General features: G+C 37.4%; 4 protein-coding genes and 1 pseudogene across 6 annotated transcripts in view; 4 read left to right on the forward strand and 1 right to left on the reverse strand.

Annotated features, from left to right (window-relative positions):
• Positions 1 to 5,316, forward strand: part of mbip (MAP3K12 binding inhibitory protein 1) — a 7,061-nt gene extending 1,745 nt beyond the window's left edge. The window contains exons 3-9 of the mRNA XM_059519263.1: positions 294 to 497; positions 1,464 to 1,560; positions 1,863 to 1,928; positions 2,618 to 2,770; positions 2,873 to 2,970; positions 4,863 to 4,901; positions 5,007 to 5,316. Of these exons, the coding sequence (XP_059375246.1) occupies positions 294 to 497; positions 1,464 to 1,560; positions 1,863 to 1,928; positions 2,618 to 2,770; positions 2,873 to 2,970; positions 4,863 to 4,901; positions 5,007 to 5,114 (765 nt within the window). The 3' untranslated portion in view covers positions 5,115 to 5,316. The remainder of the gene's footprint in view (positions 1 to 293; positions 498 to 1,463; positions 1,561 to 1,862; positions 1,929 to 2,617; positions 2,771 to 2,872; positions 2,971 to 4,862; positions 4,902 to 5,006) is intronic.
• Positions 5,317 to 44,052: 38,736 nt separating this feature from the next.
• LOC132111707 (ribosomal protein S6 kinase alpha-5-like) lies at positions 44,053 to 75,255 on the reverse strand. 3 transcript variants are annotated; one of them, XM_059519264.1, is made up of 17 exons: positions 74,956 to 75,255; positions 72,020 to 72,091; positions 71,712 to 71,930; positions 69,417 to 69,532; positions 68,737 to 68,838; positions 66,217 to 66,300; positions 65,938 to 66,041; positions 61,198 to 61,348; positions 60,897 to 61,058; positions 59,388 to 59,513; positions 56,722 to 56,855; positions 56,520 to 56,613; positions 48,525 to 48,695; positions 48,014 to 48,205; positions 45,511 to 45,670; positions 45,252 to 45,415; positions 44,053 to 44,950 (listed from the first exon to the last, which is right to left on the reverse strand). In XM_059519264.1, the coding sequence occupies exons 1-17, from the start codon at positions 75,011 to 75,013 to the stop codon at positions 44,663 to 44,665; spliced, it is 2,397 nt and encodes a 798-aa protein (XP_059375247.1). In that variant the 5' UTR covers positions 75,014 to 75,255; the 3' UTR covers positions 44,053 to 44,662. The 3 variants fall into 3 exon arrangements, with proteins under 3 accessions (XP_059375247.1, XP_059375248.1, XP_059375249.1); XM_059519265.1 differs by lacking the exons at positions 44,053 to 44,950; positions 45,252 to 45,415; positions 45,511 to 45,670 and adding an exon at positions 45,700 to 45,956 and having other exon boundaries at positions 74,956 to 75,254; XM_059519266.1 differs by lacking the exons at positions 44,053 to 44,950; positions 45,252 to 45,415; positions 45,511 to 45,670 and adding an exon at positions 47,430 to 47,761 and having other exon boundaries at positions 74,956 to 75,254.
• Positions 75,256 to 82,223: 6,968 nt separating this feature from the next.
• On the forward strand, positions 82,224 to 82,886 carry LOC132111932 (codanin-1-like; annotated as a pseudogene).
• Positions 82,887 to 85,482: 2,596 nt separating this feature from the next.
• LOC132111933 (uncharacterized) lies at positions 85,483 to 117,081 on the forward strand. Its single transcript, XM_059519543.1, has 23 exons — positions 85,483 to 85,809; positions 89,771 to 89,840; positions 92,497 to 92,625; positions 101,453 to 101,569; positions 101,655 to 101,687; positions 101,820 to 101,878; positions 102,009 to 102,121; positions 102,973 to 103,115; positions 103,641 to 103,708; positions 103,862 to 103,959; positions 104,033 to 104,233; positions 104,319 to 104,416; positions 104,498 to 104,575; positions 106,880 to 106,957; positions 107,690 to 107,869; positions 108,487 to 108,541; positions 109,003 to 109,128; positions 109,268 to 109,350; positions 109,702 to 109,763; positions 110,086 to 110,258; positions 110,396 to 110,867; positions 111,718 to 117,002; positions 117,056 to 117,081. The coding sequence occupies exons 1-23, from the start codon at positions 85,763 to 85,765 to the stop codon at positions 117,079 to 117,081; spliced, it is 7,794 nt and encodes a 2,597-aa protein (XP_059375526.1). The 5' UTR covers positions 85,483 to 85,762.
• On the forward strand, positions 117,014 to 119,690 carry LOC132111708 (stAR-related lipid transfer protein 9-like). The gene is made up of 4 exons (XM_059519267.1): positions 117,014 to 118,590; positions 118,826 to 118,999; positions 119,084 to 119,267; positions 119,384 to 119,690. The coding sequence occupies exons 1-4, from the start codon at positions 117,161 to 117,163 to the stop codon at positions 119,576 to 119,578; spliced, it is 1,983 nt and encodes a 660-aa protein (XP_059375250.1). The 5' UTR covers positions 117,014 to 117,160; the 3' UTR covers positions 119,579 to 119,690.
• Positions 119,691 to 126,391: the final 6,701 nt, after the last annotated feature.

The following is a 126,391-nucleotide window of genomic DNA, read 5'->3' on the forward strand; positions in this document are numbered from 1 at the left end:
TATATATATATATATATATATATATATATATATATATATATATATTAGTTCCAAATATGGCCTATAATAAGGAATATGTGAATTAATTATTATAAATCCTGACAGAGCGAAACAAATTCTTTCTCTCTCAATACAATGTTTTGATCACACTGACAAGGTTTATTTTGACTGTACATTATAGCCATATTCATTTGGCTAAGCCATAATTTGTCATTATAGATACACATTGAAACTGAGAGATGGTGCTAGGGGCTTTAATATAACTTTAATATAATTTTTTTTTATTCTTCCAGTCAGTCTCTGAAAATCTGAAGCAAATGGTGGAGTCTGAAGGCCACTCCAACCCGGGCAGCACGGACATTAAAGAAACCGCAGACACATCTGAGCAGATGGTGGCTGGCGCAGAGCATCCTACATCTGACCACTGCATTGTCCATGAGGATCAGAACAAGACTCAAATCGATGATAATGTACAGATAAAGGCTGATAAATCTGAGGTAAAACATCTAAAACACACCACTGTAGAAAATGTAGGCATTTTGTATGTATGTCTATATTATATAATGTAATATAATTTAAAATAACATAATAATAAGATAAAAGTGCGATTTTAAGTAGTAATATATATATATATATATATATATATATATATATATATATATATATATATATATATATATATTCTAGCCTTCTAGATCTAGTATTCTAACAAAGAGGAGTGAGCATATTGATGATAAATAAAAATGTAAAATATTTCATACTACTATGTCAATTTTTTATCCTGTCACTGATGAATGCTTTAAATTGTATATTTTTTCCCATTTAGTTGAACAGTTAGGCTATTATTAGTTTTATTTTGTATTTACCATGGATTATTGTTGGACCAAATATTTCCTTGTTGCAAGCATTCAAGCAGTCTCTTTTCCCAAATGCAATTAAAGTTGAATGTTTGACAATAGCTATTTTTTATTCCCATGTAATCTGCCCCGGATGATCAGTCATAGAGAGTGAGAATTGCTATCTATAGACAGATAGTTGAGAATGAATGGAAGGCTCCTTCCCCGCCTGCTTTCCTTCAGAGAGAAACAAATAGCCACCCACTTTGAGAGTCCTGAGAGAGTTCCTGGTCCTTGCAATGTTATGAAGTGGATGTTCATTACACGCTGAAATTGCATGTGGCCAAAGGACAAGGAGGCTCTCATTTTTATTGCTTATTTATTTACAGTCACTGTAATAAAAGGCTCAAGCAAATCACAACTATCTCAAATGGTTGCGTGTGAGAAATATTTTGATTTTTGGAATATTTGTCCACTACGTGCGGTCACTTGTTAGTCATGCAGCCCATATGGCCTAGTGTTCCTCATTATAACTGAACAGCAAAAAAGAAGACAGCGGATTGATTTTTTTTTCTTCAATAGCTCATCAGTCCGACTCTCATTGCTCTCTCTCTCTCATTTTCTCAGATTGAACGTAGGATATCTGCATTTATAGAGCGCAAACAGCTGGAGATCAATGAAAACAATGTGAGGGAGTTTTGCAACGTGATCGACTGCAATCAGGGTGAGAATGGGAGGGCACTGGCGGCATGGGGGGTGGTCAGAGGGGTTACAGCACAATTGCCAGTGTTTGTAAGAGTGCTGATTTCCACAGGTTTAAGGTCAGAATGCACCCATCATTCACAGACTTAATCCTCCAAAATACAACCAGGTGTTAAAAGCTCTTTATTTCTGAAAAATCAGGTCATTTGCTTTGGACATTTACATGGTGTTTATTACTGCGTATGTGAAAGGCAGTGATGAATTAATCATTAATCAATTAATTTGCAAATTAACAATAACTTTGTTTTCTTGTGTGGTGTATAGAAGACAGCTGTGCAAGAACTGATGCAGTATTCACACCATATCCTGGTTTCAAGAGTCATGTCAAAGGTTAGACTCCTGGTCATGTTTGTGATATGGAAATTAAAATATGCTGTTCAAAAGTTTGGGCTCAGTTTGATTGTATTATTATTATTATTGAAAGAAATTAATACTTTTATTTAGCAAGGATGCGTTACATTTTATGAAAGAATCGCGGTAAAGACATTTATAATGTTAAAAAAGATTTTTATTTCCCATAAATACTATTCTTTTGAACATTCTATTCATCAAAGAATCCTGAAAAAGAATGTATCGGCGTATTAGAATGATTTCTGATGGATCATGTTACGGTACATTGAAGATTGGAGTAATGGTTGCTAAAAATTCAGCTTTGCCATCACACGTATAAATTTCATTTTAAAATACATTAAAATAAAAAAAAACTATAATGTAACATTCTAATATTATCTCACGATATTACTGTTTTTACAAGAGACTTCTTTCAAAAACATAAAAAACTTTTAATAGTTGCATACTTTGTTTACATGTACATATACATTGTTAACACAGACATTTTTTAATATGGAATGATGGTAATAAATGCAGTAATATAATCTTTTTTTTTATTTTTTATTAAAAAAATATTTATTTTTGATGTTGGTAGTGGTTCATGTGCTTGTCCTCACATTCTTGACTATTAATAACTGGATGCTCAGTTGATTTGTGGAGCATTAATTGGTGTTTGTTTGCTATTGCAGTGACGCGTGTTATAAACACATATGGACCTCAAACCAGAGGGACACGCACTGAGCTGGCAGACCAGCAGCAGGGATCCATGAGCAGAGACTGTGGAAACCCTGCTGTTGAGGAGAGGCTCCAGAACATGGAATCTCACCTTAAACTTCCACCAGGTACTTGAGATCAGTAGAAGAGCAATACAGAGTTAAATGTCCTACTGTTTCACATGGTTTTGCAGTCCTACGTGTGTAACTCTACTGTTACTGAATCTGTAGTAGGTCCAGTTCCTCAAAGCGTTTATCAGCGGCTAAAGAAACTTGAAGATCGAATTCTGGAGCTTGAGGGTCTTTCCCCAGAGTACTTCCACTCCACGGTAAGTGCTAGGAAAAGAGCGAGAGAGAATGTGTGTGTGTCCTTGTTTGTTGGTGGAGTGGATGATCAGAGATTGAATTAGTCTGTTTATCTTAGCAGTGTCATTCCACAAGTCCCACGTTCTTTGAACATCCACAGTATCTTAAAAACACAGGGAACTAGACCCTGACAGGGATTTGCTTTTCTTCTTTTTTAAATGAATCACAACATTAATAAATATATCTACTTTCTAACACCTTCAACCCGACCTTAACCATTAATCTGGCAAATTTTAGTGTGGATTGTGTTATGAATCTGTCACAATGCAATACAGGCTTTATAAAGAAGAAAAAAGCTCTGTTGCTCATGTAACACACTAAGGAACATTTCTGAAAGGCACAGGGTCAAAGAGAGGATTAGACAATACACTAGAGAGGGTGGTGCTTTATACAGTGCCTTTTTCAAGGCTATTTCTATATATATATATATATATATATGTATATATGTATATATGTGTGTGTGTGTGTGTGTGTGTGTGTGTGTGTGTTTTGTTTTTTGTTTGTTTTTTTAAAGAAAGAAATCAATACTTCAGCAGGGGCACATTAAGTTGATCAAAAGTGAAAGAAAAGTCTTCTCTTTCAAATAAATTCTATTCTTTGAACTTTCTATTCATCAAAGAATCTTGAAAAATATATCTTAAGCAGCACAACTGTTTTCAGAGTTGATGATGATAAATGTTTCTAAACAGCAGATCAGCATATTAGAATGATTTTTTAAGGATCATGTGACCCTGATGCTGAAAACAGCTTTGCATCACTATTAAAATAGAAAACAGGTATTTTAAATTTATTAGTAATAACATTTCACAACAGTACTGTTATTACTATATTTTGAATCATTTAAATGCAGATTTAAGGAGCATAAGAGACTTTAAGACATTAAAAATAATCTCACAGACTCCAAACGTTTGAAGGGTGGTGTTAGTCTATGCCAAGGAGAGATATTAAATGCTAAAAAAGGTATGATATAATTGTTTTTGTTGCATTAAACTAAGTTTGTACCACTGGTTTGTATTTACACTGCACACATTCTTGTTACACTGAAGATCTCTCACTTTCGTGTTTCCTCCTGCGCTCACGACAGTCGGCCGGAGAGTTCTTCAAAACCATTAAAAGCTGATATGAGTGATATTTTTTCCCTTCACTTCAGAATTTGTTATCCCTGTCAGATTGTAGCCCATCAAAGTTAGCAGAGTAAGTGCTCTTGAACCGTTTCTACGCCTCCTCACACCAGCTTCACTTAGTTCAGTGCTGGTCTGAAAGCTCGCTGATTTCCATCTCCTTTACAATATGTGTGTCTGTGTATTGCCTGTAAAGTGGGACATTGAGTGCCGTCAAATATGCTGATCTTCTTAGTTTGCAGCGCAGCTTTCATTAAGTCGAATGAATTCATTGAAATGTGTTGACCAGGGTGAGCAGATATCATGCTTCTGCCAAGTGGGTCCATATGCACAGTAAAAAAAGTGATTAAAATGAAGACAAATTATGGGTAATAGATAAAAGAGATGGACAGAATAAATAAAAGGGCCCCGAAAGAAAGAATCCCGATGGCCCCACTTAATACGATTAATCAGTGCAAGTCTGTGGCGGCTGGGCTCTGTTGGCAGTGATGCTGAAGGACATCTCGGTTTCATACTCTAATCATGTGCTGTTTCTGTCCACTTATAGTTGTCCTTGGTTCAATTTATTGTTTTGCCTGCCATTATAATTTTTTTTTTATGTTAAAAACAGCCATGTAGAGATTTTTATTTAGTCTGATATTGAGATAAATGCTTTGCCATTTCATTGAATGACGACTGATGTGCATTGTTCATGTAAATTCGCATTTATCGCATGCTTTCTTTTTTTACTTCAGAATTACTCACACAAACGACTTAAAGCTTCGGTGTCACAGGTAAGTTCCATTACTGATGCATTTACATATTCATGAAGGGGAAAAGTATGAAGATCCTGCTCTTAAATGAGATGTATTAGATGATGAAAACTGTTGTTTTCACAGAGCTACAGTCTCGCTGAGCTGGATGGGAAGATCAGTGCCGTCAAAGCTGCCTTGATGAAGAAATCCAGTGAGTTCCAACCCACAGACGCAGGGGAGTTTTCATTCTGACACGTGGACTTTTTCTTAGACCTTCTCATTATGAGTTAGATCTTCTGTTTTGGTCATGTGCAGGGCTGTGATGATCATGCATTTCAGAGTAGATTTTGGTTTTGTGTGCCACTGAATACTTTATATCTGTAAAATGTATGTTTTCCTTTATATATGCGTTCACTTTGTACATCATTTATGTAAATAAACTCATGCATCCAAATTCATATGTTGTTTTTCTGGAAAATACTGGAAATTAAAAGAATCGTTCACCCAAAAATGAATTTACTCACCTTTATGTTGCTCCAAATCTGACTGACTTTCTTCTTCATGAACATCTAAGATATTCTTAGACACAATGGAAGTCAATGGCCATCCTTTTTCTAGAAGAAAGCAGGCAGGAAAGCAGAAAGAATGCAGGTTAGGAACAACATGTACAATACATGGTGACTGAATTTTTATTCATGGGTCAACAACTATTCTTTTAGGAGTTTACACTGGAAGACTTTTAGACTGTACAGATCTTTTCTGGCAGAAATGGTTTTAAACTACACATCAATAAATATGGGAAAATCCAGTCTAACAGAGGAAATTCGCACAAAAGGCATGTTTGGATCTTGCTGTACTTTTATTGGACAAGCTGTACCTTGGGTTCCTGTTCCTCTCAGCTCAGACCCACATTCACAATCTCAACAACTCCATCATGACAGGTAATTAAAACAGCCTGAGTGAAAGCTTGTCAAAACACGGGACTTGTTGGAATTCTCCGTGTGAGGGCTGCGATCTGTTGTAACAGTGGGAAGCAAAAGCTGACTCCTCCAGGTGTTCCACCAGACCTCTTTAATATTTGCTCCAGCTTTTGAGCCCAAAAAAATGGCCCGCAATGCACTCTGGGAGGTGTGTACTTGAACGGTAACAAAGCAAACGGGGAGATGGACATTGTTACCCCCAGCTTTTGTCTCAGGCTTGGACCCTTATGTAGCTTAAGAGAACAAATTGGCCAGACAATAACAAATGGAGTATAAAAGTGAATTAAGGCTTTTGTTCTGAAGTATAGCTCAGCGGTGTCCGTTTGTGCCTCTGGTCATTAAGCTGAGAATGCAGGCAGGCAAAGTATAGTCTACATCAGTGGTTCCCAAACTTTTCCATTCCACGACCCACCTAGACAAGTGTAATCTATTTCATGACCCACCACAATATTTGAGGAAAAAAAAGGTTGATATTACTTTAAGCCTAATCTTACTTAAAAGTTTGATGACAGAAATGAAGTATTTAAGAAAAAAAAACTTTTTATTTTAGAGTAGGCCTACACCTGAAAAAAATCACTATTAATATTTAAGTTTTAATTTTTGTTTACAGACTTTAGAATATGTAGTGTCCATAAAAACGTTAAACAGGCTCACTCCAGTGAACTGTAATCTGCGCTGCTGTGTTTTGTTGCAGAAAATGCATTCACGATCCTTCCGTGTGTGTCGGTGAGAACGGAGCACAATCCAACACTTTTTTTAGAAAAAGCATAAGAAGCAAAGCAGAACTATCTAAAACTGTTTGGAGATTAAAATAATTGTGAAATAGGTAAAAAATAATAATAAACATGTGTCTCGTTTTAAATAAACAAAAAAAAAAAAACTGGATGACATTAAGTTCAGGCAGAAATTTATTTTAGCAATGGTTAAATTAATGTTCAGCAATATCTTCAAAAGATTTCTGAACTTTGGCAAATTTTTCTCTAAAAAGAGATGATACGTCAAGGAGTATTGCATTATTTTTTTGTGCATTTTGTTATGTGGAAATGTTAAATCTTGTAGTGTTACAATTAACCCTGCGTTTGTGCACTGCTCACCCTGTACATGTGAAATGCTTTTTACAAACCGTTTCCCGAACGAAAAAAGTGCACAGAGCTCAAACGGACGATAGAAATGAATGAACATGGCCTACCTGAAACCGTTTTCGTAACATTTGTTTTCTGGTGTATGCAATCTCATGCGGAATATAGTGTATTGAAGTGAGCAAGTTTTTCTCTTTTAATAATGCGGACCGATTGAACCTTTTAATGACATTGCTCTGAGACCTTCACTGTTATTACAACTCGTGCGCGCCCGCGCTTCAAAACACGCAAAGCACGCGGACTTAATTGCAATTCGAAAATCACACTAAGGATATTGCAGTCCTTATTAATGTTGGTGGGCTATATCATTGTGACGAGTGGGTTCCCGGTTCCCGCCTCCTCCTTCCCGTGATTGAGAAGTTTTTAATGTGTTAGACTGGTGCCGAAGCCTGGGAGGAAGGAGGGACGCGCTGCCGAAGATCCCTCGGCACTGAGGTGAATCCGCAGTGCCATCGAGTAGGGCGAAGGAGGATGCTCGAGGCGGTGGGCTGGAGTGAGTTGCCGGGGAGACGGACGCTCCTCTTTTGTATCCTTCCGATCTCCTCCGTGGTTCTCGAGACTGGTGAGTCGAGCAGGTGTCGCTCAATTCCAATCACTCCACCGGCCTCGCACCGTTCCCACTCGTCACTTTCGTGCAGCCCTAGACTGAACTGTGTGTGTGTGTGTCATTGAAACGCAAATTTAGCTGCAGCCAAGTGACTTTGTGCGACCCACCTTGTTCCATTCTGTGACCCACAAGTGGGTCGCGACCCACAGTTTGAAAACCCCTGGTCTACATCAGTGACTGTCAGTCTCTGTCCTTTATTGACTTATTCTACTAATTGGTTCCTTCTTTTTTTATTTCTTCTTCTTCTAAATATTGGAGATCTGAGTACATTTTAATGGTACAGCATCAATGCATTTCTTCTCAACCCCCATAGACGGCAAACAATTTTTTCCACCAAGAAGTAGAAGCATGCCTTGCAAAGTAGTCTGTAGAGCAGTCAATGGCTATATTCTCATGATTTTATAAGGGTAGAGGGGGACATTTTGAGGCCCCTGGAGGATTAACTCCGTTCCCCACCCCCATCCACTCAACTTCACCAAGCCAATCTGTCTGTAGCAAAAGGTACTTCCGTCCCGATTCGTTTACTGGTTGCACGCTTTCTCTCTCCTTCACTATACCTTTTACTGTCTCTTCTGTTCGGCCTGTATGAGATTAAGAATTTTTGCAAGTCTCAAGAAAAGCCAGTTAGGTTTTTCTCTTTTTCTTTGGTTCACATGCATTGTGCGAGAGAGAGACACGGACTCATAACCATTCATAACTCCCAAACTCTTAATGGGCTTCAACCCTCCGAAAAGAAGGGAAGAAAGCCACCACCCCATCCCCCCTCTCCTGTGACTAGTAAGCTTCAGTCTTTCTTCCCCCCATGGCTCTGTGTCAAAAAAGGCTGTTGCTCGTTTGTGCGGGGAACAATGGCGAACAAGGCTGAATCTCTAGCGCTGAACAAGAGGAAGAAAACAGGTTTTTCATTCTGTGGAACATTAGATTCTGACACATTTTAGCATGGCAGTTTTTTTTTTCTTTCTGTCCTGAGTACAGTGGCTAGGCTCTTTAAAAAGGACCACCTGTTGGCTAGCAGGCTGCTCTTCATTACGCGAGCAACTGTTATCACAGAGAGAGGAGCTCCGCAGGGGAGTTCTGAAGTTAACCCTGCCGGTCTGAGCCTGAACGCTTCCTGCCATGCAGCAGGAAGTCACTTTTTTTGGAAGTCAAAGTTTTAGATTTTCCAAGTTTTAATGGAATGTAGGTGAATCAGCAAGGCATTTCATTAAGCAATGTCTTGGTAATGAACATTTGTCTGACTTATGTATGAGGAAGTACAACAGAAACTGTTTTTTGAATAGTTAAAAGACAGGAGTAAAATTAATTTAACCCAGAGAAGCACAAAAATCGAATTCATTAGCATTTGTCATTTGAAAATTATTAAATATGAAGCATTTAGTATTATTATCAATTTTATTGCATCTTAGTGCCCACAGCAGTGCCCACAGCATTTAGAAAAATTTTGGAACAAATAAAGAAATCAGTCAACAACAACAAAAAAAAAAAAACATAAATAGTCATAAAATCAACAAGTAAGATAAATACATCTAGAGAGATAAAGAAATGAGAATAGAATGGAGGAAGATATAAGCAAATATAAAATACACATATGACAGGCACTGAGCATGTTCTAGAAAATCCCTTGAAGATCATGTGGGGCCAAAATAGTATCAGATCTTTGGTGTAATTTTTTAGTTTTTGGTGTAAAAACGCTTTATAAATTGCAAAAAAAAATTTTTCCAGTTGGTATCTGTGAAGTTGACCAGACAAATATAAAAATGACATGTTTTGTATCACAATCCAGATCCAAATCAAATTCGCAAGTCTTAATTTTTTAATGACCAAAATGCTCCAGAATTTTCATCCATGTTGATTCAGTTAATCAGAATACATTTATTTTGAAATTCAAACCCATGACCTTTGCTAGTGCCGTGATCTACCAAATACTGGAACAGAATTAAAGATAAATATTTAAACAAAAATAATGGAGGGGGATATAAAAGCTAATTTGTCCCCTTTCTCAAGCACAATTCAAATTTAAATGAAAGGCAATATATTTGGAAACCTTTGACCATACATGCACAGATGCTGCCCAAGTGGAGTCAAATATAACATCCTTCCAAACAGCCAAAGGGCTGTGTGGCAGTGTCTAGGCTCGCTGGGGTTAAAATGTGGCAGTTATATTGCCAGGATGGAGCAGCGGGAGCCGAATTCAGGCAATTACAATCAAGTCAGGGCGCAGTTAGAGCGTGGGCCTGGAACATGAGTAGGATGCTGATGAGACACTTAGCCACACAGCCTCAGCCATTGGCCCTCTCTGCTGACTGCCAACCCCGCCTGCTGGACGGCCTTAGAACCCCACATCCCATACTTGCACATATTCTCTCACATTCAGCCAGGAGTGCATCTGTGTAACTGAAAATCATAAATATGCGATGTAAGGGCTGCTCTGGTTGACTATGTATATTATCATTTGTATATTATCCTCTCAAACAGTTTTCATATCAAACATGTAACAATTGCCGACTAATGTCATGATTAATCAAGTATTAACACAACTGTCCCTGTAAAAAATGTATTAGTCATGCAGGAAACAGTATAATTGGCTTTCACATTATCGAGAGAGTCACACAAATTAAATTGTGACCTTGCAAAAACATGCTACAAGGAGTCTTTCCAACTTAAAAGAAGCAAGCTTTTCGAAGAGCATGTACACCTACACTCACGCTCCAACACAAATACACTCTTGAACATCAATGCATTAGGTTGCACACCTGAGGCCTGCGCCTGCCCTGTGTGAGCTCTAATCTAGGGTCCATTCATCAGAGTGGGCCCGTCTGACACACTTTAGGCGAGAGGTGGGGGTGTGTTCCTCATCCTGATTACTCCAACCCATCCCAGCATCACACCGGCCTCCTGCAACGCCAGCATCTACACAAATCACTTTTGCCCTCCTTCTGGTGGCAGAGTCACTGTGCAATGAGAGGAAGACACCTGAAAGCAATTAGGAGCTCAACCGTAGTTTGGAACTGGTGACTTTTCAAGAGCTTTTCAAACTTTTTCCCCCCACTGGTTGATGTCTTTGTCGTGCAAAGACACAAACCTGATTCCGAAGCACTTGAGATGTTTTGGAGCCCAGCTGCTTCGAAACAAAATGGGATATTTTTAGTAATCACTCGAGGAAAAGCGTAACTTCAACATGACATTCTCCTAGATTCCTGAAGCTTGTAATTGCAAGTTTCTCCTGTGGCATGGAAAACTCATTTTGCTGTGTCTAAGTTGTAATCCACATAAAATATGTTTCCTCATGTCTCGGCAGAGTTCTGTTTTAGTCTAGATTGCTAGTTAGACACCTCAGTTTACCTGTGGCTTTCTCTCACTTGATGTTTTGGAAGCCACTTCCCATCTGTATTGTCAGCTTGGGGGTTTTATTGTCCTGAACCACCTCTTGCCCAGTTTCTCTCGTAATGGCTGTTTTTTAACAGCGCTTTATCTTCTCCCACTGGATCCAAGGCACTGGTCTTGGTGACTCCATTCTTTTGGATTATTCCATTTTTGCACAGAGAGAGAAATTGGATTGTGTTTATCCCATTTTTGCAGGGGGGAAGGTGGCCATAGCATTATCCTCGGTTTACACTGGTGGTTTACAGATCAATCACACAGAGGCCTCACTCTGACACAAACACTCCAGCCTTTGGATGAGGAAATTACACCATAATAAGCTTCAACTCTATGTTTCAAGGTCAGAAACTGCATCACACACACACACACACAATCACACACACACACAAGAGTCATAGTGTGATGTGATCACTTGCTGAAAGGGATTATCCATATCACTTGTTGTCTCATTAATGTTCTCATTTTGTTCAGTCAAATGTATTTTCTGAGAGTCAATAAAGTGAATAACGTTTGTTGAGGGAAACTGATTACATTTGTATTAAATCAGTTTACCTCTATCAAGGTCTTCTAGTTTAAAAGCAAATGTTTACATTTTCTCTCTCAAAAGAAAAAAAGAAAAAGTGGGTTAAAACTCACTGTGCAATGGTAGGGTGTTGTGGGTAGTTGCCAGGGTGTTGATATGTGGTCAAAAAAGCATAGTCTGGTTCCTAAATAAGTCTTTTGAATTTTTTTTTCACCTGGCTTGCTGGAAAAAGAAAAGTGTCCAATTGCTTCAAGAAGTGATAGAACACCTTCCCTTAACAAGCCACATGATTTCAGCTATCATTCAAGGGCAGATTGGGGTTATGCACCAAAGTTTAAGATTATGTTTGTTAACCCTAAAAGCCTGTGCACTAAAGAATGTTAACTATAATGATAACTAACTAATAATAACTGTATTAGAGTCCACACAAATGGTGGTCAGATGACTTTATGATTGTTTGTCAGATTTAAAAAAAATAAAATCAACCTGAAGGTTATTCCAAGTTTTTTTCTTCACGATTATCCACTTGATAAGTCATGACATATAGTACATGTTTCATGGTCCAAGCCTCTAGTAAGAAGTCTCAAAAGCTGTTTATGAGAACTATTTTTTATAGCACACATTTAAGCTGAGCAATGTACTACAGTTTCCAGACTGACTGTGTCTTGGGCACCAATATTTTAACTATTCATAAATGATTAGCGAGACCAGCTGAGGTTTTGGTAGGCTATACAGTATGATTGGGATCATGGGCTTGTGGTAGTATTATAATACACTGTGAGTGTTTATTATCACACTTAGTTGTTTGCTTTTGTGATCTGAAGGAGCATTTGGACCCTCATTGAATGATGTTCGTCTTGTAGTACTTTTAGTCCAGACTCAATTCTTTAGACTCTGAGTCCAAGATTTGCAGGAGCATTTAGACTCAGTCTGGACTTGCACTCTAGAACTTGACAAAAGAAGATATGGTCTTGGACTTGAACTTGAGATGCATTTGAGTACTACAAAACTGCCCAACACTAATAATTTGCAGATATGCTGCATGACCATGTAAAGATATAAATAAATAAATACTGCTGGAGCTATTACACAAATGAAGACAAGCATATGAACGTGTACCACCGCATAAAAAACAATCCATTAACATTCATTGTGTCAACCATCTAGGTGAATCTGGGGATCAGGCAAAGCTCTTTGTGTAAGAGCCCTGACCCCCTACTATTTACACACAGAGAGACAGCCCAGCTGATACCACCACAACAGCACTACCTTACACATACAGACCTGTCATTACCACCCCGCCTTCTCTCTCCACACCTCACAACCGCCCATTTCCACAAGAGACCTTAATCTCTCCTGAAATAGGCAACTCCTGTTAAACTCCTTGACATGCCGAGCCGCGCAGGAGACACACAGGACCCATGAATAATCAATAGCACGCTATTTACGCCGAGGCCGAGACAAGCATGTGCCACAACAGGTCATTTCTGCTCGCGATTGCTTGCAGATTAGAGTTGAGATTAGAATTTCAGAGGCAGACGGGGCAGAGGGGGTCTGTGTGCAAGATGGAGGGAAAACCAAGGGCTGCAGAGGAGAAGAAATTAGAATAGAGACACAGAGACACATGTGGGCTTCTAGATAGTTAATTAGCTGGCTTTCATTTTCCTCACTAAAGAAACGCTCCTGAGCACAGAAAAAACACATCACGCTGTCTTTTGTACGCCGAGAGCGCACACCAACAGATACAAGGACCGAACACAATTTCATCTGCAAGGGGCAGGAATCAATCTCATATCTCTCTAGTTAATCCGCAATGGCTCTCCCCAGATCCTGACACTAATAAGGTATTGAGCAGGTGAGGCCAGGATGCAGGGAAACAGGCAGCCTGAAGGAGGAGGGGGCAGAGTCTGGCTCTATTCCAGTTCAATTATGTGACTTGTGTACAGGAGAGTGGAGTGCAGGAGACAGAAGAGAATGAGAGAGAGAAAGAGGGACAGGGAAGCATAGAGAAAAAGGGCCACGAGATGAGAGGCAGAGCTAGGTGAAAGACTTTAGAGAAGGGGGTAGAGAAAGGCATGTAAGGTTGGTGGAGAAGAAGAGAAAGAATGAGGACGACCCGAAGTGGGGGTGGGGGTTAAAATCGATCCCATCTGTGGTATGATGGTTAATTAAAGCAGCTCTCGAGTAGACTAAGGATGAGAGGTTTGGCTGGGATCCTGCAGGCAGAGCTCTGATTGCTCTGAGAATGGCTGCTTTCTCGGCTTTGAGAGCAGGAGAGCTGCCGCTGGCATCCACAGACTCGGCCACCTTCTCCTCTCCAACGGAAACCCATGCAAATGCATGTTTGAACAAACAAACACAGGCACACAGACAGCCGCAGATTGAAGTTCACCTTATAGGATGCCGTTTAAAAGATTACAATATGCACGAAAGGCACGTTCTCAAGCAAATCGCTGACCTCTGCCATGGCCTTGCTGATTAGTTTTGTTGGAATCGCCTTTCATGCCTCAACATTTTTATGGAGATGCACTGTAAAAAGCTTTTCTCCTTTTGGATTTATAAAATAGACCAAACGAAAGCAAGTAGATGACACACTACAGGTCTCAAGGATAGTAATAAAAAGTTGTTTGGTCACACTGAAGTCTATGGTTTTTGATACGGGTCAAAGTCAACGTGTCCTGCTGTTTGACCTGCTATACTTTAGCGTTCGGATCATTATTTCATAATTTAATTATATTAACTAAGAAAGTACATTAGATATTTGTGCTTTTAAACTTTCACATCACTGTATCTTTTAAAATGCAGAAATATGATGAATATGTTTATTCCCTATTAAAATAAAAAATGTATCTAAAATTCAGATGTTGATAAAAAGCCAGTGGGCTTTTTTTGTACATGATATACAAAATGTTTATGATATCCATGTTTAACTGAAACTAATTAATAGCAAATAGTTTAAATTGACTCTTTTTGTGATTTGAACAGGTATGTAGATTTTTTTCTCTGAGAAGGAATTTCCTTTGTGTATTTCAGAGTATATATTTGACTTGGGAAGCATTTCCTTTAAAATGTAATGAGCTTTGTAAGTGTTTTACTTTTTTTCCTGAAAGGAAACTTCCTCTATGTGTATTTCAGACTATATTTTGATTTGAGATGCATTTCATTTACAAATCAGTGAGTTTTGTAAGATGGCCTTTCAGCATTGTTAATGTTATTTGAATGCACAAAAGCCTGACTGTCCATGATGTGCCTACTTTTACAACAAAAGACATGATTTGCATTATCATGTCAAGATTAGCCAACCAATATACATCCAATCCACACCAGAACAGACAATAGCAAGAGTTAGAGGTTTAAGTTAGAGCATGTCTACTGCTTAATCTACTCATTCATTAACTTTCTACTGTTGAAGTGACAGACGAGCCGGTGACCTCCCGCCTTTTCACTGCAGTCTGCACTCTACTACCATTTCTGTCGTCTTTTACACACTTTCACCAATAGAGCTTTCATTCCCAGAAGGAGAAGTTGAGAAAATTGTAATAGTCACTCTGTTCCATGCTAATGAATATGGTCAAGAGCTGTCAAGTTTCAAAAAAGGATGCAAAACCACCATGCACTCTCAAAAACGCTTCCTAAAGGGGTGTTTGCAGTGATGTCAAAATTTTTTTTTTTTTTATTCCTCAAAGAACCTTTCAGTGATCAGTTCTTAAAAGAACCATTGTCTCTGGTCCAAAGAACATTTAAAAGTTTTCCACCAAGGTTCCTAAAGGTTCTTCATGGAGCCATCAATGGCAATAAAGAGCTGTTATTTTTAAGAGTGTAAAAGTGGACCATACAACTTAAATTACTTAAAAATACAACTCATATGACTAAGAATTTTGGTCTTTTTCACACGCAGCTATTGTATAAGTTTAGATGACTTGTAATATTACAAAAAAGTTATATGAACCATTTTAAGGATACTTCTATGGTGATTTTCAAAATGGGCATCCCATTTTAATCAAAGAAGAATTAAAATAGAGCCTCCTGCCCTAATGAGTGAAAGTGCACATGATCCAGAACTGTTAAGTGAATCCCAAGAAACTAGAAAAGAAGAGGACTATTTTTTTATGAAGTGACAGCAAACCACGCAGATTAATCTGTAATCATACTCTTCATGTCGTAGAAGTGTGGAAATAAAGCACACCCCTTCACAGGTGTATGAATTATGTATATGGAGATGATTTGATGGGTGTGAAAGAGAGCGTGTCTGATTGAAATCCCGTATGTCGCACATTACGCCGTCTCCTCGCTCCCTCCGCGTGCAACGTCAGGGTCAGAGCCCCGTGCTAATTTGCAAAGGGCCAACTGCTTGTGAGGGAAATGAGAAAATTATACATTCCAGAAGGAATCAGCTGTGGTTCTTCAGGATCCGTGCACTATGCCGTCTGCAGCCGGCTTTATGTGGCACACACCTGCCAGCCTCTCAATGGCATGAATCTACATGCCTGAAACTCATATACAAACACGCCCACACCTAGAAGTACATCAAGAGAAATTACCACATCAAAAGCCTGAGCTGAGAAATTTGATGTATCTCAACACTAATTTCTCCCAGCAGCACTAATTTCATGCAGCAGCATGTAACAGAAGCTGTGGAATCGTATGTTTTAAATGGTATGTTTCTGCTAAAGAAAATAAAAATAAATTGTGCTAAATGGTCTGGTTGAATGCTTGAAACTAGCATAGCTATCTATGAAATGAGAATCATGTTTTTTGTTACACCTCCTTGTCTCTTTTTCAAATGAATATTTAATGTACATATTACATTTATTTGGTACAGTGAAGTGCCAAACAACATTTTCAAAATTGGCCATTCAGTCTAAATAGCTTGTGGAGTAATTGTTCTTAAGGAAGCCCTGGATTATTAGGCTGGATTCAGGTTCACCTGTCTTTCATATGGGAGAATAGAACAGAAGTGTTTTGAGTGTCCTACCACAAGTATTATATATATATGACTATGTAGCAGCAATGTTTTAAGGATGATTTACAAAAAACAGAAGGTTTTCTTTCACATATTTGAAAACTTTCTCGTACAGGTGACAACATTGTCAAAATAATCCCCGTTTACACTGATACACAAAAACCTCTAAAAGCACTGTATTATGCATGCCAGGCTAGTAGTTGGCAATGTCACTTTGTCAAGAAACACCAAACGTCTCCACCTCCACACGTACCTAAAGAATGAACACGTAATACAAATACGCATGACATTTTTCTAAATGTCTATGTAACATCTGGCATAAAACATCTTAGAGACGATAAGATGTAGATGAGCAAACACTTTAAAAAAATATGTCTCTTCCAGATGTAATCACACATATCAATAGGTGTCTCTGAGATGTACGAGTGCTATCAGGGTTCAAGCCCTCTTTGAGCAGGATTGGGTAAAAGGTTCAGTAAAAGGCTGACAGTAGACATGTGTTTGACCCAAATGAAAGTTAATGTTAGAGGTCATCACAAGCTTCAACTCTAACAACGATTAACTCTTTCTTATATGCTTGAGATAAGTTCCCACTTGAGTTGCCATTCCTGAGCAAGAGCCGTGTCTGTCTACAGTATGCGAGCAGAGAAAAGAACATTCAGCACCATTTCACCAAGTGGAAGAGTGGAGAGGTCTTCAGGGAGGATTTTAAGAGGAGAAACCCACTAAGTTGAGCATGGGGTGAGCGTTGGGCATTCTCTTAAGGACATAGCACTCTATTTGCACACTCACAATAATAATTGTCACTTCTGTTGCTTTTAATTGCAGAGTTTTTCACCCTTGCATGCCATTCGACCCAGTGCACTGATCCCTCCTTTAGATATTTATGGGTTGCTAAGACAACGAAGCATCTGAGCAACACAGCATTCTGGCTTTCATTCAGCTGTCACTCAAAAACAAATAAACACTAGTGTACAATTTGACGCTCAATTTATGTGTCACACAGTTCACCGTTTAATATATTTAATGGGCTTTCTTCTTAATTAATAGCACTTTACAAATATAAAAACATGTTTTTTAAAAACATGTGCAGTCTTCGGTAAACTTCTTGCATTACCTCTTGGTGAACTAAACTACCACAAAACTGGCCAATAATTCACCCTAAAGGTGACATTCTTCCCAGCCACAGTCACACCCTACAAACATCTCTACAACAAAGCCTTGCCCCGTCTTTCTTTCGCTCTGTCACACTGGTTTACTGGAGGGAGGCTGATAATCTTGAGCAAACATCATTAATTGTTTGCTCCTATCGGCTGCAGAGAGTGTGGCAGTGACTCTTTTGTGCTGCTATCAGGAGTTTAAAGAGGTTTCATGCCATAAAGCAGTGCCAGTCCTTTCAAGTGGCGATTCACCCACTGACCTCTCCTGCACATGGACCCGAAATTAAAGTCTGAGCCTCTAAACACGGTTGAGATTAGAGAGTATATCCGCAGGCCACAGGAAGTCTCAGAGTTCAGTGTCCTTTCATTTAAGATATTTTGGATGAAAACCGGGAGGCTTGTGACTGTCCCATAGACTGCTAAGTAAGTCACACTGTCAAGGTCAAGAAAAGTATGAAAAGCATCATCAGAATAGTCCATCTGCCATCAGTGGTTCAATCGTAACGTTATGAAGCAACGAGTTTTTGAGGTGGAGTATCCCTTTAAGAGATTTAACCAATAGCACATGAATAATCATCTAACAGTAATGATAAACTAAATCCTATGAAAAGCCAGCTTAAGTCTCTTGCTCATGTTGTTCGTGTTTATTTGAAAGATAATCTGCAGAAATGTTGTAAATGGAAATTATAAAGAGGTTGAGAGAACTACACTTTTATGGTAGCATTATCATATTAGCCAAAATATGTTATAATCAAATGCATTAGGATGGGGATGTATAAAATAATAAAAAATATATATATACAAAATGTGTTTTGTTTCTTTTGGTATAAAAGTCAATAGGCTTCAGGTTCAATAGGACATTTTAAAAATAATAATGATAACAATAATAAGTTTCTACTCAGATTGAACCTTATTTATTAATACTTTTAGATACTGAATCGGATTTACTCATGATACCATTTCTCTTGATTTGTCCACCATTTCCAACTTTTGTGTTGTGAATGGTACTGCCTCGAAATGCTTTCTAGGTTTGTTGTGGAACAGAACCTGCATTCTGTGGTAAAGTGCACACGCTCATATATCATTACATTCACAACACAATTTATCTGCCTCCATCAAAAAGGTCAAGGAGAAGTATACATCTATTGTCCATCATAGACACCACAGCAAAGCGAAAAAAGACCCAGTGACAGAGGGAGAGGGAGGGTTAGAGGAAGTGTAGGTCTGATCACAACCCCTACAGTGGTGAGTAAATACAGTCTAATGGCCACTGATTAATTCTTCATTGCTCTCATCGGCCCAGTAAAGAGAGACGTAATGACCTGCCTGTGTCTGTCATTCTCTTCTTCTCCCTCTCCCTCTCTTCCGACTCCCTCTCCCGCTCAATTTTTGATTATAAATTAAAAGGGATTGTAAATGGTGTAATGCTGGTTTGAGGTTCCTGATTGCTGTATTTGATTAGAGAATGTCAGTGCACGCATTTTCCCCTCTCTCTTGCACTTCAATAGCTGCAACACTCGGCAATGCACAAAGAACACAATGGAGCAACTGCTTAACACTACCAACTAAACCATAACTTAAACTAGCTGCAATCAAACACATTCTTTTAGCCTCCCTTTTCTCTTTCGGCTCGTTTTCTCTCAGCATGGCTCTTTGGTGACTTTTAGGAGTTTGTTTCAGGTGTGCAAAACACCAACAAGTGAAAATCACCAGCAATTAAAAAGCATTCATTCATGCAGGTATGAGGAATGTATGACCATTTGTCTCTTTCCATAATGGGGATGTGTTTTTTTCTCCCAGCATACAATGTCAGGTGTTTTATTATAAAAGGTTTTCAGAAAGATTTAAAAAGGATTCTTCAGAGAGGAGGAGGAGGATGACAGATGCAGAGACAGCTTAAATTATTGTCAAAAAATAAAAAATGTTAGTACTTTTAAGAGTGAAATATAGTAACTTCTTTCAAAGGCAAGGGATATAAAACACTTTTTAACAACTTATATTTTTTAACAAGAATAAATATGTTGTACGACAGAGATTGCGCTTGATAAAGTTGGTAAATATGTAGTAAATATGGATATTTTTCTTACACAGATGCATTGCTTCACTTCAGGAGGCCTTGATTAACCCCCGGAGCCATGCTCAGTACTTTATATGATGGATGGATAATCACCATTCACATTTCACTCGATCACCATTCACTGCAATTATAAAGCTTAGAAAAGCCCGGATGTTTTTTTTTTATATAACTCAGATTGCATTAATCTGAAAGAGGAAAGTCATATACACCTTGGATGGCTTGAGGGTGAGTAAATCATGGGGTAATTTCCATTTTTCTGTGAACTCTACCTTTAATTACCAAAGATAGAAATAATTTTTTGGAAGTTGCATTCAAAATCCATTTGGCTCTCATGTGTGAAAGAGGCTGATGCTTCTGATTTTTATTTTCTGTGGTGTTAAATCCTGAAAACACTGCCTGTGAATGTCCCCTCAGCCACGTTAGTATGCTCCGCTCCTTTCTTTCTTTTTTTTCTGTCTCTCTCTCCCCTCTGCCCTCAGTCTCAGCCGTCCATTGGAGAGTGGAAAAAGAATTTCTGTCCCTTTCTTTCCATTGCATTTATTCATGGCCGGGGTCATTCCACAGTGCCATATAGTGAGTTGGGGGAGAACACACTGGTAATGGGACCATCGGCACCAACCGTGACACACACACACACACACACACACACACACACACACACACACACACACATATTCTCACTGCCTGACACAGGGTCAGATCAAGTGTGCACAAACGTAAATCAATTCTCCTGTACAATCTGAATAAAAAAAAAGTCATCCAAGGACATTTTCCCATCTGCAAGTAGGCACAAAGAACCAGAAAAGAAATCAGCAGGGCAGGCACTAGTAAGGCCTGATATTATCCCACTTCGAGGTTATCAAAAAATGTACACTTTTGAGAAGGAAAGGAAGGATCACAAGGTGCTTTCTCCCACCAGTGAGACTCAAGAAACCTCTCTACAACTTCAACATGAAGAAAAAGCTCTCGACGGAGCACAAGGTTACACGAGGATGGGTCTGAAGAGGATGGGAACAGGGAAGCTCAAGGTGAGGATGTAGGAGAAGGAGTGAGGGAGGGTGTTAATGAGAAATAGGGGGTCCTGTTGTTGGCAGATGCTTTGTGTCAGGCCTCTTGCATTATGTTGTTGACTCTCTCCCTCAGAAGGGGCAGGATAATGGGCCTCAGGGTGCAGGCCAGGAAAAATGCCCCGCTGAAGAAAGTCAGGAGGGGGGTGGAAGGTAAAAGCAAGAGTTTGAGCAGCTCATTCTCTCAAGACTCCTGATATCCATGGCTGCATTTTCCTACCGGTGTCTTCCTCAAGCCCCTTTCTCTTTCTTCTCTGCCTGTCTCCTTAACCCTGCGCCCCATCCAGCCTCTTATATGTGTCAGCCGTTCTGTGAGAGACGCCCAAGCTCTTTAGCTGGAAAGTAGGAACAGATGAGTGACCCAAAATGTACTCTGTACAACGTTAGCACTGAAAACTCATACTTATATTAACCAAGTATACATTAAATTGATCAAAAGTGACATTAAAGACATAATGTTACTGACACACACACATGCACAGTTTTTAGTCTAGGGCTGCACAATACACCAACATTAAATATGAATTGTGATATTGCTTAGTGATATTTTCGAATCAATAAATGCTGGGATTCAATTATATAAACATGAGCTACGTGTTTTGAAGTGGATGTGCGTGCAGGTGTAATAACTGTGAGCAGGAGACACTAACCAGTTTTCCATTCCCACTTTTGTTGTAACACTGTTACAGTGTGCGCCGCTGTTATTAGAACAATGCTCTGACATTAGCGATGTAATTGACATTAATTACGTTAATGAATTTGAATGAGAAACTTCTGAGAGTCAATGTTCAGTGTTCAGAAATGATTATTTCAAGAAATATAAAGCATTTCGTCGTGCTTTTCGTCTGTTCATAGCAAAATTTTAATTAATGTCCATTGTTCTCTAATTGCAAATATTTTGGTGGGTCTTAAAATAGATACACTTGTCTAGGTGGGTCCTGGAATGGAAAAATGAGGGAACCCCTTCGCTACTATCATACTTTAAAGACTGAGGATCACACACTAACAGACTTTTCAAGTCATTCAGAAAAACAACACACCAAAGCTTGCATCTCATTACTGGGAGACACATGACCAAAAACAAGATATGTTCTTAAATTGGCACAAAATATCAATCATGTCTCCAACTGAATAAAAATCATAGTCTGAAGTTAACTAACATGTAGTGATTTTCTATGAAATGTCTCAGCTCTGAACTGCCCAAAATCTGCAGAGTGGCTCTGAATTTCGCCAACTATTGCATCAACTCTTCCACAATACAAATCGGGGTAAAAATCTGTGCAAAAGTTGTGTAATGTTTCCCAGCCTTTTGTTAGATTTACCCAGTGTTGGGGAGTAACTAGTTACATGTAACGGCGTTACGTAATTTAATTACAAAATTATTGTAACTGTAATTAGTTACAGTTACTACGAAAAAATGAGTAATTAAATTACAGTTACTTATGAAATTTTTAACGATTACAAAGGGGATTACATTTGAATATTTACACGCATCCACATACAGATTTAACTGATTTCTTTCCCAAATTGCACTGACTATACACCCTAATAATTTCCGGGATGCGGAAATACAGTCTGGTTCGTAGAATCCAGTCATAAAAACGAAATGCCTAACGCGGACGGAATATGCCACATTTTGGATGACTAAATCAAAAGTAGGTCAGTACACTTGAATCAAAACATGACATGGACTAGTGTCTGTGAATATTAAGCCCCAAAAATGCAATATATGACTTGCACATTCTGCCTGTCTGTGGAAATCCGGCGCGGACTGGACACCGGGAGAATCGGGACAATTCCCGGTGACCTCGCAGCCGATTTTGCCCCACTATTTAATATCATTATTGTATAATTGCCTGCCGAATGTACTAAAGCGATCATTTGCGAATCCGCCATTTGATAATTAAATCTCTAATAAGTCATGAAGTGTTAGTCATGACTCGCGCGCTCTCCGCGCCTCCGCCAAACGGTTTGGATCAGACTCCGAGTAATCAACACGAGAGAGAGAGAGAGAGAGAGAGAGAGAGAGAGAGAGAGAGAGAGAGAGAGAGAGAGAGAGAGAGGACTGGTGGAGCAGAGAAGCAGAACTACTGTTCAGGGTTTCAGGTCAGTTTCATCTGTAAAGATGCTTTGTTATGACTCGTGTACAGTATTAGGATTTTTCTATAAAGATATTGTAGTATTGTAGAGTATTGTATTGTAGAGTTTTGTTCAATCTTGAGTATTAAAGTCATGAGAGAGATGGATAACAGGGCAAAATAAAGAGACTGAAGAGAAAAATGGAAGTGAAGGTGCAGTTCAGGAGAGAACTTTTAATTATTTTGCATGTCCCCAAATTAAAGATTTAAAATAGATAAAAAATAGTTTTGTCCATGAATTTGTTTGTATGAGTTTGAATTTTCCAGTCTGATTTTTTTTCCCACTCTGCCCCTCCTGTAAATTAATGGCAAAGACATGGTTTCATTTACCACACATAAGCCTACTGAAGCTCGCAGTGTTTTCAACCTCTGCCATCTCAATATAGGAGTACACTAGCACATAAACATAATTTCTAGAACTGCTCTGTGTCACTTCATGTGCATTTTACTTATTTTGAGAAAACTATCATCATATACAAAGAGACAGCAGTTTAAAAGAAACACCAATGTTTAGGATTTTATTACACAGAATACGTCACATGCTCATTAGATAACTGTATTTAAGTTGATGTATATGCTTTTATTTATTATTCTTTAATTTTCACAAATTTACAAAAGTAATCAAAAAGTACTCAAAAGTAATTAGTTACATTACTTTAATAAAGTAATTAAAAAGGTTACACTACTATTACATTTTAAACAGGGTAACTTGTAATCTGTAACCTATTACATTTCCAAAGTAACCTTCCCAACACTGGATTTACCTTTGCTGCATAATAGCTTTAACTAATAACACTGCAACAATGAAGTCTTTTGAGGTGATTTTCAGTCTACAATCAATAGCTGAGAAGCAAAATGGCATCAATTACATTTGTATAGACCAGGGGTGTCAAACTCAATTCCTGGAGGGCTGGAGCCCTGCAGAGTGTGGATTCAACACTAATTCAATTCGATTCAAATTTATTTGTATAGCACTTTTCACAATACACATTGTTTCAAAGCAGTTTTACAGAAAATGCATCTGTCTACATTACGTTTTAGAGTGACCTGTTATCAGAAATGAATGTGTCCAAGTAATGTTCATTTCACAAATGAACTAATGAAGCCCCGCTTCGAACATTACAATGCACATGATAACTTTCATTAACTCTACAATAAGAATCGACTTCACCTGCTTACTCTCCAACAGCGATGCTAGAGCTACCACGAAAATAGAAGTTCAAAGAAAGAATCCTAAAGATGGCTGTGCACTTGATTCATAAAGGCTACGAAACAAGAGAATGGCTCATGTGATACGGGAGACATTAAAGTCTCATTGGTGTAATCAACAACTGGGTCCACTGGTCATCTTTGGTTTGCTAGCCAAATTATCCTATTGCTAAAATTTGCTATTGATGTAACCTGGATTACGTAATCAGATTACAAAAATCAAGCAATTGTAGTTACAGTATATTACATCATATAATGCTTACATATTATTCACACTATTATTACTACAATGGCAGTAAATCATTCATAATTTATTGATTCTCTCTTCTTTTTTCCTAAAAATCCTACAGTGTCATACCATTTAGCTTTAAATATATTTACAATAAATAATGGTTATGTAAAAAAAAAAAAACTAAAAAAACAATGCATGCTTCTGAATTTGGGGTGAAAGGCACCCCTCAAGCAATTAAACCATGTATGAAACAAAGGTATTCCCAAACATGTCGGTCAGCCAAACCCTTTTTCTTTTCTTTTGTTACTTGAAATGTCTCTGAAGAAGTAAATATTTCAATAATTTAACAACACATTTGCTTGTTTACAGTTCACTGTCACTTAAATGGTCACATTGACATGCAGGCAAGCAAATGAAATTTTTTTAGTGTTCAAGTGTTTCAATTATTTTTATTGTACATTTATATGATTTAATTCATTATTAGCTTTCTAGCAACTCAAAAACCGTCTGCCGTTCTTACATTAAGCCCAGTTTGGGAACCCTAATGCATCTTATTATGTTGATATCAAAAATGGAATATATTTTCTTTTTTATATCAGTATGGTATTTGTTATTGTAAATGCCATGGTAATTTAAAAAAAGTCATCTAAAAAGTAATCGGCAAATAGACTTTCTAATCACAGAGTACCTATTAAAAGGCCTTTTAGCTAATGGCGGACTCATTTGTACATGACCCTGGTTTTAGTTAAACAGGTGTACAATGTTGCTAGATGGCAATGAATATTAGTAAATATCTGATCCCGCATATGCCATGGCTGACCTGTCAGAATGGAGTATTGAGAGAACATGTAAAACAATAAAATATGCAACTGTTGATCTCATTCCTACACCAAGTTAATGAGAGCATTCAACATACATTTTCAAGGCATCAAGAGGAAGCATAAGAATAACGCTCGCACCTTCCTGCATGCAAACGCAAACACATCCCTTCCCAACCCCTCTGCTCCCCATCCCTAAAAGTATAACCATAAACAAAATCAAAGGATACAGTAAGGTCTCTAATCAAGGCAATCAGTGCTGTTTTCAAACGTGCACGGTGCACGAACAGCGAGCTGGGCTCATCTTTGTCTGCGGTTTAATTACTTGTTTTTGCATTCTGATGGAGGGGGTGATTGTGCCTTGTCACCTATTTCCGAAGATAAAGGACTAGCCAATTACTTTGTTTGGATGCTAATGATTGGGTTTCATTAGTGGCCGCTCTTAGCCCCCCTCACCCGCTAAATGAATGAATATGCTATGATTTCAATTATTGGAATTATGAAAATTGCTTTTAAAAAGACGACACGGGTATCATCAACTCTCTGCTGTGACATAATGTCATTTTAATTTCTATAACAGTTTTAATTGTCAGTGGCCCTGTTGCGCGTTAATCATTTAATTGTATTGTCTTTTTCCGTCGGCGACACCCACATCCATCCGCCCCTCAGCCACACCAAATCACAATCAGAATTAGCCTGAGGAGTCGACAAAGGCCAGTTGAAGGTGCAATTTAAAAGTTTCAGAGATGGTTTTGACACCATCCGTGGCTCGAGTCAATGACGGTGCGAACTGAATTGCCAAAGAAAAAGGTCAAGTGTCACCTTTATACTCCAAGAATGATCCTGAAACAAATTTTGCATTATAAATCATGACATCTAGCCTCCCATGAGTGTCGTATGTTCCATCTAGTGTGATGGCAAAAAAAATGTAGATTCAGGTTGATTCCGAGGGTTAATTGGTACTTGAATCCTTAAGCTTTGACGAAACTGTACGTCCACGTTCTCTCACTGAAGACTTGTTTTTCTTTCTCCAAGCATTCATGAAAAAGCACATGCTGATGAACCTGAGGTGTGAAAAGTAGACAAATTACCAGCTTACACGGACCAGCACAATGAAAAAAAGCAACATAGACATGTAAACCATTCAATTCCTGAACCGAGTGGCTGCTGGAGCACAGTCAACTGTAAATTACCTCTGAATCCAGGTCTGTTATCATCAGTGCGATGGAGACTGGTAGAAAAATAAAAGCCTTTGCTCAAACAAAGGACGAGCATCTCGAATGGTCATGTGGGTCAAGGTCCAGCGAGGCCTTTGACAAGTAACAGAAAAGAATGCTTTAGGATTGCTCTCCAAGGCCAGTGTTTCAATAGATTTAAATAAAAGATTTTGTCTTTTTGTGCTATGAAGGTTACCGGGACACATCAGACAGAAAATGGACAGATTTATACCACAATGTACACAAAACATAGGATCCATTAGTGCAGAAGTATATTTGCATGGTGCATAGAATCAATTAAAGGAGAGGTTTCAGGCAAGGCCAGGTAGGTTTATTTTTGTGATCAGAAACCCGAGTTTTTCCTTCATCTCCATGGAGATGGAGTCTCTGGCAGAACAAACAGCCACGATCAAAGGGCACCGCAGAGGACGAGACCTCATTCACAGCCAAGCCAAGAACGAGGACGGATTTCAGGGAAAACGAATCATCCGTCCAAACCTGAACTGCTCAAAGCAATGAAAATGGCTACATATCTAAATGACATTTTAGTTTTGAATCAAACAGCATTGTCCATTTGTATTTTCTGAAATACCAAAAGAAAAAGAATGAGAAGTGCTAATTTACAACGGATAAGTGACAAATAGACCGTTTACACAGACTGAGAGGACACGTTTCCACAGTTATCATAATTCAATAAATAGTAATACATAATATTATATAACAATAATCAGGTTACATACATTTTTGATATATACATTTTCTATGAAAAACATAATGTATTACACTATATTTAGTATCATATTACGTTGGCACTGAATTACAGAAATTTAGTTTTACTAGTATTTTTTATAAAACGACAGCAAATTAGACATCTTTCTCTCTTCTGACCAATGTAACAATCAATTTTTTATATTTTATTTCCTCTTTGGAAAGGTATAGAAATTCCATATATATATTTTTTTTCTTTTTATAAATTTTTTTTTTTTAATTTTTTTTTGGGGGGGGGGCACTTCTGAAGACTATTGAAATGTAGAAAGGGTCCATTGGTTATTGTACAAAAGTAAAGAAAATTACCCTTACAAATGCAAATTTATTGTTATTCTTATTATCATCAATAATTTGTATTACTTTATATTATTATATTGTTATAATTATAATAATTAGTGGACAAACATAGATTGTGTCCGAATGTCATTCCAGTATATTATTATTATATTAATAACTGAAAAACACATTGGGACAGAAACTATCTTTATCCTCATGGCAAGTGAACATATTAAATGTTTTCTAGGTTGTTGTTGTTGTTGTTTTATCTTGTATTTTAATGTTTTAGCTTAAATTTAGCTTATTTTGAAGCATGGCCTTTCACGTTGGAATAGGGGAACCTTTATTTTAAATATTGATTTGCCTGCTTACTTTTCTATCCTAATTACGCACCAATACATCATCAATTTAAGTCGGTGGCATTTCATAATATGTATTTAGCACTGGTAAATCATGACAATATCCGAACAGGTTCATCTTCATGTTGCAACCCATCACTGTTTTATAAGGTCATGCACTGAGCGGTTCAGGATGTAGTTCGGTTGACTCCCAATAGGCCCCAATGGAGTCAGCGAGCGTGTGACTGACAGCTTTAAGCAGCTCTTTAACCTCTCTCCTACATCTCTCAGTGTGCCAAAAAGGGGCGGTCAAGTGAGCCCCTCACAACTGGAAAAAAGAGACATTCAGATGCAACCATGCAGAACACCTCACTGCCATCCCTCCTCAAGCAGAGACGTTTCTCTTGAGTGCAGGTCAGAATATGAGAGGATGTGAATATGGGTTAGAGGTGGAGGGGGGCAGAGTAAAGACAAGATCTTTTCCCTGAAGTCTTCAAACCATCTTGAAGTCTCCTCGGATAAATGAGAATCATCTCGGCAGCACAAACACACCAAAGCTAAATTTACAACTGACTCTGACGGCGCAGTGCTGTAAAATCCTGTTTCTTCAATAGTTTAGAAACAGGTGTGCTTCTCTTAAAGCTTTTGAATGCCACTTCATGCATGGGAGTAGAAGGATAGCAAGACTGCAAGAGAGAGCAAAGCCCACCAGGACGTACGGTAACTGTACGACTTCTGAAGAGTAGACAGCTTGGAGATGAGGATACTTGTGGTACCCGCAGGACTCAAAAACTGTGTTAGATTGGGCACAGAAGGTGGGGGAAGGGTGCTTTGGCCTCTGTCCTTGTGCAAGTACGCCACCTGCTGGATAGTAAGTGAACAACAGCTCAGGCAACCATCTAGAAACCCACTTCTGCATGGTATCTTGAAAAGAAACAGTAGTCATGGAATCATATGTTTCATCTCTCTCACACACACACACACACACACACACACACACACACACACACACACACACAGTCATCTTGCATTTGGTTTGCCTCATGGAGGCGGCCTTTATCAGGCTCCATTGTGTTTTGAGCACTGAGAGGCCCTTCTGGCAGGCTAAGGTAGAGAGATAGGGTTAGAGGCCGTAGTAGAGAAGAGGGATGAGAGCGATTCAATCGCTCAACAAATGGACCAGGCTAATAGAGGCAGCCTCTGATCCTATCCGACACACAGCTGGGGGCCTTCTAATAAGAAAGGATTGAAGAGGAGAGACGAGAGAAAGCGAGAGAGAAATGGAAGAGGAAAGGGTAAACAGGGACTGCTCTATTGGCCTAATTATGAAGCAGATATAATATTAAGGGTATAAGTTGATGCGCTATTTGTAGAGAAGCCCATTTTGATCCTGTAGGAGTTAATCAATGATTATGAGACTAAATTACCATGGTAATGCTTTAGCTTCATTGATATGAATGTTTTTGATGCTTTAATAAGCTGCAGTGACTTGGTATCATCTACCACTGTCATACAAAAAGTATCAAATGGCCACTGTATGCTTGGAATAAGCAATCACTGTAAAAAAAAGTTTGTAGTTTGTAGTTTGTACAGCAAAAAAGGCTGTAAAAGGCTTTAAAATGGCTTTTTATATTTTACTGAAAAATACTGTAAGATAAATGGCCGTTGGAAGTACAAGCCATGAATTATCATAGAATTTACTGGGAAAAGCAGTAGGGCATTAACATATAATTATGTTGTATGTTTTTGCCTTATTTTTGTTTCAGCAATGTACGTCACATTAACATTAAATCACTTCTCCATAGCTTCATATGCCAGCACATCCTATAATAATTGAAACATTGCCACCATATTTAACAACTTAATAAGGTGACCACAATAACTAAAATGTTTGAACAAATTAATATAGCATAGCCACAGTTTAATAAGTCAGGAGATGTTGCATGTTGATGTCGCTATAACTTTGTTTATATATATATATATAGCAGTTAATCTCCCAGAGGTGAGTTATGTTCAAATACATGAGTAGAACATTAAATAATTCCTCCGACACACACACACACACACACACACACACAGAAAGTCTGTCCCTCCCACTGTGTTTCTTTTGTGTTGGCCATTGTAACAGTTTTGTCCGGACATATGGATTGGTTTAGGCCCCTGGGACCCCCAACAGCTCTGGCTTTGAGCCGGGGTCACGAAGGTTGCTGGGATTGTGTTCCAAGCTAATTCCCCCTTTCACTGACTCCAGATCAGAGTCTATAATGATCTGGGCGGTGCTGTACTGGGGTTAGATTATAGCTGTGACACCCACAGGGTGGGAATAGAGAGAGAGAGCGCAAGATAGAGATGGACCCCCACCAGGGAAACATTCTTGTGTTTTGCGCTTGGCATCTCCAGACTCTCTTTTTAACTTGTAGTATCAATGGCCGACACACACACACTCACTCCCACTATTATAGCCACACACACACAAATCGTTTTCCACCTCATTTCCCAATTGCAGCCTGAGCAAACATTATAAAGAGGTAAGAGTGCGGGCACTGAAGAGAGCTAGTGTAATTGTAACAATAATGAAAGAGTTGTGAAGAGAGGCTCTTACTTCCTGTGGCCCCTGCACACATCCTCATCTCCACACACTCGCACACAGGGCCGAAGCCATCATTGGGACTCTGGATGGACGTTTCCTCTCGGCATTTGGAAATTTCTACAGTTTCATGCCAGAAATTCAATATGGTGCCTATATGAAACCTTAAATCAGACTCTGCTTATTTTCTTACTATGTATGTTACATCAGTATGCAACGTCAAAAGTATATTTACTGTATGTAGAATAAAAATAGCAAGAAGCAATAACTTTTCCACTTCTGAAACGACTTTTCTTTTCTGGTGACATCACCATGCCCACCAAAAGTCCACAGTGATTTTTAGTTTTTTGAATGAAGTATCTTTCATTTTTCATCACATTACAGAAGTAAAATAGCTTGTGAAAGCTTATGTTTGTCTTTAAAAGTGCAAATTTTACTTACTGAAATTATTAGTACTAATTGCCAAATATGTCGACAGTGATTGCACTGACATGAGATGAAGTCTCAGTGGCCTTAAAAGGATTTGTTTTGTTTTACTTTTTGTTTTTCTGTGCTGTCAAATGATTAATCGTGATTAATCGCATCCAAAATGTAAGTTTTGTTACATAATATATGTGTATATTTCTTATGTATATATAAATACACAAACATACATGTATATATTTGACAAATATTTACATGTTTACATATATATTTATATTCAAATATACTTGATATTATATATAAATATTAATATTTTATATATAAATAAAACCTGCATGTGTGTGTGTGTGTGTGTATATATATACACACACAGTACACACGCATATATTATGTAAACAAAAAATTTAGTTTTGAATGCGATTAATCACGATTAATCATTTGACATCACTAATTATGATTTTGAGATCACATGACTAGCCAAATAGCACTCTATTAACAACCTATACATTTTTGTGTTTTTTTTAAAGTTATTGTGACAAACATTCATGCGAAAGAATATTAGTAAATGCTTGTGTAATGCTGCATCCACCCCAATAGGTGTCAGTATAAATTCCAAGAACCAGTCGGTGAAACAACAGAAAATAATACTAAGGCTGTGTCCAAAATTGCATACTCTCTGAATAAGTACCTCTTTTGAATAGGTACTTTTTTTCTCAACCATTTTAAAAGTATAATTTTGTCTTTATCAAGTGACTTTTGGCGTCAGTTGTATAGCATCACTGCCATTCAAAACTCTCCCAAAGAACTTGTGCATGGCATACTAAAGTCCCTTATGGGATAGAAAAGTGTCCATTGGATTCTCAATTCTGAATCACACAGGAAGTAGTAGGTCATCCGGGTATTTTTAGCCTATAGTTTTATGAATATTGTGAATTCGGACATGCTACTTTTTCACATTGTTTTACTAGAAAAGTAGCCATATTCATATTAAGCCCAATTGAACGTGTTTCCATTTTACAAACACACATCTACATATATATCTGAAATTACAATGGTGTACAGTATTTAACAAAACAGCAACTTTGCATTCCTGTTGTGATGATAATAGCCCATAAATCATGTTAAACAAATATATAGCCAATACCAGTGACAATACATAGTTAACAAATCACTGTTTTTGTTGATTGCTGTACCATTCACTGTATGACTGGACACCCCTCAAAGCCAATGAAAGAGAGTTTAGCAAAAGCGGCACGAGGTGCACTGAGCCATTAACCTTCAGCTGGAGTATTGTGGACATCTCTAATTCTGATGAGCAGAAGTAAATGGAGATATTTCCACCGCTGATTTCACAAAGCCATTCTGACAGATATGCACATATGCATCATATTCGCTACAATATCTATGAGTGTTCTCCACTCGGCGAGAGCTCGCACAATCACTCACAGAGACACTTATAGTCTGTATGGGAGCGGGGCTGAGTGACTGAGAGAATGAGGGCTAAATTAAGAGCGCTCTCTATTTGCTATTGTTAAAATAGCATTCTGCTGATGAGCTCGACTCGCACGCTTTTAAAAATCATACTTTTCGGTGTTTTGTTTTTCGATATTATAGATTCATACTGACATCTTTGCTTTTTTACCGTCTCTCTAGCTGACTGGCATTCAAATTCATGTTCTCAAGGACCCAGTGCACACAAGGCCTGGGGAATAATAGGCAAACCCATTTATCGGCTGCCTTTGTTTTTTTATTCCTCTTTCCCCCCTTTGGGAAATTCTGAGAGGCCATGTTCCATGTAAGATGGCAGCTGTCTCCTGACCATTAGCATTGCAAATGAGGTCAGAAGAGAGAGACCCTCAACCCAGCATTTAGGGGCCAGAGACTGGGTCTCAACAAGCCCCACAGACAGGCCGTCCAGTTTTGTCAAAGTGAAGGGTGACTGTTCAAGGGAGTAATTGGTCATTTGCAAAAAGTGTGCAGCATTTATTACATGATGCAAAAGGGTAAACTGAACATTAGCAGTGTGTTGGTGTTTTCTGATTTTGTGGAAGTGTTTGTGAAGAAAATAAACTTTGCTGTGCATGTTGTGCACGATCTGGTCATGATGTGTTATTTTGTGTTCTTGTCTGTAAAAAGCATAATTTACTACAGTTCAGCACATTTTATGTTGCTGTGGTCATTCATTGAAAAAAAAATAAGCTTGTTGTGTAAGGCTTGTACGTTTTGAAATATATATATATATATATATATATATATATATATATATATATATATATATATATATATATATATATATATATATATATATATATAATATATAGTATAATGGCACAATTGTTCTCTCAAAGCCTGCACAGACCTCAACGGCCAGCATAGCAACTCACAGGTGATTGTTCTCCAAACCCTCAGCATGCACTATTGTCATGGTAACCAGAAAGTACTTCAGATCTCAGAGGGCACAGGAACACACACACACACACACACACACTCACAATAAAGAAACTCCAGCGAAGTTTGGTGAGCCCCAAACATTCTTACTAATCAATGTTGATTAACTTTCCCTCTTAATGATACTTAATAGTTCACCCGAAAATGAAAAAGCTATCATTATTTATTCACCCACATATCATTCCAAACCTGTATGCAAGAATATATTTTGAAGAATTTGGATAACCAGTTTCGGTTCCCATTGACTTCCACTGTATTTTTTTACCCATGCACTAAAAGCCACAACATTCTTCAACATATCTTCTTTTGTGTTCCACAGACGAAAGAAAGCCATACAGGGGGAACAACAAGAACATTTTTACATTTTTGGGTAGACTATCCATTTAAGGCTTTAAGATAGTCAAATTTGTTGCATAAAAGGTTCCAGTCAATACTTTTTGTACAAGCCATTGTCAAATGTACACTTGAATAATCTACAATAATATTTTTAGATTTGGCTGCCATGTCCTCAGAGGCCCAAAATCCTTAAAACAACACCAGAGTCAACACAAATGACTTTCATTCAAATTCATGGCAATGATCAGTGAAATTGTTGACCTCAAATTACATGGCTAATATATTCCAATTGGGTAGACACTCAAATCCACATGCAAAGAGACATAAAGAGAAGCTGAAAGCACAACAGATTTACACTGCTGTCCTCACTGATACTGTAACATGCAACTCACAAAGAGCACTGGGCTAATTCTGATTAAATGCATCACTTTCCTTCAGAATATTTATCTGTAATAAAGAAAAAGAAAGCAATGTGAAACTTTTTAGATACTTTGCTGTGTGTGTCTGCATGAGCGCAGGCTTTGAGTCACAGGAAGCACAGGGGGGTTGTGGTGACCAGGTCTGGGTCGGCTTTGTCTGTCTAGCTTTCCATCAACGGCATGATGGATCTGTAGGGTAGACAGAGGAGACAGACTCAAACAATCTACAAACTTCACTTCCTTCATGAGAGATATTCAAATCGAACAAAAAATACTGTGGAATTACATGGCTATACTGATATGAGATTCACATATTCATGTACTGCTTTCTGGAATCCTATAATGTCTATATTTTGTATATACATAGCCTATATATGATATTTGAGGACCACACACACACACATATATATATATATATATATATATATATATATATATATATACATACACACACACACACACACATATTGTATATTTATTTATACTACCATTCAGAAGTTTGGGGTCTGTACGTTTTTTTATTATTATTATTATTGTTTTTGAAAGAAGTCTCTTATGTTGCATTTATTTGATCAAAATACAGTAAAACAGTAATATTGTGAAATATTACTGCAATTTAAAATAACTATCTTTTAAATGTAATTTATTCCTGTGATGGCAAAGCTGAATTTTCAGCAGTCTTCAGTGTCACATGATCCTTCAGAAATCATCAGAATATGCCGATTTGCTTATTCTCAGTGTTGTGCTGCTTTTTTAAAGTATTATTTCATGAAGAGTAAGTTCAAATGAACGGCATTTATTTGATACAGAAATTCTATGTAAAACTTGCTGAATAAAATGTCTGTCGATTAAAATTTTTAATCTAATTAATTACAGGAGGATGCTGCGATTAATTAATTTATTTGGCTGTGAAAAGACCACCAAATAAATAAATAAATAAATAATTATATATATATATATATATATATATATATATATATATATATATATATATATATATATAATATAAACAAAATTATACTACAAAGAATAAACTAAAACTATTCAGCAAGTGGGGTAAATGGAATTCAGTAAACTGCTCTCTCTTTGAATCATTGGTTCACACCATTCGTTCAAAAGGCGGATTCATTCAGAAACTAAACATCGTTGCTTGGAGATGCAAAACAGTTCTGCTGTGGCTTTATGGGTAATATTTTTGTTGGCAAGATTTAACAAAAACATATTATGTTTAAAATATAGCACAATAATAACTTCTTATTTAATTAACTTTTGTATAAAAAGAATACCACATTTGCACTCGTGTTCTCAGTAACAAAAACAGCACTAGTTTGATATTGCTAAAAAAAAAAAACTTTTGCCCCAGTATGTTGAATTCTAGGGCATAATGGAGTTGTTGCCCCGCATCATATTTATGAATAGTCAGCTGTAATGAAATGTAAGATGACGTACAGGTCTGAGGGCGGGGTCAGTGCGTTAACTGCGCTAAAATATTTTAATCGCATTATTTTTACATTACTAATTAAGTTAATGCCTTAAACTGACAGCCCTAATTTGTTTCAAAAGAAATCTTACTGACCCCAAACTTTAGAAAGTTAGTGTATTTCTATAAACATAAAACTATTTTAACTGGTATCTGTGTCCTCAATTAATTTGTTTCAAAAGTAGCCAAGTAATAAGTGTCAAAACAATTTAGTCAGCAAGTCATTCTCACAAAATAAAGGTTTCAGGATGATGTAAGAAAATGTAAGAATATAAGAAAATGTCCAGTTTACATGCCTGTGAAACCAAGGTATTACTAGGCCTCAAATTAATAAAAGGACACATTTGATATTATATGCAAGTATATGTACAATGATCACTGATCTGTATGATTTCTTATGCAATTCCCTTCAGGCAGTTTCCTACATGGCTCTGCTAGACTGAATCATTTCAAGTTAGTTTCAAAAATAGTTCATTAGTTTCAAAATGCAAGCCAATATTTCTTGTATTTTGTTAACAGCTATGAGAAAAGTGGAACTGTGTACAGTTAACTATCATAAAAATCTCCAACAGCTTTGACAGTGGCTTCACAAATCTTTGATATTTTCCCCTTACTTTGGTAAAAGGTCAATAAATGCATAGGCCTCTATTTCGAGGAGTTCAAACTCTTGCTGAGTGCTGTTTCATCTCACTCCTCACCCTGCGACCCACAGATGAGCCATCAGTGTGTTTGTGGGATTGCCATGGGGACAGCTGGGTGTGGGAAGCTAGAGCAAATATGGCAAGGCCTGGATGGTGACTCCGACCGACTCGAAAGGAGACAATAGAGGCTCCCGTCGGAGCTAATGGGGACACATGTAACGGGATTACGCCTCTGGACACTGATGGTGAAGATTGGGGAGGGGGGGAGACCACATTGGTAGCTACTGCACTTCTACACACCTCCCCCTTGTCTGTCCCTCCTGCTGTACCCTGAGAACATCCCACTCAATCACATCCCACTGACAGACTCAACCACAGCAGGCCCATTCAGAGCTTCCAGGAGCACTCCAACCTGAACGGGCCTTTCCCACATCCCACTCCACACAAACCTCTGCTGCTTCTTCTCAAATCACAGTCATTGCAGGTTTATGAGAGTGGTTTGTCTAATTTTTTTTTACAAGTATATAGTCAAAAATGTTGAATTTTGAAAAAGGTAAGCATAACTAGGGTTAGGGATTTAAAAAAGACAGAAAATAAAAATACATTAAAAAAATGTAGAGACTTGAATACACCTCTTCCGTGATATGTTTTTTGAATTGCATTAAGTAAAAATATCAGTTATTGATCAAGTTTAGGGTTGGTGAGATTTTTTAAAAAAGTCCCAAATGTTCACCAAGGTGCATTTATTAAATGAAAGCTACACTGGAAAAAAAAAAAAAAAATCTGTAAAATTTACGGTAAAAAAATGGCAACGGTGGTTACCATAAAAACCACAAAAAAAAGGTTACCATAATTTTTTTTACCATAAAAAATACAGTAGCAACATTTAAGGTTTTAATTTAAGATTTACAGTTGAATACCGTAATTTCATTTACTGATATAATGTTAATATACCAACCTACTGAAGTACTGAAATCTGTTTTGTGCCTTTGTTATACAATGATAACCACCAAATGCAGGTGGTGATGAGAAAGTCACATGATGAACCAAAGTCCAGCACAAACAGCTTTTAAATAATAACATGTTACACACACAAACGCTAAACACCATCATGGTAACACACATGAAACTGAAATAATGCTGAAATAATAAACATTCATTCAACAACATTAGGTATAACACACAGCCCTAATATTCAAAACTGATAAGAAAACACTAAGAAGACACATAGTTATTTATATAAAAAAAAAACATCAAATTTGAAATGTGACACAGGGAATTCTGGGAATGTCAATTTGAGGTTATTCACTGTAAGTTATACTGTCTTTTTTTACTTCTAAAAACAGTATAATACCATAAAATTAATGCCCAATACATGTAATGTCCAATACAGTTTTTCACTGTATATAGTAGGGGAATTTACCCTTACCCAATTAATAGGTTTTTACTATAGCATTTGTACAGTCTTTTAACAATAAATTCATTTTATTTTTTTACAGTGTACTGTAATACTGTGAAATATTATTACAATTGAAAATAGTTTTTTTTTTCTTTTAATAGATTTTAAAATGAAATTCATTCCTGTGATGGCAATGCTACATTTTCAGCATCATTCAGTGTCACATGATCCTTCAGAAATCATTCTGATTTGCTGATTTAGTACTCAATAAACATTCCTTATTATTATCAATGTTTAAAACAGTTGTTCTTCACGTTTTTATAATGTTATATACCAAAATAATTTTAGAAGTATTTATTTAAAATAGATATCTTTTGAAACATGAATGCCTTCTCTGTCACTTTTCAATGATTTAATACATCCTTGCTGAACAAAAGTATTAATTTCTTTCAAAACTAATCTTACTGGCCCAATGAATGAATATGGGTATATTTAAATATCATAAAAATGTTTAATTGAAAGCTTCAGAGTCATTAAAAAATAAAACCCTTTGGACTACTTTGGCATAATATTTGATCATTTTATATATATATATATATAAAATATATATAAGCAATTTTGTTGAAATATTACAAACATTTGTCAGCCAAATTAGTTGGTGTGACCAACATGCAAACGCATACAGCAATCATACATTTTGGTTAAAAATTGCGCATTAGATTTTTTATTAATCTGTGGTGTTCTCTGTTTCAAATGATCACAACCACAAAAACAACATGAACTTTAAGAGTGTATTTCTACGAACTTATAGATTACATCCTCAAAAGATCATTATTTTTTATTCCCATCTGATACTATCACTGTACCATGGTACTCTCCCAGTATATTTGGGAGAACCCTACTAAGTGCATGTATAAGGTTTTCACCTCACAAAGCATTTTTTTGGGGGGTGGGGGTGGAAATCATAGAGGCTCGATACACCTTAGCAACCATCCACAACACCATAGTACTGTGGCATTGACTTTTGCACTTGCTAGCACCTCTTCCACTTTTTTTTTTTCCAAAAAAAGTAAATATCTAGTTGACATTTATGATTGAGTAGGAGGTCCAGGCTAAGCTGCGAGGCAGTCTTTCCTCTCCCTTTACTCCCGCAGCCAAATTCCTTCACTCCTTCCAAGACACCCAGTCAATTAATAAGACATCGTCTCCTCCCCTTCGCAGCCCCCTGCACAAGAGGCCACCCAGGAGCGAGCAGCCCGTCTCTAAAGCAGCTTCTCTGGTGGCCCAGTGGAATGCCAGGGAAACAGGAGGGAAGGGCCCCGGGACCGAGCTGAAGAAGAAAAGGAAAAAGTCCCATCATTGCTCGCCAGGGCAGCCTGGTCAAAATTTGGAAGAGACAATAGGAGATGTAGGTCCCGTGCAGAATTCCTGTATTTCCCGCCATTGACTCTTCAACACCTCCCACTTTAAACCCCACACCCTTTCTGCTTTCGGTCCTGTTCATTGCGTTTTGGAGCTTGTTACTCAGATACACCCATCTGTGCTCAAATCAACACTTCAAATGATGGATCTCTGCTTCACTGATTTGAAACTACTTAATTTAGTGAAACTGATTTGGTTAATGATCTTGACTTTTTGTTCATGAGTTGCTGGTTGAAAGAAACACTCCTGATGGCAGGTCCTAATACTCTGACATTTATTTTGATGTACATTATGACAACAGGGTCCAACCATTAACATAATAAATGAAGTCATGGCTTAATGAAAGTTTATCATAACATGTTCGAGTATCCCAAAAGTCAGACGATGTCTACCTCAAAACTTTTCCTCCTCAGACATGAAAGAAATATAATAAAATACATAAATAGCAAAACAAATGGAATTGTCGAGAAAAAAAAGGCCATACAATTTGCCTGATATTATTATAGAAAGCAGTTTTTTGTTCTTACCTACACAGCAGAATAAATACACACAACACACAAGCATTTTTGTGAATTTAGAGGGTTTATTCCATTTCTGACAATTTATATTACTCTTGTTCAATAAGATATGTATTCAAAACTTTAAAGCCCTTATTTTTTAATTAACACCTCAAACATATTGTGAATTACAAAACAAATGGGGAAACAGCTGCTAACAAGACCCGAGTTGATTAAACTCATCAGAGACTAAAACACTCATGCAACACACTCCAATTCGCATTTGCATCATCACAATGGACTGATATTTTTAACAGAATGTAATCTTAAGAAACAATGCAATGGACACGCAAACCGGGTTCAGCTGTGAAGTATATGGCTTAGCACTTACAAAATACATACATAGCATTAAAACTCACTATAAACAGGACTTTATTTTGCTGCTTTTAAGCACTATAGTTTAATAATAATTCATTTTAAATAAATTAATATATGAGGAAAAACTCTAGCCCAGCTAGATCATTTTTCATAAGATAAGATTTTCAGGTAATGTTCATGTTCATCAGGTTCATGTAATGGCTAAAAATTTAACATCTAGTGCACACTGAAGACTAATACAGAGTCTAGAGACAGGAAAGCGGTTATATACATCCCATAATCAAGTTTCACTAGGTGAAATGACCAGCAACACAGACATAAAACTGTGTAAACAGCGCCCCTTGGCGGAAATGTTTGGTTGCACAGGTGGAAGTTTATAAATCCCTTTAAATCCATTTACTCTAAATTCCCTTTGAAATTGAATGCAACTTGTACTGGGCCAACTGGACAACAAAATGCAAAAACAGATAATTCAAAACATTTCAATTTTAGATGATCACAGTCAATATCTGAATTTGCTGAAACACCGACATATATTATTGGCAGTTAACACTATCAAATCCCTAAGCCCATGGACAGTAGAAACGCTTTGTGCAAAGTGCCATGAAGCTCCATTTCTATGTCAGGTGTGGGAGAAAAATCATATGAAAGCTAGCACATTGATTGTGCTAGTAATCAATGTTTCTTAATATCACCCTTATAACATACAGAATTACAATATAAATGTGTTTCACGGCAGGTAATGCTGGAGAGTGGAAGCACATGAGCCTAACCAAATCAACAGATTTTAAACAACTTCACAACATAGAAAGTTAAAGCTTGGTGTATGTTGGAAAAGGCTGAGATTTTGCATCAAGTTTCACTGCTACAAATAATGACTTTGGCAAAATTAAACAGATGTGTCATTTATTCATTTCTATAGATTCAAGGCATCGCATGCACAGGTGCTTTCGGAAAGGAAACGGGATAGTGGACAGAGAGGGAGACACGTTTTCATGTTACGTAATCCACTGAAATATGTCAAAAGTGTGTTTTACAACACTGCATAAATATTCAATGCAACTTCGAGGTTTTAGAATAAAAGCTCTGTGTCAGGGACGACGAACTTCACAAAATGATTTATTTGTCCAGTCACACTACCATTCAATTTTGGGGTTAGTAAGATTTTTATGTGAAACATGTTAAATATTCTTAACATTTAATTCTATTTGAATATTTTAAATTGAATGTTTTAAAAAGCTATTTATTCCTGTGGTGGCAAAGCTGATTTTTCAGCAGCTATTACTCAAGTCTTCTGTCTCACATGATCCTTTAGAAATCATTCTAATATGCTGCTCAAGAAAGATTTTACTATTATTATCAGTGCTGAGATAGGTTGTGCTGCTAATATTTTTGTGAAAACTTTGCTATACTGTATATCTTGCTGACCTTAAATGGTAGTGTATGTTGACCAGTAAAAGTTATAGTTGGGCAGCTGAAAAGATATTTCTCGCACTGATATTGGTGCTCTGCAGAGTGATGTGCTTGACATGATCTAAAACTATTTTAAACAACATTATTTCCTAAAATAATTACATGCTGCTTTAAACTTTTATTATTTGGAAGCATTGTGTGCCATTTTAAAATATTAGTTTGTAGTACTACTGAAGTGAACAAGGAAAAAAATATCGAGGTTTTAAAGAATGTTTTTAACCAAACAGTTGACGGCGGTAGACATTGACTTTCATAGTAACTGTTTTTCCATACTGTGGAAGTCAATGGCTGCTCAACATTCATCAAAACATCTTTTATGCCCAATAAAATAGAGACTTGATGGTGAGTAAATGACAGACTTTATGGGGGAACCATCCCTTTAACTCTCCAACTTCAAATCCACAACCCCTTTAAAAACAAGGTGGATCTTAAAAAGGCTAATCAGCCCACCTCCACAAACAGATGAGCCATCCACACCCGGCGCTATCACGGATACATGCGCACGAGGGCCCTCGGTTACATTTCACAAGCAGACAACACAATTTACAAGCACTAAAATAGGGCGACAATAACGGAGTGCACAGATCAATGGAGAGCACGTCTGGCCCTTAATCTCTTAACAGCTAAAACAAGAGGAAAAACCCTAAAAAATGTATCAGACCTTATAACAAGCTCCATGATTGTGCGATTAGAATCAGGGAACCAGTGGGACAAACCATCTAATAAAGGCTCACTCCCAGAGGAGAGTTCTCTCTGCCTCCCCTCATTCCCGTTCTATTAATACACCCAAACAAAAGGAGGAGGCAGTAACAAGGGAGCTTCAGGGGGAACAGTGATGGGGAAGAGGCCGAACACAGCGGCTTTCACCCACATGAAAGTGAGCCAAGCTCCTGCTGCTCTTATTGCTCTTGTCCTCTGCCTGGGTTCGAGTGGGCAGGAGCACCAGTTTGTGTGTGTTTGAGTGTGTGCGTTCCTGCATGCGTACCCGCCGCTGGCTCCCAATCCAGCCCTCGCCATTTAAAAGCTCAATGATGGGATGTCTCGTCTCAGTTAGTGCACAGGAAACGGAATGCATGATTTACTTAAGAGACTAGAGCCTTGCGTCTGTTCCTAAAAATGGCAGTTATGTTTGCCCTGATGAGGCACTGCTTATACTCACTATTTTCTAATGCATAAAGATCTTGCAGGATACCAACAGAAACATAAGAAGAAAGGAAGAAAATAACTTTTGCATAGCAATGTAGAGTTCAAGTGTCTTTCAAGTAGTTTTGTAGTGTTTGCAAGATATGAATGATAACTGTAAAAATGCCATCACCAGCTACAAAAAAACACAAACACATCAGCTCAGCAGTGTTGTACACTCTTAAAATTAAAGGTTCTTTATTGGCATCGATGGTTCATTGAGGAACCTTTAACCATGGGACCTTTGCTTTGTGCATTTGTTTATAATGGGAAAAGGTTCTTCAGAGTTGTTATTTTAGCTAGTTATTTTAACTGTTCACTGAAAGTTTCTTTGGAGAATCCAAAATGGTTCATCTATGGCATTGCTGCCATAGAATGGAGAGAAAGAGAGGGAAAGATTTTTTTTTATTTTCCTTTTTATTTTCAAGAGCGTGGTACTCAAGTCCAGACAAATCTGGATTTGGACTCAAAAGAGTCCAAATGCTCCTGAAAATATGGTCTTGGACTCCGACTTGAGTTCTGCAACACTGCACCTCAGTGTCACTAAACCTCCACGGCTTGTGAAACAGATAATGCTAAGAAGAAAAAAATGCAAGCACGTCGTTTTTAACACCACAGTCTCTGCCGCAGCACATCTTAAAGCATCATTCATCTAACACAGGGCCAAAAACACATCATGCCACCGTCAAACAGGAAACCACAGATGTCTTTTAGCTGCCGTATCATTTCATTTCAGGCTAAAATGTGGCCCTGCAGTCATGGTTATCTTCTCTGAGATAAGCGTGTCATTAGGTTTTGCAGGTGCTTAAAGTCAGCATGAATCAAAACCCATTTCCTCCTCTCATGTGAGGCATTCTCATATGAAACAGGACATGGAGTCTATCAATCAGAAACTGATTGGTTCATGAAAAGTAAGCAGCATTATACTGAATGTAAGCCAGATTGAATATGAGTTTGCTAAAACTATGACAAAAGAGCCATTTAGCTACTGGGTAGCATTATCCAATTGCCTGAGAGGCCTAAGTAATGCCACTGAAAAAAGAAAGTCAATGAAGAGGAAGAAAGAGTCATTACATTTTGGTTTGTGCATAGTTTACAAATGAATCTGGTGCATTAAAAATTAAAATGAGTCAATTTTGATTTCATGTTGACTTGAAGCAGATTCAATCCCAGTTTAAACTTACAAAACCTTTGAATGACGAAGTCTCAGAGTTAAACAACATCCAAAGCAACACCTCTAGCATTCTCTCATTTAAGACACGGTCTCATTAGCTAAATTTCACAAATAAACCAAAAATTCCATTGACTTCCATTGTCCACTGTCATAAAGCAATTCTCACGCAGAAGTCACTTTCAAAGCAAGCATCTTCTTGTTGGTCAATATATCAGATCTGTGTAAAAAACTGAACCTGATGCAAAATCTGCATGGGGAAATCTTTTGCTCCTATGCACAATTGTGCAGATTCCCAGTGAAATAACAAGATTTCACCCACAAAAATTCTTAGAGCAAAGGTAAATGTGACCGCACATTTAGCCACTGGCTTTGTCTTCCACTCTTAACAAATGAGTTCAAATAAAAAATAAAAATAAATAAATAACCTGAGGAAACAAGAGTTTTACAATGAAATGCTCACACGGAAACAATTAAACCTAACTGTTGCTACTTTAGTAAAATCTGTTGGAAGAAGTCAAAGTTTGAAGTTAGATAATTATGTGAATTAATACCACAAAGCTTCCAGCACAAATGGAGCTGTCATATTTGACAATTTTTTAAATATACTGAATACTATTATAAACCAAATTTAAGAGAAGTCTGTATAATAACAATAAATTTCCTCTTAAATAAATTATATTTATATACTTTTAAAATACATATCCCTTTCCTTTTTTGCCAGAAGCAAAGTGCCTGGTCAGTCAAGACACTGCAGAAGCAGACTTTCCTTTCTCCATCAGTGGAAGGATTAGTTGCTCCTCAAATTGAAGTTCTCCCTCCTGTTTGAGACACTGGACTGGATGCAGTGAGTTTTAGCCATGCGGGACATGAACCAGAAGTTCACTCAAGCTCTGACTTCAATGCTCATGGTGTGCATCTATTGCTAGTGATGGATTTGAGTTGGTCCCTGCATGCAAATTCTGGAGTTGTACGGCCATGCCAGAGCATGAGGAGAGAGATGGTGGGAAAATTACGTAACTTATCCTGTTGTTTTGTTTCTCAGACAGGTTCAGTCTGTAAAGGTCAAGGCAGGCTGGGGTTCGCCCTGAGAGGGCTCTTCGTCAGGGCCCAGAGTTAGAGGTGTGCTCACAGAGGCCTGGGGAATAATGGCTGTCTCTCCGCCTGGTGGTGTCTTATCTTGAGACTGGGAGGAAGAGGATGATGAGTGTGTGCTCTCGCTGGAGCTGCTGCGGGTGTCTGTGCTGGTGCTGGTCTTCTTCATCTTCCTGCGTTTGGCCAAAGGAGCCTTGTCAACCGTCTGGAGTCGGAAGCCTTCCCGCTTACACTTATTAAAGGCCTGGGGAAAACAAAAGTATTACCCAATAAAACTAGGGATGCAAAATATTGGTTATAAAACAAAATATTGGTGACCACATCAATGTTTGCCAATATTACAGTTACAGAAACCTTAATATATTATGAATAATAATATTGATAAAAAATGTATAATAATAATGATAATAAATATCATGTAAAATAAAATGATAATTTTTTTCTCTAATACTTGTTTTTTTTTAGCAACAACAATAAATCATGCAGCCATGTTATGTTGTACTTTTTATTTTCTAGAATCCATCCTTTTTTTTTCACTTTCTTACATTGAAGGTGGCTTTGACACAGGTGTGCACTGATCTGGTAGAAGATCCCAGGATGTCAGGAGTCATAAGAGGGTTGGAGGAGAGCTGACTGTCATCCTGCAGCCAGGCATTATAGCGTAGGCCACACATTTTTATCCGTTTGTCAGGGTCCACCGTCAACAGCTCTGAACCATGTGACAGACACATTTTAGTTTTAACAGATGTATTCCTTGTTAAAACACTGCAAATTGGTCTCTAAACGTCTTCAGCTGTGTCTCACCTTGTATCAGATCCTTAGCATGACTGGACACATTCCTCCAGGCTTCACCTTCGAAAGAGAAGTCTCCTTGTTTGATCTTCCTCATAATCTCGTCTGCACTGGTGTGCATTAGACTCTTCCCTTGGCACTGAAATGGGACCTGGCCAGATAGCATGGTGTACTACAACAAAACAAAGCGCACAAGAGCACCTTAATCCAGGGTACCTCAAGGTTCTATTTTAGGACCAATTTCTTTTCTTCATATATACTTCTAGTTTTTATTAAAAAAACATGACATTTACCTTCACTGTTATGCTAATGATACAGAGCTGTATATTTTGCTTTAAAGTCAGCACGAAATAAAAATTGGACAATGCACATTAATAAACACGACTGTAAACATGCAAAAATAAGCCAAAGGATATTTTTCATCTGTAGTCCCTGGATAGAATGTTACAGTTATCACCCTAGAAAGAAAATATAAAATCTAAATTACACATCATCATCATCATCTATCAACCAACAGCTTGATAAGTGATTAAGCCAAGAATGGGCAAACTCGGTCCTGGAGGGCCACTGTCTTGCAGAGTTTAGCTCCAACCTTGATAAAGTAATCCGGAAGACAGATTAGCTTGTTCAGTTGTGTTTGATTAGGGTTGGAGGTTAACTCTGTAGGACAGTGGCCCTCTAAAACAGAGTTTGTCCATGCCTGGATTAACCCCTTAAATTTAACAAGCATATTAAAGCTGTTTTGAAGAGTTGATTCTTCTAGATTAGAGCTTTTATCAAACTGAAATATGTCCTTTATTGTCCTGAACAATCAATGAGCTTCTGACTGTTACCAGCAAGAGGGATTATATTTCTTCTATACTGGACTATACAGTTTTGTTATGCTTTGAAAGCTGTAGATGTATTGGAACCTTGTTACTCTGATCTCTGCAGTTTCCATCACACCTATAGGTCTCTTAAATATGCCAACTAGCTTACTCACACGTGGTTCTTCATGCTTAAAGATAATTGTGCCTTCTCTGTTGGTGCCCTGAGTTCATAAAATAGCCACAGTTCGTTGTGTCCTCGTCATCAATACATTCAAACTGTGCCGTAAGACTTATTGGCTCTTACAGGACATTATAGGAGTTGTCATTGTGTGCTGTACAGATGTAATGTGTGTTTTCCATATGTCTAAGCACAACACATATTTTGTTGATTTTAAATGTGCTATATCAATAAATTATAGATGAGAACAATTTTTATTATGGTTATGAAAAAGAAAAAAAGTGCACAGCTAAAATATCCACACAGTACTGTGGTCTCTCTCTGTGTTGTGCAGAGCTCCAGGGGCTTTCAGCTCACAGCCTGTCAGAAATCCTCACGTCAAACTCTACTGTTTCGTTCTCCCCCCAGCCAGGCCCTGCTCTCCAATACAGAGTGAGCCAGAAACAGCCCCACATAAATAACTCCGCTATGGACATCTCCCCAAGCTCCACCACGCTATCTCCTCTCATCTTTCTCTCAATGAAGCCCTGGCTGGAAACATTTCTGCTTAAGGGAAGTCGCGAGGACTCCAATAAAGCAATGCTAAGCTGTTTTGGATAGGCTTGATAGTTTGTTTATTTTGGTTGGTGTTCAAGTGAATAAGTGAATAAGTGTCAATAACAGCAAGACATGGATTCAAATCCAAAAGGAGTAAATAATCTACATGAAGGAGGATAAAAGCTTCTGTATGGATACAAACCAGAATCTCATACTCATACATCACATACAAAATGCAGCATTTAATGTTTTATTTCCATTAAAAAAGCCTGAAAAATGAGATACTTCAGTGTGACAAAGGTACATTTAGAATTTGCCCCATTCGCTCCTCCATAAAATCAGTTGAACACAATTTTCAAACCATAGTGAGCTTCCCTGCAGATATTCAGTGGTCGACTGATATGGATAGTACATAAATTAATAAGTAAATAAATTTATATTTATTTGACATAATATTTATAAACACAGGAACAAATAATCTGAAAATAATTTAAATAAATCTGAACTGGATAAAAATAAATATTTTAAATGACCAGATTTATACTTAAGATAGCATTTTTTCATGAATTTGTAATCCTATAAATCTGTAAAAATTAATATGATGACAAGATTACAGAATCAAGAAGTTGCTCTATTTTTAAAAGTATTAATCTGTTAATTGAAGATGAAGAATGGGCATTCCTGTGCATCTGTAGTCAGCTACTTTTAGTGTTGTCAATATAAAAATTCCACTTCCTTACTGGCCAAAAAAAAAAAAAAACTGTATAAAGTAATGCTGATAATAATAATAAAAAAAGGCAAACATCCACTATTGCTGAGAACTGACTGAAATAATAAATACATTTGAAAAGTTCTTCATAGGAAGCAACTTTAATTCACTCACACTCATTTAGTACTCGTAGTATTGCATAGATATGTGCAATCTTGAAAAAAGAAGATGACCCTTCCTACTACCCATACCTTACATACTGTAGGTATCATGTGGCCTTACCAAAATGACTCCTAAACTCCAGAGGTCGCAGGACTCATCATAACCATTGTATTTGAGGATTTCCGGTGCAGCGTACTGAAGAGTGAAACAGGGGGTCTTCAGGAGCTGATTGTCAGGGGGTTTGAGCCGTGCAAAGCCAAAGTCAATAACTTTTATTTCTGAATTCTCAGTGTCGTCCGTGAAGAGCAAATTCTATAAAGATAACAGAGAGATTGAAGAAAACTCCATTACACAGGCAGAAAAATAAAGCAATAAATCCTTTTTAGTTTACCAACACAAACATTTACTAATTCACTGTACACCAAATTGAAAAACAAGCATTATTGAGGAGCATAAACTTAAAGCTGATTTTTCTTGAGTAAGTTTCCTTTTAATTAAGCAAGACTTAAAGTTTAATACTTATGTAAACTTCAGCCCAACCTGTACTTTGGGGCCAGTTGGCCTGGAGTGCTGTGACACATGGGTTGTACAATTGAGATAATGACAGTGGATGTGTTGTGGCATGCTGTACCTCAGGTTTGAGGTCCCTGTGCACCACACCAACATCATGCATGTGGCTGACGGCAGACACTAGTCTGCGCATGATGCAGCTGGCCTCCGTCTCGCTGAAGTGCTGCTTCCTTCTGATCCTCTCCAGCAGCTCTCCACCTTGCAGAAGCTCCAGAACAAGATATGTGTGTAGCTACACAAACACACAAACATATATTCACCATTTTAGAAAGCACTGATATTTTGGGATCATTGATATACTATTATAGGTTTGTTAAAGAGATTTTTCACCTAAAAATTCATCCTTCATTTTCGGAACACAAATTAAGATATTACTGATGAAATCCGAGAGCTTTCTGACTCTGCATAGACAACAACGCAACTACCATGTTCAAGGCCCAGAAAGATAGTAAGGACATCGTTAAATTACTCCATATGACAGCAGTGGTTCAACCGTAATTTTATGATGAAGATGAACGAAGGTCTTGCGGGTTTGGAATGACATGAGGGTGAGTAATTAATGACAGAATTTTAATTTTTGGGTGAACTATACCTTTAATATTTTAAATGTGGTTTTATTTTCATATCTTGTTGTCACTTAAGTTTTAGTTAGTCTATATTGTTTTTATTCATTTGTATTTATTAATTCTAGTTTATTACGTTTTAGTTATTTTAATACTGTTACAAAAAATGAAATGTTGCCTTGCAAAAACCTGAAATAAAATAAGTTTAAGCTTTTTTATATTTTAATTCAGTTAAAGTTAATTCTATTTCAAGTAACAAAAATTTCTTTATGATTATATTTTTAGTTTAAGTGAACTATAATACCAAAGTTAGAGAGTCATTCAGAGTCAAGACACAGTGGTTAACACATTTGATCTAGAAATTTTGAGCCTTGGCGCTCATGTGAGTAATAGGGTTCGAGTCTGGCCACAAACACATCCAGATAAAATATTTCCTGACCCTTTATTATTGATCCACATAATAATAGTGGAATAAATCATGCAGATCCTCCCTATACGCAAAGTACACAAGTTGCACAGGGCCCCCAAACCACCAGGGAACCTTGCCCTCAAAGATGATTAACAGAATTTTTGCTTCATTTTTGATTTGGCTTCTAACAATTATGATATCAAAATGACGCATTCTGATCATTTCCTTTAAAGCAGTGCATTGTTACCCTTCCTACATAACATCCAAATCAGTCAAATCATGTTTTGTGATTATTGTAATATACAGTCTCCAGCCGGGCGTGCTCAACAGTAAACAAGAGCTGCAAAAGTGATGCTGTTCCCCAGGTGGCTTTCTTTGAATGCAATCTGAGACCGATGCAACGCAGACAAGGATAGCCTACTTTAGGCTTTGGGTGTGTGCTTAAATGGATAAATAAACACAAAACATGTCTAAGTGTCTGTACTGGCAAGTTTTCACTTAAATGCAGTCAGTTATGTCTTAAGTGAAAGAAATCAAATGCTTATCAGTATATTAAATCTGTGCATTCAGTCTTAATGTGACAGCAGCATAATAAACCTGCTGCTGTTAGCTATTATTTTTAGTAGGCTAAATTTTTTATTTTTTTTCTATATTATTTGTCCTATTGTTTGTAATTTGTACACACTTTAAACCATTGCCATGCAATGTGCTAAAAAAAAAAAAACTTTGTGCAATGTTGCAACTGTTGTTTGTTGACAGTAAACGTGCTCTGGGCTCCCTCACAAAGTTTTGCCTTGGGACCTCAGAACTCTATTACTGGCCCTGGCCATAACTCTAAATATAAATTTAGGGAGCACATGGAAACACACTATTTGCAAGGATAATCACATGGAACAGTATGTGATCGCATTTACACAGATAATCTATTATGAAGTGCAAAGCCTTCTATCCTGGCACAGAAAGTCAGAGGGAAAGATGCATATGAACTCAGAATTAGCTGGAAAAATAACATGGAAAAGATTCAGACTTAAGATGATTTCATAAATGGGCTTCAGTCACATCATAAGCTGAACGAGTGTTAAGAAGTAAATGGCAGAGCAAGTGTTTATGTGCTTTAGATGAGATAGAAATGAGTATTCAAGTGTACGAGTGTGCAAGTGTGAGTGTGTCTGTGTGCACGGAGGAAAAAAAAAGAGAGCAAGCTAATATCTCTCATTATCTCTGGTATAGAGTAACAAAGACCCTGGCTGGGCAGGGTGGCTCTGCTTTTCATCTGGGACATGGCAGTGGGTAAAGAGGGTGGGGGCTGATAACCTCCAATTGGCAAGAGGACACACACACACACACACAGACAGACTTCTACAGATCTGAAGAGGTGCCCAACTGACTCAAGCTTATCATAATGAACAATTATTTGGACGATGGATCAGGAATCCTGGCACAAATTGAAATATACATACACACACACAAATACACAAAATAAAAATAGCATGTACATACTACCTTTCAACAACTTTGGTTCAGAAAGTTTATATATATATTACACTCACCTAAAGGATTATTAGGAACACCATACTAATACTGTGTTTGACCCCCTTTCGCCTTCATAAATGCCTTAATTCTACGTGGCATTGATTCAACAAAGTGCTGAAAGCATTCTTTAGAAATGTTGGGCCATATTCATAGGATAGCATCTTGCAGTTGATGGAGATTTGTGGGATGCACATCCAGGGCACGAAGCTCCCGTTCCACCACATCCCAAAGATGCTCTATTGGATTGAGATCTGGTGACTGTGGGGGCCATTTTAGTACAGTGAACTCATTGTCATGTTCAAGAAACCAATTTGAAATGATTTGAGCTTTGTGACATGGTGCATTATCCTGCTGGAAGTAGCCATCAGAGAATGGGCACATGGTGGTCATAAAGGGATGGACATGGTCAGAAACAATGCTCAGGTAGGCTGTGGCATTTAAACGATGCCCAATTGGCACTAAGGGGCCTAAAGTATGCCAAGAAAACATCCCCCACACCATTACACCACCACCACCAGCCTGCACAGTGGTAACAAGGCATGATGGATCCATGTTCTCATTCTATTTAGGCCAAATTCTGACTCTACCACCTGAATGTCTCAACAGAAATCAAGACTCATCAGACCAGGCAACATTTTTCCAGTCTTCAACGGTCCAATTTTGGTGAGCTCGTGCAAATTGTAGCCTTTTTCCTATTTGTAGTGGAGATGAGTGGTACCCGGTGGGGTCTTCTGCTGTTGTAGCCCATCCGCCTCAAAGTAGTGCGTGTTGTGGCTTCACAAATGCTTTGCTGCATTCCTCGGTTGCATGTTTTTATTTCAGTCAAAGTTACTCTTCTATCAGCTTGAATCAGTCGGCCCATTCTCATCTGACCTCTAGCATCAACAAGGCATTTTCGCCCACAGGACTGCCGCATACTGGATGTTTTTCACTTTTCACACCATTCTTTGTAAACCCTAGAAATGGTTGTGCGTGAAAATCCCAGTAACTGAGCAGATTGTGAAATACTCAGACCGGCCCGTCCGGCACCAACAACCATGCCACGCTCAAAATTGCTTAAATCACCTTTCTTTCCCATTCTGACATTCAGTTTGGAGTTCAGGAGATTGTCTTGATCAGGACCACACCCCTAAATGCATTGAAGCAACTGCCATGTGATTGGTTGATTAGATAACTGCATTAATGAGAAATTGAACAGGTGTTCCTAATAATCCTTTAGGTGAGTGTGTGTGTGTGTATATATATATATATATATATATATATATATATATATATATATAGAGAGAGAGAGAGAGAGAGAGAGAGAGAGAGAGAGAGAAATGCATTTATTTATTTTTTCTGCAAAGATGAACCAGAAATAAATTTTTAAAGTAACAAAATATTTCCATTTTAAATAAATATTGTTCTTTTGAACCTTCTATTTTTCAGTGAAGCATAAAAAAATACTTTCATGTTTTCCAGAAAAATGTTAAACAGCACAACTGTTTTCAACATTAATAACAAATGTTTCTTCTGCACCAAAATCAACAATTTAGACTGAATTCTGAAGGATCATACATTTACCAAGGGAGATTCGAGATTGGTCTATTATTAACTAGTTCTTTGGGGTCAAGCTGTGGTTTTTTGATGAGAGGCTTAATAACAGCCCGTTTGAAGGTTTTGGGGACATATCCTATTGACAATGAGGAATTAATAATAGTCAGAAGAGGATCTATGACTTCTGGAAGCACCTCTTTTAGGAGCTTAGATGGTATAGGGTCTAACATACATGTTGTTGGTTTAGATGATTTAACAAGTTTATACAATTCTTCCTCTCCTATAGTAGAGAATTAGTGGAACTGTTCCTCAGGGGGTCTATAGTGCACTGTCTGATGCGATATTGTAGCTGACGGCTGAATGGTGGCAATTTTATCTCTAATAGTATCATGATTACTGCTGTGATGTTGGGAAATGTCAAACGTGTTGAGGCTTTTTTTTTTTTTTTAATTTAGCCACTGTATTGAATTAATACCTGAGGTTATGTTTGTTTTCTTCTAAAAGAGAAGAAAAGTAATCGGATCTAGCAGTTTTTAATGCTTTTCTGTAGGATAGGTTACTTTCCCACCAAGCAATACGAAATACCTCTAGTTTTGTTTTCCTCCAGCTGCGCTCCATTTTTCGGGCTGCTCTCTTTAGGGTGCGAGTATGCTCATTACTGGTTTCCTTAACCTTACTTAAGCATAAAGGAGCTACTGTATTTAAAATGCTAGAAAAGAGAGAGTCCATAGTTTCTGTTACATCATCAAGTTGTTCTGAGGTTTTGAATATGCTAAGGAATTTGGATACATCAGGAAGATTACTTAAAAAGCAGTCTTTTGTGGTAGAAGTGATGGTTCTTCCATACTTGTAACAAGAAGTAGAATTTACAATTTTGGCTATATGAAGTTTGCACAAAACTAAATAATGATCCGAGATATCATCACTTGACTGCATAATTTCAACACTATCAACATCAATTCCATGTGACAGTATTAAATCTAGAGTATGATTTCGACAATGAGTAGGTCCTGAAACGTGTTGTCTAACCCCAATAGAGTTCAGAATGTCTATAAATGCTGTCCAAGATACTAGAAAAGGTGGTATCCTCACAATTATATTCCTTAGAGAAAAATGGTATATGTGAGGATTTCCAGTCAGGATTTAGACCGTATCATAGTACTGAGACTGCTCTCCTTACGAGTTACAAATGACCTGCTCTTATCATCTGATCGTGGTTGTATCTCTCTATTAGTTTTATTGGATCTTAGTGCTGCGTTTGACACAATTGACCACAACATTCTTTTGCATAGACTTGAACACTTTGTTGGCATTAATGGAAGTGCATTAGCATGGTTTAAATCGTACTTATATGACCGCCATCAGTTCGTAGCAGTGAATGAAGATGTATCATATCGATCACAAGTGCAGTATGGAGTACCTCAAGGCTCAGTACTAGGGCCGCTACTCTTCACGCTTTATCTGTTACCCTTGGAAGATATCATCAGGAAACATGGTGTTCACTGTTATGCTGATGATACTCAGCTCTATATTTCTTAGCAGCCCGGTGAAACACACCAATTTGAAAAACTAATGGAATGCATAGTCGATATAAAAAACTGGATGACGAGTAATTTCTTACAGCTAAATTCTGAAAAAACAGAGGTGTTAATTATAGGACCTAAAAACTCCGCTTGTAATAACCTAGAACACTGTCTAAGACTTGATGGTTGCTCTGTCAATTCTTCGTCATCTGTTAGGAACCTAGGTGTGCTATTTTATCGCAATCTTTTCTTGCAAAGCCGTGTTTCTATCATTTGTAAAACTGCATTTACCATCTCAAAAATATATCTAAATTACGGCCTATGCTATAAATGTCAAATGCAGAAATGTTAATCCATGCATTTATGACCTCAAGGTTAGATTATTGTAATGCTTTATTGGGTGGTTGTTCTGCACGCTTAGTAAACAAACTACAGCTAGTCCAAAATGCAGCAGCAAGAGTTCTTACTAGAACCAGGAAGTATGACCATATTAGCCCGGTCCTGTCAACACTGCACTGGCTCCCTATCAAACATCGTGTAGATTTTAAAATATTGCTTATTACTTATAAAGCCCTGAATGGTTTAGCACCTCAGTATTTGAATGAGCTCCTTTTACATTATAATCCTCTACGTCCGCTACTTTCTCAAAACTCGCACTTTGATAATACCTAGAATATCAAAATCAACTGCGGGCGGCAGATCCTTTTCCTATTTGGCGCCCAAACTCTGGAATAACCTACCTAACATTGTTCGGGAGACAGACACACTCTTGCAGTTTAAATCTAGATTAAAGACCCATCTCTTTAACCTGGCTTACACATAACATACTAATATACTTTTAATATCCAAATCCGTTTAAATGATTTTTAGGCTGCATTAATTAGGTAAACCGGAACCGGGAACACTTCCCATAACACCCGATGTACTTGCTACATCATTAGAAGAATGGCATCTACGCTAATATTAGTCTGTTTCTCTCTTATTCCGAGGTCACTGTAGCCACCAGATCCAGTCTGTATCCAGATCAGAGGGTCACTGCAGTCACCCGGATCCAGTACGCATCCAGACCAGATGGTGGATCAGCACCTAGAAAGGACCTCTACTGCCCTGAAAGACAGCGGAGACCAGGACAACTAGAGCCCCAGATACAGATCCCCTGTAAAGACCTTGTCTCAGAGGAGCACCAGGACAAGACCACAGGAAACAGATGATTCTTCTGCACAATCTGACTTTGCTGCAGCCTGGAATTGAACTACTGGTTTCGTCTGGTCAGAGGAGAACTGGCCCCCCAACTGAGCCTGGTTTCTCCCAAGGTTTTTTTCTCCATTCTGTCACCGATGGAGTTTTGGTTCCTTGCCACTGTCGCCTCTGGCTTGCTTAGTTGGGGTCACTTCATCTACAGCGATATCATTGACTTGATTGCAAATAAATGCACAGACACTATTTAAACTGAACAGAGATGACATCACTGAATTCAATGATGAACTGCCTTTACTATCATTTTGCATTATTGACACACTGTTTTCCTAATGAATGTTGTTCAGTTGCTTTGACGCAATGTATTTTGTTTAAAGCACTATATAAATAAAGGTGACTTGGCTTGACTTACATTTACATACATTTTAAAATATTAATATAGAAAACATTTTATACTGTAATGATTTCACAATATTACACTTTTACTGCATTTTTGATCACATAAATGCAGCCTTAGTGAAAATAAGAACATATTTTACATATCAAGGAAAAAAATTCTTACCAACCCCAAAGTTCTGAACGGTGGTGTGTATTTATTAAAAAAAAAAGAAAAAAAAAAAAAACTTTTTAAAACTACATGCACAATGCATTTGTATATGTAATGTAATTTACCAGTGAACAGAATATTAGGGTGGTATTTGAATTACCCATTGGGATTTTACAGAATCAGCAGGAAGCTGAAATTTTCATTATTATTATATTTTTTGTTTCTACCCAGAAACATTGTTTTACAGGTGAAAAAAAAACTATTTTGATTGAATATCATACTTTTTGTAACTCTAAAAACATTTTTTACATTTCTTGATGTACAAGCTGTCTTAGGTCCATAATATAGCTTTTTAGCTTGTTTTTAGTCTCCCATCGACTTACATCGGCAAAGGAATCTGATGTACTTCTATTTTTTTTACTGCCCTGCAGAAAATTTAAATCTCTGATTTTCTCTAGGATTTTTTTTAATCAGTAAAAAGGACCAATTCGATTTTGTTGTAATGAAATCCAACCAACCATTTCTCTAGTAACCTTCTTTGGTGCTGCATCTGATAAAGACTGGATTGTAATAGAGACAAATTACAATGAAAAGAAAGAGGACAGTTTATGAACAGGAGGGAATTAAATGTGGGGCAGGTGCGAGGACAAAGAGAGTTCAAACTTATTCAGGCTAGCGCAGTTCATTGAGAGAATGAGGCATTGAAGTGCACATGATCTCTAGGTTTCAGTCTCAAAAACTGACTTACCTGGTCATGGTAGATCTCATGTAGCTTGACTATGTTGGGATGTCCATCACACAGTTTGAGAGCAGCAATCTCTTTCTGTGTTTGTGCCTCCATTCTGCAGAACAAAAAACGACAAATTACTTCTATGACTATTAGCCTATATAATTCAACTGAACTTTAGATACATCAAAAACCCTTTTTTAGCAGACTGCATAACTGGTACCTTTTACTGACAATCTTTACAGCGTATTTCTGTCCAGTCTTTTTGTGAGTGCACTGTCTGCAGATGGAGAAGCTTCCCTCTCCCAGAGCGCTCTCCCTCAGGTCCATCTCATAGCTCATGTAGAACGGAGAGTCCTAAGGTCAGTTTGTCAGAAGTAAAGGTCAGGAAAAATTCACTTACAATGTTAATCAAGGTTTCTTGCACCAAAACAATTGCAATATACTTTCACATGAGCTTCTATCTGACACTTAGAATTGAACGGGTTGTTTTGTTGCCATACCTTTAACATTTTTATATGTAAATAAGCAATGTTTTGATTGGCTAGCCTGTATATATGGATGAATTTCTAAGTACTATTAATCAAGTTCATGATTAATGTGTTACCGTTACAAATGTAGAAGGTCATATCTTAATGTGCTTTTGGTTCAGTGATTACTTAATGGCCAGTTTTTGCTGATTTATTGTGATAAATGGTCTGGGTGGACTGTGAAGGGAGCTTTGCTTATAAATGTTGGAGTATGTCTGCATAGTATACATCAAAAAAATTTTTTTTTTTTTTTTCTTGATCATTCCTGACAGCTCTGGAGAAGGATATAAAATAAGAGTACAAAATGTTAGGTTTCTAAATTTTGTGCTACTGTGCTATTTTTAATTACTGGTCTACATACACACAATAGATGAATGCTGTTGGCTTATTAGGTGCATCACACCCATGAATACAATCTTTTAAAGACATTTTCAAATTAATAATATTCCAATTTTGACAAGCAGTGCAGCAGTTGAATTTTAAAAAAACAGACCAATCAGATGTGATTTTCAGTGTATTGAGCGTTTCATTAGTAACATTTTATAAGAGGCAATGCACATTTATGCACCACTTCTGCTAAATACCACTGCACTCATTTGGCGGTTTTTAAAGTAAAAACTGTGTGAAAGCCCCTCAAAATGTTTGCCACTCAACAGTGAAGCTGTCATTGAAATATTTGCATAGTGAATTATAGTAGAATTTTGTTCTGATGTCAATTTATTCTCCTCTACTGTGCATTATCATTTTCTCTCACTTACTCTCCAACTTCGCCATTTAATTTACCAAAAACTAGAAATAAACCAAAACTATTTTTAACAACCAATGTTGATTATTATTAACCATTCCTATTCAATAACCATTCCTATGGCTCCACCAGTAGAGCATGGCACCAGCTTGGGAAAAAAAGCTTCTTCAGAAAGCCTAAATATGTATAACTGATAATAATTTATTCCTGTATTATATAATAATAGAAAGTGTAATTATTCATGCAAGAATAATAAATATTAAGTATTAATTACTGCACATGTGAACTGTTGTGTTGATCACAGTGATGTAATGACACTATTACAGTAAGTGCTATTTTTTTAAGACTTAAACTTAAGATGGTGTAAAATCGATATTCAAGAACCGTTAATCGTTTTAGTGGAAAAAGTGTAAATATTGTTAAAAATAAATATATTAGTAGCAGTTTATTGGTCTATCGCAATTTGCTGCCTAACAAGAACTGATATTTCTTTCAAAGTTTTTGAAAAAATAATGACTTTTCAAAACGGTTTCCTGAAGATTTTCCATAAGTCGCATTGGTCTTATGGAAAAATGCTTACACTTTTCAGTCAACTGGGATGGGAGAAAGTATTTTAAAGAGGTCATATGATGTTGCTAAAAAGAATTTGGCGTAATGCAATGTGTTTATGTGGTTTAAGGTTAAAAAACCCATTGTTGCCCCTTTATGCCCCGCCTTTTTGAAATGCATTGATTTTTAAAAAGCTCATCGTTCTGAAAAGCAAGGTGTGCGCTGATTGGCCATCCATTGGCTATCCAGTGTGTTGTGATTGGCTGAATACCTCAAGCGTGTGACGGAAGTGTTACGTCCCTTAACATACTGTGATGACGTGTCCCGGTGTGACCAGACAAAACCAATAAGACCAATTACAAAAGAGGCATTTGTTGCATCTAGTTGGGACAAAATTATAGATTATAATGACTTATACTGTCTTTTTTCGTGTTGCGTATCTCGGCACGTAAACATAAAAAGCATGTCTACATTTGTGATCGGAGAAACGATGAACAAAAAGCGTCATTCTATACTGCTTAAAACTAGCATTTGAATCATCAGTGGTAAATTCTTTAAATATGCAAACGTACTAACAGGCTGTGAGTCAGAAGCACCAGACTGCCCTTGCAAAGTTGGAATTGCCCCACTTTATAGAAACAGCCTTTGAGCACAGACATCCTTGTACTCTCCTAGGTTGAGGAAACAGTCCTCTGTAAAATGTGCTGCACACATCTGAATATTTGGGTTGAAATGTTCTGGAACAGTGTTGTAAATACAACTTAAAAACTGATTTCTAGTTGTGTGCTCTTTTGGAAGTTCAAACAATGTAGTTTTGCTTTCACAATGAAACACAGCATCTCCACGGCATGGCGGCGGCGGCAATAATATATAATATCTCTTCGGGTTTGAGACTTTATTATTTTCAACTTTAGGGATCTTATTTATGCACAAACAGCTTGTAACACTCCAAAGAGAAAGGAAAACTTGAAATTGCATCATATGACCCCTTTAACACTGAACAAAAATGACACCTCAGCTTTAAATTTTGTAACGTTTTTACAAAGCAGAGATATGCAGACTGACCTTCATCATAGCGCTACGGGCAACAGCTGCAGAGCCCGGCCTCTCTGACCCACCACACAGCTGAGCCAGGTCGTCCATTACAGCATTCCTCTTAAACAGGATGGAGGGAGCCATGAAGGAATAGCCCTGCAGATACAAACCTCTTTAAACACACTTACTAACAGAAGAGGGAACTCAAACACCAAGGCCTTTTGCATTTCTGCAAATCCTTCATGCTAAGGAACTCCAGTCACATTGTTTGCGACAACTGCATCATGTGCGCCTTTCTAAATAAAGCCTCCGACAGTCCATGTCCCACTTACACTGCCACACTGCAGCTGTGTGCTACATGGGCAGAGAAGTGGCTGGCTGGATGAGAGGACGGCTGGACGGAAGGATGAGTAGATGAATGGTTGAAATGCTTTTAATTGCTAAGCCAAGGTATTTGATTGCCCTGCTTTTCAAATGATCACAGTCCTCTAATGCAGCTTAATTTCAGTTTGACGGGTGGCTGGGTATATATGCGGCTATGCATGTGTGTATGTGCGTGGTGGAGCACTTCGAAAGTTATCATTGCAGACGTCGCTGCAATTGTACCACCCGAGAATTACGAAGGATCAAAATTCCAGCACACATGAAAGACGAACACTCAGAAAAGCCAAGATGAAGTTGGTAATCAAAGGTTGAAGGAGTAATTGAGCCAGACATGGTTGTTCTCGCAGACGCCAACCTTTTATTCCATGACAGAGCCGTTTAATGACGGCATTGATCCGGCAGACTGAAGGATTCAGCAGGCAATCATAGACACCATCTCTTTCGCAGCCTCCCATTTCAGCTGGCATCATGTTATAGGCAACGTTATAGATCAAGATGCATCAAAAATAGTCATTCACATCTGATGCTTGAATCCATCTCCACATCACCATAATTACATCTCCAAACAGCTCTCAAATTCATCTGAATACCAACATAGACAGCCGGGCTCACACTGCACAAGTGATCATTATAAAGGCTGACTTGCCCACATCCACTTCAGTACTTCCTGCTTACTAATAATGGAGGGTTAGCTGAACAATTATATCCTAACGCAACATCAAATGTCCGCTCAAGCGCAAAAATGATTCTAAGTCATAAATAAATGCTCCGTGTGAATCAACATTGGTTTAGGTACATCACACATTGGTCGATATTAGTGATACATTAGAGATACTCCGATACATTGGCCTGGAAGAGAAATCAGCTGATACAAGGTAGTTTTGGGACAATTCTGCTTCAAAAGCTAAACTATTTTTGAGCATTTTTTGTGTGTTAATTTAACAATACTACTGTTAACTGCATTTTTGATCAAATAAATGCAGCCTTGGTTACCATAAAAGTTCTGAATATTGTAATAACTTTGCAATAGTGATAAAGTGTCTTAAATTCCACACTTTCACATATCGTATTAGGCAGTCTGACGTGCAAATGACCCTAAATATCTCCTATTACACAAATATTATAATATAATAAAATGAGTTTCAATTCCACTACCTGGAAGATGCGGTCACAGTTGTTTGGAAGTGCTGCTGGGGAGTATGTCGGGTCCATCTCTGTAAACTCCTCTGCAAAGTTGCTAACATCCAGCTCATCACGAATTACAGGCTTAAACGGAGCCAGAACCTTCTTAGCAGCTAGGTCCTCCCAATTCATTTTCTAAATCAACGACAGTCAAACATTTTAGATGCTGGTCCTTCACAGCTTGAATGGATCTGAATTAACTTTAACATGCCATATTCTTCCCTACTAATATTCCCTTTTTGGGGAAAATGTCGGTTATTCATTTTAGCCTTGCCTGGTAAAATGGATGGCTTTTCACATTCTGGGCCCCTGAGGGCCCCGAGCCCAGCCTGTTCTTTGGGTCTTTAATTAGCAATCGCTGGATAATGTCTTTGGCCAAAGGTCCTAAGTCTTTGGGGAATGGAGGATCCTTTTTCATAATTCTCCTATTGGGCAAAGAGAGAGAATTAATAAAAAAAGAAAACGAAAGAAGGGTTTAAAAAGTGCAGGTTTAAGAAGTTAATTTTATCACCATGCTGATGCAATCAAACAGTCAACTCATGATATCAAAACAAGACAGACTTCTGAATAATAAAAAGAGAACTGGAGTTTAACCACATAAAGTCGTACAGAGAATTAGGGATGGGAACCAAGAACCAGTTATTCTTCAGTTCCACCTGAAAAAAAATAAATAAAATGAAACAGGGTTTCTGCAGGATTTTTAAGCTCAAATTTAAGACCTTTTTAAGACTTGCACAAATAAAATTAATACCGTATGAGCAGGGTTGGGCAATGTCTATAGTACCATATTAAACTGTAAAATGCATAATTTACAGTTCAGATACAAGTTTACACAAAAAAAAAAAAGTTTTATAAAACGCCACAATTTACATTTCAGCCTTTAAAACTATTTTTAAGAAAATGGATGAGTCAAAAGTATTAATTACTATATTAATTTGAACAATTATTGCATTTGGATTTGGGCTTGCATTTGGGCTTTTACCAGGCAAATTAAATCAGTATCATCAAAATTGATCTTTGCAATGCAGAGGAAACATAGAAGCGGCATTAGAAGTGTCATTTAGATGCATTTACACACTGTTTAATGCAGCTCTGAGGGACATGGAATTCTTTAACTTTTAATACATAAATAATGTTTTGATATTTTAAACATAAAACATTGAAAACTGACATTTAAGGTAGCTTAAATGTGAAATTAAAACTGCCAGTAGGTAGCAGCAAGTCACTGTTAAGTGTGTCATTGCGTTTGAACTGAATCATTTACATGAGCGATTCATTCAGAAACGAAACGCCTTTGGCTGTTCGATTCCACAATTTTTTGGAATCGATTCCGATTCCAATTCCTGGTCCTCAAGAATAGATTCCTCACTGTTGGTTTCAATTCTTTTTTTTTTTTTTTAGATTAAAAGGAACCTAATCTCACCATGATGACTGCAGGATAGGTCATATAATGTATCCTTCCTATAATATGGAGCTGAATAAAAAATACAATTACAATACGAATTATTATTAATTTTTTAGCTTTGCCCGTGAAATTATTCATAGCCCAGCTCAGCAGGGACATGCGTTTATTACATGAATTAAATAAGACATGAAATGTCTAAAATAAATGTGCACACTTCAGCTGAATGATGAAGTTTACTTTGTATACTTTGCACAATATTAACAAACTGTACACTGAAACAAAATAACCAGAACATTAATGACTGATAGAGCTCTGTCAATCAGATGCTCTCTCGTCCACTGATCTATGCTCCTGACTATTATTTATATTTATCACTGGCTGATAGAAATGTTTTTAAAAAAAATATTTTAGATGGTAATAAGATCAAGACCCTCAGTGACGTCATGAAAAAAAAGGAAAATGGCTCAAAGATACTGGAAAGCAATGCGACAAAGAAATGAAAGCCTTGACGGAGGATTTGGCAGCACTCCAGGTGATGACAGCAGAAGAGAGCTTGGCACCAGCGGTTGACCATCTACGTATAAAAGACTGAGAGAGAGACTCGACGGGTGGACACTGAATAGAGCAGTGTCCCTCGACGCCTGATACCAGCTGATTATACCTTGATTTTGTAACTTTACTATTGTACTTTTATATAACTTTTAACTTAAATAAAACGTATATTATATTATTGACAAGTTATTATATAGTTATTATATATAAAATTGAAAATAATCTTATCTCACAACTGTTGTAATTATGGCTTAGGTGAATTGTGCTTCTAAAACGAAAGGCTACATCCTAAAATTCAAATGATCAGTGCCGGCTCGTTTCTTTCTGTTTATTTTCGTGAATTTAAATGTGTGCAGCCTTTGTTGGATGTAGCCTTCCGTTTGAGAGACTCCCATAGACAAGCTTTGTTGAACTGAAAAAGACTGAATGAGGAGTCGATTCCCCTTGATGGAATCGATTCCAACCTTTGGAATCGACTCTCGATTCCCAACGCCTCGGAACCGATTCTTTTTGGAATCGATTCCCAGCCCTACCTTTGTATTGTTCAGAGACGCAAAGCAACACTGTGGCTGTGTTTGGAATGATTTCTGTTGAAGAAATAGAGCAAAAACAGGAAATACGGTGTCTAAAACGTAAGTCTCATAATATTACTTAATATAACTCCTTGTTTACTGAACTATTGTATAAAATCAATATCACATTTGTATGCTGACTTTTGGAGAAAAAACAGCACTCTTTGTGTGATATTATAGGGTTAGTTCACCCAGATAGCAAAATTATGTAATTAATAACTTACCCTCATGTTGTTTCAAACCCGTAAAACCTCCGTTTATCTTTGGAACAGTTTAAGATATTTTAGATTTAGTCCGAGAGCTCTCAGTCCCTCCATTGAAGTTGTGTGTACGGTCTACTGTCCATGTCCAGAAAGGTAAGAAAAACATTATCAAAGTAGTCCATGTGACATCAGAGGGTCAGTTAGAATATTTTGAAGCATCAAAAATACATTTTGGTCCAAAAATAGCAAATACAACGACTTTATTCAGCAATGTCTTCTCTTCCGTGTCTGTTGTGAGAGAGTTTAAAACAATGCAGTCTGGATATCCGGTTCGCGAACGAATCATTCAGTTCACCGAATCGAACTGAATCGTTTTAAACGGTTCGCATCTCTAATACGCATTAATCCACAAATGACTTAAGCTGTTAACTTTTTTAATGTGGCTGACACTCCCTCTGAGTTCAAACAAACCAGTATCCTGGAGTAATTCATGTACTCAAACAGTACACTGACTGAACTGCTGTGAAGAGAGAACTGAAAATGAACACCGACCCGAGTCAGAAGTCGGAAGAGAAGACAATGCTGAATAAAGTCGTAGTTTTTGCTATTTTTGGACCAAAATGTATTTTCGATGCTTCAAAATATTCTAACTGACCCTCTGATGTCACATGGACTACTTTGGTGATGTTTTTCTTACCTTTCTGGACATGGACAGTATACCGTACACACAGTTTCAATGGAGGGACTGAGAGCTCTCGGACTAAATCTAAAATATTTTAAACTGTGTACCAAAGATAAAAGGGTCTTACGGGTTTGGAACAACATGGCGGTAAGTTATTAATTACATAATTTTGCTATGTGGGTGAACTAACCCTTTAACAATATAAAATTATATAAATATATACATTTTCTGCCCCATATCTTGAAGTGTGTGATAATTCTAAATGCATTTTAATAGACTGATTCATGCAGTGAAAAAACACACTATAAATGCGCACGGACACTAGTCTAACCTACTAGACTTCATCATCTAATATATGTGTGCACTCTGTAGGCATTTTGTTCGCTTTTCGCGATATACTGGATAATATCAAATGGCACATAGTTAAAACAACAGTTGCGATATTATTGCAGGATTCGCAGACCACATCACACACCCCTATACTTTTTAGATTTTTATAATGCATTGTCTTCTTATCGATCCACCACTTCACATTTAAAGCTCTGCGTGTTTGCAGGGTTAAAAACACGGGTCGATTTTCACAGTGGTCTGAACAAAACAGTTTTATTGAAAATGCTCATTCATTCTCTGCCAGCAGGTGGAGCGTTTGGTAGAATATAACGGTTTCCCCGGTAACAGCAGAACACAAAGCAGCCTTATGCTTATTTGATGAAATCATAATGTTAGCCTTTTGAAGTTTAATCGTCACATTCAGCCATATCGCAATTCTGGTCTTTCCGTCCCCAAATTTAAGACCTCTTAAAGTCATAATTAAGACTTTACTGTATAATTTAAGACTTTTTAAGGCCTTAAATTTGATACAACTAAATGTAAGACTCTTTAAGACCCGCGGAAACCCTCTAAAAATAAGAATTAAAAAAAATATACAGATATTTTAGTTTTCAGATGTCTGATTCCTGAACAAATGACTCATATGATCGATCATATTTCATCATATCAAATTCAAAATTAACCCCGAAAAAAATTCTTATGTTTATGATATGAAGACTCATGATACTAAAGTTGACTGATCATGTCTGTTCATATTATGATTTTTGTTTTATTTAAATAAGTAGCATTTTACATTACGTCATTAAGCAGATGCTTTTATCCAAAGCGACTAAAAATAATTTCAATAAAGAACTTAAAAAGGTCTTAAAAGTCTACCAAAAGACAAAAACCCTGTACTCCCTCTCATGCCGTTCCAAAACTGTATGCATTTCTTTCTCTGCTCAACACAAAAAAATATATATTTTAAAGAATGTTAATAACCAAACAGTTTTGGTACCCAATGATTTCCTTTCCATAAAACAAACATCAATAGGAGCTGAAACCGTACAGCTACGAACAAATATGTTTGAACAAGAATGTCAGAACACACATGAGGGCGAGTAAAGGATGGCCGAATTTTCATTTTTGGGTTCATTACTCCAGTCCTTACAGAGAATACAGCTCTGAGTGTGTGTGTGTGTGTGTGTGTGTGTGTGTGTGTGTGTGTGTGTGTGTGTGTGTGTGTGTGTGTGTGTGTGTGTGTGTGTGTGTGTGTGTGTGCTGGTCTTACTCGGCAATGTCAGAATGAGAGTTCTCATCGCCATCGACAGTGAAAGGAGAGCCTCCGGTCAACAGCTCATACATCAGAACTCCCAAGCTCCACCAGTCCACCGCCTACGGGAGCACAACACAAGGGTTATAGTCCAAAAAGCACATTCAAATGCATGCTGAATCTTGTTATAAGAAAAAAAAAAGAATGAACTTTAACTTTAAGCTGGTGTGTATGAATTAAGAAAATTATGTGTGTAATTAAATAGCACTTAAAATGTGGCAAATGGGCCAATTTTACCTTGTCATGTCCCGACTCTCCTCCTGCTACAATCTCAGGGGCCATGTATTCAACAGTGCCACAGATGGAATAAGTTCTCTCTACCTACAAGACCAAAGCACTTATTATACACGATTCAGTGCATCATGAATCCAAAAGTGTTAATTCACCCCAAAATTTCCATTAATCTACCTTATGCAAGTTATCTTACACTATAAGTGGCATCATTTACACAGAATGTTCACTAACAATGGACCAATCAGCTATGAGCTCAAGGCAAAACTTTCAGGTGAAATTTTTTGTTAACTATTTTTTCAATGAAAATACATAGGTAAAAAAAAAAAAAAATTATTATATACAGTACAGACCAAAAGTTTGGAAACATTACTATTTTTTATGTTTTTGAAAGAAGTTTCTTCTGCTCATCAAGCCTGCATTTTTTTGATTAAAAATACAGAAAAAATGTAATATTGTAATATAGGTTCAATTAGTTCATGTATTAAGTAACATGAATGAACAATAAACAATACATTTATTAATCTTAGTTCATGTTAATTCACAGTGCATTAACTTATGTTAACAAGCACAACTTTTGATTTGAAGAATGCTTCAGTAAATGTTGAAATGAACAAGAACTAAGATTAATAAATGCTGTGGAAATATTATTCTTTCTTAGTTCGTACCTTATTGTAAAGTGTTACCAGATTTTTAATGTTTTTGAAAGACATCTTGAGCATGCTCAACAAAGCTGCATTTATTTGATCAACAATAAAGTAAAAACAGTATTATTGTGAAATGTTACAATTTAAACCAGTTTTCTGTTTTCATATATTTTTATATAAATATATTATATTACGTATCCTGTAATGACAAGGCTGAATTTTCTGCATAATTACTCCACTCTTCAGTGCCATACGATCCTTCAGAAATCATTCTAATATGCTGATTTGCTGCTTAATTGTCTTTACTGTCACTTTTGATAAATACAAAGCATTTTTGCTATTTTGCAACTTCTGCCAAAAAAACAGCAGTGCATCCATTGCAGCACAGTGTTTTAAAAATTACAAATAAATTGAAATCTAAACCTATACATCGAAACACGATTCATCATTCTACAATGATTAAATACTGCACTTAGCTGCCGCTGTGGCTAAGACCAAATACCATCTGTACTTTCTAAATTGGGCAAAACTGCATTCGGAATTATGCAGCATATTTATGGAAAGAAATACATGCAAACATCTGGAACAATCTTCTTTAATATCCTACGAGCAATTAACGTTCTTGCCACATGTTCGAAAATTCCTCTACAAGCACATGGCTTTTATAATTAAGTTCCTGTGTGCACTGATTAATTGCTTTTATTATTTTGCATCTCATAATCAGCACATTTCTGTCGGATGAATTTACTCATTTTATGTGCGCTGGTTTATATGTTTGCCATAAAGCCTTAATAGTCACAGGCACGTTTTCAAACCACACTTGTAAAAGAAATTCTGGCTGAAATGGGTTGTGAGCTAGTACAACAAAGGTCAAACCGGGAAAAACAAAAAGTTAATATAATCTTTTAGAACAAAGAACACCATCAAAACATGCATGATAAGCAATTACAGCATTGAGTGAACAGCCCTGCACTGTAATTGCATCCACGGGACGGAGGGAGGTTCAATGTGAACTACCGAAATATCAAACAGAACATCTCTGACAGGGCAGGACACGCCAGGACCTGCATGTGTGGGATACTGGGTGGTCCCCAGGAAAGACAATCACATAACAGAGTGTTCCCTCTAAATATTAATTCCGGCTAAACCTATTTTTATTGGGCAAACCTATGGAGCCGATCATCTGAGCAGAAACACCCCATGCGAGAGACACCCCATTCAAAGAAACTAAGACATTAATAACCATCGAGCAGTTTATCCAGTTCAAAAGTTTTCATTATTTGTCCAGTTTATATGAAACACTATGAACTAGGAAGACTATGCTAGGATGCAGACTTTATCTCATGAATTAATTGCCACTGTTTATCTCTAAACACATTACGTTCTGCCATTTTCACTTCCACACTGGAAATCAGTGGATGTGTGGACAGACTCGAGCTGTAACACTGAAAACTCAACCCTTCCACATAAGTTTCTGAGCCTGCATTCAGTGCAATAACAACATCAAAAGTGAAATTTAGAGGGAACAATGGGAAACACTTTAGGGATGTACAACATATTGGTACCATATAGGTTATCAGCTGATGTTTTTCTTATTTAAATGACTGGAATTATTCATTATTTGATATATACCAGCAGATACTGGATATTTAATTGCACAGACTTGTTTTGGTTCCCTTTGCTATTAACCAAAACTTAAAATGTAAAAATACTAATAATTTATTTACACTATTAAATGTAATTTTTAACGAAAATTAAAATCTTAATCCATTTTTTAGGTTTTTGAAACAACCACAGTAACGTTTTAATAAAATATGGATAACTGGCAGAAATCCAAAGTTTAAAAAGGGTAAAACTATGGAGAGTAACACAAACTCACCTCATGAAATTCTTTACTAAGGCCAAAATCCGTCAACACGATGTGACCGTTTGAGTCAAGAAGTATATTCTCAAGTTTTAGGTCTCTGTAGACGATTCCCAGCTGGAAAACAATAAGATCTTATGTTAAGATGTGGGACCAAATACTTTAAGTTCATGTCACCATTCAACAACTTTTTACTTATCGAAAAGTATTTGCTCAAATGCTGTGTTCATAATCACAACCTTAACTCATCTGGAGTCATAAAATGCAACCATTCACCTGGAAAATGCACCACTACTTTAATAAATAATAAATGGCAACATAATAGGCAATGACAAAAAATGAGACTGAACCGAAACAACGTTAATCTCACTGTCAAGGTCCGACCTACTCACACTGCAATGCCTCCAGGGCAGTTCTCTTCTCTCTGAATAATGGCTGCTATGCACAGAACAAGCATGCATTAAAAACACTTTTCTTCCTCTTTTTGCAAACACAGCCTTCAAGAAATTGAGCACTGCAGACACATTTGGCCTGGCCTGGTTAACTGAGTGAGGAATTGATCTTAGTAGGCAGGAGAGAGGAGAAGTACCTCCTGAGCAAACGACTGAACGACTTTCACTATTCTCTCGAACTGAGGCGCCGTTCAGTCAGATTTGCAAATGAAATGAAGAGTGAAAATAAGTGTGCAATTTTACCTTATGCAAGTGCTCCAGTGCTAGTACAATCTCCCCGCTGTACAAGGTAACCTCTTGCTCTTTAAAGCGAACTCTTTGGACCAAGTGCGTGAAGAGCTCACCTCCATTCACATAGTCTGCAATGTAAGATATATATGGTATACACATGGTATTGTGCAGTTACTGCAAAAACCTGCTTTAAAGTTGACACTGACACAATCGGTTCCAAGCGTTACCACAAAAACCAATAGTTCCTGTAGTGGCACGGGCTTCCGCTTTTCATTATTAAAGCACATTAACTGCACAGAGTTCACTGTTCTCTACACACTCAAGAGAGGGTGTGTAGAAGTTCACTTTATTTGGAATGCCCTCGGCTTCATCAAACAACACGAGTCACAGGGGCTTCAAACGTGATGGCGATGTACAAACAAAAAATATCAATTATTAAAACATAAACACTTAAATTAAAGTAATAAATAACACACTGCTGTAAGAAAAAAAGGGGTCAGTATGATGCCAGAAATTCATTGTTTTATTATTAAAATGACAGTAAAGATTCTGGCATTGTTAAAAAAGTACAATTTCAAATAAATGCTGTTCTTATGAACTTTCTATCCATCAAAGAATGCTAAAAATGTATCATGGTTTCAGAATAAGAAATGTTTCTTGATCATCAGATCAGTATGATTTCTGATGCTTCTCAGACTGGAGTTGTAGGGCCCTATGATTTCCACGATGCAGAAAACATGGACGAAATCGCGGAATCCAGTCATAAAAATGGAATTCACAGTTTAACGCGCAATTTGTCAAATTTTAAATGAATGAATTAAAAAGTAGGTCATTAAATCAAATCATGATATGAACTAGTGTCTGTAAATATTAAGCAGGACAAGTTTATTTAAATATGAATCCTGCATGTTCTGCGTGTCTCTGTTAATGAATGGTGCAGAAGCGCGGTTTCTTCTATTACACTCACGGAAGCGCGAGTGACGCTCATGGTGATTTCAGCTTCTGTCGTCTCTCTAAATAAGGACGTGAACACATGAGGAACATCTCCAGAACTGCTCTGAGAGTCACTTCATGAGCATTTGACCGTTTGATTTGAGTAAAACTAGCGTCATATCACACACCGTCAAAATAAAAGTCTGGTTCAGTTTAAAGACAAGTATTTGCCAGAAATGTATTATTCTTGTTCAGCAGAATGTACATACTACTACTAAAAAGAAACAAACATTATTTTTAAGGAATAATCACACAACATTTCTTCCAGGTTTTAATTTTAATATTAAATCCCCTTTGTTTACCAAAATATAATGTTTGCTTAATGTTCAGTAATTAAAAGATCAATTAAATGAATGTTTTATGCTTTCATTTGATAACTAGAATTTTTTTTTTTTTTAAACGACAGGATTTCTGAGGGGGAAAAAAAACATTTCATAAGGCTACTGTAAGAAAAATAAAATAAGTTTTTTATGCATTTAAATAATTAGACATGCTTAAATACAGAATTAGGTAACAATAAAACATATGGTGAAGAAAAAATAAAACATTTCATAGGGCCCTAAACATGTCATTTTTGTTAAACTTTTAATAAATTGATGTGACAATATATAAGTTTCCTGATTTTAATTAATTAGACATGCTTTTTGATTAATAACATTTAATTTAACCATTAAAAAAAAGAACGGGGAAACATGTAATTTGGAAAAAAATAAAACAGAATTTGGGAAAAAATAAAATGAATTTCATAGGGCCCTAGAGTTGCAATCAAAGCAAAATACATTCAAATAAAACAGGTCTTTTAAATTGTAATATTATTTTTTAAATATTACAGTTTCTAACTATATAAGAAATTAAGTAAATAAACTATTAATTATTTATAACGTGCTGATCTTCTTACTTATGTCAGAGATGTACATAATAAAAATGGCATTCTAAAAGTCATATCTGCTGCACTTTATACTCTCGTACTGCCCAGCAAACACTTCTGAGGTTAATTAAGCTGAATAAAATGCCAGAGGGAGGCCGTGCACAATGACTGACGGGTAAATTTCCCTGCCTACTTCCTGTGAAGTGAGATATCAATGTATCCTTGCTCACTAAGCTATTTGCAGTCAGACTGACTAAACGCTCACTACGACTAAATCACACAAACAGAGCCCTATTAAATTAGCTCACGATAACAAAACTGTTAAGCAATAGAGAGGAAAAGTTCAGCCTGCACAGCTTGCACTCTTTTAAATGCAGAAGTTAAATTGAAGCATAAAATGCCGTTAACATTTGTGCAATCCACAAGAGAGAGAGGAGAGAGCGTACCTAGAATGAGATGCAGTTTGGTGTCTGTCTGGAAGGCATAATGGAGTGTAACCAGGAAAGGAGACTGCCTGATGTGCTCGAGGACCTGTCTCTCCGTGCGTGTGTGCTCTGCCGTCTTCGCCTTCTGCACAATAGTGGCCTTTTTCAGCACCTTCATGGCATAGAGTTTACCCAAATCATGGCCGCTCACCTTACGAACCAAGAACACCTTGCCGTAGGCTGCCCGGAGGAGAAGAACAATGTGTTAGTGGAGCAGGAACAAAGATGAGCAGAGAACACAGGGCTCACATACTTGAACTATCACTGACCTCCTGTTCCCAGCACTTTCAGCAGCTCAAAGTTCTCAATGCCCACTCGCTCCACATGACCCGTCAGATTGGCTGGGAAAAGATTTAAACACATGCATCTGGTCACAAGAACAAAAAATTGGATACCATTACAAGAAAACCTCGCAAATTTGCCACTTTCTCACAACTGTGAGAATAGGAAAAGTGAGACGAGCCTGCAGCTGTTCATAAATGCACTATGTAGCTTATAAACACGTCCGGATGAAATCTTTTTTATGCAGTTTCTGCACTGACTTTAAATATTTAAACAGGCTAAAACAAAAGTGGCAGCCGAAGCATTATGAAATCAGGAAATACCATTCAAATGATTGGGGTCAGTCGTTTTTTTTTTAAAGATAATATTTAGCAAGGATCCATTAAACTGATCAAAAGTGACAGTAGAGACTTTTATCACATTACAGAGTCCCAAATCGGCATATTAGAATAACCTCTGAAGGATAATGTGACACTGAAAACTGAAGATATTGCTGATGAAAATTCAACTTTGCCATCACATAAAAAAATTACATTTTAAAATTGAAAAGTGCAAGAATATTTCACAATATTAAAGTTTGTACTGTATTTTTGATAACAAATGCAACCCTGGTGAGCTTAAGAGACTTCTGAACGGTAATGTAATCAAACAAGGGACAGAACTATGAATGAAATGCATTTAAATTCTTCCGAAATCTGAGTTCTGCAGGTGCAGATTCTGTGTGGGCCTGCTCATAAACAACGAAGAGCCTGATGATTCAGAGGAAACAAAACAGCCTTCATGAATGAGACATTGAAGAACGCGAGCATGTGTGTGGTATATGTTTACACGGTGGCCTGCAGCCTGAAGTAAGGTCACTTGATTTATGCAGTCGATACCAATGAGAATGCCCAGTAAAGTGCATGCATTCCTGCTGTTACCCACAATCACAGTAGCACTGCATCTCACACAAAATCATGATTTTTCTCTATCTGCGTAAATTATCTGGTTTTAGAAAAAAAAAAAAAGGCAGCATTCTATTACCACATCCTGTGACTGGATACCAAGCTGCATGTTTAAGGTGCAAGCACTCTAGGGAGGTCCATGAGAACTACAATGTTTATTAATAAGCATCCAGAACACAACATTCTCCACTCAGGACCTGAAGGAATTAATAAAGAGAATCTGGTCCCCATTGATCTTTCTTAGGTGAGACTTATCAGGTGACCCCTTCTAGTCTTTAGTCCTGCACTCTATTAATTAATGGGGTAAATTAATGGGGTAAATTAATAATTAGGTCATAACAAGCCAGAAACAATTAAGTGCCTGTAAATTGATCATCTGTATTGACCTGCATTAGTCACACAGTAATACACTACTGAGTCTAATCATGCCATTTCTGGATCTGGATTTGTAACTTAAATACTTGAGACTTGTGATCGACTGATATGGGTTTCCTAAAGTGGACAATCGCGAAATACCTTTTAATGACTGCAAAACAATTGGCCTACTTTCCTGAAAACAGAAAATGTGTGAATTAAGAATTCTTGTTAAGAATTAAAAATGGCTCGGTCTACAATTAATTTCATATGAATTTAATAAGTTATATAAAATACATTGAATTAATAATAGTTATTAAAATAAATATTACTTTACAAAAATGTGGTATTTCAAAATACAGTTTAATAAATTAAAGAAAAATATATAATTTTTCTTACAACAACTTGGGTAACGGTTGAATTGCATAGCTTGATGAATGCAGTCATACTGTAATTTTTGTAAAATGTGAGAAAATGGAATTAGATTAGATCCCATCATGATCTAGTGAAAGACTAAATTATTTTGTTGTTGTTTTTTCTATGGGTGTCACAATTTAAATAAAAGCTACATTTTGGCATGGTTTCACAGACCGGGTTTACACCAAGCCAGGATTAGGCCATTGTTCATTGTTCATTAGGACATATATATAAAAAAAATGAACACGTCAACAAACAACATTACTGGTGGTGTGCATCTGGAGAGAAAACAAGGGCACTGACATATTTTAAGATCAATCAGAGCCAGTTTCTTTCAGTTGAAACAGCTCAAATTTACAAGTTAGTCTGGGACTAGGCTTAAGCCTTATCTGTGAAACCGGGGTTTGTGTAAAACTGCAGTAACGTTTTCTGATAGACTGTCAAAAATTATTATATTCTTTTTTTTTTTTTTAGGCAGTCTGAAGACTACAAGAAGCCAAATTTCTTGTTTTATAGTGGGCATTCAGGTATTTAAAAATAGCTTATCATGTTAGGTTTATTTTATGTTAAATAATATTTTATTAAACATCTAATAGCACTCACAACCAAAATGTGGCATTGGTGCCTCTAAAAATGTCACAAGACAACAAAACACTGGACTGGAATGTGCCTGTTAAGCATTCACTAAGACAGGCAAGTGAGGACACAAACCTGGTAACTTCATTTACTATACAAAGACAACATCAGGCCCTAGAGATTAAATTAGCTCCAGTAATTAGGCTTCGTTTGACTCAAGGCCATGACTGAGTGACTAATGAAATCACCGACATATAATAAACGCAATTAATTCCATACAGTAAAATCATTTTCTTTGGTGTCAATCGAATTTCTTTCAAATGTTTAAAACACAACATGCACTGAAACGCAAGTGCACTTAAGTTTAACTGCGGTTATGAATGTGAATTATGCAATTGCATATGCAAAACATCCTCCAACCTAAAAGTACCCCAGGCTGGAGGACCATCTGTGATACAGATAACAATATATATTCATATAGACTACTAATACCACTCACTCATGCTTTTACACTAGCCAACCAGCTAACATTAAAGCTGTCCCTCCCAATATATAACAAAAGCATTATTTATATACAAGCTTTGTTTCTTGAATACAAGTGCTGGACAGAGTCAGACCCGGCGTTCATTTACCGTTTCTGAGCTCGTGTTTGACGGTAAACATGTCACCTTCCCCCGTCGAGCCCTCCATCGTAGACTCGCTTGATCCGAGCGCGCACTCTTTCCTCTGCTTGCTACACAACACTAATGCAAAATACTACAACAGATACGGTCACTGCAGGACTACATAAACGGAGTTGTTGCTATAAAGCAACCTCTTGGAAAATAATGTAAATGACAATAACTGCATTCTCGTGGGAAGGGCAGTGGGGCTGTAAATACTACAGCTGCACTAACTGCGATACACACGCCGAGCCCCATAAGACACGCCCACTGGTGCTGCTAGGAGAAATACTCATGCTCTATTGGACCATCCGACTGTCACTCAACGCCCATCGCACAACGCACAGCTCAACATTAACTATTTACTGCAACAGAGCTAAACTAAATATCATTATTTTTTTAAACAATTATTATTTATACAATCTATTAATTATATATATATATATATATATATATATATATATATATATATATATACATATATATATATATATATATGTCCACTGTAAAAAAAAGTCACTGCCTTACATTTTTAAATACAATCATGTCATTTAAACCTAAACTACATTAAACTGACTTACAAACGTGAATTTAATCTTAAAAACATAAGAATCTTGTATAACTTATTTAAAAAAGCTGTAAATTGCTTAACTTATTTTAAAGATAATGTTGTCATGACTTATTGATCATGCCACTTTTAAAGCAAATATTTATAAAAATGTTATATCTTTTTTATAAATAAATAATTACAATAAATTTATGATACTTTAATAATGATCAATATATAGTAAATATTATCAAGACAATTTTCCTAATGGTAGGGGTTACTGGGGGAACTGTTGACAGTGTTAAGATGTCTTGTAGGAATTTATGCTAATGTATTTTTTCTTATTAGTTCTTTAGAGAACTGGGTGTCTAGATGTTCTCCAGAAGATTCCACAAATGTGTAAATCTGAGGAAACCCGGAGAATCTTTTTACAGAGTATTATTTATAAATAGTTTTTTTTCAGCTCAAGAATTGCATCTGAATCTTAAAGGGATATGTTAAACTAAAAATATGTATCTGTCATCATAGCCAAACAGTTGACGGTTCTTCAAAACCAACATTCTTCAACATATTTTATTCTGTGCTCAGCAAAAGTTTGGAACAAGTGGAGGGTGAGAAAATGATGACAGAAATTTTAATATTTGAACTATCCCTTTAAGGAGCAAGACAGATTAGCAGTGTATTAGCTAATTGTCTTGGAATACTGTAATGTAATGAGTGCACTTGACCTTCAGTCACTATTTCCACTCTATTGTGTATTAGATAAGTGAGTTGAAAGTGTGCATTATGTGCATACAGTTCAGTAGCTGGTAAAGGATGACTGAGGCTCAGGCTGCACTGAGAGAAAAGAGCAGGTTTATAATTTCTGACGGGTGAAGGGAAGCCCGTGTCCTCATTTGGACAATCAAAGGCCTGTTACCTGCACTTCTATTATGTTCTATTATAATAACTTTACTTCTTTTCTAGTGCAATCCTAGGAAACACCCAGTAAACTCCCAGTATTTATTGTAAACTACCCACACAGTTATAGAGTTTACCATGTAAATATTTCCTAAACAAATTGATTTGGATGTTAACACATAGAGACAAGAAGTTGTAGCCAAATAGGCTGATAAACACAAGGAAGGCAAGCCTGTGCATGCAGTGCAAACAAGCAGAGCTTATTAAGATTATTCTTATTATGTTTGTACATGGTCTGCATGGGTCTATCTATATAAGGTTTCCAGTTTTCCATACAGAGACTGTGCAAGTAATTGTCTCATTCTTTTTCATTTACAAGCTGCTCGTTTTATATAGTTTGCTCACAATATAGTGTCTTAATAAAATTTCTAGACAAATAATAATGAGTAGGGACCAATATAGGTAACAGCATTTTTCAGTATTTATTGCAGCACATAAAACTGTTCAAAGTAGTACTAAAACCCAGAAGAGAGTTACCACTCATGATAGAGTGAAAATTAAGAGAAGTAACACTTTTAAATTTACTGTTTATAAGTTTTAGAGCAACAGTTTCATAAAAAAATAGCACATTACTGGAGTATGTCAGGACAACATAAATTACAGTCACAGTGTTTTTATTATTATTATGTAATAAGTGTGGGTTGCTAACAACTTGCTAAATACAGTTAGTCATAGATATTTTAAAACGAAACTTGAAAATCTCTTGTCTCTTGTCCTCAGAACTGGTTGCTCATATAGGCTAAACCTAATTTCCCAGAGGAACCCATGGCAAACTAGTGTTTTAGACTTAGGTAAATTGACCTCATGACTGAACAGCTCTATTCAATGATGATTTCATGGATCTTATTCAGAGCAAAAACCACATAATTATTTAGGCTATTTATTTGTTTGCAAATGAAAATGAGGTTAGATGAGGGCAGGTTGTTTCATGACACATTAAATTCAATGAAATTATGAGTTACCAGTTGAGAATTAAATATGGCCCTGTGTTTGTTCTGTAGGGCACATCAGCCTTAAAAATATATAAAACATAGAACCTTTTTAAAAGAGTTACAAACGTTTTTACAGAACAAATCAAAAGGTTAAATCTGCATCTTTATACTATATGTGTCTGAATGTAGCTAGTGGTTAGAAAAGATGTAATTTGTATCACAAAACTAAATTAAATTGAAATAAAACAAACATTTTAGAATTTCCCTAAGACGTTCTTTTTTAACAGTTTTACTCAATAATGAAATGTAAGGTACGACCGCAAGTGTACTACGAACTTTTATTTTGAAGTTTTGGCAATGTTAATCAGTTTGGTGAGGATTGCGCGCGCTGCAGCGCGCAGCTAATCCCGGCCCTGACAAGAGGCACGTCACTCTCTTGCTCCTCCTCTTTGGACTCGTTGCTGAGCGAGACCCTGCTCTCTGAGCCTGATCCTACTCTGATCAAAGCGCGAGCCGTCAATTCACGCAGCGAAATGGAAGATGCTTATTTTCCTAAAATTCAGTCAGCTCAACTAAAGCTACGTTAGCAAACAGATTAAGAAGTAGATTTATTTTAATTTTGATGTTTACAGTTTTGTTTTTAAAGCTAAATTAAATATACATTTAGCCGATAACGTAACGCCACAGAACATCTTCAAGTGGGAACGTCATCAACAAGTTTCTTTTTGGAAAAAAAAGGAAAAAAACAAAACACCTTTTGCGGGATGTAACGTTACATATTTCATACATGACACCTTTTTTTACGATGTGTATTATACAATAATGTTTTAGTATCATAGTGTTTATTAATATTTTGAATTATTTTTTTATTTCCAATTTTTCATTTAAATGATATTCTATCTTTAGCTGTTGTTTTATTTCAACATTTAAATTACTGAATTTTTTTTGGTTCCAATTAAAGATAACACTGATAAAATTTTGTGCACATTAAAATCAAAATAAAATTCACATTTTTGCTGGATGTTTTTTTAGTGTGACATAGGTTTTTTTTTTTGCTGAGAAATTAATTGTTTTTCCAGATAATGTAATGTAAATGATTCCATAAGTAAAATTAATTTTTATTTTTTAGCTCAGTTTCATTTAAATGTAGTCAGTGTCTTGGATCATAACTTAACTTTGATGTTTCTTTTTCTCTTGGCAGATTTATGAATCCCAAAACCTTCTATTCAAGTTCAGAAAAGAGGATTTTGTGCCTTTCCTATTGAATATTTTGAGGTCTTGTAGATGTGCTGGAGAAAGCTTACCTGGGAAATGTCCACAACTGTGTATTTTTCAGTGAGGGTGAGGGTGTTTTCTGTGAGAATCAGTTTGAGTGATGTTTTTTTTCTTCCAGGATTCTTTGATGAAAAGAAAATTCAAAAGGACAGAATTTTATTTGACACAGAAATCTTTTATAACTTTATAAATGTGTTTACTCTCAAATTTAATCATTTTCAATGCATCCTTGAAATTATCCTAAACTCTATTGTATACCTAGCAGATTATAGCAGATTTTTGTCATCTGGTAAGAGTACAGTAACATATGGATGGCCTCAAAGCTAATAATAAAGTCAAAACATTCATTTTGATTTTATGGGTTCTTTAAGGTTAAGTCTAATTCCTGTCATCTTTATACTAGCTGTCAGCCGGGGAGAGGAGAACAGGTGACATGGAGCAGACGGCTCGACTTCTGGCCAAGTTTTTGGGCTTCATCTCTTTCCTGCCTTACCAGACCTCTGAGCTGCCATCAAGAGACATGCTGCGAAGCAATGTATGCATTGTATAAAGTCAAGATTTTATTTTGCCTAGAAAATATGCATTTTCACAACCTAATTTGTTTTTATATATGTGTATTGTCAGAGTTCTCCAGTGCTGGATGTGTGTGTGTGGTTTTAAGGAGCTCAGTGCATCGGAGACACATTTTTACTATTTTGCAAGTTGTCTGAGCAGCACAGCCAATCTAATTTCCCTATTTTAAAAACAAAGCCTTACAAGGTAGCAAAATATAAAATAAAATCTTTTGTGTTCAGCACAAGAAAGAAATGAATACAGGTTTTTTTTTTATATACAGTAAATACATATTTTTCGGGCTATAAGTCGCACCTGAGTATAAGTCGCACCAGTCCAAAAATAGGTCATGATCAGTGTTGTGGGTAACGCGTTACAAAGTAACGCGTTAGAGTACTCTAATTACTTTTTTCCTGAAATGTGTAACTTAACGCGTTAGTTTCGTGCGTAAGTAATCAGTAACTTCGTTATTTAAAAAAAAAAAGTAATCCGTTATTTTAAGGAAAGGAAAATCCCGACTGCATCCTGCTTTTTGTCAGACAGTAGGCCTAGGTCTACTGTGCCACCTGCGGATGTATCAGCGGAACCGAAGCTCTGTGATCGTAAAGTCAATGGCTGTGATACGTCTGTGCCCTGCGCCTGACCCTGTGTGTGTGTGTGTGTGTGTGTGTTTTTTTTTTTCCGAACTCCCGGCAAAATGGCAGAGAGGACAGCGTTTGGTTTATGGACTGTGTTAAAGCGAATTTAGGCTTGTGACTGTGAGTGACACTTTAATAATAATTAGTTCGGCTATTAAGCGATTTGTCATTTGCCTGTGTGGCAGTAAAGGATTTAATTCGGTTTGTTATCATTTTTGTTTGACAGGCAGCTGTTAATTTCTATTAGATCGTTGGCTGGCTGGTTGTTCATCATTTCTAAATGGATTTAAATCTGCAAGTAAGTAAGTGTTTACAAGTAAGCATACTTGTACTTTGATAACTGCATTATTTAAAGTTAAAGAAAAATCAGGAGTTATCTTGTGGTGCTCATAATATACAGTAGCCTATAGGCTCATAATATACAGTAGCCTAGGCTAACCGGCCTGGGTAGGCGCGAATTTTGATTAATAATATGTTCTGTGATAATAAATAAATAAAACGCCATGTGGAGAATACCCTATTGCTGACTGTCTTTCCTGTTATTGTTATCCTGCAGTGTTAATTTAGTCGGATGACTGACGTTATTCATTGTCGGGAGTCACGACTTCTAGGTGCATTTAAAGGGGCCGGGGGCTGTGTCTGTCATGTGTGAGCCGCTGCAAACGGCTTTTAATTTTTGGTAACGCATGAGTACTCTAACGCGTTACTTTTATGAATAGGTAACGCTGTATCATAACTGATTACTTTTAATTGATGGTAACGTTGTAACCTAACTGACTACTTTCCAAAGTAACTATACCCAACACTGGTCATGATGAGGAAAAAAACATATATAAGTCGCACTGGACTATAAGTCGCATTTATTTATAACCAAGAACCAAGAGAAAACATTACCATCTACAGCCACGAGAGGGCTGCTAATTAATTTTGATAAATAAGTCGCACCTAACTATAAGTCGCAGGACCAGCCAAACTATGAAAAAAAGTGCGACTTATAGTACGGAAAATACGGTAATAAAAGAATTGTAATTTTTGGGTGAACTATGCCTTTAAAGACTTGCACACGTCTAATATACAGGCACACATCAGTTTTTCTCTCAACTGTTTACTTTCACTTTAGACATAACCACCTGTGTTTATATGTAAACCTTGTGTGTCTCTGACTGTATTAGCACAATCAGATGTAAAAGATAACTTAGTCCAGTCAGTAGTCATTAGCTGTTTGACAGGATTTTAGTGTATGCACGCTTCAGTTTTATGTGCTCAGAAAAAGCGCATGTCAGAACAACACACAAATTAAATATTTAACAGGCAAGGCTTGTTAAAGCACATGCAAATAATCTATTTTGTATTTTTTACACACTGTTGAAGATGAGAACAGTTTTTTTTATTCATTGTCAAGTGATAGAAAGTGGTTCAACTGACCACAAAACTCACTGTTCGGATCATATCACAGTTTTTCGGATCAGCAAGAAAAAAGAAATTCTGTGTAATTAATACATTTTGCTTTCCGTTTATTACTTAAAGCTAAGTACTTCTTTGATACCACCGGAAAAGCTACTAACCTAACTAGAAAGACCCAGTACAATTAAAGACAAGTGAACAGCCAGTAAAAAAAATAAATACACAAATCACAAGCATAGGTATATATAACAGAACAAATTTATAAATAACTTGTTCTTGCGCTGGAATGGTCTAAAATCACTCGAGTGTGTAAATACATACAAATGGTAGACTTTCTTAATGCTATTATGGTAAAACTGTGCTATTAATCCACAGATCACATGCATGCTGAACCATCGGGCCTGGTCCATGTGATCTGTTTAACTCCTAATAATTATTTATCATATCACAGTTGACCAAATTGTGCAGCCTGGACAAAGAGATGGGTTATGAGCCTGTCAAATCTTTCTATTACTGTCCCTCTTTTAGATCCCTATCTTTCCTGAAGATCTCTTCTTCAGCACAGATCTAAAGGAAGAAGTTAAGGAACTGGAGGATATTACAAGCTCTCAGGGGCTGGTAAGTGGATCACTTATTTTTTGCCCTCGATACATTTAACCTTTTCCTTTTAAGGAGGGAAAGAAGTGTTTATATTTTATACACAATGTGTCTAAAACTGTATATTTACTTTTCATGACACCCGTCCATTAGTGGACCAACAGCTTCTCTATACTTGGTGTCCATATTTAGGTGAGAGTTAACTGTTTGGAAAAAAAAAATGCCTTAAAATAATGTATTTTAATAAGCTTCGTTTGGAATATATTCCAGGATGATGGAGGTATCTTTACGTAACTTTTTTGGGCAGGGGATTTTCCTAAACGTCTTGCTGCTTTTGTGGCTGGTAGTACATCCAAGAGTGGAGGCTTGATTTACAAGATCACCTGCAGAACTGAGGGGACCTTCCACCACCCGTTCACAACAGAAACTTCAGGTACGCTGCCAGCAAATACCTTCCATATGTTGAAAAATTGTGGGCATATCATCCATGTTTGGCCATTCATGTGTTTCCCATGTGTTTTAACATAGGTTGACCTGGAACAGGCCTTCTTTCACAACCAGCCTCCATCTCTCAGACGGACTGTAGAGTTTGTTGCTGAGAGAGTCGGTTCCAACTGCGTCAAACACATCAAGTCAGTCTCCCCCCATTTAGTCAGTTTTCTTGTCTTTTTCTGCAATGTAAATCAATTAACATGTTTTCATCATTTCATATTTTCCTAACTCTGTGTGTGGTAGGGCTATGCTTGTGTTGGAGCTTGTGAAGGTTGGGGAGAAAACTCTCAGAGATGGTTTGGTTTTGGATGATGTCAACACGGCCAAGCTAAACAATTCTATCTCCGCTGAGCTGTGTGACGCAGGCATGCAGGCTCTAGAGAGAGCAACCAGGTCAGCAGCTCTCTTCTCTTATTTTATATATATAATGTTGTTGGACATGTTTTGGTCTAGTTGTCCTCGGTCACATCCTGTCGTGATAGGTTTTGCAGTGTGAATGCCCCTGGAGATTACTACTTCCTAATTCTGTTGTACAAGAGAGAAATGCTCAAACACAGTGTTTGTCTTGGGTGTACAATGTTGTACAGTAATACTATCAAGTTCATTTATTTACTTTGCGATATAATTAATATTTTGTGGTGTGGTTTAAGTCCTGACCACTTCTGAGAGTATCACAACTCGTTTGGCTACAGAAAAGGCTTCCAGCTGGCTCTCCTCCAACGTCACAAGTAGTGAAGCCTAATTTTAGTAAAGTTTTAAAATGGCAAATGCTCCATTATTAATTTTGTAGCATGTTTAAAAAAAAAGGGATCTGAAATATTCATGTTTGAATTTATCCCTCAGCACTGCTGAAGAGGGAGTGTAAGAGTGCGTTTGACAGGATGATGAAGAGTATGCCCTCATCCGTCAGTTTGGATGCTGGAGAGAGCAAGGGATCGAGCAGGATTTAGCAGGTCCAGAGGAGTACCTCAGGGCTCAGTGCTGGGTCCTCTTGTGTTTCAGACTCCACCCATAAAGTTCCACAGGGATCAGAAGTCATGATTGAAATAAAGGTGTTTATTGCTAATTGAGTGTCAGAAAAGTTGTGCAAATGAGTTTTTGTGGGTTGGACAACATCAGATGTTACTGTTAATTAAAACTAAAGCTATTTAAAATTATTTTCATTCATTTTAAATAATTAAAATAATCTGTCTGTTTTCTAATAATACAACAGGCTGTTAAAATAAAGCAGTGAGCAAACCTATGGTAATTTAGGCTAATCTTCAAATATGAACTAGTCAGATCATAAACCATGTTGTCTCATGTTTCAGGAGGTTCTGAGTGTTGCTGTAGGACCCAGATCTGATGAGCAAGTTTTCAGTCTTCATCAGATTGAGTCTTTGCTAGACAGAGTGGGACAAACACTTGGATGAAGAAAAGTAATCAGAACCCCATACCTCATATCTTTCAGCGTACTTGATTCAAAACTTTATAATCCACATCATTTAGTGTTTTAATACTTTATTTTGAATTGTTTACTTACACATTCTCTCTTTTTTCCTGGTCTGTTGCTAGCTTCTCTCTCCTGTGGTTGAGCCAATGTTGTTGTGTTGTACTGTTCAGTTGGCCTGCAAACTTGGTGAGACAGCAATTAATGGGAAATTGATAACAGTACATGAAGTCAATTCTGAGAATGATTAATATCCTATTGTGTCTGTTTGGGTTTGCTTAAATGTGCAGAATCCGGGGAGCTGCCATAGTGTCCTCAGCTGAGGGTAACAGGAGACCTGCCGTTAAAATTAATAGTTTTAACAACACTGGTGATTAAACGGTGCTTTGTCCTTTACTATTACAGAGGACTGACTACCTTTTCCTGATAAGACAGTTAATAAAGAGGGGTCTTTTTTAGGAGAGGAGGAAGTAGGCACCAACTGGCCAAAGTTGTCGGCATTATTTTGGCCAGAGATTATTGCTTCACTTATGATGTGTTTTAGAGATAGCAAAACATTATATTCTGATCCTGGAGTTCTTACAGATCACTGTATGATAGGTTTTCTCATTTGCTCTTGTAGGAGTCTGTAGAGAAGTTTCAGCAGCTCTCTCTGGCCACAGGGACATACTGCAGGTCTCTCAATGAGCACTAGGGGGACGCACGAGTCTACATTACCAACTGTACAAACACTATTGTATTCACAGCAACAAGTGATGCATGTTAGAACTAAAGAATGAATGTTCAAACCTACAATATATATGATTAAAAAAATATTTTAAAGTCTGATTTATTGTTAGTTGCAAGAGAATATTTGCTGCATAAGAATGCTGAGTTGATAAGATTTTAATTGACAGTTTATAAACCTTTAAAACACATTTTAGCAGGGCATTTCCAGTTTTCACTTATACTGCCTTGACAGTAGAGCAGGCTAAAGGCCATTCACTGTGCTATTTATTTGTTTTAAGTGTGTGTAAATGTTTCTCTGCTTGTTTGTTGTTGAGTATGATTGTTTGTATGTAGTTAGTATATATATTTGCACTTTATGTTGAACAGTGTTTTAATGCTAAACCTAATGTAATAAAATGTAATTTTGTGAATGTGTAAGTTTATCTCATGTGTTCTTTCATGTTGTTCAGCAGAAGTCCAAGACTGCACTTTTTTGACAAATTTCATGGGAATGGACAATTTTTAAATGAAAATTAATTAAGGAAATGAATTACATCAGGGACATTTTTACAGACAATATTAATGCTTCCCTGTATAAAAAATTACTAAAAAAGAATTACTGCTTTGAGGGTAAAGTTGACTTTTCAGCTGCCATCACCACTTTTGAGTGTCACTTGATCAGAAATCCAATGTTGAAAAACATTGGTGCTGTTTAATTTTGTGGAAACAGTGATAACGAACAGCATTCAACAATACAGAACTTATTTGAAATAGATAATGTCTGTAATTTGTAACCATTAACGCGTCCTTGCTGAAATAAAGTATTAATTCGTTTTAGAACTTTTTGAAAATTAGCGCATAAGGGATTGTAGTAACGTTAACGCGTGCCTTCGCCTTTTTTTCTTTTTTTTCCAAGTTTCCTACTATGGCGATTCGTTCAGCAAATCAGTAAATACCGTTGTAACTGACGTCATGCTGCTATCTTAATATTCATGAGCCAATCCTTCGCCATAGCAGGATTCGTAAGCCTTTCCTCCAGTAGAGACGGCAGGAAGCTCCAGCGCAGTTCAACTGTGACCGCAGCTGAATGTCTAGCCGATATCAGTAACATGACCCGAGAAACTTGTTATAGGTTTGCTCGCTCTTCTCGGGAGAATTCAGTTCTCTGGAGGGATTTAAATGGACTCTAACGGGCAGCTGAACTTCAATTCATCTTTTCCCTCCTCCGCCCGGTGTCAAACGAATGGCAAACGTGAAAGTCGCGATTCGCGTCCGTCCGCTGAACTCCAGGTACGATAAGCTTAAATTAATCTATATCGCATTAATTAACTGTAAAAGCGCATGATAAAAACTACTGAATACTGGTATGTGGAGTCAATAAACAGCCTTAAGTTGTTGGTGCTGTTGATATGTCTGGGAATAGACCTGCGCTGACAGCCAACTGAAACAAATAAACTGCCATTCAATAAAACTATTGCGTGAGCTCTTTACACATCTCATCATATTGCAAATCTTTATGATGTAATATATAAGTAATTTTAACCTTTAACACGCCAACATAGAGGTAAAAAATTAATTATAGCATATGAAAAAAATATAAGAATGTATTAAATATATAATGGATATATGCAGTTAATGCATATGCAGTGCATGTGAAGTTGTATTGAGCAACACTGTATTTGGTGCACTGTAAATGTACTATAATCTCCAAAATCTACTTGAATTCCCTTAAAACCCCTTCCTCCATAGGTACTGATACTGTATAATTTTAATATCACATTTGTGTACATGTTATGGATGTGGTTTGCTTTAGCTTTTTAAAAAGGAACACAAGAGTTGCCCCACAAGAGCCCACTGCCCCACCCTCCAGCATTAGCCAAATTACTACAGTAACTTATGTGGGTGCTGGATGGAGGAATGAAGGTGTGTAACATCTGCTGCATTATCAGCACCAAACAGAACTGGAAAATAGCTTGATATTGAGCACTTTCTGAAAAATAAAAAAGGGATATATAATTGTCTTTTCAAAACTCACTGCCATGATACTAGGGCCTTATGAGTGGTTGCTAGGATGTTTCTGTGTGGTTGCTGAGGTGTGCCAAAATTGTTTTTAGTGTACATCTGTTTTCTATAGTCCTTAAATATATATAAAAAAAAATTGCCTGCTTATTATTTTCCAGTTATTATTGGTACTTATTAATAATTGTTCTAATTATAATAAATGTTGGAGACAATATTTTTGGGGAAAACATGATACATATTGTTTTATTCTATGATGAATAAAAGTTAAAAAGAACAGCATTTATTTGAAATCGGAATCATTTTATAACATTCTAAATGTCCTTACCAACACTTTTGATCAAGTTAATGCATTCTCACTTAATAAAAAGCTTGTGAATGGTAGTGTATCACGCTTTCCACAAAAAATAATAATGTTTTCAACATTGTTAATCCTAATAAGAAATGTTTTTTGAAAACCAATGTAATTTTATATTATTATAATAATAATTATTATTATTTTAATAATTAATTTTAAGTATGATTTATTATTAATTATAATGCTAAGCACATAACCCAGGAGTTGACCTGAGCATCTTGATTCTCACTAATGTTTGATCATATTTGGTGCAAATATACAGAACTGCCATAAAAACGGACATCAACAACGAACATGTAGTCCCGCCCCAAACTCACACCATTGGTTGAGCCAGAAATTGACAGTGTATTGAAAGTGCCTCAGAGCCACGGTTAGTGATGGGATTTATGGCTCTTTGAGGGGATCCGGATCTTCGCGATCCGTTCCTTTCAAAGAGCCGTTCAAAAGAACGGCTCTTTTGGCTCTTTTTAAATATTTAGTCAGTTTTAAGAAGCCAGCTTGGGGGCATCTCAGTTTATCCTGGAAATAATTACTGGGAGGAAAAATGAGGTGAGATTTGTAGTCAAATAATTAAAACTCAGATATCACACACCAATATCTGAGTTTGAATTATTCTGAAATATTGATTATTACCTCGTTTGTCATGTGTGGACTATATTCCATAGGGTTGCACAAATCCCTCTGCTTAGACAGTGACATCACTATTTTGGATTTACCTTTAGTACAAAGTGTGTGTGTGTGTGTGTGTAAAGCTACGTTGACTTATGTTATTCATACAATACCTACTCAAATAAACATCAAAAACAAAGCCGGCTGCAATGAATTTCTGTGCAAAACAGCTTTTACTACAAACACTTTTACACAAGAACATTGTTATCACACAAGAACATTTTGATAGAAAACAAAAAATATTTAAAGTAGATAAAATTAGAATAAATAAAATGGAAATGTCTACATACTACATACTATTACTACTGTAAACTTTGCAAATAGGACATCAGTCCCTTCAAGTCAATGAACAATAACAAAGTGGGCTGCAATGAACATGCACAACTAATAACTAATAACATAACGCTATAAAGGGTTGGCCTGCGCTGGGTGCGCCCCTCCCCCTATAACTGTTCTGTCTCGCGGAGGAGCTCATTTGTGTGCATCTGTGTGAAACACGCATAGGAAAAAAGAACGACAGAAAGAACGGCTCCCCTCCATCCGCGACTCGGCTCCCATCGTTCATGTTTATGAGCCGTTCAAAAGAATCGGTTCGTTCGCGAACGTCACAACTCTAGCCACGGTGTGAGAGTCCACATACATTTTATAGTTGTGTGTGCGCATTAAACTGGACAGGAAAACATATTTTAACACTGAAAAATGACATACTTTAGAATGATGTTTAGGAAACCTTTCCCAGCCTCCTCTCATTGTCAGAGTTCAGATTTTTACACATGCTCCATGTCATGTCATGCTCCTACACTGGATTTCGTTCTCTTGCATCAGTTTTATCGGAAACCCGATGCTGGAGAGATTGCACAGCTGTCGTCGCTGCTCTCTCACACACTGACACACATATCCTGCACGCTCACACACACACACACACACACACCTGCTTCAGCCCAGCTGTGCGGCTCATGGAGGAGTTTTCAGAGGTCTGTTTTCATTTGAATCTGACCTTCTTTTTCTAATGCGGCGCAGCAGAGCTGTGTAGACGAATCCTCCAGACCCCCGGCCTCTCACTCCACTGCCCTGTCTGAAAATGATCACAGCCAAATAAACACACCACTGAGGATTCTAGAAGGTTTATGGTTAACCTAGAGCAAACCAAACCATGCAATATAAAAACAAAAATGTGAAATATCAATTAAAAACTCTATTATCTTGGGGAAAAAATTTCAGTATTTTTTAAAGAAATAGAAAGTTTAAAAGAACAGCATTTATTTATCATAGAATCCTTTGTAACTTTATAAATGTATTGCAACTTTTGATCAGTTTAACTCTTTCCCCTCCAGCATTTTTGAAAAAAGTTGTCAGCCACCGCCAGTGATTTTGATGATTTTCACTCAACTTTGATGGCCTCCAGTATATTTTGCTGTATAAATATTTGAATATGCAATACACAAAAATAACGATCAGAGCCTATACTTTTAAAGAAAGTTTTTTATTTTTTTCTGTAAAACATTTTTATTTTATTTATTATCAACACTTGAATAAAAAGTTGAGAAAATCACATTTTTATCAAAAAGTACATCTGGATAATATTCAGTACGATTATCAAAGGATAAATACAGTAAATCTCTTCCATCAATACCTCCAAAGCTTGCACAGCCATATATCACTTCGTGGATCAACATTTTACTCCGTAACATTATGCCTTTTTCATTTATATGCTGTCTAATGCTGATGATCACATTATTTTTCATATGTACATGTTTACATAAGAGATCGCTTGTTTCTCCATCCTGTTGATGTGTGTTTTTCTTCAGGAGGTTTTGTACTCGTTCAGAAGGTGTGTAATAGCGCCCCCGAGTGTATAACAGTGAAAACATGAAAAGCCGTAAAAACTTGTCAATGGCGGGGAAAGTTAATTCATCCAATTCAACATGAGCATTCTTCGCCTGCATATTTCAAATAACTAGGTCAAATTTGACACTTTAAATGGCCTTTTGCCCTCAAGCCTTGGTTAATGTCTGACCCTGTAAACTCGTTATTCTGAACATGACATTCTACACTCTCACACGTTCGGTCCTGAATGAGCCTTTAGCCTGTTTTAACAGTCAAACTTTTAATAAGGCACTAATTGATAAAAATTGTACTCTATATGTTTACTTAGCCGTGCACTGTGGAGTCTTGAACATCAGTCTGTTTATTTTTGTTCTGCAGAGAGTGTCTAGATGGAGGGCGATTTGCTGTCCAATTGGAAGACAAAGTGGTGAGAGTACGAAATGTGAAGGTAGGTCCATTAATGTTTGAATATTAGTTCATATTTAACATTTATAATTATTTAGGTTTTTTTTTAATTTTATGGTGCCAGAAAGTGGCTGCTTTTTTAAAATTGCTAAAGAAATTGGCAGTTGTTGACATGGTTCTAAGAGTTCAAAGAGGAGGTGGTGTCAGGGTTAAAAGGCTGCTCGCAGTATCTCAGCAACAGGAAGTTTATAGTTAAAATTATTCTCTTCCTGCTGGATTCCTCACTTGTTTATTTATGCCGCGTATGAACTACATGAACATATTTGATTGCAGAAGCAAAATTCACTATAGAATTAAAATAGTGCTTACAAAGTGCTTGTGTTTCATAATGTTTAGGCAAACCATGTCTATTAAAACATGGCCATATTATCTGATATGATTTTGTGTATTATTATCGAGCCTAAATATAACGGTGCTGAGTGCAGTGTTAGGTCTCATTAGTAAAGCTGTGGGCTACATTGTAAGGTCATTAAGGCAGCTGCGGGATTGCAACCATGTGAATAATTACACACCAGAGCTGCAAATTAGGGCTGTGCGATATGGACAAACAAAACCTATCACGATTTTTTGATCAATTTTGCGATTTCGATTTTAATCACGATTTTGACACACACAGACATGCTTTACAGTCATAAATGCAATCAGTATAAATTTGAAACATATTTCCAAAAGAAAACCAATGAGAGCTTTATCAAAAAGTTGTAATATGTCTCTAGAACAGACTTAAGTCAAAATAATCACTAAGTAAAGATGTCAAACAAAATCTAGACATATGGCAAAAGATTATAATAAAAAAATAAAATAAAACCCGTGTTCAGGGAATTTTTTATTTTTTTTTTGCCATGCATTGGTCATAAAGCTCACTGTAGCGGTGCCTCAGGTGTTATATGTTTTGCCCAATATATTTATTGCCCAAGGTTCACATGTACTCCATCTGCAGTGCGTATACAGTAAGTTATGTGTACGCGGTTCAGAAGCAGCAACGAGAGCGCGTTATTGTAACGCGAAAGCACATTAAAATAATGTATGAGCGGATAGACGCAGACACACGCAGATTTCCTTTGCTCTGTTAACAAAACCAGATGCGCATGCTCAGATCATACTGTATAAGGCTCAGATAAACGCTGCCTTAAAACGTGTCTCCTCTCGCTCCACCGGTGTCCTGTGCACTAACAACTCTCTGTGCTCATGCGCAAGATATTAAATCTTTTTGCACATTTCTATTTATAACCCTTTCTGTTTTCATCTTTTTACTGCGTGCAGCGTGAATGTTCTGATCCATTAACATGGGCTCGAAAAAAAGGCTACGCATCACAGACAGAGTGTGTGAACCTGGAGTTAGGCATATGCCCAGTCTGCTCTGTTCTCGCGCTCCATTTAGGTGCGCTGCATCCTGATTGGTTCAGATAACATACTGCGGGAGGTCGGGGCTGCGGAAAATCATGCTATAAAGCGATTTAGAAATCGCGATTTTGTTTCGATTTCGATCAATCGCATAGCCCTACTGCAAATGTAACATTGTCTGGGTGACTGGTTGGCAATACCAAGGCATATTTCTGCATGCTCCTCCAAATGCACAAGCTGTTTCGTGAAGATCTGTTTGACTGGGCGAATAATGACCAGAGGTATACATGATCGCTGTTTGCTGAGATCTGGGTAATAACTCGATGCTGACAGTCAGGTCATGCTCGGATGCTCATGTAATTTGTCTCCCAGTCTAACTACTTCCTAACTGTTGCTTTTGAGCCCGTAAGCTTCATGCACACAGCCTTGCTTCTTGGCATCAGTGTGCTGTAACATTATTAGTGGAAAAACTGGGTACATAAAGGGCTGGTCTCCCAGTAACTGATTAAATGGACTAAATAGAAAATCACTTTTCTCAATAAAGTGTAATGTAGTTAAAGTGTAAAGTTGTTAAATATAACTACTGCTCATAGTTACGGATTTCACCTTCCACCTAGCAAGCACAGAGCAATGCACTAAAAACAGCCGAGCTTATGCTACACCCATTTCCTACGTCATCCGCTGGACGCCACTCTTTCATTAACGTGCGTACGACAGATTACGGTTTATAAAGTTGTAATATTTTTCTTACACAAACTCATCACTTCACTTTAGAAGGGTTAGGGTTAGGGTATTAACCCTTTATTAACCCCCTGGAGCCATGTGGAGCACTTTTATGATGGATGGACACACTTTTTTGGCCTTCGAAATCTCGACCACCATTCACTGCCATTATATATATTGTATTTTTGGGCCATTTTTGAAAAGTTTGAACATGCTCTTGTAGTCCGATTTGAGTGGGAGCCTATGTTTGAAGAAAACATCTGGAAATAAGCTAAACAACGGAAAAGCAAAATAGTTAACTGATTTTCAGACACCCTGTTCATTATTTACAGCAATTATCTGGCATTAATTCATTCTCAATTTGAACAATAAGCAGAAGTTATTATGTGACGTTGACATCATATATGTGGTTAGGTAATTTCTCCAACAAGGGTATACTAGGGTAGTTTAACAATCAGATGTGTCGAGAATTTTGCCAAAAAACGCACCACAGAACGGCTCTGTGGCAGCGAAGAAGCACCACTCTTCAGAAAATTCCATCTTCAATGTATCTTGTTTATTTCTCTGTATAGTTGGAGGGGCGTTTGGATGGGCGATCGGAGGGTCTGGCTGACTCTAGGGAGAAGTTTATGGAGTTTGGGTTTGATTTCTGCTACTGGTCCGTGGATCCAGCGGCTCCCAACTATGCATCACAAGAGGAGGTGAGCTTCCACTTTCATGCCTGTTAAGTGTATCTGTGCTGATGATCTTGTCTATCTCCTGTGTCCTGGGTGGAGTCTGGTGAAGGATGATAGCGTAATCAAAACCTTTGACCCACTAGGAAAATGTCTGAGGAAATATTATCCCTCATCAGAATCAAAACACTGCTCAGAGTAGAAGATATTACATCATCTCTGTTAAAGACAGTCTTTACCTCCCTGCTTAATCTGAGATTCAGTTTATTTTAACCTGTGTGTGGGTGTGCAAAGTTGGTGATGAATAAGGCCAGAAACATACTCTTCTACAAGTACACAAATGTAGTTGTGAAGGCTTAACTAACACCCTTATATTAATTGAGGTGATTTCACTACAAGGAATATTTTTACTTGTAAAAGTTCTACTGCTCTTCATAGCAGACCCTTCCTGCAGTGATGAGAATGCAAAATGTATTTGTATTGTGTTTTAAAACATATTGTTTTTGTAAAATTGACTTTTTAGCTGCACGTTTCGTCACATGCTTATAGTTCATTATTGATTTAAAGGCCTGTGTACACATAGAACGAGTATTATAACAATAACTATATTATCATCCATACAAACACAACAACATTCTGTTTATTATAAGTTTGTGTGCTGCAGTTATGTCAGTTGTTATAGATAAAGTTGTAGGGACAAAATTACAGCCAATCAGAACATATTTGATGTTTAATATACAGATGTGTGAAGTGGATTACTGAAACAATGAGAATTCATTGACACAGCAAACACTGAAACCAAATGAAAACTGTTGATTTTGTTCTGGACCATTCCAGAAACCTGCAAAATGTTCTTACAAACTTCAGACCAAGAATCATGGATCTCATACATGGTACTCAAAGTTAAGTTAAGTTTTAAACAAGTGAACTTTATCTTTTAGAGAGTCAGTGTATCTTCTCTTCAGTCATGCCCTGGTGTTCCCTTCAGAGTGTCTTTGTCCAAATTGTAAGAAAGACTGAGCTGTGATGGCCCACGCACAGAGGATGACCTTGTCTGCACAGCACTTTTCTTTCTCTTCTCTCACTTCCTCTCTTTCAATTTTGCCCAGTCAGAGCTTTATGGCAGAAGCCTGGAGCTTGCATTCCTTGGGCGGCATGCAGCAAAGTTTGCAGAATTGTCCCGTCATTTAGTTTGAAGTCCACATGAAATAAAAATGGACTATGCGTCAAAACTGAAGTACTTTGTACATTACTAGTCTTATGGTGAACAATTCATCCATGCAAGTTAATTTACAGGGAAAAAAATTTTCTCTATAAACTTTAATCAAAATCTGAAAATTTCCTTCCCCTCTGGGATGATGTTTCTTCTATGTTGACGTCAGTTGGACTGTGCAGACAAGTATCCTAGATCCATTTCCCTCCAAACAGTTCAGCAGTTCAGTGCAGTTCGCTGTGAGCTAGAGATGGTGAGAAGGTGCATTTAAACTTTTCCCTTTAGTTTTTTTCATTCAGTACGTAATTGTGCGCACGATTTACTAATTCGTTCCCTCAATGTACTAAAACGTGCACACGATTACTATTGCGTTCCCTCGATTTACTATTGCATTCCCTCGATTAGCTAAATCGTGCACACGATTTAGCAAATCGAGGGAACGAATTAGTAAATCGTGTGCACAATTTATAAATCGACTGAACGAAATAGTAAATCGAGGGAACGCAATAGTAATCGTGTGCATGTTTTAATACATTGAGGGAACGAATTAGTAAATCTAATATATCGAATTAATAAATCTAATATATCACAGTTTTGAAGTGAAGTCAGTCGAAACGTTCATTTCACACAGACTTGAATTTCTTTTATAACCTTAATAGCTGATCCCAAGTTTTACTGTAGTACCAGTAACTGTGGGACAATCATAGACTGTATAAAAACATGGACGTAGTGTCCGTGACGTAACCCGTAGTCTCCTGAAGTGTGTTTTTGAAGCCTTAAGTGTGTAGAGCGGGCCGTCGCCATCTTGACAGCGCGTCACCGCGCCACTCTCCCGGACAATCAAAAATGGGCAAAAAGGCGGGAGCTAGTTGCTGTAGCCACACCCACCTAGCACGACGGCAGTGTCAGCAGCGGCAATCCACCTGTCACTCAAGTGGCTACGCCCTTAATTATGCAGAACTTTAAGTCTTAATATAATTTAAACGGATGAGTTATAAAAAAATTCACCCCCCTCACAGTTGTCATGAAGGGCAAAATTATCTATTTAGACCAAAATCATTTTTTGAACCAGGCTGTAAACATGTTTTTTCCTGCTGTAAAGTTGGGCATTTTAACATGGGGAGTCTATGGGACTGACTCCTTTTTGCAGCCAGCCTCAAGCGGCCAGTCAATGAATTGCAGTTTTAGTCACTTCCTTATTGGCCTCACGAGAGAGAGCGGGAGGTTGGCGCTCGGGGACAATGAATGAAACTTTGGTTAGCATCTACATTTTTGCAAGAGTATGGCTGACCACATTACAGACAGGATAAATGCTTTCCTCTGTTCAGCTCTCTTCATCAGCTCATTCATCATGCAGTCTTCAACCTAAGTACACACACGTTGCTGACGTATGACTCATTCCATCCAATATAGTTTAATTGGTTTTTAGTGAAAAGAGTCTCATGAAGTCTCACATGTTGTTTCTTAATTGGATCTTCCTGTGAACTGCTGTTCTCTGTGGCTTCAAGCAGCAGAATGAGACTGGAGCCTCTCCTTCCTGTGGGGTCTCCAGAGACGCCTCAGTGGAGGGAAACCAGCCCCGCTCCTTCTCCTTCTCTTTAGAAGCCAGCTGCCCCTCCCTACACTTCTCTCTGTGCATGTGGGAATAGACTTTGTTTTTTCTAGTGGCTAAAAGATGGTTGTCTCTGGAGGATCTGTTTATGTCCATGTCTGAAGAGAAAACAGAACACAGAAGGCTGAGAACAAGATGGAGAGGTGAATCAGGCCTCTGAGCAGAATAGATATAGTTGGGTAATGGAAGCCAGCTGTTTTTAGGGCAAGTTTGGATCACATCCTGAATGCATTTAAGGGGATCTAAACCATCCTTAATGCTATAAAACAGTGCAATCTACCATTTTGTTAGTTAATAAAAAACAACCATTTGTGAGTGAATCCTTCTTTTGAGTTCGCTCTTTTTAATGAACCAATTCACCAAATCAGTTGTTGACTAAATGGAGGCTTGCAACGATTGTAAGAAAGAGGCAGGGTTATGCCAACTCTGGCATAAAAAAATAATAGGACAAAAAAAAAAGAAACACCCAAAATACAGGTGCTTCTTAATAAATTAGAATTTTTGAGGAAAAGTTCATTTATTTCAGTAATTCAACTTAAATTGTGAAACTCATGTATTAAATAAATGTAATGCCCACAGACTGAAGTAGTATAAGTCTTTGGTTCTTTTAATTGTGATGATTTTGGCTCACACTTAACAAAACCCCACCAATTCACGATCTCAACAAATTAGAATATGATGACATGCCAATCAGCTCAAAACACCTGCAAAGATTTCCTAAGCCTTCAAAATGGTCTCTGACAACCATTGACATCCTTCACAAGGAGTGTAAGTCACAAAAAGTAATTGTCAATAAGCTGTCTGTTCACAGAGTGCTGTATCCAAGCATGTTAACAGAAAGTTGAGTGAAACGAAAAGTGTGGAAGATAAAGATGCACAACCAACTGAGAGAACCGTAAAATTATGAGGATTGTCAAGCAAACTGGATTCAAGAATTTTTAGAGAACTTCACAAAAACTGATTTCGTTTTCCAGCAGGATTTGGCACCTGCCCACACTGCCAAAAGCACCAAAAGTTGGTTAAATAACCATGGTGTTGGTGTGCTTGATTGGCCAGCAAACTCACCAGACCTGAACCCAATAGAGAATCTAAGGTGTAATGTTGTCAAGACGAAAATGAGAAACCAGAGACCAAAAAATGCATATGAACTGAAGATCACTGTCAAAGAAACCTGGGCTTCCATACCACCTCAGCAGTGCCACAAACTGACCACCTCCATGCCACGCTGAATTGAGGTGGTAATTAAAGCAAAAGGAAGCCCCTACCAAGTATTGAGTACATGTACAGTAAATTAACATACTTTCCAGAAGGCCAGCAATTCACAAATTTTTTTTTTCTTTTTTTATTGGTCTTATAAAGTATTCTAATTTGTTGATATAGTGCATTGGTGGGTTTTTGTTAAATGTGAGCCTAAATCATCACAATGAAAAGAACCAAAGACTTAAACTACTTCAGTCTGTGTGCATTTAATTTATTTAATACATGAGTTTCACAATTTGAGTTGAATTACTGAAATAAATGAACTTTTCCTCAACATTCTAATTTATTGAGAAGCACCTGTATGCATGGACGAATTGCTCCCAAAAGATCAGTAACATATATATTTTGAAAACACACAAGGTTAATTTCTATTTCAGGCTGCCTTGAGTGAAAATGAATGCAGACTCTCTTGTAGTAAAAGTAAATAGCACACTGTATTTTTAAGAGTATGTTTTAAAAGGAAATACTATTTCAGTCTTTTTACTTCAAAATGTCTTGTAATTATTTATTTACTAACATTTTCTGAGTAAAAAGGTTTCAAAGTAATTTTTTAAAACAATAATAAGTGAATCCTTCCTCATGAGAGAAAAAAATCCTCGTCAATGCACTCCCATAAATGTTACTATTTCAAAAATCATTATTAAAGATGAAATTGCTTAGAAAAATGCAAAAATAACCAAATTTCCACTTATTGATAACATTTATGAGTGCCTTTAGTCTTTTTAGTGATGTGCATCCAGTATATATTTGCTCCCATCTCAAAAAATGTGTTTTGGGGTTTCATGATCCTTTAAATAAAAGATGAGAATGTACAGAAGATGAAGGCTTCTAGCTGCAGCCCCTCTCTTGCCAGCAGCACAGCTGCTTTAGTAAGTGATTTTTCACAGATTGTGCTGAGGGGACGTCATTGGTCCAGAGCTGGAGCACAATGCTGGTTTTCTTTTTCAAATGAAGTCAGCTTTGTGTTTTTTACCCTCCCTCTTTCTCTTTATCACTCTCTCTCTCCCTCCCTCTTTTTCTTTTGGATACAGTGCATGACTTTATTATATTCTTGGTATTTCTGGGTTTCTGTGTCAGTGGCATGAAGAAAATCTCCACAAAACGTCTTTTCACACTGACTGACCACGTAAAATCAATTATTTTCAATGACGCACAAATGAACACATGTTAGTTAATACTTTTATTCAGCAAGTATAAATGCATTTATAATGTTCTTTTGAACTTTATATTCATCAAAGATTCCTGAAAGAACATCATTATTATTAAGCAGCATACAAAAAGGGAAAAAAAGTGAAAGTTGTGACATTTTGCCAAGTATGGTAACCCATACTTGGAATTGGTGCTATGCATTTAACACATCCAGGTGTGCACACACACACAGCAGTGAGAAGTGAACACACACCCCGAGCAGTGGGCAGCTATGTATCCAGCCCCCAGGGAGCAACTGGGGGTTCAGTACCTTGCTCAAGGGCACTTCAGACATGGGTACTGAGGGAGGAAGAGAGTGCTGTTCATTCACTCCCCCCCACCTACAACTCCTGGCGGCACCAAGACTCGAACCTGCAACCTTTGGGTAACTAGTCCAACACTCTAACCATTAGGCCACAGCTGCCCCTACATTTTAAAATGTAATGTTCAAAATGTAAATGTAACTATTATTAAATAACATTAGAAAATTAAATAAAAAAATCATACAGATCCCAAACATTTAGTATATGTACCTCTACATAAGGACTTTAAATTGTGCTGTAGCCTGTGAAAGTCATTCACTCTAATACGAACAGTTGTGATGGGGCAACTTTTATTAAAGCAGGGGGATAAGAGTGGGGAAAAACTCCACTGGTTTTCTCTCTTTTTTATATATCCTGTAGTTTAGCCTCCCATTGGCTCTATTAATTACAGCAACAGTTGGGGTCTTGGAAGTCCAGTCCAATCTCTCTCTCTCTCTTTATCTCTCTCACTCTCTCTCTCGTTCTTTTGCTTTTTTTCCTCTGTAGGCTGTTTCTGTGTAGCCCTCAGAATCCCCTGACCTCTTTCCCTCCCTTTTCAGATTTGATCCACATAATGTCTGTGAAAGTATGACAAACGAGAAGCGAGTTGAACCTCTGCCAATCAGCTCTGTGTCTTTCTCTCTCTCCCACAGTCTCCTCCACCACCCCTTTAACTCAGCTTTCCATAGAGTTGCATGCAGCTAGAACCAGGATCTCAGAATCATAAGATGAAACTATCACCAAGTCTAGCCATTTTTACTGTTGCTTTTGATCAATTGAATAAAAGTGTTTATTTCTTTTAAAGCAATACTGCCCATCTCCATTTTTGTCCCTGTACTGTACATGCAAAAGGAACTGATGTATTAGTGTGTGGTCTGGGACGGTCCTTGGCCTGGATGGGCTTCAGTTGGCGCCCCCATGAGATCTCACAAGAAACAAGGAGGAGGCTATTAAGAAAGCCACATTAAAGTGCCTTTCCCCACTGTAGCGCTTCACACACTGATTACAGGCCTTAAGACTTTAATGTGGGAGGATGACGCACAGTTTCTGAATTGAGTTTCTCTTCTCCTTTCGTATCTGTCGCTCTTCTCTGGTTGCATAACTTGTCCTGAAGCATCCTGCTTCAGCCTATCTTTTATTACGTCATTGACTATGGCATTTAAACTCAAAGACAGAACCCACAATAGCGTTGTTTGTTATTGAAAAACATCACCTTCCTTTCCACTGCCCCACTTTTGGATTTGGCCCTCCCTGACCGAGCATCTCCTCAAAGGGGTCTTTGGGATCATGTTACCCAAAACACTAAGCTTCTGGACAATTTCCTGTCCAGAATCAGCATTTTTCTTGCATTGTGACTGGAAGTCCATTTGTTTTTGTTTGCGGTATGAGGAGGGAAAAGGAGGAAAGCAAACATCAGCTGCTTTTGTCCAAGGTTTCCTATGGCTATACACATGCGCACATTCATAATAACATGCACAAACATAAACATAGAGGCCATTTAATTCCATTTTGGCTAAAGTTTTGATGATAATGATAATCAAACTTGTTGTTGTTATTAGTAGTACTATATTTAGTAATATAATTCTTTATTAATTTTTCTAAAGAAAAAAATTGTATTGTATTATTATTGTTGTTGTTTGGTTATATTGAGTGGTTTCTATAAAACCAATGTGAATGTGCATTCTCTTTTGCATGGCTCACAAAAGGAGATATTTAGCAAAATGTCTAAGCTGCTCTTTTACCATAAAATTATGCATTTATAGTTATCGCCACCATCCACTTTCATTGGGTAGATTTTGCATTCAGTTTTTTATTTTTCATTGTTGATTTAGATTGTATATATTAAAAATATATGTGTTATTTATTACTTATTACATACAGTACCATTCAAAAGTTTTGGGGACGGTAATTTAAAAAAAAAATGTTTTTGAAAGAAGCCTCTTTAGCTCACCAAGACTGCATTTATTTGATCAAAAATAATCATGGGGTGACTTAATATCATTTTTGGATGAAGCTGATGATGCTGATTATTATTGTTGTTGTTAATAGTAGTAAAATGTTAACATCGTTTTTGTGTATTAATATTTACAATGTGAAAAAAGGTTTACTGAGGTTATGCTGTTTTTTATCTAGGTTATGTAGTTTTTGCACTCTGTCAGATTAACTGAAAATATAAAGTTTGGTTTGTTAGAAAGCAATGTCCTTTGTCATGACCCTCACTACGTTGCTGAATTCTGTCATAATTGATAATATCATAACTGATAAAATGTTACATTGTGGCATATTAAAGTTACCTTCTCTAAAAAGCTAAGCATTTTTGATGGTGCTCCTAAATGTTTTTAAATTGAAGTGGAACATTTGTTTTTTTGCTTTTAGTGAAGTCAGACTAATATATTGCTGTTTAGTGCAAATCTATTACTGTTATTTTGCTTTTGTAAGAAAATGCTCTGGCTGAAGTCCAGCGGTGACAGGGAGAGCAAATTAAAAGAAAGTACTGTGACATTGAAAAGCATCTTATGTGAGTGGAGTTGAGTGGAGAGTGAGTTAAGATGGACTCCTCTAACAAGCTGAAGAAGCTCAGAGCTCAGACTAATTAGAGTGAGTCAAACAGAAGCGGCTGCTAGATGCTGATCCACTCTCCCTGCAGACAGCATCCCAATTAGCCTCTACTCACACCCTACACAGAGACCGCTACAGCCCCAGGACTCTTCTCATCTCAGACAAATACACACCTGGGTTACAATACCCCGAGAGGGTCTCTTGTTTTGCTGACTCACTGGGTTTTCAATGGACATGAAGGTCAAATTACTTTCTCTCTCTCCCACACCTGTAGTACACAATAAGAAAGATTGTCTTTTTATGGGTTTAGTTTTTTTTGTAATGCTTTTGAAAGTTCATGAAGATAGACAAAGGTGTGTGAAAAACAAATATTTGGCGGTTGGGCATTAACCTGTTTTTTTTTTTGCTATAAATACCTGCTTTAATAGTTGGCATGAGGGCAAGGCTGCTTGAATAATACATTACAGTGCCATTTAGAGGCCAGTCTTATAGCTTTAGATTTAGCTTTGTTTCCCTTGTGTTAGCTGTTAAATATTATGATAGTGTGTACATGTACATGCTTTCTCTTTGAGATCTACAATGCCTCTTATTACCCACCGACGCAGTTACTCTGTGAAAATACAGTTTTTAAAATATTGGAAAAGCTAATTAAACGTTACTGTGTCAGCCCTCCAAAATAATTTTGTATAAAATGTTGGATTTTTTTTTCTCCTCCTCTAGGTGTTTCAGGACCTGGGTGTGTGTGTCCTGTCTGGAGCTTCGGAGGGGTATAACGTGTGTCTATTTGCATATGGACAGACGGGCTCAGGGAAAACATACACCATGATGGGAACTCCAGTGAGTAACAGTACTTGTATGAGATAAAGTCATTGATCAAGCATTATTTCAACCTAGATATTATGTTTCCTCTTTATCTGTGCAGGACTCCATTGGACTGACACCAAGGATCTGTCAAGTAAGTCACTGGCATTTATTTTTGGGTGAGCTGTCCATGTAATAATGATATTTCTTTACCAGCTCCCTGACACATTTCATTTTGTCCAATATGTTCTCACTAAATAAGCCTCTCTTTTGCCATTTATTAAAGGGTCTTTTTAGGTCTGGAGATGAATCTGCAGATGGACAGAGCTGTAGAGTTGAAATAAGGTGAGATGGAAACCTTCCGTTTCTTTTTCTTTGACTCTTTCCTAACAGAATCAGCAAGGCCTGTGCTGTGAATGAAGCAAGAAGTATGTCTATAAGCAAAAGCTAATCACAACCTTGTTTTCCGTCTCAGTTTTTTAGAGATCTATAATGAGCGTGTGCGTGATCTGCTGAGAGGTGCGGAGCAGAAGAAGCCAGCACCCCTGAGGGTTCGAGAACACCCAGAGAAGGGGCCCTATGTGCAGGGTGAGCGTTCACAAAAGTAAACTTCAAATCTTCAAAACCTTCATGCTGATTTGTTGTAGAAAGTCTGATGAAGACCTTCAAAGTCAAATTACCTTGTGTAAGCAGTACTAATGGAAACATGAGTGTTATACCGTTTATTAAAGAGGTTATTGTGTATATATGTTATTCGTTCCTGACTGATTGTGCTGAGTGTAGCCAGCATGCATGACTGTATCTGCTCCTCCTCTTTCTTTTGCTCTCTCTCTCTCCCTCTCTCTCTCTCTCTTCTTGTCTAACATCCAGTCATTGTGTGTATTAAGAGAAAACCCAGTGCAGCAAAGGAAGTGACCTCATGCTCACTTCCATGTGGCTGCTAGAAGCTGAGTAGAGAGGCACTGTGTATTGATCGAAACGTTTTCTCCCACATGTTAACAGTGACCTCAAAAAGTATTTGGACACTTTTTTTTTTGCACTACATAAAGAAAAATATACCTTTTCTAATCTTTTCAATTATTTTGAGACATTTTTGTTAATTCCTGACAGATTAACAACCAGTTGGACAACCAGAAAGTGTCCACATAATAAAATACATCATATAACTTAAGGCCTAACAACTAAATGGTTCATGTAAATGTTTTGCTTGGAAAGTTGTGGTCACAGTGTGGACGACTGGAACCAAATTCAGGCCCAATTACAGTAATTACAATTAGTAAATGTTTTAGCACCACAGGCCACATACTGAAAGATGATTTAGCATCATCTGTTCCTGATTTTGTTCCTTTTACAAGGACGTTTCGAATCTCTAGTAGGAAGATAGTGTCTTTGACTCAAATCATGGAAAGGATGATGAATCTATTATGTGTTTATCATAGGTCTTTCTCAGCATGTAGTGACTGACTACAAACAAGCAGTGGATCTGCTTGAGGAAGGCATTGCTAACCGCATCACAGCCGCTACACACGTTCATGACGCTAGCAGTCGATCCCATGCCATCTTTACCATTCAATACACACAGGTTTGAATCTCACTAAATTAACAGTATCTGAAAATCTGTCATCTTGCTTTGTTATCCATGTGCCAAAAAATATAATGAGATCACCTTTACAATACTGCTTTTGTACAGTTTGGGGTCAGTATGTTAATGCTTTTATTCAGCAAGGATGGAATAAATCCACTGAAAAATAATAGTAAACATTTATAATGTTACAAAGATTTCTGTTTCTAATAAATCCTGTTCTTTTGAACTTTTTATGTATGCAAGAATCCTGAAAAAATTATTACAGCTTCCACAAAAATCTGCTTTATTGATTTTTATGTTTTCAACATAGATAATAATAATTAATGTTTATATCCATCACAGGAACAAATAACATTTTAAAATGGAAACCAACTGTTTTAAATTGTAATAATATTTTACAATATTAGCGTTTTTACTGTCTTCTTTCAAGACTTCTTTCAAAAACATTAAAATATACTTACCAGCCCCAAACCTTTGAACAGTAGAGTATATTCTTGATAAAATAGTGGTTTCTTTTTATAGGCTATTCTAGAAAATAACCTTCCTTCAGAAATAGTGAGCAAGATCAACTTGGTGGACCTGGCTGGCAGGTTAGTGTCTTTGTGAGCTTAAACTAAAGTCTCCTCCTAGTTTAATTCACCGACATGAAACAATGATATATGGCCAAGTTGTCCTCTAATGGTTGGTCACATAACAGTGAAGGGCTAACTTGACTTGAAATATCACTCTTTATGCTGTGACAGTGAACGAGCTGACCCTCAATACAGCAGAGACAGAATAACAGAAGGCGCCAACATCAACAAGTCTCTTGTCACCCTTGGCATCGTGATCTCCGCTCTTGGTAGGCACTGGGCTTCTGTACTCTTATTATCCTCTCTTATATTCTTTGTTGTCACATTGCTTTGTTTTTCTAGCCCAAAACTCTCAAATGTTCAGCAGCAGTCAGAGCATTAACAGTGTGCTCAGTGAGGGTGAAGGGAGCACTGTGGGGAGCCAGTCCAGCTCTCTGTCGAGCAACGGGCGCAGACAGTGCTTCATTCCCTACAGGGACTCTGTCCTCACCTGGCTACTCAAAGACAGTCTGGGCGGCAACTCCAAAACAATCATGATTGCAAGTAAGTCATTCAGAGTGAAAATTTGCTGTTTGTTGCATTGGTTTCAGTGCTAGTGTAATTTATTCAGAGATTCATTTTCCTCCAGCTGTCTCACCATCCAGCAGCAGCTACAATGAGACTCTAAGCACCCTCCGCTATGCAGCTCACGCCAGGAACATCGTCAACAAGCCAAGAGTCAATGAGGTGTCTGTAGAACTTGCTGTACCAACATTAACGGAAAATTATGTTTGTGAAACTAAGACCAAACCTCTTGTTTTACCTTAGGACGCCAATGTGAGGTTGATCAGAGAACTGCGAGAGGAAATTGATCGTCTGAAAAGCATGCTGCTGAGTTTTAAAATGGTATCAGACTTTAACAGCTCGACCTGACTAACTACAACACACATTTTGAGTGTAACACACTGTGAAGTAATTGCACCAACATTACAAGCCATTTAGAACATATATCTGAAGTTTACTAATGAGCTATATGCAGTTTGAATTTAACAAATGAGTGGGCAGGACTACTTTGCACCATCAACAGTAACAGAAACCAAGTCTTGTTGTCTTGTGCCATTTACTGTTGTAGCTGGTTAGGATTAAAGGGGTCATATGACGATGCAAAAACAACAACAACATTATTTTGATATATGAAATGTGTTTATGCGGTTTAAGGTGAAAAAAACAATTTTTTCCATATACTGTACATTATTGTTTCTCCTCTATGCCCGCCTTTCTGAAACGCATTGATTTTTACAAAGCTCATTGTTCTGAAAAGCGAGGTGTGCTCTGATTGGCCAGCAATCCAGTGCGTTGTGATTGGCCGAATACCTCAAGCATGTGATAGAAATGTTACGCCCATCACCATACTGTGATGCCGTGTGACGAGACAAAAACAATAAAACCAATTACAAACGAGACATTTGTTGCATCCAGTGGGGACATAATTACTGATTATAATGACTTATACTGTCTTTTTATGTGTTGTATCGCGCCGCGTAAACATAAAACCATGTCTGCACTTGTGATCAGAGAAATGACAAACAACAAGCGCTACTCTACACTGCTCAAAACTTGCGTATGAATCATCAGTGGCAAATTCTTTAAATACGAAAACATACTTACAGGCTGTGAGTCAGAACAGCAAGCATTGTAGGTTCAGGAAACAGCCCTCTGTAAAATGTGCTGCACACATCTGAATATTTGGGATGAACTGTTCTGGAACATTGTTGTAAATACAACTTAACCACTGATTTCTAGTTGTGTACTCTTTTGGAAGGCCAAACACACAACTTTCGCTTTCACAACGAAACAAACAGCATCTCCACAACATGGCGACGACGGCGGCAGCAACAATACAGCAAGAATCAAAGCTACGCCTTCTTTCTTTGCATGAACATTTGGGCAGTGTTATGCGAATCATCCCACACAGTGAAAGACATGTGGGGTAGAGTTGTAATCGGGCCTTAAAAGTTAGGCCCGACAGGACCCGAGCCCCACAGGTTTCGGCCCGAGCTCGACAAGTACATTTTGATTGACAGCTTTTTAAAATCCCGAACCCGTTTAAAGCCTGACATTATTCAACTGTGTGTGCACACACAGCTCTTTTGCCTTTTGTCAAGGATGAGTAATTTATACATGTTTTAACATAATTTATTCGTAACTAACGTAGACTAGACCACTTGGAAGTTGGAATAAAGAAATAAAATAAGTCCTCTGTGACATCTTAACATCTCAGCACTCTAAATAGACATAGGCTCATTTAGCCTATAAATAGACCAATGCACCAATTAAACGAGTCTTTTTTAACAAATTAAATTAAGATAAATTTTAAATTAAGATGGGTATTTGGCAATAACGAAATTAAGATAAAGGGTCCACCGGGGTCCAGCAGCTGACATTTAATAAAAGAATAATGCCAACATTAGCGTATATACTCTGTCCACATTATGCATTTAAGACTCAATGAATATTTAGTTATCATTTGAAAAACCTTTACTCACAGCGATTAGGCTAAGCCTACATGTTTTTGTGGAGGAAAATGATTGAATCCACTGTAGATGACTTCAGCACGTTCCTGCGCTCACTGATGGTGCGTCATTATTCACTCATTATTCTCATTATAAACAAGGTCAAAACTTTTCCTTTGCTTTAGTTGCTGGTGCAACCAAAATGTAATCACCAGAGGCAAGCCTCCGTTACACCTACTCAGCATTCATTTTCGCATCTTTCTCGCACTAATCAAAACATATCACATGACCGCTCGTTTACCACGCAAACCGAGCCCAACCCGAGCCCGCGTAAGATGATATAAATTAAGCCCGAAGCCGTAGGGTCCCATCGGGATCGGGCAAAGATCTTCAGCTCTAATGTGGGGGCCTGTTTAAACAAGGCGTTTTAGGAGGGCATGGGCAAGTGTTAACTTTTAAGTAGAATATCTCTTTGGGTTTGAGACTTTATTCTTTGCAACTTTAGGGATCTTATCGATTCACGAACAGCTTGTAACACTCCAAAGAGAAAGGAAAACATTGCATCATATGACCCCTTTAAAATGGAATGGACACTTGTGAGCTGCCTGGTTAGGACATGGTGTTTCAAGGCTATTGATTTCCACATTTACATAAGTTAAAAGTTGTGCTGACTGATAATTATCTTTTCCATTCACAGCAGAGGAACCCCAGTCCATCGCTCAGTGATGAGAGAGAAGGCAGCTTGTCTGAAATAGTCCTACAGAATGAACTGAAGGTTAGTTCACCTACTTGAAACACTGGAGTCTGATATTAATTCTGAACTAGTACGAGCTCTTATTTATGTACATTGCTGATTAAACATTTTAAGCCAATAAGGTTTTTTTTTTCTTTGGAAAAAAGTCCTACAGAATGAAGGCTTTATTTTTTGCTCTATCTTACAATAGCAACATTATTTAATATAAATGCAACTTTATATCATGCATCTGCAATTGTGACATACTACACATTGCGACTAATATGATTCTCATAATTAAGACTTCATTCTCATTATTCTTATAATTAAGACACATTATTTGAAAATGTATAGTAGTGGATTTCTTTAATGGCAAAGCTGAATTTTCAGCAGCCATTACTTGTCTTAAGTGTCACATTATCCTTCAGGAATCGTTCTAATATGCTGCTTAGTATTTTTGTCAGAATTCTTTGATGAGTAAAAAAAGTTTAAAAGAACAGCATTTATTTGAAATTGGAATCTGTTGTGTCTTTACTGTCACTTTTAATCAATATATCATGCATAATTTTTCAATAAAATTGTTAAATTAAAAATTAAAAAATACCGACCCCAGACTTCTGAACGTTAGTGTACTATTATGAGCTATTTCCCTCTAAAATTGTAGTGTAGGATTTCTCATTTTACTGTCTCCTTATGATGACTCCTTTTGTTTTCTACAGAATTCTGTTTTTGTATTCACAGTTAACTTTTCAGCTGCTCATGTTTCCTCTGCAGGTGGAGCAGCTGACTAAAGACTGGTCTGAGAGTTGGTGTGACATGCGAGGCCTGTTGGAGCGCTACAGTGTGGACATTAACCAGGACCGAGCAGGAGTTCTCATTCACTCGCTCTTGCCCCACCTCATCTCTCTAGAGCCAGACGTCCTCAGCACAGGGGTCAACATCTACCACCTTCGGGTAGAATTATTCAGGAAGTTATATGCTATACATTGCTTTTTCCTGTCACATGCATATATCTTTCAGCTAGTCTTCTCTCTCTTTCTGGTCATTAACCAATGATTCTTTCTCTTTTCCCTCCAATAGATTCTCCCTTCATTTCTCTTACTTATCTTTTCTACTATTGTTCTGTGTACAAAACTCTTGAGATACCTCTCACAGGAAGGTAAAACAGCACAAAGCTTGGGTCATATGGTCCAGAAATTCCCCCCTCTTCTTTTCACTTTCCTTTTTCGTACTTTTGTGAATGTGCAGGAACAGTTACTCAGTGGTGTTTACGTAATTTTGTGCAAAGAGGTCCTGAAAGCCCGTAAAAGGCCCATGGCTGTGCAATTTAAGTAGTTTTCTTGCTTTAAAAGCTAAATCCATCTGGGAGTGATTGTGTGCCCATGTGTCCGGGCTTATATAAGCAAGCATTTTATCCTTCAGAAACAGTAGACAAATCCCTTGCTTGACTTTGAGGTGTATAAGTGATAAAAATAAGACATGGAAGAAGAAAATGTTCTGTTCTGGAAAGTGGCATATACTAAATCCTCACATTGACTCCTATTAATGTTTGTTTTATTTTGGTGCTACAGGAAGGGGTGACAAGAATGGGGCCTCAGGATGACAATCTGAAAGAGCCTCACATAGGTATCTACTATTCATCTTAGCATCTTTAAGTACTATGGTCCTTTTACATCCTGTACTAACAGCATTAAATAGAGTGCTTGCAGGGATCACCTAAACCCAGAAACGAATGAGCGAATGAGCGTCCCAAAATCAATGGTTTTTTTTAAATGGGTGTTTGGTTAAATGCCTGAAATAAGTTCTGTGGTTAACACGAACTCATGCCAAAGAGGGAAACTCATCTACTCGCTAGTCTGCTTTCACAATCTTGTTGTGTTTATAATCATGATTCTGCAAATGAGCTTACTAAAATTTCCTGTAAAAAAAAAAAAAAATAGAAGTGGTCTGCCTTACTCTACATCTTGATTGTAGCATAATGTATATAAATTAGAGATGTGTGTTAACACCAGTATGTTAAAGACCTGTTTGGTAATGTATTTGTTTTAAGTGGACCGCAGTTATTAACTTACACCACAACCCCTCAGTCTTGCCAGAAGGTTCCACCTGTGAGATTGAGAATAAGAATGGGGTGGTGACTCTGAAGCCAGTCTCGGGGAACATCTGCATGGTCAATGAAAGAGAGATCAAGGAGCCCTGCAGACTTGCACAAGGTAAATGCAATGTGCAGAAAACAAGCCCCTTTACTCATTTCATGTAAGCAAAAACAAAATAAGCAAAATGAAATTATGTATTTACGTTTGTGGATATTGGGAGTATCCTGATGTACTGTTGTGTCTCTATTCTCCTAAGGTGCAGTGATTACCTTAGCAGGACTCCATAAGTTCAGGTTCAACCACCCTGCAGAGGCAGCTGTTCTGAGGGAGAGAAGACGGGTACAGTCTTTGCTTTGCACTGTAAATCCACCAAAATAACCTTTAGTTCAGGAAAAATGAGTTGCATCATTTGTTTGTGAATGCCACTCGTTTTGATATTTTGCATCTAGTACTAAGGCATTCAGGCACTTTTAAGTGTGACTTAGGTTTTAGGTCTTTTAAGTTGTCAGAAGAGACTTTTTAAAGGGTTAATTCACCCCAAAATTACAAATGGTAACATTTACAAATTAAACATGATGATTAAACATTGATACATATCAGATTCATTCTCTTATCTTATAAACACAATGTACAAAATTTAGATTTGCGTGAATAAGCTTGATTTAAAAAAAAAAAAAATTATCTGTGCAGATCAGTGATGGAGGTCTGGTCTACAACTCTACAGAGCTCAACCCACACAGTTCTGACATCAGGTAAATGTTTTGTTAATTCAAGAGCAATACAATTTCAGACCATAGATATATTGTACAAGTTCATGGTGTTTCTAAATGTTGAACTGATAATGGGCCCTCTGGAGGAAATTATTATAGAGTTTACCTTGTGTTGCATGGTTACTATAGTATGCAGACAACTAAATAAATGAGGGATGGAAGTATATTAGTTTATTTTCTGTGTTATTGTAATGCATTATTTAATTACTTTTTCTTCTTCTTCAAATGTTGCAGAAGTGGTCATATTTCTGGTTGGCTAGTGCATAATCCTCAGAGTATGAGTTTGCATTTGTTGTGTGCTTAGGGTTGCAGAAGCAGGTTGTCATGAGAACGGCAATGGGACAGCTCCCAGACAGCGACTAGAGGAGAAGCAGTGGTACATAGAGTGTCTACGAGAGGAGATTCAGATGGAGCAGAAAAGAGCGGAGAGAGATCTGGAAAGAGAGCAGGCACATCTCCGACAGCAGCACACTGAAAGTGAGTACAAAAAAAACCCACTGAGTTGTACTCAAATGAGTATTGCATACCTGACAATATGAATTTGTCCTATCAAATTGTCCAATTCAGTTATAAAGCCTTACGTACCTCTAAACTTGTTTCTTATGCATCTACAGCCAAGCAGTGGATCTTGCAAGAAAAGCAACGGTTTGAAGCCCACAGGGAAAAGGGAACATTGGAGTCAGGGGTTCAGACAGATCTCATACTTCATAGTGGTTTATCTAGTCAGATGACTGAGGAGGAAGGCAGTGCTGAAAGAGTCCCACCATCTCCTTTAATGGGTGACTGGAAAATTGTAGTGCAGGAGGAACTGCTGAAGCACCATGCATTGCGCAGAGCTGAGAATCACGTGCGCCGTAAAAGGTTACATTACCAACTGGAGAAGATTGCACGAAAGCGCCATCTGTTGGAGGTGAAGCGAGAGCTGCAGAGGCTAGAAAATGAGCTTCTACAAAGGGACAATGAAGCCTCATCTCCAGACGTGGGGTACCTCTCAAAGTCCAGGGAACGTCCCATGACTTTAAGAAGGCATTCATTTTCTGCTGATCTGCTGTCCCGACTGTACCCCCAGCACACTCCTATTTTCAGGTGGGTATAAACCATACAAATAACTAACATGAGGTCTCATTCACTAACCATGCGTACACACAAATTTGTGTGTTTAACCTAGGTCTATATAAAAGGTTTTTGTTGTGTTTGAACTGGTTTTGAGGATTGGAATTGCTCCAGGATTTTGCTGCTCATGCTCTCAGGCGAAAGCTTGTCTACAGAGAACGTCATATGTTTGCTGAGAGTGAATAAATGCTCTAAAGACCCACACAGGGGTCTTTCTATTAAAGAAAGGGTTGTGTGGAAAGCCACTTATAATACTTCAGATTTATTAACATTAGAACAAAGTTAAGAACAAATCCAAGTGTGTACAATACATATGTGTTAGGCAGACATTTTTTTCATGAGATGTTCTCCCTTGTATGTGAATATGAATAAAATAATGCAGCTTTTAGTGAATGAGACCCACTGTGCATGTTTTTGAGTTTGCCTGGTCTTAAGAATGTAGTAAATCTTACCGAATAAGGTGTCATTCATGTTAAGATTACATAGTACATAGGGCTGCTCCGATTCCCTCAGGTGCGTGATTTCACATAGAGCAGCTGTTACTATACAGAGCCGTTGTTAACTGAGAAGATGCGCAAATAAACACTGAAAATGAAGTGGATTTGTGCAACTTCTCAGTTAACAACAGCTCTGTGTAGTAACAGCTGCTCTATGTGAAATCACGCACCTGAGGGAATTTACCGCTGATTAGAGAACCGGCTTTACTGACGAGATGCGCATAACGATCGGCCGATCGTGATCTGAGCAGCCCTAATAGTACACTATGAACAGTGGATTGTTTTTAATTAAAAAAAATATATACATATATATTTTTCTCCAACAGCCAGTTCCTCAAAAGAAATATATCTTCTGAGTTTACAACATCTCTAGCTTGCTTTGCTCGTGCCACTAAATGGGAATCTGATGGATGTCTCCAAGATCAAAAGATTAGAAGACGTTCCAATACAATGCCCTCAAGATATGACCAAGGATCCTCAAGTTGGGCCAGTTTTTCAGATCGTGTCAAAAGGCCCATAAAAGATGCAAGTTCAGCTGAAGCTACAAAATTAAAAACTTCCTCAAGGGTGATAGTCAAGAAAAGCACATTTGACCAAGACAAAAATTGTCTGGATTCAAACACCAAATCCACTAGAAAAGTTTTACCAATAATAAAACAGAAAAGTCCTGTGAAGGGAACAAAGACTTTATCTCAAGGTGGAAATAAAGGTTTAGAGACCATCCACAAGGTTTTTTTCCACTCCGTTGGCTTTGGGATCAAAACTGCTTTGGCGAAAGTTTTCTGCAAGCCACCACCAGGCTCACGTGGCCATAGAAGTGTGAAATCTGTGAAGAAAGCAACAAGTCAGCTTAATGAGAAATCAAACAAAACCAAGACTCTGAAAGACTTTGAGAGAAAACAGGAAAAGTGCCCTATCAGGTCGACAGTGTCTCATAAAAGTTTGGAGCGGCTTAACTCACTAAAACATAAGCAACAGAGACACTGGCATAGTGCAGAAGTTCTAACGAGCACCGAGCCATGGGTTGCAGTGCAAAAAGATCCAGCTCGTTGGGTGGAGCATGGTGGTTGGGAGGATCCCAACAGATCTTCAGATTGTGATAGTATTTTCTCATTGGATTCACTGTCATCAGCTTATGCTACAGCTCTGGCTGAGCAACTTCAGCAGGAGGAATGTGATTCCAGTGAAGCTGAGAGTGAAGACAGTCACATGTCTCAGGATTCTCTTGTTATGGAGAGCAGTGGGAAGCATTTGACTGCCAGACCAGTTCTGAGGTTTAAAAAAGTTCCAAGCCACTTAACTACCCCTACAGTACAAGCTGCATGCAGCTCTCAGGCAGTTGGCAGTAAAAAGGGGATGAGAATATCCAAAGATGTACCTACAGAGGTTTTCTGGAGCTTTAATGGCAGTTGGAAGTCGAAAACTGAGAATGGCCCAGACATGGCTAAAGGGCCTTCTCACTTCTCTTGTCTAGCGTCTAAATCTAGACCCTGTAGCGGTGCAAGTATCAGAGAGACAGGGAATCCACTTGCTCTTACTGATGCTTGGTCATCTACTGATGCAGCAGACAGTGCTAGAATCCTCATGGCTTCAGGACACTTGCTCAAACAGGATCCACACACACTTATAGAGAGCAGTAGATGCCAAAGCTCTACTAGTCTGGATCAGTCGAACAACATGAATATCTCAGAAAGCCAGAGCTCACCTCGTTCTGACTCCACTCAGGATGAAAATACAACACTCGAAGAACAAAACAGCACATCCTTTGAAAATACCCTGTTGCTAGAGAATGATCTCAGTTTTATCCCAGGACAAGATATGGATTTTAAGGAATGGACTACCAGTGCCAAACCATGTACAACTCAGACAGTCTGTGATTCTACAGATACCAGTTCAGATGTGGTAGCACATCCAAATAAACCAACCACGGAAAATGAACCACTGAATCCCAGTGTGACTAAAGCATTGCTGATCAACTCGTGTTCCAAAGATGGTGAGATCTCAACAAGTACCACTTGCTTCCCAGTTAACTCTAGTAGGGAAGATTCACATGTTAGAGAGGACCCAACATCATATCCAATCCACCCTGCAGATTGTTTTCTGAAGTCAAACTTAAACCTGACAATGGGTTATCAGGTTTCAACATGCGATAAAGCCGGAGATCCAGAGGTTAAGAACTCTAAAGCAGTGCAGATTATAAATGAATCGCACAGCAATGCTAGCACCAACAATGGCACAATCACTGGACACTCTGATGAAGAAAATAAGTATTTCTATACACGACAGTGCACAGAAATGGCTTGTACAACAGATACCAAAGATTATGTATTGACAATAAAACAATCAGAGAAGCATGATGTAGTAGTAATTAGTTTTGGCAAAGATAGTGAACACTTTGGGAATGGGGAACTCACTGGAGCACATAAAACTAAATACTCTCACGCAGGCTTTGTGGGAAATACGAATCTTCCAAAGAAAAGCAATGAAGATGTTTCAGACACTGAGACAGCACTTTTAACAGCTGATTCGATGGAAAATTCTGATCAAGAGCTAGAAGACAAAAATATAAAAAATGCACCATTAGCCAGGAATGATTACAAGACTTTAATCAGCAAAGATCACATTAATACTTTTAGAAATGATAGCAGTGTATGCAATAATGGGCTGACACAAACAAATGATACTAGCCTGAAATCCTTGAGGAGTTCAGAGATTGAAAACATTATTGACAACAGTAAAGAGGATAGAAAAGATGCATGGCAGATTACGGAGAGAGAGGCCATTAACCGATATTTTCAAATGAGCGACTCAGCAATTAATGATAAAATATCAGAGGTGGTGGAAGAACATTTTATGACATCTCTAAGAGAAGACTATAGTGAAGAGCAAGAGTCAAACACAAAGAAAGAAAACACTTCTTTAGAAAAACTGGAGGATTTTAAATTAAAAACAAACAAACATGAATTTGATAACAAAAGTATTCGGGCTGGATATGGCAAAAATAATAGTTCCCAGACTTTCTCATGTATGTCAAAATCAGAGATTAACAACTCTACTGTAAGCTTGGAGAACAGTGATTCACAAATAGAATTAAAACATTCTTTGACTTTTAAGGATCAGGCCGTCTCAAACTCCAGTGCCACAGAAGATCATACTGTAAGGAAGAAAGAGAGGAAATTTAAACAAGAAAATCCAAAATGTGTATATGTCAGTGATAACATGGAATCCGTACTATACTGCACTATAGAAGAACAGAGTGCAGATAAAATAAAAACAAGTGAATCAGTGTTGTCGTGTGTCAAAGAAACTATTATTGATGTGAATACGTTAAGAGAGAACATTATTGTCTGCACCAGGCTAAGAAAGGATTATGTTGATGCTTCAAACCCGGTTCAAAGGAAAGACTGTATCAGTGAAAGGGGTTTGGATGAGGGTAGAGCCACAGTATTAAAACCACTGCTTCCCTGCATGTATGCACAAGATACCTTTTCTCTTAAGCTGACAAATGAGTTGGAGAAAGTTCAGAAAGTGAATCAGTGCATGCACCAGAACGCACAGGTGGTCGACAACAAAACAGAACGAAATGAAAGTGAACTGGCCTCTATGGAAATGCAAAATTTTGATGATAAACCACTAACGCATGGACATTCAAGACTTTTGAATGATGGACTTTTGAATCCCGTGAAGGTCTCGACTCCAGTAAAGTCCAGTAATTGGAGCATTCCTCAGGTATCATTGTCCACCGAAGCAACAGTGAAACATACAGTCTCAGGTGTACACTCTGAAGATGTGGCTGATACATTTCAGCAAACCATGGAGGCCCAAAATAAAAAGATTTGTTCATATAACTCTTCACTATCAAGTATAGAACATTACCACTCAACAGTGTATGGCAATTACCCTAGTCCTAAAGCCTGGCCTTCAAGCAATCTTGCATTTTATGAATTTGGTCCAGGAAACCTTGAGAAACATAATGGTTGTGTAGGCCAAGATAAAACTTGTGCTAAACATTCCTTTGCAAATGCTACTATCATTAGTGATGAAAACAAAGAAAGACCTGTAGAGCACATACACAACGGTTACTCTGAAGATTTAAGAAAAGATGCCACTCTTTCAGATTTAAGCCAGGCACTACAAAGAAAACAAATGCACAAGTTGTTTAAAACTTGTGATACTGTAAATATCGACATGGCTCCACAATCAGAAAATCAGTCAATCTACACAAGTAATCAAATGGAGGTAACATCTCAGTATAATGATGGCAGCATTGAAGGAACGCAACGTTTTAATAACCAGCCACTGAAAAATCAAGGGAAAAATATGACTACAAATCACCAATCAAGGCTAAGAAAAGAACCTGATAAATCTGAGGTATATCACAATGCAAAACAGACTCAATGCAGTCAAAATAGAAATGAATATAATAATAACAGATGTAAAGCTACAAAACATGTCACAGCAGCAGAAGCTACAAAACACTTTGTTGGCAATGGTAATGATGAAAGATGGAAAGGAAAACAAAAGCGATGCAGAAAGGCCCACTTTATAGCACCTCCAAGTTCATCCACTGATTCTACACCTGATTTATCTTTGGATGAGAGTACAACATCTAAAGGTCATGTGTCTCGTACCAAACCTGCTTCTCAAGCAAACCTGCTTCCTACCAGTCAAAATGCTCTTGGCAAATACAAAAATCCACCACTTGATGAACAACGCATTTCTTCACCTTCAACAATTAGTCCAGGATCATTAGTAGAACAATCAGGACAGAGATACACGCAGACGGCTATCACTCGTATGCCATCCTCTGTGTTTGGAGTTCCCATACGTAGCGAAGCTGAGACAATCGCATGTCAGCAAGATCATGGTTCTAAAGAAGAAATGCAAAAGATAGAGATGACTGAATCAAATGGTAATAAAGATATTAATTTAAGGAAGAATGCTTTTTCTGAAGATATTTTAGCTTGTGTGAAAGACCATTCTCAGCCATTTCCACATACAACAGATTCTGCAATGCATTTTTCCTCAAGTGATATTAACCCATTTATTCATTCAAAAACTATAATGGGGGTTAATACAGCAGTCCTCAAAAAGCAGGCTGTTGGAAGTGCTTCCAATATATCCTGCAAACACTCTTCACTCAATAGTTCCAACAAGAATATGACAAGGTGCTGCAGTGTAGACAATGGCCTAAATATTCAGGACTCCACTTTCAGTTCCCATTTGAGCGCTTATGTAAATCATAAAGGCCTATCTAGTACACTGAGTAGTAATGAATATTCTAGAGATCAGATTTCTTCTGAACCTATGCTGAAGGCAGCTTCTTATTCCTCTAGTGGTTCAAAAAAGCAAACTCTAACAGTTTTGAAATGCAACTCTTACAATGGTCCCTCAGAGGAGTTTCGCCACAGTTCAGGTCAAGTTGATGAAATAGTGCTGGTCTACTCCTCTGAGTATGAATCTCAAGAACATCCGAGACCAAGCAGGTGTGATCAAGGCACACAAACCATTGAGATTCATGAGAACCTTAAAAGAAAGAGCCGTCACCGAAGAAGCAGCACACAGACACCAGTATCCAAAACAGGGAATGGTGCCCTAACCACATGGGCAAGTCTCACTGGGGAAAAGCAACCAAAATATGACCATCCTCAACACTGTTTTCAGGTTTCAACTGTGCATTCTGGCAGTAACTTCAAGAGAGACTGTTCTACACAAACGTCCTTGGACATAGGGGTCCAGACAGAGGATGCTCCAGTGTCAAAGAATACTATGGCCCATGAAGTAAATGTTATTGTTAAAGTGATTGGTTCAGATACTTGCAATCTGTCCCAGTTAGATGGTGATGCCAAGGTCTTGAAAAATAAAAGTGAAAGTGAACAGCCCTTTGAAATAATTAAAAGCCTGCCTGATATACGTCCCAAAGGTTCAAAGATAACTGAGTGTCCAAAGTTTCTGATTCCCTCCCAGAAGGTTCTTTCATTAGAGACTGTTGTGCCAAATCAAGATTCCCCCTCTATGAAAGCATCTGAAGGTAACACAGTAGACTACTTCAAAGAGAAGTCTTTGTCTAGCCACCTTGGAGCACAACGCTCTCATATGAAACAAGATGAGAAGCAGAATTATCACAGAAGTGTAGACCAAAGGAATTGCTTAAATAAACAAATTATGCTCATGGATCGTGCCTGCTCCCCTATTCTTACTGTGAAGGCTGCAAGACAAGTAAAAACAATGCAGAGTTTAACAAACCACAAAACCAAGGGACAAGAGAAACAGTACTCAAATGTATACAACGTGCCATTGAAAGCTCATAAAATGTCCAACCATGAAAATAAGGTACATCACAGTAAAAATGCAAGAACAGCATCAACATCAGTGTCATCTGTGACCTTTGAAAACCTGAGTGACCTTTGTCCAAATTTGGGTGGATCTGATGACTTCTCAAACAGCATCTGTCCCTGCACCAAATGCATGAACAAAGAGAGAAATGAATACTCACATGAAGTTGAAGAGAGGGTAAGTAAACCCACTATTAACTGTTCCCCATCTCAGCCACAAAAAATGTCCCTCTCCTCTCCAAGCAGCACCATCGGTGTCCAACTTGCATCATTCTCAGATAACATTAGACAATCTAAAATGGAAAACCTAGAAACACCTCATTTGTTGAGTCACAGATCGTCTCAGTATATAATAAAAAGTTGGGATCATTCAAATCAAAGTATTGTGCAACAGCAGGAAGATGACGTGTTGTCTCTGGTGCCAAGCGAGTGCAACACAGATGTTCTGGTCAGCATCAATCCTCTGGCAGAGACCAGCATGCTCAAAGGACATCAGTGGATCCCTGATGATCTGCCCATGCACAACAAATTCACCAACTGGTCTGGCATCAATCATCAGACACCATCAGCACTTAAAATACACAGACCAACTAGACAGCACTTCACAAAGCTCAGCCCCAGTTACTGGCAAGAGCCATCATGGAAAATGGACAGGAGAGCACATGAAATTGAGAAGCTAAGGAAAGAACGCAAACAGATTTTAGCCTCTGTACATATGGATCTGAGCCCTCATCAGCTGACCATTGAGCTCACAGAGGCCAAGCTGCACTATGGCCAAGGGGAAACAGACACTCTGCTGAAATTTCTCAAGTCTGGTTCTAAAGAGGCATCTTCAGTCTGTAACAAACAGGAGCTCCTTAACAGGTCTGTATAATCTGTGATTACATATTCACTGAAGTATTACAAAAAAAATTCTTTGGAAATACATTTAGGTTGCTTTCACACTAGCACTTTTGGGGTGTACCCAGGTTTGATTGTCATTAGAATTTGGTTCACTGTGTGCAATCCAACTGTGGTTCAAACCAACCAATTGGACCAAGTGTGAAAGCAACCCTAGTTTTCAGAAGTTCTTCTAAACAGAATTCTATTTTGTCACTAGGCATAGGAAGAGCATTGAAAGTTTGAGGAAAGACAGAGAAGCCCGTCTCCAGATGTGTCGTTGGACTGGGAGCCTCAGTCCCAGTAAGCATCGGATCCCTACAAATTGTGATGAGCAATATCAAAAAGTTTCAGAACTGCAGCAGCTCAGACAAGAGATTGTTGAAACCAACAGGTTTGGAACTGCACTAAAAGTTACAGAAGTTAAACTTGGGTCTATTCTATAATTTTGTTAACTAAATCAGATGTTCTCCCCCAGAGTTCCTGATCCACCAAGAAAGGAGGGTCAGTGTCCATCTGACATTGAGCATCTATTGCGTGACTACAGTCGAGCCCGTGAGGAGGCAAGAGTAGAGATTGCACGTGCACGAGACCGACTCCGTGGGAGGGCCGAACAGGAAAAGAGACGCCTACAGCAGCAAGTTCTCTCGCAGGCAGTGAAGGTCAGTGACACTTGATCATTTTTTATGTTATTCGTAAGAATCAAGAATGATCAAGGATTGCTGCCCTTTGCTGTTTTAACCTAATTTCATAATTCCTTTTTTCCTGTGTCATGTAGGATGACCTGCAGTTTCGCACACGCATTAGTAACAGTACTTTATGTAGTGGTTCGAACCTGAGTCTTTACTCAGGCCCCACGTCAGGGTACAACAGCAGCAATGCTGCCTTACTGAAAGACATTACCTCATCATTTATACAGGCAAGGAACAACACACTAAAAAGTTTAACATGCTTCCATGTTATTTTAATTTAAAATGCTGTTTTTCAAGCTCTTCACTTCATTCCTCAGGTAAACGGAGTCTCAGAATTCAGTGTAAAGACTCGACCTCCAGTGATCCCGTTGCAGACTTCGAAAGCCCAGCATAGATGGCTGTCAGTCCAGGGTGAGCAATAACTCATAAACAATTAGAAACTCAAGGGCATCGAATACACTTAATTAATCAGATCACCTTTTCTCTTTAGATGTCAGCCTGGAGACATCTGCCACTGGATATGAACCCGAGTCCTCCTCCACTCCATCATCTCATCCCTTTGCTCGACAACGCACTCTTTCCTTTGGCTCTCCTTCGTCTATATCAACTTCATATCACGATATCGCAGACTGCACTCTTGCCAGTGCTATTTCAGAAGTATGCTACTGCAACTCATGTTTCAATATATGCAAGACCATGTCAATGTGAAATGCTTCATGGACTTGCTTGTATGTTTTAGGTATATTTGGCTTCTGGTGGTGATGTGAGGAATCTGCTGGCTGGGAAGGCAGCTGCTGGCTGGAGGTTTGCTAATATGCATTCTGTGCATGTGTAAACATCTTAGATATATTCCGTCCTCATATTCCATTTCTCACCAGGCATCAAGGTGTGGAGAGAGGCGTTCAGGTCTTTCACAAGCCTGCTTCCAAACCCTCAGCTCATGGGTTTCTTGGAGCAGTAGAGCTGGAGAGGCCTTTGGCCAGTCTGTGGTCCATAGTTCGAGATCACTCAAAGACTCACCTCTACCACGAGTCTATTAAATCTGCCTGGACACGGCCATTGGACGAAAGCACACAACTAGGTAAAGATATAGGATTTTGTCATCTGAGACAATTTTCTGGGATCATAAGGGATTTCTGTTGTCTTAGGGTAAAATTGTGATCATCTAGTGTGACATGTTCACCGCCGACAAATTAATGGTCATGATGGTTCATGCTATGAATCAGTAAATTATGGTCATGCTCAGTAAAATTAAGATTATGCACAGAACAAGAACAAATATATGGGGAATGACACCTTCTGAAATATGGGTTGAAAAACCAACTGACAGATACTTTGAAGCATTGCCAATGCAAGGCATTTACATTAAGAGACCACATTAAAACATTGAGCTCCATCATCCAATCAGTTCCTTACATATATTCTTTAGTTGGTCTTTAAAAGGATTCTAAAGTCTTAAATTTACCTTCATAAATCCTACAGAAACGGTGCGTGCAATAGTACTGATGAATTTCAAATACACTGGGGCCAGATTCACGAAACATTCTTAAGAATAAAATTCTTCTTAACTGCCAATTTCTTCTTATTTTCTAACTTAAGAAAAAACGATAAGAATATTTTGTATTCCCCAAAAAATCTTCTTAAGAATGTTCTTATCTTTTTTCTTAAGATTGTTCTTAAGACAAAACCTAAGAAGAATTCAAATTCTTGAAAATAATTTTCTTCAAAATCATCGTAAATAACTTCTTAAATTTAGGACAGCCCCAGACTTGTCTTAAATCTCAAAGAATTATAATTATTTAATGAATTTATTGGGTTATTTCAAATTAATTGTTATATTTAAGCATTACAACAACAGCTACATATAATACACAGGAGGACTAGGGTTGTGCATGAGTTTTCTGAAGGGACAGCGATGACTGGTAATGTAAACATGATCGGTCATGTTTAGCCTGTGTGTGACGCTGCTTTTTGCTGACTTCAAAACTCATTAGCAACTCTAAAACGAGTCAGATAGGGAGCTTTAATTGAACGCGTTAATTTGAGCTTATAAATACAAAATCTTTGGCAGTATTCAGCTCATATGAATGCGCAGGACGCATTTGCTGTAGAAGCGCAGACTCAAATACCGGAAGCGTACACTCAAATGAGAGTGCAAAAACAGCACAAAATGAATGAAACATATCGCTGCAGCTTGAGACAGACTGTTTTAAAAGTAACTTTTCAAAAACATGCCACATTAAAAACGTGAAGCTGAGCTCCAGTCAAAGTCGCGACAAAAATATACAGTCTATGGTGCGTGCTTATGATTATTAGGGTAATCGACAGGAAGCCAAGGAGACAATCGTGTGAGTTTAGCAGCGCGTCTTGTATTAATTCAAATAACGGCTGTTATTTTTTTTCTTAAGAAAAAAATTAAGTTGTTCTTAAGAATATATTTGAGAACTTTTCAAGAATTGCACTTAAGAACATTCTTACGAACTTCGTGGAATTTATCTTAAGAAATTTCTTAATTTATTTCTTAAGAAGATTTTCGTGAATCCGGTTCCTGGTATCTAAAGAGCAGTTTTTTTTATCGAAGCCACTCTGTTCAATCTTGAAGATTGAATTAGATTCACTCTTTAGGACTGCCGCCTTTAAAGGGATAGTTCACTAATTCTGTCATTAATTACTCACCCCCACGTCATTCTAAACCTGTAAGACCCATTCATCTTTAAAACACAAATAAAGATCATTTCAATGAAATCTGACCCTGCATAGACACTAATGCAACTACCACGTTCAAGGCCCAGAAATGTAGTAAGGACATTGGTAAAAGTCCATGTGATATCAGTGTTACGACCTTAATTTTATGAAGCTACAAGAATTCTATTTGTGTGCAAAAAAACAAAACAATGACTTTATTCAACAATTTCTTCTGCCGTCTGCCTTGTCTCTTTTTGAGATCACATTGTAAAATCTGTCATTACATTATATTAAAGGATTTGAAAATTGTAGAGTGAATGGCAGTATCGATAGGTAAGAGAGGTTATGATTATAGCTTACCTTCAAGTGCAGGCAAAAGCAAAATGTATCTTTACTGATTATATTGCTTTGTCTTGTCATTCTCTCTAATCAGTCTATCTTTTGACGGACGTAACCAACTGCCAGCTTAAACAGCCGCGGGACTTCTGCTGTCTCAGTACAGAATCTAAACAGGTTTCTGTGTTCTCTATTCTGTGATTAGCTTTATCCAAAAGTACTTTACCCTAATCACATATTCATCTTTTCTGTAGGATGATATGTGGGTGCTGGCCATGCAGTCTGTGTTTGAGGAGACACTGCCACGTCCCAGTGCGGATACTATTCGTGGTGAGATTCTACCCAGCGCGTGGATCCTTCAACCCAGTCAACGTAACAGTCGAGAGGTTGTCACTGTTATCTATTTGTTACAAGTAAGATGGTTTAACCTTGTATCTTTTCCTCATGTCATCTATCAGTTTAATGAATAATCATCTGCATTAGCGTTATGCTTGTATAAGTATGAAGTTACTATTTGCGATAGTAAAAAAAAAACAGTTTTAAGTTTTCCTCCTCGTTTCTTGTGTCTCCCCCTATAGGTGGATTTGGGAAGCCCGTCCTTGGCTCCTAGACTGCTGAATACAGTGTCTAGGAAACAAGCAGCTGTCATAGCAGACCTCGATTCTTTCTTCTCTTTATGACAAATCAGGTTAAACATGTAGCAACAAGCACTTACACCAAAACCCTGAAGGTTTTTGCTAAGATTTGCACATCATGTTCTTGCTTTTTACTTGATTATTTTTCACTTAGCACTGATTGTATGATTATATATATGTTGTGTAACACATTATCATGCCTTATTTTATCTTGTCTTAATATTTGTTATTGAATAATTTTGCCCCCGTGTGCCAAAGCATTGATTATAATACTTTGAGGCATCAAAGTAAAAACTATTTCTTTGTGTATGTATTACTTGATTATATTTAACACTGAGTAAACTATGCATAGCTCTGTTATTTGTAAGAGTGGATTTTCAGATCAAAACAATCGACTCTATTCAGTATTGCAAATGCATAGCATTGTCTTAAGCTACTTTCAGAAATAACTAGTATGTAAAACTTGACATCAGCTGTGTACTTTTTTGTTTTATTCTGTAATATGCAGTACAGTGCCTTTCATAAACATGTCCAGTCCTTTTCTGTTTTATGGGCTGTTTGTTGGTAGTGTAATTTTTCAGGCGTTTTCATTTTTGTTTGTGTGATTTCTATATAATTGCTTACGCAATTTATAACAAGTTCTATATTGGCTGAAATGGGATAGACTGACCATTGTAAAACTGTTATTGACTGCAGTGCTATTGTTGATGTTAATACTTTAAGTATTGAATATGATACGATATATGATATGATATGATATGATATGATATGATATGATATGATATGATATGATATGATATGAAAAATATGATATTTATTTTTGGAAAATGTGCATGCAAAATATTCTTTTAATTTTCCGTGTAATGAAATGCAAACAAAAGTTATTCATTTTAACACAAACTGATACACTTTCTACAGTGGCTTTAGCTGTATAGATTATACACATATCTGAATTTGCTATTACATTTTGAAATAGGGAGCCTTTGCTCAAGCAATATAGAACATGGGTTCTATCTCTAACCTTCAGTAGCTGATCTGTAAAACTTTGTTGCCGAAATGAAAGGTATACTGTATAAATGAAGGATATATTTTTTTTTATTATATCACATTATGTTTTAATATACTGTAAATGTCTTCTATAATATGTAATCTATTATGTAAATGTAAAATAATTTTATCATTTCATATGTTTTAAAATTTTGTCTTCATTTTGACTATTTTCTATGTTTCTGTGGAAGAGCTTCCAAAATCTTAAAAACTTGTAATTTATGAAACAAAATATTTTTATTAAATTCATTTGGCATTTTTCTGTATGTTTCTTGTTTTCATTTTTATTTTAGTATTTAAAAGTATCTCACTTGTTTTTTTTAAGTGCAAGGCTGTAAACACCGTTAGCATGACAATTATCATTATCTGAGCTAGAGCGTGTTCCACATCAACAGAATTTGCAGCTACAAGTGAAGATGAGTGACAATTTAATTCTCCCACCGACTATATATTATTTGTATTAGTTTATAATTAGATATAATTTTTAGATTTGGATTTTAAGATTTTTTTAGATTTTGATTATTTTATAAGTGTAAATTAAGTTGGTCAGATCTTTCTGGATTTTTAATCTTCAGCACTTAAACCGTGAACAGCATCGAAAATACATGGAAATGATTATGTGAATGACTATTTGTTAGTTGAAAAAAGCATTAAGCCCAAAAGATAATTTCACAGGCCAAAGTGGTGCAATTATGCACTTATAAATTATGACTTCTGATCTGATGTAACTTAAAACATTGTAAAAAAAAAAAAAAAAGTCCAAAAAAGGTAAACAGGAGAGGTAAGTGATCAGGTAAGTATCATTTTAGCATTCCAATTAAATAATAATAATAATAAAATAATTGTGTATGTTTGTTCTTTATTACATGACTGATAATAGAGCTCTATGGCTGACAGGGACTCAGGTTCAAATCCATTTTCTGATCCTAGTTTCCCTCTCTCCCCCATTTTCCTGTCTGTTTCTACTGTCCTATCCAAAAACGAGGCCAATTATGGTAAATAAGGCCCAAAAGAAACTTAATAATTAAAAAAAAAAAAAAAAAAGTTAACAGGTGAAAAGAGTAATTTAAGGGTTAATCAAATATTTCTGAAAACAGAAGACACAGAAAGATGTCAATGTGTAATGAATTTGACACAATCTATGCAAGATTATTTATTCATTTATTAAAATTATTAAAACTGTACTTATTTAAAATGAATTTAAAACAGTTAGAAAATGATTTTACATAAAATAAAATAAAAAAACAGTGAAAATATATATTGCAATCAGTTCGGACATTGCACAGTGCTCATTCAATAAATGCACAGCTAAACAGATGAGTTTTAAGTCTAGATTTAAATGTGACTAGTGTTTTAGCTCATCTGATCTCTTTTGGAAGCTGATTCCAGCTGCGGGCAGCATATAACCAAAGGAGGACTCCCCTTGTTTTGTGTGAACCCTTGGTATTTCTAACTGACTCGATCCTAATGACCTGAGTGGTCTGTTAGGTTTATATTCAGTGAGCATATCTGAAATATATTTTGGTCCTAGGTCATTTAGTGACTTATATACGAGTAAAAGTACTTTAAAATCAATCCTAAATGTAACTGGAAGCCAGTGTAAGGACCTGAGGACTGGTGTGATATGCTCAGATTTTCTGGTTCTAGTCAGAATCCTAGCAGCAGCGTTCTGGATGAGCTGAAGCTGTCTAACGGTCTTTTTGGGAAGGCCGGTGAGGAGCCCATTACAATAGTCCACCCAGCTGGTGATAAAGGCATGAACAAGTTTCTCCAAGTCTTGGCTGGAAACAAAAGATCTAATTCTTGCAATGTTTTTTAAATGATAGTATGCTGATTTAGTTACTGCTTTGACATGACTATTGAAACTAAGGTCTGTCTCCAGAATCACACCAAGATTCCTGACTTGATTTTTAGTTGTTTGACCCCTAGAGTTAAGGTATGCATTCACCTTGAACACTTCATCTTTGTTTCCAAATGCAATGACTTCAGTTTTTTCCTTGTTTAACTGAAGAAAGTTCTGGCACATCCAACTATTAATTTCATCAATGCATTGGCAGAGGGAGTCAATGGGGCTGTAGTCATTTGGAGATAAGACTAGGTAAATCTGGGTATCATCAGCATAGCTGTGATAGGCAATTTGGTTCTTTCTCATTATTTGACTTAGTGGGAGCATATAAAGGCTAAGAAAGAGCGGTGCAAGAATTGACCCTTGTGGGACTCCGCATGTCATTAGAAGTGTCATTAGAAGTCTCCCTTCTAAGTATCACCTGAACCATTTGAGTACCATCCCAGAAAGCCCGACCCAGTTTTCCAGTCTCTCTAGTAGTATGTTATGATCGACAGTGTCAAACGCAGCACTGAGATCTAGCAATACCAGCACCGATATTTTGC

This window comes from Carassius carassius, chromosome 31, assembly GCF_963082965.1.
Source record: "Carassius carassius chromosome 31, fCarCar2.1, whole genome shotgun sequence".
Taxonomy (NCBI): Eukaryota; Metazoa; Chordata; class Actinopteri; order Cypriniformes; family Cyprinidae; genus Carassius; species Carassius carassius.

Excerpts from the sequence above, each read along its gene's own strand:
- LOC132111933 (XM_059519543.1), top strand. The coding sequence starts at position 85,763 with ATGGCAAACGTGAAAGTCGCGATTCGCGTCCGTCCGCTGAACTCCAG. Across the intron at positions 103,960-104,032 it reads CATCGTGATCTCCGCTCTTG|CCCAAAACTCTCAAATGTTC; the intron begins GTAGGCACTGGG and ends TTGTTTTTCTAG. Across the intron at positions 104,234-104,318 it reads CAAAACAATCATGATTGCAA|CTGTCTCACCATCCAGCAGC; the intron begins GTAAGTCATTCA and ends ATTTTCCTCCAG.
- LOC132111707 (XM_059519264.1), bottom strand. The coding sequence starts at position 75,013 with ATGGAGGGCTCGACGGGGGAAGGTGACATGTTTACCGTCAAACACGAG. Across the intron at positions 72,092-74,955 it reads CAAACACGAGCTCAGAAACG|CCAATCTGACGGGTCATGTG; the intron begins GTAAATGAACGC and ends ATCTTTTCCCAG. Across the intron at positions 45,671-48,013 it reads GGAGTTTAGGAGTCATTTTG|TACACCATGCTATCTGGCCA; the intron begins GTAAGGCCACAT and ends GTTTTGTTGTAG.
- LOC132111708 (XM_059519267.1), top strand. The coding sequence starts at position 117,161 with ATGGCCCATGAAGTAAATGTTATTGTTAAAGTGATTGGTTCAGATACT. Across the intron at positions 119,000-119,083 it reads GAGATTGTTGAAACCAACAG|AGTTCCTGATCCACCAAGAA; the intron begins GTTTGGAACTGC and ends GTTCTCCCCCAG. Across the intron at positions 119,268-119,383 it reads TTCTCTCGCAGGCAGTGAAG|GATGACCTGCAGTTTCGCAC; the intron begins GTCAGTGACACT and ends TGTGTCATGTAG.